The 129,075-nt window shown below is 35.8% G+C and overlaps 2 protein-coding genes across 2 annotated transcripts; both read right to left on the reverse strand.

Moving 5' to 3' along the window:
* Positions 1 to 4,266: 4,266 nt before the first annotated feature.
* Positions 4,267 to 7,937, reverse strand: LOC142353690 (FHF complex subunit HOOK-interacting protein 1B-like). The gene has a single exon (XM_075406006.1). It carries the CDS (start codon positions 7,808 to 7,810, stop codon positions 4,355 to 4,357), a length of 3,456 nt encoding a protein of 1,151 aa, XP_075262121.1. The 5' UTR covers positions 7,811 to 7,937; the 3' UTR covers positions 4,267 to 4,354.
* An 11,860-nt stretch (positions 7,938 to 19,797) lies between these two features.
* Positions 19,798 to 91,759, reverse strand: LOC142353472 (supervillin-like). Its single transcript, XM_075405726.1, has 16 exons — positions 91,708 to 91,759; positions 91,277 to 91,425; positions 82,022 to 82,158; positions 81,356 to 81,698; positions 80,338 to 80,952; positions 78,761 to 79,069; positions 72,538 to 72,757; positions 71,842 to 71,993; positions 65,967 to 66,125; positions 64,708 to 64,964; positions 59,043 to 59,256; positions 43,640 to 43,923; positions 39,403 to 39,654; positions 28,966 to 29,081; positions 22,399 to 22,557; positions 19,798 to 20,593 (listed from the first exon to the last, which is right to left on the reverse strand). Exons 1-16 carry the CDS (start codon positions 91,726 to 91,728, stop codon positions 20,507 to 20,509), a joined length of 3,474 nt encoding a protein of 1,157 aa, XP_075261841.1. The 5' UTR covers positions 91,729 to 91,759; the 3' UTR covers positions 19,798 to 20,506.
* Between the last annotated feature and the right edge of the window lie 37,316 nt (positions 91,760 to 129,075).

Consider the following 129,075-nt stretch of genomic DNA (forward strand, 5'->3'; position numbering starts at 1 on the left):
TTTACAAAATTATGTTACTTTCCCTACAAAAGTTTTCATCTTTCTCACTCTTAATTTAAAGAAACTTAATAAGGGTCCCACAATTTTGCAGTTGAATCAACTAGTTTGTCATATAGCGCCTCTTTAGCAGAATAGTCTGTTCGAGCGGTCGTAAAACATACGAAGACAAATCTCTCAATTCCCATATATCGTATTTTGTTTTTGTTTAAATCGAAAATCTGTGGAGGTCAAAAAGTCGAAAGATTAAAATAGGCATCAAGAAGTGGAGAAAGAGCTTGCGAGCCGTTTTTTGTATTTTATTGCGCTTTTCAAGCAAAGTAGTATGATTGAAAACAATTATATTTATCTAATTTACTGGAAAGAGTTTAATATCCTCCTCAACCTTATCCCTAGTCCTTTCCTGTTTTCCTTTCGATGTTTTAAACAGCTCCCTATTTTAAACCTGCAAAAAAATTAGTTTTTTTTACATAATTTTCTGTTTTGACCAAAAAGGTTATTTTTGCAGATAAAGCAGAATTTTCTATCAGGCGACAGACAACACATGTATCTTCGGTAAACTAGCTCACCTGTTCCGTTGACTTACTGCTTTCGGAGAAATAGTGTGCACAATCCCTAATCTATATGAAATTTTCGAAAAACTACGACCGAATTAAGCATTTGACAACTAACGAAAAGTCAGTCAATAAAGGATTTGAATTCCAGGTAATCCAAAGTATTTAAAAAGCTAACGAGCAAATATATCAATCTACCATAAATTCATAGTTACATTAACCAAATCTGTATTTAGAAAATACCTGATGTAATTGATAAAATTGATTGCAATAAATTATCTAACTACTTTCCGAAAATGCAATACAAGATCCGATTTCCCAAACTTATAAAAACGTCTCAGCTTAAACTGTTCTACATCAGTAAAATGAATATTTGACATCAATATTGAAGAGTATCACATCAATATCGAAATCTGTTCTACATCAATATCATGAAAAGTGGCTCATCTAAGTATTAGCCATAAAATTCAATGGAAATCGGCTCTTTCGTAGTATAGTACCCCGTCCTCAGATCCATGGACTTCAAATGATCGCGAAAAAAGAGGACTGTAAGAAACAACCCGCGGGGTCACAACGAGAAATACTGAAAGAAACAATAGAGAGACTCATAATTTATGCCAACTTTATAAAATTTTTAACTACTCTGTGAAACTCCAAGCAAAATAGTATTTAAATTAGTTGGTCTGTGGAATTGTTAACCCCCCCCCCCCAACCCGTCGCCAATAGGATCTCAGAACAAACTAAGGCTTGTTTTTGCATTGATGATGGTTTGCACAGCCTGATAGGTCGGACTGTCCATTAAAATTTCGGTACATGATTATAAATCAAGGTGGAAATCTATTTAGAAACACCAGTTATGGAGAGGGAATCTACGAGGGAAGGGAAACAACTCCGGTCAGTCTAACTTGTATAAAACCAGTTAGTTAGTTATAGTTTTTTGTTCCGACCCTCTTGAGGGGGGAGGAACTATATACTCAAATGGTTTTTTTTTTTTTGTTCAGTGAATTTTCGCCGATCGATACATTCATCGTAGAGAGTTGAGAGTGGTATCATTAGAAAGCTCGTCCAGCGTAGAATATGGAATTAAAAAGATTTTTTTAATTTTCGTTTTCTACAGGGAGTTATCGAGGTTTAAAGTTTTGTGAAAATAGTGTGAATTCCGTTGATTTTTATTCACATTTTACGGAATTTTCGCTAATTTTTGACCAAAATTTCGCCAATTTTGCTAAAATTTGTCAACATTTTTTAAAAACTTGTTGTTGATTTTATTTTTAAATATAAAAAATCTTTTCGGCTTTTCTTATTTTGAATTTCTTCTGAGAACTTCAGAGAAGTAGAGTGAATTCCCGTTGTTTTTATTCACATTTTCCGGAATTTTTGCCTAAATTTTCGTCAATTTTGCTAAAATTTGTTATAATTTTTAAGAATAGTGTCGTTGATTTTATTTTTGAAGACGAACAAGCATTGTTCATTGTTTTGATTTAATTTTTTTGGTCAAAAAATGTGGATAAATATTTCAAAATTTAGCCTTTTTCAACAAAAACAGCACGAAATAAGCTACTTTAGTCCGTTTTGATTAAGTTTGCCGGCAGTACACCTCCAAACAACAATCATACAATCTTTGTAGACTCAGAGGGGCGCTATTTCTACTTCAGAGTACGCTGAGAGTGCTCTGTAGTTAAAACTTTGCCTTTTTTTGCTAACTTTACTCGTTGATTATCAAAAATGCAGAACTTATTTTGAGTTTTCAACTAACAAATTATCTATATCTGCAACATCCGAAAATCAAATGTTCCTAACGGACAATAAGCAATAGCAGGGCTTGTTTTGGGCCATTCTTGGACTGCTACCACCCAAAGAAATCGGGTTGTAATCAGTCGGTCTTTTTTTTTAAAAAAAAGGACCCTTTCTTTAAAAATAAAAAACAGAACATATCGAATCAATGCTCAGGAGTGATAGGTCCAACCAGTTTGCTTACTAAAAAGCTCCAAGCTAATCCATTTAAATTTTAACTTGAAAGTTTATGGTCGTTTCTTTTAAAAATAATTGACTTTTCAATAAATAATGGCTTAATTAAGTTTTCCTCTATTTTTTTCTTAATTTGTTCAACTTCCAGCTTAGTGTCTGCAAAAAAAGAATGCTTCTTCTTTCTACTGATTTAACATTTCTTCTCGGTTGCAGTTTTAAGCCTGAAGTTATTGTTTTCTGGCTTTGATACTACAAGATTTCAGATTTTTGTTTGTTTCGATATTTGCCAGTTTTTCACGTTTCCGAATTTTGTCACATTATCACATTATTGACAGTTCTCTTGTCACATTATTAGCGTTAAAAATAAAGCACAATTGAACATATTGAAATCCTGAATGATATACATAATCGTTTTAACGGCCTCGACGCCTCTTTCTTGAAGAAATCAATTGAATTTTTTAATTTTGTTTTTAACTGTCATTTATACTTTGTCGTTTCGGTCGTATGAAATTTCCTGCATAGTGATAACTTTCATTGGCTTTTCGTGGAAGAATAGAAGAACCGATATTCTGATATTAGTAAATAGCTGATGGCTTTCATGACTTTGAAAACAATCGTTTTCCAAAATTAAAAAAAAAAACTTTTTAACTTCGCAATTTTGTTCTTTTTATGTTTCTTTTTGTTAGCTAATCTCGTTATTTCATTACAGGTCAAATATGACATTATGGGTGTCAAGGGAATAAAAGGGATTGGTGTCCCAAAATCTTTTTTTTAATGAATTTGTTATGACCTTAGTGGCTTCGACACCGGTTTTTCACAAAAATGTAAATTAATTTGATTTTTGTCTTATTTGACATTCTTTTTGTAGATGCGAGAAATATTCTGGGTAACTGCAGGTCTCGAGGGCTTCCTTTTTTTGAATAAACGACCCTATTCAAATAGTTCTGTTTGTAATTAATGCCTTTTATGACATTGAATGTAATTTTTATTCGAAAAAAAAATTGAAATTATTTCATACTTTAGCACTTCGCTTTTTTGTCTACTTGTTACCTAGTCTTACTAATGATTGGCCACGTACTACTTTATAGCTGTTTGATGAAGGCGCAATCGAATATATTTTGAGGGACAAAATATGGCTCGAGGGTTTTGGCAGCGTTTTCTGGCAAGTTTCAATTGAAATTTTGTTTGTTTTTTTTGTTGTTCATTTTAGCCGCTTTAAAAAATGAATAAGGACAGGTCCTAATGCCCTTCTCTAGGAACAGTGGTAATTGTAAATTTGTGGTAATGTTAATTGATTCCTAATGGTATTTATTACTTTGAAGTTAACTGTTTCAAAAAAATAAGTTATATTTTTCACTTTAATGTTTTTGTTCTTTTTTGTATAATTGTTACCAAACCTTTTTATGGACTGGTCGCATATGGTTTCTGGTGATTTATTAGTTATTTTTGTTTAGTTTTAGGTTTATCTGACGGTATGTTGACTTTGTTATTAAATTTAGTTTTTAAGAGGGAAAAAAATTTTTTGATGTAAATAATGTTTGTTGCTGTTGTTGTTGTTTGTTTTTGACGTTCATCTTGACTCGCTTTCTTAATATTGACATATTACATCAAGCTAATGCATCAATTTTTAACTCCACTGAGTTATTTGCTTTGGAGGCTATCTTATCGTTCATACAGAATTTTTTGAAAAAGACTTTTCGCAAAAAATAATTTTTGGGTTTTTCTATCTGTTCCTCATTTGCTAGACAATTATGCCAAAATTGTGGATGGGCGGGGTCGGAACTTTATGTGCCATCGCACATTACCGAGCCGCCTTGTTATATCTACCATAACATTCAAGTGCTATTGTCTGTGACGGAATGTTCCTGACAGAAAGCTGCTAATTCCTTCACAAACTCTTCTAAAACGATCACGGCCATCACGTGATTCCTCGTTTCTACACTCACAAAATAACCCCCGCCACTTTCAACACTCGTTCGTTCGGCCAATGACGAGTTGTCGCTGTTTGAAGGCTGACCCGACAAAATTTCTCGTTGCTTGCCGTCACTCGGTTTCTGATTGGTCGATTTTTTACGACGTAAAATTGTGTCCAAAACCATTGATGGGAATTTTTTGTTCGGATTTGGCGATGAACTGTTTGACGCATTTAATGCATTGCCACTATCCCAATGGTTCAAATTGGGATCGGAGGCAAAGAAATCTTCTAACGAAACGTCTGAAAATCGGTCCATATTTGCAAAATAGTACCGCCCTCTAAGTAAAAGTTCTTGGAAGTTGTCAACATTTTGAACATAGTTGTCAACTTTTGTTTGAATCTTTTGCAACGTATTGTACAAAGTTCGAACTGATGGCTGGAAAAGCATAATTGGATTTAAAAGATAAGATTTCAAAAGCGGTAATGGATACGCAGCCAACGATGCAAATATTCCCGTTAGCACTAAATTCAGATGGAAGTTGTTCTCACAAACATTCTCCAATTTCAGAAACAAAGCTGCGAAACATGGACCCAAATAAACCTGACCTTGTTGTTGATTACCAGTCAATGAAGCGTTTTTGAACGCTTTTTTAGCTTCAGCCGAGCCGAGAGAAAGGGAAAAATTTGACAGCCTATCGCTGTTCAAACTTGAAGCTAAATCCACGTCCTGCCGTTTCAAAGTGTCCGAAAACGATTGAGTGCTCTTGGAACTGGCCAAACTTGGAACCTTTTCAATTGATGGCGTGTAGTTAGGAGACCCAATAGAAGGCAACGGTGAGTCAAATGACGCCAACCTGTGCGAGTCAAATTTAAGCAAGGCAAGTTTACGAGGTCTGGTTGCTAAACCATCAGCAGCTGAACTAAGTTCCGCATCTTCGTAATTGTTAAGGTTTACACCATTATTCAAAACTTCTTCAAATGAGTCGTTTAATAAATTATCAATCTTGTCACAAATTTCAGATTCTTTTAGTACACTGCTTAGTAGGTAGCCGTTCGTCTCAGAAAAACGGACATCGCATTTTTGACCAACGAAAGTGTCGATATCCAAGTTTTCAAAAAACTGTTCAGGAGAAATTTCTTCACACAAACTGGGGCCATTTTCGATCCTTTCCCGAACTGCTTCAATTTTCGGATGAATATCTGGTAATTCCGCCTTCTCATCTAAAGTAACGTTATCTGTACTTTTGGTCACTGATAATTTGACATGATGATTGCTGTTCTTTGATCTGTCATTGGACATTTTAGTCTTACTGACGGAGTCATTATTACATGCGCTATATTTACAATTCCACTCCGAAGTAGCAAAATAGCATTCTTCAATTCTCGACCTGGCGTCTGATAAACAGTCAAAATATGAAGTCTCAAACTGGGCTAAAGTTACAACTTCGATATCATTCGGGTCATCGTCATTTATTGTCATGCTTTCTTTCATTGACAAATTATTGGAATAAGGTGCTGAGGTATTCCGTTGCAATCTTTGATTAGCTTTTTTCGCGGATTGCAATTTGACCGATCCACTTAGCGATTGAACAGGTACGCTCAAATTCGCCAAAGGCGGTCGACCTGAGTTTCGGTTCAATACTAGGGGTCTATGTCTTGCTTTTCTACACACCGAAGGAATGAGAGACAAAAACTTCTCAACTGACTTTCCATAAGAATCGTTTTGGGAAGTCAAACTTGGCCTTTGAGTTGATAAGATATGATCGCCAGGTAGTAAATACCTTAAAAACAGTTCCAACATTACATCTTCAGATTTTAAGTTTATAACTGTTGATAGAAAACAAAGCGATACTGTGCTTAAAGCCCTGTCCAGAATTGCAAAATTCTCCAAAGCGTCGTTACTGTTTACATTAGGGTTCGAGCTTGCAGTTTCTGAAGCTTCCTCCTCAAAGAGTGACATTGGGTTGTTGACGCGACTTATAATCAAGCTGATTAGAGATTGGTTATCAACTTTTGTGGTTAGTACAAAACTGACCACGCACTTCATTAAGCTGCATTCCGAAATGGTTCTGATGAATAAATCCAGGTACGCAGTAGCTGCCACAGCCTCCGCTGAGGAACTCTGGCTAATGGAGGGCAGAACAATCGGGCAAAGGAACCCTGCCAGAATGAAGTCGGTGATATTAGCCCGAACAAGTTTGTGTGATATGTTGCAGAGAGAGTTACAAAATTGCACAGCTTGGATGAAGTTATACAAATAAGGCACGTTATCACAGTCGCCCTCGCCCAGTACAGGAAGGTGTAGATAATTATGTGGCAAAATTGAGGGCAGAGACGAATATGTAGCACTGATTCCTGTCGCCAGAACCGAGCAGAAACAGGATTTTTCCGAGACAAACTTTATCATCTCGTAATCCAAACTGATCGTTGAGAAAATCAGGTATATGGCCCTCCGAGCCAACTCACCGAAATCGTCATCTCGATACATATAAACAAGAAGAATACTTAAAGGCAAGAAATCGGGTTCAGGTTGGTTGAGTGAAAAGCGAGAAAAAAGTTGGAACACTTTGGGCTCGTTGCTGAACACAGCACTCAGATCATACAGCAGACTTAACATTATAGCTTCCACACTTGACGACTTGTAAGCCTTACAATCACTGACCAAATTCAAAAGAGCTTTGGCGATCGGCTCGAAGATGAAAACGGGCTGCTTGGCTTGACTCAGCAAAGTTCTGTAGACATTTAGAAGTTGTACCTTCGCATTGTCCGCATTATTCCCGCTATTGTTGGCACAAAATTCAGCACACCGTTCCAGAATCTTGAATTTAATCAGCGAGGCAAGTAATGGACCACAGTTATGACTTATTATTTCCGCTTTCAGGTTAGAACCAAGAGATTTAACTGGATCCAGGGTTCCGTTAGGTAATTTGGACCCCAGGGGCGCGCATTCCGTACACACCAACAGCGCAATCGAGTTTAAATTGTTGAGTACAGAGTTCAAATCGTTAGTTTCTTCGTCCGAACATGCATTGCTGTTTTTGTTAGTAGCTGCAACCGATGCATGCAAAGCTACACTCGAAGACCTCAAAGCTTTGTTAACTGAGGAGTATTTATTGAAGACATCTTGAATCTGCCTCCAATGACTGTTAAACGCATCCATGCAAACATGCGCAACTTCGTGGATTAGTTTTGATTTAGAATTTAGAAGAAAATCGCCTCTGTACAGCGTGAACAACTTAGGTTCTCTGCACGGGCATTTGAGGGTGTTAGTAATGACATGCAATGAATCAAAATTTACAAAACATGCAAAGCTGCACAATCCTTCACATGTTTTAACAATCTGTAGTTCCTCTTCAGGCAAACTTGGCGTGTCCATGAGTGTCCGTTGATGACACAATTCTGCCACAAAAGAACAATGAGGTCCAATTGAACGGGCGCGGAGAAAAGTGGGTTCTGTATTTTGGTGTCTTCATTTCACTCAGTTGTGGTTCTGCAATTTCATTTAATCTGAAATGGTAGTGCTCTGATATTAAAATATTAAAATACAACTAAGTAAAATGAGTTCGATTAGGGACACAATTTTTACCTGGATTAAAAACAACTTCAATTATGTAATTACAGAAAAATTCACGGCTGTTTAATTCACAGCTTAACCCAAACCCGTTTCGAAAATCAAACGGCAAGTGCATTTACAGCGAGTTTAGTTTTCTTAAATGTAAATTGCTTCTCTTCGCCAGGCTGATTCTCATAAGAGATGGTCAAGAATCATACCTGATATGCTAGGCGAGGTGCAGCAAAGATTTTTTTAAAGAATTCACAAAAAACCTGCTTTATTCGTTTGTCTATATTCGCCGTCACGGTACCACCCGACGGCGCTATTTCGTAACGTAGAATGGTTTTCTAATAAAAAGATTAACCGAATAGAAAAAAAACTAATAAAACCAATTAGCGTTCGACCTGGTAACGAATTAAACACAAAAAAGGTAGCGGTCTTTTACCTCTAAGTTTATAATTTTTTTTGTCTATTTCGTTTTTGACCCTGACAGCATTTCTTTGCTGAGCACTTGTTCTTTAATTGCAAATATAGCAGATTGAGCAGACAGTGAAGCTAACTAAGATAGATGAAAAGCGAAAACTTGACGAATCAAAAAATTTCTAGCTCTCAAAGTAAATATTAAGATAACAGGGCATGTCCTGAATAATAATTCAAAAAATTTCATTTTTGTTTTAAATTGCTTTACTTAAGGCTCAGAAAACAGTCAACCACCGGAAGGAAAACAGAGCAAAACCGAGATCAAACAGTATTTAAACAGGTCAGAACAATAATTAAAAAGTTTAAAATCTGTAAATTATGCATGCCATAAACCCACAAACTTCATTTTTAATGAAAATGGAAAACCAACCAACGTCAAAATGCAAAATGGCACCGCTGGGCACTGAATATTAAAACATAATAGCAAACAAGAAGGCTCGCTTGTTCTGTGCGCGGCACGGAATGTTCCCACATTCGCATTTGAAAGCGTATCTTCAATCACGAAATACATATTTGACCTTAGTTATGATAAATATCAAAGGCGTTTTCCTAAAACGTGTTGTCACTAAACACGAAAGCTTTCAGTTTGAATTCTGTTGCATTATTAGCGCTTGTGATTGAGCTTCCTCAGTCTCTTTCTTTAACTCTTTGATAAATAAAAAGTTAAAAAAGTTAAACAGTTCTAAAGTCAAGTTGATGATTTCTGACTTAAAGTTAACTGTTTTCATATTCTCTAATTTTTGTCGCAAGAACGTATTCAAGAACTACCGTAAATCTGGCTGCAGAAGTTTAATAGTTTGAATAAAACGACAACACTTTCATGTTTTATCTAGATAATCGAGAACCAAACCAAAAATCATCAAGAAACAGCGGCTCGACGTCAATTATATTCCGTGGAACCTTTCTAATTTGAAGATATTCTTAACCGTAACACATTGTTTAAGAAATGGAAAACACTGGAAACTGAAACACTATTAAAATAATTCTCATATAGCTATTTCAATTATCAGCGTGACCAATTGGCTTCAATTGGCAGAGTTTTTTGCAACATACATCAAAAGATGTTTTGGTAAAATGATTGAATTGAATAGCATGTAGAAGTGAAAATGAATTTCAGCAGTTGTATAAAAAAGCGGCAAGAGTAGGTGAAACGTATGGGTTGGCTTTATGAATACTAACGTGTTTTGTTAACGATAATCCGTATGTGGTTTACACAATTAAGAAAAAGTTGATTAGACTGTCTGGAAACGGAGGTTTCCAAGAAATCAAAAATCACGCTAATCTACATATTCAGCGGAGAATCCGAATGAAGCCCCCTATCCCACGATACAAAAAAATTGCAAAAAAACAACAAGCAAGAGCTGAAGAAAGTAAAAATTAGCAAGAGATAATTTTCTATAAGACACCACCGAATTAGTAGAAAAAAATTAAACATTAGATACCTGTGAAAGTGAATAGAGAAGCTCTTTGAGGCCCCTTTAGAAAAAGTAATAAAATTGTGCTGTATTATTGGTTTTTTGTTTTAAATTGCTTTACTTAAGGCTCAAAGAACAGTCAATCACTGGAAGGAAAACAGAGCGAAACCGAGATCAAACAGGTCAGAACAATATTTTAAAAGTTTAAAAAATCTGTTTTTAAACCCAAGTCGTTTTTAATCGTCCTTCAGTTAATTTCCATGATTATAAATGAAACTGAATGTATGAAAAGCTGCTTGATTTCAAAATTAATTGTCATCATTAATGATAATCAAGCAAGCCGTCAAAAAAATATAATAGGAAAATTAGAATTCAAATCGACACTTTTTCCATAACAAGTATTTTAAAAAAAGTCTTGAAAATCTTAAAAAGTGATCTGAACAGTTGAAACTAAGCACCAATGGCTAAAATTTGTTTTTTTTTTCAAATAGCAGCGTGGAAAAAATTTGATATTTAAAAGAGGATAAAACTAAAAGCAGGAGTCAAAGCAGGGCAAGCCATCAAAAACTCGGGAAAATCTGAGTTTTATATTATCTCAGAAATAGCTGTTCGCAATCTGAAGCATTTTTTGTTCGTTGACTCAGTGTGATTACCCGTTCTGCTACCTAATGTCCCCCTCAAAATTGAATTCCAATTGATCTAAAAATCATCAAAAATGATAAAGTTCTTTTACACAGACTCCACTAATTGTTGGCTGAGTACGTGGAGCTACTCAGATTTGTTTCTTTTTAAGTGAACGACACAAATATGAGAAAAAGTTTATTAGTGACGTAAAAAGTGATCAAAATTTGAAAACCGTCATAAAACATTCTTTCAAATCTCAGTGTGTTCCAAAGTGCAAAATGAAGAATGAATCACTCTTAACTATTGTTCAGTCACTCATGCATGGGGACAAATAACGCTCTCATTTGAACTTAAAATTTCTCTTAGTTTTTCAAATTTGATGATATATCTAAAATTTCTTGATTTTGTTTAACAATTAATAGACAGATTTAAAATAATTTTCTCCAGATTTAAAATAATTTTCTCATGAAGACCTTAGCAAAATAATTTTATCCAGATTTAAAATAATTTTCTCATGAAGACCTTAGCATAGATCTGAACAACTTAACATTTGATGGAAAATTAGTTGACACAGGTCAGGGACTGGTTAAAAACTCATAAAAATCTAACACTTGGCTGAAAACCTGTCGCAATTTTCACAAAACGCATTTTTTGTACTTTTGTTTTATATGGAGAAACAGATAAAGCAACAAGATAGTTGTTTTTCAAAGATGAACCCACAGAAACAATTACCTGTCACAATTGATTGAACATTGACCCAGAATTTTGCTAAAATTTTATCACAAATTAAGCTAAATTGCAATAAACTGGTTAGAATCATCATTGATGATAATCAAGCGAGCCGCAAAAAAAAACTATGAATATCAAAACTAGAAATAAAATCAACACTTTTCAAAACGAATTATTTCAAAAAAACACCAAAATCTTACAAAGTGATCCGTACAGTTCACGCTAAGCACAAATGGATATAATTTGTTGCTTTTTAAAAACAGCGTGGAACAAAATTGATATTGAAAAGGGGGACAAAAACACAAGTAGCAGTCAAAGCAAGGCAAGTCAACAAAGACTCGCAAAAATCTGATCTGTCTTATCTCAGGAATAGCCGTTCGCAATCTGAAACTTATTTTTCTGTTCGTTCACTCATTGTGATTACCCGTTCTGCTACCTGATGTGGCCGCTCAAATTTGACTTCCAATTGTTCTACAAATCATCAGAAATGCTGCAGCTGCTCAGATTTGTACAGCTAATCAGATTTGTTTTTTTATTGAATGATACAAATATGAAGCAAATAACCGACTGACGTGAATTTTATTAGTGACGTTAAAGGTGATCAAAATCTGTGAAGTTAAATGCCATCATGTCAAAAACATGATCTCTTTTTCAAATGTGTGGTCCCAAAAAGTGTAAAATGAAGAATGAGTCGCTGTTCATTAGTATGCAGTCAACGATCCTTGCTGAAAAGGTAAATGCTATCATTTAAACCTGAAATTTCTCTTAGTTTTTCAGGTTTGATATGAAATAGCTTAATATTTTTTGATTTTTCAAAATTTTGTTCAACAATTCACTAGTAAAAGACAGATTTAAAATAACCTTCTTCCTGTTTATCAAGGCTTTAAAATAGATCTAAAAATTAGTTAACCTAGGTCAGGGACTGGTAAAAAATTCATAAAAAAATCTAAAAATTGGCTGAAAATTTGTCACAAATTCTTTTTCCATAAAACGCATTTTTTGTATTTTTGTTCTATATGGAGACATTGACAAAACGATAGTTGTTTTTCAAAGATAAACCCGCAGAAACAGCTAGATATTGCAATTGATTAAATATACAATTTTCCTAAATTTGGTCAAAAATTAAGCTAAATTAATTGCCCGAAATTGTGGTTAGAAAATGATTAAAACTTCCAGAAAGCAAATAAGAGACCCTTTAGAAATAGTATTAGTTTGCACCATCAAAGCCAGTTTGGCAGCACCAGTTTGAGCTATGGTAAATAAATGGGGGCTTGGGATATTGGGCAGATCAGGTGATAGTAAAAATCGATTAGGTGATAGAAAAAATTTTGGAATTAAACTTAGAACAATCGCAGTTTAGAAAAACAAAGGTGCGCTCCTAAGTCGCCTATTTTTTCCAGCCTTAACCCCAGATTCATAACCCCACCTTGATACACAATAGACACAAAATATCATTATAAAAATCACAAGAACCAATGTGTTTTAATTCTGATTTAAACTGTTACTTATAAATATTTGGCAATTGATTAGGGACAAATTTGATAAGTAGATCTAAACAGTGAAAAATCAAGTGGGTTAAATATTATAACACATTTTCTGTGAAGGCGAATGATGGGAACACTCAGTTATACTCTATTTTCAATTGGCTTTTCAACTGCCCCGTCTGAAGTGTTATAAGTAGCCTTCACTTAATGTTTAAAAGTTTTGCCCAGTGTCGAAAAAACTGACTTTGTCTAATAGTCAAGACCCACGCCTCAAAAAATAGAATGGAAAATGAAGCGCATGGACAAAAAATTCTCAGCAAAATGTTTCCACTCTTCTATTTCTCACTCCCGCACTGACTAGCGTGGGGGGGGGGGGTTTACTAGCAAACTTATGTAGCCAAGTGGTATTATACAAAGGGAACAACTGAAACCGATTTCTACCTGCATTGTATGTGACTTACTTCTAGCACTAAGTAGCAGCAACCAATTCAGTAGAGATGCTCAAAATGGTGAGAGCAAATTTATCACAAAAATCAAGGAGACAATAGTGATGGAATTACTCGACAAATTTATCAGTCAAAAATCTTGCATATAAAAGCACGCAAATGACTCCCATAATTGCTTGAACCTACGGTTTTCATTTTTTTCTTCGCATGCTTAATCTGACTTCGTCTTCGTATGTTGTGAAAAAAAGGTGCCAGCAATTAAATGGAACTTTAGTTGTCAGGAAATTCCCTTCAGTTCGCATGAGTGCCTCAAAAAACTCAAGTTCTTTGAATTATAAAATAGGAGCTTAATTATAGGTGTCTGTAGCTGACGCGCGGCTATTAAAACATAATAATTTTTTTCCACCTACAATTTGCTTGACCTAATGGAGCTGCATCCTCATTTTTCATCATCAACAATGACGACAAAAAAGCCCGGGACCAAAACACTTACGAACGAGCCTTGAAGCGCCGAAAAAAGTTCCATACAGAGCAACAAAATATATGTGCAATTACAAATTAAATTCTGCTGATCACGACGTTGCCTATCCTTCCTTCTTTGTCGTATCATGTCTCTTTTCTTCCAATTATTTCAAGTAGCAAGTTTCAATTATTTAGTTTCCGTGTTTGGTTTCCTTACATGACATCTTAGGTTGCAACTCATTTCCGTTTTTTTCATTTCCAAAACTTATGACTTTACAAAGTGCTTCAGAATCAACGAAAAAAAGGCGCTCAAAACGTGTTCGAATGAAAGAGAAGTTAATGCTGGGCATTAACGTCTGCCACCAGTAACAAGTTTCACTGGGTACCAATTGAAATTTACTTCATACTAATGATTTGAAGTGCATATAATTTCTAAAACCTGTGAATTTTTGATCAGCATAGCCATGCTATTACCAGACATTAGACAGGAAATATATTTAACCATTCGAGATGCTCAGCTTCAAATGCGACATGCAAAGCTAGATTGGCTAAAATTACATTTCCTTTCATGTGAACACATTTCCCGAGGAAGTTCGCGCAGCTGAATCAATACAAAAGCCATCAAAATTTTGAACCGTCTAACAATAAGGACTGCTATATCTTTATCATACTGTCTGACGGTAACCCAGATGATGCGAATATAAGAAAAGCATCAAAAGATGTAGTACAATAGAGGTAAAGCTTAACCTTTGACATCACAGTTGTTGTGAGTCTACTAAAGCCCCTTACATTAGCCCCTCCTGCTTTTTTCGCTTTGTCAATTTTTTATCGGAAAGCTCATGGGAGAAAAAGAAGAGTGATTATTACTTGAAAGCAAAAATAGCATTCAAATAGAAACAACAGCCGCCTGGACAGCTGACACGGTTAAATTTAACGCCAGAAAAAAATGCAACCAGATCTGCGTTTTCTTAACATAAATGTTTGCTACCGATCATAAATGAAAGATTGATTGAAATATTGAGCATTTTTTCTCTCCCTTTCAAAGAATTATTTCGTCAGAACTGGCCCAACGAATACGTCAGTCTGGCATATAACTCCGGGCCCGAATTCATGTGGGAAATTTGGAGTAAAACCCGCTGATATTGTTGACGTCAACACTATTCGAGAACGCAGTTCAACTTTATGCAAGAAAAACCTTATCATCTTTTTTGCCGCATGATTTGCATTCTCTACGTTATACCAAACGATCATCAAAACTAAAGAGACGTAAAACTTCAAAACACCCCATTCATGGAATCCAACATTTTCCGAAAATGAGTTTCCCGTAAACTTTTAATAGAATAGCGCACGTCTCTGTTCTCAGAAGAATTTTATCAGTCAACAATGATGGCTCAACAATAAACCTAGGCTGCCATATGGTTCATTTTCCCCATGATTGCCAATTTAGATTGAAACATGGGGAAAGACAATACTGACATCAATAATATCAACCTATTCATCAAAGATATTGACATTATCAATTTCCTATAATGCATTAACATATCTTATGTGACTACATTCTTCGCTTTAATTTGTGAAAGTGTTAATATTGACCATTGCTAAATTCTGTCTCGTTAATTTTTCCCATCTCTCATTAACTATATCTGCAATCATTCTTCATAAATTTTCCGTTCCATTTGAAATCACTTCAACTTGATCAAAGACTTCAAGAACTCACAATCCAAACTTCTGCAATGAAGTATGATGAACACACCAGATTTTACAAAACACTCAATTTAATGCGTTAAATGTAAAACATAGGCAATTTCAATAAAAATTACTCAGCAGTTACTGAAATCTTGCTTGAGTGATGACTAACCGAAGTAAGCTTCACCATAACTTCGAAACTTCCAAAAAAATCAAAAACTATGACTCAAAGACAGATCGCTATTCTAAAAAAACATAACCAACTAACGCCGAGCGAACTGCTCTCAAACGAACGGCGAGCAGTTGGTTTTGGTAGCAGCCATCGGGAGTCAAGGGAAACTAGGATTAAGGGGATCAGGAGTTGGTTGGGGGGGGGGGGGGGGGTGGGGTGGGATGGGGTTAAGCGATGGGGGAGGGGTAGGGTTGGACGAGAGGGGGGTCCAAATTGCCAGGTGGACGCGGGAGTGTGTGTATGGGAGGGTTGACTCATTGGGGACGTTACATAAAAATTTTAAGATTAAAAACTCCCTTCGCACCATGAAACTATCTCCTCAAAACAGTTTTGAAACAAGTCGCATACTAGGCCTTTCCCGTTATAACCCCTGAAACTTAGTGGTCATAAAACCTATTGCCTCCCAAACAATCAATTTTTAATACAATGGTGGTGGGGAAGCTATACTTCGGGGGATGGCTATAAAAATTATAATAACATTAATTAAAAAAACAAACATAAACCAACAAAGGTCGGAAGAATTGCTCTTGAACAACATGCGAGGCAATTTAATTCAGGGTTGTAGCCTAGATCACTTTTTCTTTTCGGGTGCAAAAAACCTTCCCTCCACCGGGATTCGAACCATTGCCCTCCCGCTCCACAACCACCCGCACGAACCACTGCGCTACGAATCACTTACCTCTGCTATGCTGCAACCGATTGTATATTAGCAATAAGTTTCACTTCGGAGAAATAGAGATTACTCAAAAATGAACGAAAGCGTGAAGGAGTCACTTGAGAAGTCAAAGAATGTTCTAGAAAAGAGCGCAAAATTGTCAAGCGAAAAATTTGCATAAAAAACGGCACACACGTTTACAATAATTGCTATGAACTTCGTTCAAGAGCAATTAATAATAATGAATTCAACCAAACATAACTACAATCAGCTTGAAAGTCCCCAGATTAGAAAATCGTACATTTGTATTTTCGTCTCCTTTTATTGCGTCCCCTTTAAAATTTTTATTTCTATTTGAAACTGATGTGGATTTTTGTCAGGTGATTAGTTAGAAAGATTGTTTAGCTGAGATTAAAAATTATTGAATCTGGCTAATCTGTAGTTATTATATTCAGAACTTTTCAAATGCTATATTTATGGCCACATCATGGTGGAAATTCCAGTCAGGCTGGACGTAAAAATTAAGCAGATGTCGTTCAGTTTTTTTTGTTCTTGATAGCATTATCTTTTGCAAATCACTATCGACGAATGGGAAAGCCCCCGCATGCTTACATACTATTAAGCGTAAGTCTCGAAAAGAGCTCTCGGGAGAAAAAGAAGGAGATGAATATATCGATGGGCCAAAATTGACTGAACAAAAAAACCATTTGAGTATATAGCTCCTCCCCCTTCCCCGCAAGTGGGGTCGGAACAGTAATTACTGCTATATCTTTATGATACTGTCTGACGGTATCCCAAATGATGCGAAAAGCATCAAAAGATGTAGTACAATATGGGTAAAGCTTAACCTTTGACCTCACAGTTGTTGTGAGTCTAAAACCCCTTACATTAGCCCCTCCTGCTTTTTTCGCTTTGTCAATTTTTTATCGGAAAGCTCATGGGAGAAAAAGAAGAGTGATTATTACTTGAAAGCAAAAATAGCATTCAAATAGAAACAACAGCCGCCTGGACAGCTGACACGGTTAAATTTAACGCCAAAAAAATGCAACCAGATCTGAGTTTTCTTAACATAAATTTTTGCTACCGACCATAACTGAAAGATTGATTGAAATATTGACCATTTTCCCCCTCCAATTCAAAGAATTATTTGGTCAGAACAGACCCAACGAATACGTCAGTCTGGCATATAACTCCGGGCCCGAATTCATGTGGGAAATTTGAAGTAAAACCCGCTGATATTGTTGACGACCACACTATTCAAAAAACTGACGACCACACTATCACGACCACACTTGTTGACGACCACACTATCAAGAAAACTGAAGAGACGTAAAACTTCAAAACACCCCATTCATGGAATCGAACATTTTTCGAAACGAGTTTCCCGTAAACTGTTAATAGAATACCGCACGTCTCCATTCTCAGAAGAATTTTATCAGTCAACAATGATGGCTGAACAATAATACTAGGCTGCCATATGGTTCATTTTCCCCCATGATTGCCAATTTAGATTGAAACATGGGGAAAACAATACTGACATCAATAATATCAACCTATTCAACAAAGATATCGACATTATCAGTTTCCTATAATGCATTAACATATCTTATGTGACTATATTCTTCGCCTTAGTTTGTGAAAGTGTTAATATTGACCATTGCTAAATTCTTTCTCGTTAATTTTTCCCATCTCTCATCAACTATATCTGCCATCATTCTTCATAAATTTTCCGTTCCATTTGAAATCACTTCAACTTGATCAAAGACTTCAAGAAATCACAATCCAAACTTCTGCAATGACGTATGATGAACAAACCAGATTTTACAAAACACTCAATTTAATGCGTTAAATGTAAACCTGGGTAATTTCAATAAAAAAAAGTACTCAGCAGTTACTGAAATCTTACTTGACTGATGCCTAACCTAAGTAAACTTCACCATAACTTCAAAACTTCCAAAAAAAAATCAAAAACAAAGACTCAAAGACAGATCGCTATTCTAAAAACACCGACTAACGCCGAGCGGATTGCTCTCAAACTAACGGCGAGCAGTTGGTTTTGGTAGCAGCTAGCAGGAGCTAAGGGAAACTAGGATTAAGGGGATCAGGAGTCGGGTGGGAGGTGGGGTTGAGCTATGGGGGAGGGGTAGGTTTGGACGAGAGGGGAGTCCAAACTGCCAGGTGGACGAGGGTGGACGGGGGAGTGTGTGTATGGGAGGGTTGACTCATTGGGGACGTTAAATAAAAATTTGAAGATTAAAAACTCCCTTCGCACCATGGAACTATCTCCTCAAAACAGTTTTGAAACCAGTCGCATACTGGGCCATTCCCGTTATAACCCCTGAAACTTAATGGTCATAAAACCTATTGCCTCCCAAACAATCAATTTTTAATACAATGGTGGGGAAGCTATACTTCGGGGGATGGCTATAAAAATTATAATAACATTAATTAAAAAAACAAACATAAAACAACAAAGGTCGGAAGAATTGCTCTTGAACAACATGCGAGGCAATTTAATTCAGGGTTGTAGCCTAGATCACTTTTTCTTTTCGGGTGCAAAAAACCTTTCCTCCACCGGGATTCGAACCACTGCCCTCCCGCTCCACAACCACCCGCACGAAACACTGCGCTACGAATCACTTACCTCTGCTATGCTGCAACCGATTGTATATTAGCAATAAGTTTCACTTCGGAGAAATAGAGATTACTCAAAAATGAACGAAAGCGTGAAGGAGTCACTTGAGAAGTCAAAGAATGTTCTAGAAAAGAGCGCAAAATTGTCAAGCGAAAAATTTGCATAAAAAACGGCACACACGTTTACAATAATTGCTATGAACTTCGTTCAAGAGCAATTAATAATAATGAATTCAACCAAACATAACTACAATCAGCTTGAAAGTCCCCAGATTAGAAAATCGTACATTTGTATTTTCGTCTCCTTTTATTGCGTCCCCTTTAAAATTTTTATTTCTATTTGAAACTGATGTGGATTTTTGTCAGGTGATTAGTTAGAAAGATTGTTTAGCTGAGATTAAAAATTATTGAATCTGGCTAATCTGTTGTTATTATATTCAGAACTTTTCAAATGCTATATTTATGGCCACATCATGGTGGAAATTCCAAGTCAGGCCGGACGTAAAAATTAAGCAGATGTCTTCAGTTTGTTTTTTTTTTTTTTCGTTTTTGATTGCATTATCTTTTGCAAATCACTAGACGAATGGGAAAGCCCCCACATGCTTACATACTAATAAGCTTAAGCCTCGAAAGGAGCTACTCGGCCACTTAATTCACTCCGGGCTTTACATGTTTATCTCGTTTTAGAGGTCGAAAAGTTAAAAGGATCAGACGAAAAATCGGTTAAGCGGAAAATCACTTTAAAAATACCACGAGACTAAAAAAATTCCCACAAATTTTGTTTAAGAGCAATTAACAAGACACAAATAATTGCTCCAAACATTGATTCTAACGTTTAACCACAACGGTTTGCACCACAATGGATTGCTATACTAGCAAAAGTGATTTTATGCGGCTGAACACTGCCAAAACTAATTTTGAGGATCTCATTTTCCTATCTGACGATAATATTTATTCCAATGATTCCAAGCTGAAAAATATCCTGCGTTTCCACAAAACTTTTATAGCAAATCAAATTTTTCAAGTTTGACTGTTATTACTTATAAATCATCATAAATTATAAATCTCTGCTGTAGAAAAAGTATAGACATATTAATGCGTTAATCAACCCGATCGGCTTAATTTAAGCCTTTAACTATGGAGTGTATGAAAGCGATAAGCGCGTTTGTGCAGTTTGTATCATATAGCACTGTCACATAGACTAAACATCTACGATTTTACAGATAAATTATCCGAGTATCATAAATAACGAATCAAGGATCTTTTCTATTAAAGCACCCCGGTAGGTTATACGCCCCCATCCCCGCTACCAAAGTAAAGACTGTCATTGTTTTCATTATATGATAAAAATAGTACGTGCGGGTGGGCTGCAAATAATATACATCCACTTAGTTTGATGCGAGAAGGGAGCTTTAATTGAAAAGATCCGGAATCAGTATTAATTTTTAGCCAACAGTTCAAATCAGTTTCATCAAATCAAATCAAAATTTCAAATTACCGTCTCAAAAATTGACGTATTAGTGATATTGCATTTAGGATGATAATATTTACTGGAACAACAGTAATAGCGCTTGTAGTAGCAGTAGCTGATGCAAGTAGTAGCTTCTATTCTAATTGAAGAGGATAAGATAATGTTAACTCGAAACAGGGGTTAATTCTGATCAACTTAGTTTCAAAACAGATTTACTCTCTTCTTCGTCTCAGTTTTCTTCCACTGCGGAAGGGACTCGAATTTGCTCCTGGGCATCTTGAACAGATTCTGAAACAGAAGACGCGCACAATATTTATGATTTTTGTCTTCCACATTTCGTCTCAGTAAAATATCCGAATACGATGAAAAAAATTTCCGGTGAACTCACAAGAAAATGTTTCTTTCAATAAAGGTGACAAAAACCAACAAAAAAGTCAATTTGCTCAAACAATTTACATTGATTACGTGGATGAGTCGATTTTGGGCATTAACAGGACACCTCATTAGCATTAGTTTTCATAGGATAGAAATCTTGTATTGACATCCAAATTGTTATTCAACTCCATCGTTATTTTTAGTGTTCAAAGTTATTTAGAGAAGGTAAAAAAAACATAGCCGGCAAATTGCCGGAAAATAGCCGCCGTTGACGCGCTTGATGCACATCGGCATTGAAACAGAAAATATGAAGAGAAAGAAACTGATCGATTTTTTTTCAGTGTCAAAAAGTGATCTAATTTGGCGTGAAATTTCAGTTAGATTTTAAAATTACACTCAATTCAGCTTCTAAACTGAAGGCCTTTAAGCATAATACTACTGCCAGCTAGCAATTGATTTAATGAACTTTGATAACCTAATGCATTATGACTTAATGAGCGGGCTTTAACGGTTTATCCCGTTTCTTTTGATTTTGCTTAATTGATATTGAACGTATTCACAACATTGCGTAATTCAATACGGAAAAGAATTTAAAATCCATTCAGTTGAGACAGTGAGTGCGATAAGTCAGAAGTCAAGCGTGAACAAAAGAGCGCCTAAATAATAGCTGTTGAGAAGCGGACGACGGCTATTAACAATTTATGATCAAAAACTAACCAAGCAGTTCAACTAAAACATTACTGCAAATAAGTAGAACAAATGAAACAAAGAAGTAAATCAAGAAAACCCTTGCGCCGAAAAATGAAGACAAAAGATGTCGAATTAATATAAAAACATAAATCGCAGATTGCAGGAAAATAGCCACTACTGCCTCCCATGGCCATGACTGAAACAAGATTAGAAAAATATTGATTGTTTTTACAAAAACTCAAGAGCGCGTTCTCTTGATTTAATTTCGTAGTTATACATAGTCCTCCTTCATGATGCGAGGATACTGCGACTAGTAACAATGCCAATAAGCATTTGACCTAGTAGGTAAGAATAATAAGAAAAAAGTTGAAAGACCAGTCATCTGAATCTCGGCGTTGTGGGTTTTTATCCCGCTTTCGTTTTTCGATATTCGATTCGATCGTTTTTCGATATTGACTGTGTTCATCTAAGATTTCTTTGCTGAGAAGCTGCTGTTTAAACATACTTTGAGCAGATAAAACTAGCTTATCAAAGTTAGGACCATTTCATGCAAAATGTGGATATGGTGGCAAAATTAGGTAACGCGAAACAAACTTTCTTATGACGAAGGAGAAATATAGCCAGAAGATTTCAGGAAACAATTCGAAGAGTTGCCTTGGCCGAAAAATTTCTTTTTTTACAGAACTAGCACTTGCTGAAACTACTCATGAAAAAAACTAAAGCCACACAAAAATTAGGCCCAAAAACAAACTAAACAATTTGAAAAATTCATTTTTTTCTTTATATATTAGGAGTAAACATAAGAACGAAAACCTTCCTTTAAAAAATTATTAATTAAAAGCTCACAAAACAATGGGGAAAACCACTAGAGGCTCAGAACTTCTCTTAATGTGAAGAGAAAGAGCTTGAGGGCTTTACTGTTTATCCTTTATTGAGGAGGAAAAGTCAGGCGAAAAACGAAACTAGTTAGGATATATACAGGCAATTATCAGGGTTTCCAACATACAGAGAACTGAATGATGGGTTACCTCAAAGTCCTCATCCTTGACGTAGTCTTCAATCCTTAGAGGATCCACATCGGGCGGAAGAGGTCTCTTTCTCAGCACATCTAGCGAGTAACAAACAGACGCCAGCTCACTCATCTTCTCTTCAACCGACACCATCTTTACATCCTCACTTGCGATCGCCTGCAAGCACAGTTTCTGTCATCAGTGCAAATGCTAAATTGGGAATAATTTCATAACATATTGCAAAAATGTAATTAATCTGAATTTGGTAGAGTATTCAGCAAACTTGATCATCGCTATAAGGAAAACTGTAATCCAAAAACAAGTAAAAAATGATCCAAATCATGCGTCAACAAAATGAGTTAAAATACCAAACAGAAAATAACAATTTTGTGAATAATCATGACAAAAGATGTGGTACTATGTCGTCTCAGAAAGTAATTGATATGAAATATAGTAATAAATACTGTAGTCATGATTAGCACATAATTCCATAACTATAATTGTTCCGACCCCAGTTGTGGGGGGAGGAACTATATACTCAAATGGGTTTTTTTTTGTTCAGTCAATTTTGGCCGATCGATATATTCATCGTAGAAAAATGTGAGTGGTATCATTAAAAAGCTCGTCCAGCGTAGAATTCGAAACTAAAAAGATTTTTTTGAAATTTGTTTTTTTTTCGAGAAGTTATCGAGGATTGAAGTTTTGTGCGAAAACGAGATAATTAGCATGATTTTGCTCACATTAAGTGAAATTTTTCATCAAATTAAGATCTTTTAATAAAATTATTAATTCAAAATTTCATTTCATGCCACAAAATCAATCGATTTCGAGTCCCTTATAGACGAAAGGTGATAAAAAGTATAGTTATGGTCTCATAGGGAAGTTAACTATCAAAAAAATCAAATTATATTTGAGAGCTCTTTTTAAGAAATTTTTCATATCTTTTTTGTTTTCTTAAGTCAACTATAGACTAGTCAATTCTCATACCGAGGTTCCGTTAATGAGAAACCTGATTTGAAGTCTAATGAAGCACAATGAACAAAAAATATGTTTTCAGGAATCGCTCGTGTTTTTTTTGGCTTCGAATCATAGTTTTCGTAACTATGATTCGAAGTTTTGTGCGAAAACGAGATAATTAGCATGATTTTGCTCACATTAAGTGAAATTTTTCATCAAATTAAGATCTTCTTTTAATAAAATTATTAATTCAAAATTTCATTTCATGCCACAAAATCAATCGATTTCGAGTCCCTTATAGACGAAAGGCGATAAAAAGTATAGTTATGGTCTCATAGGGAAGTTAACTATCAAAAAAATCAAATTATATTTGAGAGCTCTTTTTAAGAAATTTTTCATATCTTTTTTGTTTTCTTAAGTCAACTATAGACTAGTCAATTCTCATACCGAGGTTCCGTTAATGAGAAACCTGATTTGAAGTCTAATGAAGCACAATGAACAAAAAATATGTTTTCAGGAATCGCTCGTGTTTTTTTTGGCTTCGAATCATAGTTTTCGTAACTTTAAATGAAAATTTGATTTTCTTTTTGAGGTTCTCCTAAATTTTTAGAGTCCTATGGCATAGACTCTTTGACTAAAAGTGCAATAAGTTTCGTAATGAGCAATAATTGAACCTATCTAGAGCTTTGAGTGGACAGCTAACGGCTGTCAAGACTTTAAAAGTGATTTTTCGAGAATTTTTTTTAACATTAACCGATCCTAAACTTCTTTTCGTGAACTGTGAGTCAGTCTCAGTAATGACAGGACCCCCTACTTTCTACTGCAAGCAAAGCAAAATTATTTTGGTTAGTGGTTTTATCCTGTAACTATTTGTTATATGACTTCATTGCCACAAGATTTCAAAAAAAACCTTGGATTTTTTCTTATTATTGGTCGCTCTTGAAATCTTATCATATTAGCCCGATACCAATATCTCCCATTGGCTTAGAGAAAACGTTCAATGGATCATGGTTGAAGTTTTCAGAGAAAAGCTCGTGGTTTAATTGGCTTCAACACTTTCTTCTCGCTTTTATTGAACTTTTGCTTTTTGCCTGTATTTGTTGTTGTTTGCATAGTGATAAGACTTATTGTAATGTCTTATTGATAAACTATGCACGACAAACATCTTTGTCCTTCTATCGAGTCATGGCTGAGCGTATTTATTGACTGCTGTTGAAAGCTATTGAATTTAATAGCTGTTAAGACTTTATAAATGATTTTTCGGCAATTTCTTTTTACATTAACCGATCCTAAACTTATTTTTGTGAACTGTAAGTCAGTCTCAGTAATAACCAAACCCCCTTATATTCAACTTGAACCAAAATTGATCTATTTAGCGGCTTTATCTGCTAACTATTGGTGCTATGACTTCGATGCACAAGTTTTCTTTTTTTAACTTTTGGATATTTTTTCCCATAATTTTGGTTCCTTTTGGAATTTTAACAAATTATCCTATTATTGATTGTATCATTGGCTTAGAGAAGAAGTTAAGTGGATTATACATATAGTATTCAGAGAAAGCTTATGCTTTAAATGGCTTCGACACTTTCTTCTCGCACTTTACCTAATTTTTGGATTTTGCCTGTTTTTGTTGGTTTTCATAGTCCATATTTTATTGTAATGTCTTTTTGATAACATATGAATGACAAACATCCCTTTTTTTCTCCTCGAGGCTTAACATAGGGGATTTATTAGCTTCCGTTGAAAGCCATTGAATTTAATTGCGTTGACACTACCGGTTTTCTCAAAAATTTCGTGGTTTTAATGTATTTGTTCATGTTTGTTGATTTATTGGAGTCAAATTGTTTAAAAAAGTATTCCACTGCTGTTAAAAAATAATTGAAAGTAGAAAAGTTTTTACTGAAAAATTCATTTCTTAACAGCTTCGACAATTTTTTTCGCTCATTTTTTTTTATTTTGCTCTTTTTGTTTGTTTTTTTATTCTTTATGTAGCCGTAAAGTGTTGACCAGTCTCATAAGCTTGTAATTGAGGATTGATTGATATATGTTACCCGAGGCAGTTAGTTTATAGCGAATAGTCTTGAAGTTTATGAAATCATACATTTTTAAGATTTTTCATTTTTTTCAGTTTGTGGTTCTTTTCGTCAACTTGTAACTTTTTTTCATCATTGAGAGGTCCCAGGATTTTTCATTTTTTTCAGTTTGTGGTTCTTTTCGTCAACTTGTAACTTTTTTTCATCATTGAGAGGTCCCATACAATTACTTATTCAAAAAAAATAACATGGTAACCGATATTATGACGTAATTGATGTATCGTTTGTTGGACAAAATGCGTTTTCATAAGAAGTTGTGAGTGGTGCATTTGTGTTTCTTTTTCTCTTCCATTAGCACAATTGCGTAATAACAGATCCAAATGATTTTCAAATATGGCCCAATTGAACTTATTTATTCATTCAGTATATTTTAAACTGCATTGGTATAATTAAAAATCGGAATAGAAGTACATAATTTCCAGAAATTAGCCAATTGTTTTAATTCAACCAATAATTTGTGTTTTCGCAATGTTTGTTACCTGCTTTTCGTATTTTTTTGAGTTTTTCTGCTTCTTTAGTCCATTCCGATGGCTTAGTCTAACCAAAGTAAAGTCCTACCGGTTTCATTATGACTTTTTGGTAAATTTATCAAGAATTATTTCGTTAAAGGCTAATGATTTTTAAGACTTTTGAAATCTTTGTTTGAAAAATGTTAATCGATTTTTGAATATCGCTTCTTTATTTCTTCTGTTCGCCGACTTGTTACCTAGTCTTATTAAGGAAAAATACTATCTGCAGCGTAGTTAGGAAAAATTAATTTTGTGTAGTTAGGGTTTTGTCTCATTGTAATTTGCCGTTGATACTAGGTGCTTTCAATTTTAGATATTGAGTTTATGCCATGCAATATTTGTTATTGCTTTTTTGTTGTTGTTGTTTTTTTCGTAGTCTTTTTAATGGCAGATGTCCTTGTAATGAGGCATGGCATTGCTTAATTCAATTATTATTTTGGTTGTGTAACGATTTTTTTAAACTCAAACATCTATTTTTGTTTATCTCTTTGCCAAAAATTGAAGTCAAAAGACAGTTAAGTCAAAAATGTAGATTAGCGCGGGTCGGAACATCATGTGCGAAAGCACATTAACGAGCCTCCTTGTTCGAATAAAATATTTCTCAAAAAGGGGAATTCCCTGTTTCACAAAAGATCTTCTAATCCTTTTTGAGGGCAGTCACAGTTCGTTAAAAATTATTTCATTTTTTGGCATACTAATATTCAAAATTTTGAGCATCTTTTCTGCCTTTATACGCAACCAGATAGCTTAAAATTTAAATCTTTTTGGCTGTGAGCAATTCACTTTTTTGGATAAAAATATTGGGATTCTCGGTAATTTTACTTTGAAGAAGAACAATATTTTCAAGACACCTTATCATACCGAAAATTCGACAAAGTTCGAGCTAAGAGAAAAAATTTCATAACAAACGACTCTTGAAAATTTCCCTTAATTTTTCACCCTACAATTCTGGCATCATACTAAAGATAGATTAAAAGATGAACAATATTCGCATACAATTACAAAAAATTTTATTAAGTTTCTATTGAAAAAAGATCAAACATTTTTGACATTATAATTGTTGTTTTTTAATTAATTACAAACTGTTTCAATTACAAGAGATTTTACGGTATTTTCTCATCCGTTTCAATTTATCTATTCAAAAATAATCGAAAGCTGTAGTCACAAAGGGAATACAATGTTAGATCGTCTAGCTTTTCAAAGTCAGAGTTCCTATACAATCCCCATACGTTCTGCATCTTTATAACGGTTGTCTCAGCTTGTAGAGAAATTATTAAGAGGTCAGACTGTTTGGTAGTGACAAGAAAGAACAGTTTATTAGTCAAACTATTTTTGTATTTAATGCGACAAATAATGTAACTCCATTTCTAATTGAATAGGTTGGTTATTTAAAATGAGCCAGAGGGATGAAGTTCAAACAAGTTAAATTCGACATTTTTGTATTTATAAAAAATTACCTGTAGAATTTTTTTTGCTCAATTTAACAAAACTTAGAAATTTCCAACAAATTTGAAAGATTCAAGGAGCGGTTTCTTTTTCTGTAGCTACTTTTTAAATTTTCATAACACCTGCAAATGACATTTAACATTTGTATCTTGCGGTAACCAAAATGTTTTTCTGCTGCAACTCTTTCGCACAAATTCTTTCTCAAAAAGAGGAAGTCCCCCTTTCGCAATTATTCTTCTAATTTTTTTGACGAGAGATATGTCGCAGTTCGTTAAAGTATTTCCATTTTTTAGCAAAAAATCTAATATTCAAAACTTTAATCCTCATTCCTGACTATTCACGCAACCAGATTGCTTAAATTTTGAATCCTTTTGGCTGTGAGCAATTCAGTTTTTTTCTGGATAAAAAATATTGGATTCTCGATAAATATGCTGAAGAAAAACAATATTTTCAAGAGATCTTATCATACCGAAGATTCGAAAAAGTTTGAGCTCCGAGAAATTTAGTAGCAAACGACTCTAAAAGTTTGGATTAATTTTTTACCGTCCAGTTCTAGAATCATATTAAACATAGATTAAAAGATAATCAACATTTGCAATCAACTACAAAAAAATCTATTGATTTTCTATTGAAAATAAGACCAAATATTTTTGAACGTTTAAAAAAAACTTACTTTTCCATTGGATATAACTTTCCATTTATAATTGTTTTTTAATTAACTAAAAATCGTTTCAATTACAAGAGATTTCACAGCATTTCATCATCGGTTTCAATCGATCTTTATCTATTCAAAACATAATCGACAGCTGTAGTCACAAAGGAAATATAATGTTATATTGTGTAACTTTTCAAAGCCAGAGTTCTTATGCAATCTCAATACGTGCTGCAGCTTTTATAAATGTCGTCTCAGTTTGCACAGAAAATTTACCCGAGATCAGATTGTTTGATTGACAAGAAAAAAATAGTTTATTAGAGTCAAAATATTTTTTTGGTATTTATTGCGACAAATGTTATTCCATTGAACAGGTTGAATTATATAAAATGAGTCGGAGGGGTAAAGAGGAAACAATGTCAATTTGAATTTTGTATTTATACGAAATACCTGCAGATCATTTAGTTGTAGCTACGTTAAGCTTAAGTCAGCAACAGTTCGTGGGGTAGAGAAAGAGTGTGGTAAAAGGCGCAAAAGGACACGGTTCCAAGCATACATTAATCAAAATGGCCCTCCACGCCTTGAAGTTCTGCTCACTCAACAGCTTCGGCGAAGCGCACTCCTAGAGCCTACCGAAGCAACTGATCATCTACTTAATTCACTTGGGCCTTACGACTTCATCCCTTTTATGAAGACCAAAAGTCAACTTAGATCGTTCAAGCGAGCGAAAGAATGTTCTAGAACTTCCAAGCGGTCAAACAAAAACTTTGCATTAAAGACACATGACTAAAACAATTACTTCCAACTTCCTTCGAAAGCAAAAAAAATTACCCAGTGAATATATCCCCACTAAGTGGGACAGGAACAATTAAATATTTTACTGCCAGCCGTGACAAAACTTTAGCTCTTAACTGTTTCGCACACTCACAGTTGATTTGATGGTGTTGTTTTCGGACGAGCTCCAAGTTGGGAAGAGAAGAGTGAAAGGGAGTGGCTCCTTGCCAGCCTCCACGTACACACAGCACTCACTGATCACTCTCTTCTCTAAACAAAAAGCCGCTAATGTTTTTTTTCAATGACTTGTACATGAAATGTTCAACATAGCAGGCAGATTGCTGGAAAAGCTGCGAAATAGATTTCCGTGATGTATAATAGAGATAGAAACAGATACATATCTAAGTTACAAAAATCGACGCCGCTCAAAAAGCTATGTCAAAAACAGCGATAAATTAATAAAGCTTGTTAAAATTCATTCTGCAGAAGCCTTTTTATTAAGGACCTTTATTACAAAAATGAGGTTTGACCTTAATTTAATTCAAATTAAACTTGTACAGAAGTCATTTTATTGAGTGACGTAGGTCATGTATGATAAAAATTTTATCACGCAAATGACAAAAACTTCTAGAGAGAGTGAGAGATGACGTCACGCGCGCAAAAGCCGTTAGTGAGAATAAGAAGTCATTCAGAAAATTCGACTTTTTTAGCTTTGCTGCGTGAACAAAGTAAAACGAAAAAAAGAGCGTCAAACAAAAAAAAACATAGCCGAAAGAATTCCGGAAACAGCTCGAAGAAAATTGAACATCCTCACTGACATAATTCACAATCTAAACAATTATACTACGCATTCTGGAAAAACAGGAGCAACATCATGAGAAAACTGACAAAAACTGATATACCATCCCATAAAACTTTGATTTCAGTTGCAACTCTGAAAAAAATATTGGTGAAAGACCCTGTAATACAGTTAGTTTGCAACAGTAATAAAAGCAACAATTTGACGGTGAAGTAATAAACAACAATTGAGATTTGAAAAGAACAAATCTGAAAAAAAATAGAAAAATGTGAAATTTATTTAGGGTAAGGGCCTATTTAGCTTTCAAGAATTCTTCCCAACAACAATTCAGCAAGAACTAGTTGCAACTTCTGCTAGACAGGTAACTCATGCAAAAGCAGAAAAATATCAAACTAGTGAACTGTCAAGAAAAAAACTTAAAAAAATTCATGTAACTTATTTATGTGAGAAGTGCCATGTCCGAAGTTTCACCTGAAGCAACACCTAAAGACAAAGAGTTGACCGAGCAAACCTACAGCGGAAAACGTAAGATCAGAAAAAATACGCAAAACCTTAGAAAACAAAAAAAAATCGAAAAAATGGTCGATAATGTCCTTCATTAGAAACATTTGAAAAATTTAACAGCCAAAATAAGATTAAACAAAACTGCTAGAATAAGTAATTACAACTACACAACACCACATATTCTATAAAAAATTGATTAACACAAATAGCTAGAAAAGCTTAAAACAAGGCAAAATGTTAAAAATAGCTGAGAAAGGAATCTTAAAGTCCAACATGAGCTTCAGATGGTCCAAAAAGCTTCCAAACTCACAACTACTAGTTTGGATACTTGTGAAAAACACATTTGATTGAACAAAAAACGTAAAGAAAAAACAGCTCGCTTAGAGAAAATTTTTCAAACCTATTTTCCCTCCTTTCAATAAACGATATAAAAACTCTCTCTCTCTCTCTCTCTCTCTCTCTCTCTCTCTCTCTCTCCTCTCTCTCTCTCTCTCTCTCTCTCTCTCTCTCTCTCTCTCTCTCTTGTCTCTCTCTCTCTTCTCTTCTCTCTCTCTCTCTCTCTCTCTCTCTCTCTCTCTCTCTCTCTCTCTCTCTCTCTCTCTCTCTCTCTCTCTCTCTCTCTCTCTTCTCTCTCTCCTCTCCCCCCCTCTCTCTCTCCTCTCTCTCTCTCTCTCTCTCTCTCTCTCTCTCCCTCTCTCTCTCTCTCTTCTCTGCTCTTCAATTCGTTCAGCTGTATGACTTAAACACTTAGTTTTCACATGCGACACTGACTTTTAAATCCTGTTTTAAAAACACTTCAAAAAATTATCGATCAAAAAAGTACATTCAATTATTTAGCAAAAACAGCTGAAAAATTTACACAGTCGTCCTTCTGTCTAAATTATCAAACTAAAAAAAAGATTAGAGAGATTCGAGAAATTAAAATGCTTTGCAAACCAATTGTCAAAAAACAAAATTATAAACGAAAAAAAAAAATATAATTGAGAAACAAATTTCGACTGAATTTCAGAGATAAACCGTCAAAAAATCAATCAATTTATAATTACAAAACTAAACCACTGATTTTTCACAGAAAAGCATTTCTACTAATTAAAACAAAAAACAAAGCAATGGAAAATTGGACAGAAATCGAAAAAACGCATTAGCATAAGTACGATTTTAGAAGACCTCACGTCCAAAAGAATTGTTCAATGCACGAATTGCCAAGCGAGCCTTGCAATAAACACTGATTGTTCAGAAAAAAAGTCCCCCCAAAGATCCAAAAATAAAAATTAAAAAATCCAAAAATTAACTATAAAACTGAGAAATATGTGCCCATTTCACATTTGAAAAGAATGAATAGGCTCTGGAAAACTTTGCGGTATCAATTTCAGAAATTTAGAAAATGATCCAGCATCGATCAAAAACTATTTCTACAAAAAACCAAATTACAATTAAAAAATGAGCCAAATGGAAAAAACGGCTTAAAATGGTTATTTATATGCGCCGTTCTCTCAAAAACATTTTCCACAGTCAAAGAGTCATTCACTGACCGCAGCGCAAGATCAGAAAATATCTCTTGCTTAGCATAAATTTGTTCCCCATGACAGCTTTTCTCACTATCGCTTTTAGATGAAAATGCCGCATGAACAAACCTACTTGCAAACACAAAAAACATAGACGGAAGAATACCAGAAACAGCTCGAAGTGTCAGAACTTCACAAGAAACCGTATTTGCAGCAAAAAACAAATAACTTTTGATTAAAGCAGTCCCTTTTTACCTCAACAAATTTGATCAAGAAAAATTTTGTAAAATTCACAACTGTCAAAACGAGAAAGAGTTAAACATTGACATCATTGGCACATTTGAAAATAAAAACAATCACAACATCATTAAGTAGCGGCACAAAAAGTCGCATAGATTTAAAAGATAGACATAATTTTGCGTTAAAAAAGCAAAATGATCATGATACCGCAAAGTTTCTTATTATGAAGCATTTGGCAACATTGAAAAAGGGCCGAAATTGTTAGGATGCTCAACACTGATAGGCTAAAAAATACTGGGCGGGATAAATATTGTCATGAAAAAAAATGATATTGGTCTTAAAAAACAAGGACTCCACAATGAACGCAAAAGGACACATTGTGAAATCATAAGGCAGACAACTTTCATAGAAACTAACCTCAATTTTTCAAAAAAAGGATACTAAAAACTAGGAACCAAGCAATTTTTTGTTTTGGAGTCAGATCAATAAAGACACCAATTAGATATAATTCATTTTCTGGAAATAACTTACAAAAAAACTAGTTACAGCTATCGCAAAAAACTAATCCAGAAACGAAATAAAGGCAAAAGGAAATAACTCAAAGGCAAAGTTAATAGCAAAACTAAGCCTCCCAAAATTTTTTGCAAAAAGTAAGTCAGTCAACAATTATAAGCGGTATTCTAGCAAAATCGGAGAGTTGCAATAAATTAAATGAAAAAAACTGCAATTAAAATAAAAATACGAAGCAGGCTAAAATCATTAAATTTTTTAAACAATGGATAACATAACCGACTAACGTCGGGCGAATTGCTCTCAAATGGCTGGTGAGCAGTTGGCTTTGCCAGTAGCTAGCCAAGGGGGTGGGAAAACAGCACAGGGAGGGGTTCGTCAACCTCTAAGAACCGTCCTTCACAACATAAGTACGTCTCCAAAACAGTTTCTGATAATCTCATACTTGAAGACTAGTGAGCTGAAAGTCTCTAAGAGCACTTAATGCCCACTGGGTGCTACCTGTTTATCCGGTTTTGAGGACGAAAAGTCAAATGGGTCAGACAAAAAATCGGTCAAGCAAAAAAGCGCATAAAAAGACCGATATGACTAATATTATTGATAAAAACTTCATCTGAGAGCATTAAAAACTAGAGCAAACGAAATTCTAAAAAAGAGTCTTTAGGAGAACGTTCCCATCTTTGAAAGTTAAAAACCAAATTGAAAAATAAAGTTGAAGAACAAATACGTTTCATTATTTAGCATTCGATGCTGAGAAAAAACAGACTGCCAACCTTCTGTACAGATAAAAGAAATAAACATACCCGGCAGACTGCCGGAAAATAGCCGCCGTTGATTACAATAAGCAGGATTGGGAAGGAAAGAATAGAAGATATTGAAAAAAAAAGATTTTTGTACAAAAACATTTTTTAAGTCCGATTTATTTTGATGGCATTTCGTAGTTGAACATAACGTACTTCTGTTTCTTAGAGAGAGGCTACAGGCGCTACTATCAATACCAATAAGCATTAGAGATGGTAACTAAGGCTTATAGGAACGACGTTCAAATAGCGGGCATCTAAAATTGGGCTTTATGGGTTTATCCCGTTTCTACTTCTGAGTTCAATTTTTTATAATGACTCTGTTCATTTTGAATTGCTTTGCTGAGCAACTGATGTTCAAAATAACTTTTAGCAGAATGAGAGAAGAGAGAAACTAGCCTAGAGAAGTCAAAAAGATATCACGCAAAATGTTGAAAAAGCGGTAAAATGAGGTAAAGCGAAACATTTTTTTATTCGACGAAGTAAAAAAAAATAGGAGCGCTATAATAGCCGGCTGAGAAGATGAGGGCGGCTATTAAAAAGAAAACAATCCAAGATTTGAAACTATAAAAAAATTGTAAAGAAATTTGAAAAAACATTTTCAATGAAAACATTTTCACCGTATTTCAAAGACTCAACACAAACAAAATTTTGTTTACTAAGAAAACGAAGCAAAACTGAAATGCCTGAACGTGCGACAAAGACTTTAGGTAAATAAAACCAAATACAAACAAAAACTGAGAAAAATTGAACAAAAATTGCCAAAATCGGATTCGCATTTGCATAATTTGATTAAAAATGTCCCACGTTAGAAAAGGCTTTCAATGTGTGAGACATCAAAAGGAAGCTACCATATGTACTGACTTTTGAAAATAAGTCCTCTTAAAGATCGAAGAATGAAGAAAAAGTTTGAGAAATCTCTTCCCATTTTGCACTTGAAACGCATTGTTAGGCTCTCAAAAACACTGTGGTATCGACTGCAGTGGGTTACATATTAAAAATTAAACCAAAAAATGTCAGAAAAATTGCTCTCGAACGACAGGTGGGTGAAAAAATATTTAACCCCGAACGTTTTAGAAGAAAAGCGCAAAATGGTCAAAGCGAAAAACCAACATGTTTACGATAATTGCTATGAACTTCGTTCAGGAGCAATTGAACAGCATCAACTAAAAATCATTTACAAAAAATGGGCGAATTGGACGAAATAAAGTCTGAAATCGTTTTATCTACATGCTCCATTCTGTCAAAAAAGTCAAAAAGCATGATCAAAAACTTCTCTCGCTAAGCAAAAATCTTTTCGCCATGACAGCTTTTCTCACTTTCGCTTTCAGGTCAAAATACCGCATGAACAAAAATACTGCCTGTAAAAAACATAGCCGGCAGATTTTCGGAAAATAGCCGCAATAGACGCTTGGGGCCTTCCATGAATTGAAACAACTAAAGAGATTAGATAGACAGATCGACCACCAGTCCTTTAATAGACCACTAGACTTTTTGGATTAGCTTTGGACTGTCATTTTTATGAGACACATAAGCTCTATAAGGAGAAAGCCCTAATAGGGCTTTTCAAAATTAGGATCTTTTCCGTTTGTGCCCCCTCAGCTTAGTGGGCGCATATTATTTGCACCCCTCAGATGCACGTGCAATATTTTTTTACATAATGACTTACTATGTAATGGCACGTGCTCTGTAACTGGGGGGCGCATAACGTACTGGGGGCACAAACGGGGAAGATCCCAAAATTAATATTCGAAATCAAAAACTCAGGACTCTTATAATCAAGAATTAGGGCATATATGTTTGGCACTACTTAGATGCACACTATTGACCTTTAACGAGTAAAAGTTCAGAAAATTTAAAATTCCTAAGTGAGTTCAGAAGTCATTTTTCGAGTGAGGTTAAGTCATTGAAAAAGTAAATTCCGAGAAGTCAGGGTAAGACAAAACAAAAATCTGTTAGACGAAGTAAAAAAAATTAGGACCACTATAATAGCCGCCTGGAATTGAGGACGCGGCTATTAAACAAACATAGCCGGCAGATTGCCGGAATAGCTGCGAAATAGACTTGCGTGCCGTAAAACACAGATGGAAAAAGAGACAGAAGTGAGTTGATAATAGTTATCGCCGCCGCCTATAAAACTTACAAGTTTATTTCAAAGGAGGTTGTTTTTGGGTGCAAAAAAAGTTTCACTGTCGCGTCTCGAACCGGCGATCTCAGGATTAACAGCCAGTCGCCTTAACCACTCGGCTGTCGGACCATACAATCTGTTTTTTGTTCCGACCCCACTTGTGGGGGAAGGAACTATATACTCAAATGGGTTTTTTTTTTTTTGTTCAGTGAATTTTGGCCGATCGATATATTCGTCGTAGAGAAATGTGAGTGGTATCATTAAAAAGCTGGTCCAGCGTAGAATTCAAAAGTAAAAAGATTTTTTTGAATTTCGTTTTTTTCGAGGAGTTATCGAGGATTGAAGTTTTGTGTGAACAATGGGATCTTTAGCATGATTGTTCACTTTTAGTACAATTTTCTTCAAACTAAGATCTTTTTTACGAAAACATTAATTCAAATTTCTATAAAAAGAATAAATTTTGAGTTCGTAAAAGTTGAATGCAAGGCGATAGAAAGACTAGTTCTGGTCTCATAGGGAAGTTCACTATCAAAAAAAAATCGAACTCTAATTGAGAGCCCTTTTTTTAATAAAACTTTTCTCTTTTTTGCTTTTTTAAGTCACCTAGAGACAAGTCACATTTTATATCGACGTTCTATTAATGACAAAACTCCTTTATAGTCGAATGAAGCGCAATGAACAAAAAACGTCGTTTTCAAGGAATTGCTCATGTTTTTTTTTGGCTTCGATTCGTAAGTAATTTTGAATGAAATTTTGAATTTCTTTTTGAAGTTTTACTATTTTTTTGGAGTCCTATGGTAGGGATTCATTGACTAACAGTGCAATATGTTCCATAATGAGCATTAAGTGAACATGTCTATTTCATTGAGGGGGCGGCTAATGGCTGTTAAGACTTAAAAAATAATTTTTCGAATTTTTTTTGAATATTAAAGAATCATAATCTTATTATAGTGAATTGTAAGTCAGTCCAGGGGTGAGAGCACCCTCTTCCTTCCTACTGCAACCAAAATTAAACTGGTTAGCGGTTTTATCTTCTATCTATTGGTTATATGACTTCAATGACAAAAAATTTCAATTTTTTAAAATTTTTTTTGGATTTTTACGTATTATTGGTTACTTTTGAAATCTTATCACATTATCCAAATATTGACAGTTCCCATTAGCTTAAAAACGATGTTCTGTGGATGACCAATAAAAATTTTAAACAAAAATTTATGGTTTAAATGGCTTCGACACGTTCTTCTTGCACTTTTCTACTGATTTTTTGGTTTTCTCCTGTTTTTTTTTGTTGTTTTAATAGTCATTATACTTACTGTGATCTCATAATGAATACCTATGCATGACAAACATAAATGTACTGCCACCGGGGCATCTTTGAGCGTTTTTATTGACTTCCGTTGAAAGCTATTGAATTTAATGTCTGTTAAAATAAAAATCATTTTTCGAAAATTTTATTTGAACAATAACAATTCCTAAATTTTTCTTGAACTGTTAGTGAGTTTCAGTATTGACTGGACCCACTTGCTTTTTACTGCGACTAAAAATATTCTGTTTAGCTGTTTTATCTTCTAGCTATTGGTTATATGACTTCAATGACAAAGATTTCAATTTTTTTAAATTTTTTTTTTGGATTTTTTGAATTATTGGTCACTTTTGAACTCTTTATCACATTATCCAAAGATTATTGTAATCCAATTGGCTTAGAGAGGACGTTCAGTGGATCACAGAGAAAGTTTTCAGAGAATAGCTAATGGTTTAATTGTCTTCGACACTTTCTTCTCGCATTTTTCTACTGAATTTTAGTTTTTGCTGTTTTTGTTATTGTTTTCTGTCATAAGACTTATTGTGATGTCTTTTTAACTATCTATGCATGACAGACATCATTTTCCTCCCAATGGGTTATATCTGAGCATCGTCATTGAGCTCCGATGAAAGATTGAGTTTACTGGCTGTTAAGGGTTTAAAAATAATTTTTCGAAACTTTTTTGAAATTCAACCATTCCTAATTTTTTTTCGTGAATACTCTTGGTCATTGTTGGTTCTAACATAATCCATTTCCGTTCTACTATAGCCAAAATTAATCTGGTTAGCGGTTTTATCTTCTACCTATTAGTTTTAAAACATCAATGCCACGAGAATTCATATTTTTTTTGGGTACTTTATTTTGTTTTTCGATCCTTTTGAAATCTTATCACATCATCTTACTGCTGAGAGTCCCTATTGGTTTAGGGAAGAAGTTCAACGGATCATAAATAAAGTTTTCAGGGAAGAGCTTATGATTTGAGTTGCTTCGACATTTTCTTCAGTCACTTTTCTACTGAATTTGTGGTTTTTGCCTCTCTCTGTTGTTGTTTTCATAGTCATTAACTTGTTGTAAGGTCTTATTGATGAAATACGATTGGCAAAAAAACTTATTGTCCCCTCGAGGCATCATTTATTGTATATACTGGCTTCCGTTGAAGGCTAATGAATTTAATGGCGTTGATAATACGTGTTTTCCCGCAATTTTCGTGCGTCTAATGTATTTGTTTATATTTGTTGATTTTTTGAAATTATATTGATAAAAAAGGTTTTCCCATTGCTCCTGAAAAATTAATTTAAAATTGAAGAGTGTTTAGTGAAAAGTTCATTTTTTTAATGCCTTCGACCCTTTTGTCGCTCAATTTTTTTTCCTGAATTCGCTGTTTTTGTTCTTTAGGTAGCCGTAAATTGCTCACAGATCTCATAGGCTTGTAATTGAGGACTGAATGAATGATGTTGCTCGAAACATTCAGTATATAGCGAATAGGTTCCTTTCGTCAAATTTAACTTCTATTCATCAATCAGATGTCCCATCGAATTTCGTGTATTTCAAGAAATAACATATATATTGATATTATGTGCCACTGTTGTTTCGTTTTTCTGAACGTTTATTGAATGGCCATTTTTTGCGTTTCTTTTTCTCTTCCTTCAGAACAATCGCGTAATAACAGATCCCAATGGTTTTTAAATGTGGCCCAAGTAAACTTATTTAATCTTTCAGTATAAATCCTTCAACTGAAATAGCAGAAATAACAACTGAATTAAAAATACATATTCAGATGATAGCTATTGATTTTAATGGTAGCAAAGGTTTGTGTTTTCGCAAATCGTTTGTAATTTTTTGAGTTTCTCTTTAGTTTGTTTCTATGGCATAGTCTGACCACAGACGGGTGCTTTTGGTTTTGTAATGACTTTTTAGTAATTTATCAAGGATTTTTTTATTAAAAACCAATGTTTTTTAAGATTTTTGAATTTTCTTGGTGCAAAAAATGTTGATTAATTTTTAAGTTTCGCCTCACTGTTCGTTCTTTTTGTCGGCTTGTTACCTAGTCTGGTTAAGAAAACTTTTCATCTGCTGTATAGTTAGTAAAAGGTAAACTTGTGTAGTTAAGGTTTTATCTGACTGCATTTTGACGTTGTTACCAGGTGCTTTTAAATTTAGATATTCATTTTTTGCCGCCAAAATTTTGTTGGTGCTATTTTTTTTCTAGTCTCTTCAATGTCAGGTCACGTTGGTGCTGTAATGAAGCATGGCATTAGTAATTCAATTAGTAGATAGAATGTGTAACGATTGTTTTAAACTCAAACATCTATTTTTGTTATCTCTTGATTTGGTTGACATTTTAGTCAAAAATGTAGATGAGCTCGGGTCGGAACATCATGTGCGAACGCACATTAACGAGCCGCCTTGTTACAATCAACTTTGTTTTAGGAACAGATTCTGTTTCTGAATAACCGCAATTTAGGTCACGCAGAAAGCGTGAAATCAAGCGCGAAAAAGCCATTTAAGCAGTGACGAGACAGAATGTTCTAGAACAAATGTAAAACGAAAATAAAGCGTCAGACGACGAAACAAAAAAAACCAAGAGCACCGCAATATAGCTCCGCTCAGCTTACAGCTTAACAGCTATAATAAATCAATTTTACCCTGACTGGCGAACTATTCTATGGCGTACCCTAACAAAAAGGAGCACGATCTTATTGATGACAATCAATTGTTTAATCACTTTGTTAATGTCAACATGAACTCAAACTACATAGGACGACATTTCCAATTTGAGAAAACTAAGAGAAACATGTTCACCAGCAGCATAGCTCCTCGCTGTTTCCAGAGCTCTTTTTCTCTCGGCAATGAACCTTCGGTTCACCGATCCCACTCCACTGTGTTGAGGGGAATCAGGTCTGGATTTATTGACTTGGTGTAATGGGGAGGAATTGAGGCTCTTAGTTCGCCTCTGTTCCAACCAGTCCTCCTCTTGAGTGTTGCTTGCTGCGTTCTGTGTCACTGGTCCCTGCCACAGAAATATGTAGGTGCCGCAGTCATACAGCAGAAAGGCTGAAACAAGAAATCTGATTATGTATCTTCTCCAAATTACTGAGTGCATGTTTTTGAAAGCCGCAAGAACACCAGCAAAATAAATACAACAAATTGTTTAATCAGGAAACATGAAGGTAAACATAGCCGGCAGATTGCCGGAAAATAGCCGCGATAGACGCTTGTGGCCTTCTATGAATTGAAACAACTAAAGAAATAAGACAGACAGATCGTCTTTTAATAGACCACTAGACTTTTTGGGTTAGATTCGGACAGTGAATTTTATGACACATACGGTCTATAAGGAAAAAGCCCTAAAAGAGCTTTTTCAAAACTGATATTTGAAATCAAAAAATTAACACTAATAGTCATGAATTAGGGCATATAAGTTCGGCACTACTTAATTGCACACTATTGATCTTTAACTAGAAAACATTCATAAAATTTGAAGTTCCATAAGTAAGTAAAGAAGTCATTTTTTAGTGAGGTAAGTCAAGCAATTGACCTAAAAGCAGAAATGACGTCACGCACACAATTTTAACGACTAAGCAGTACAAGTCACAGAATTCATTGCAAAAGTCAACTCCAAGAAGTCAGGTCGTAAGAATCATCGACGGAGACGACGATTTACAAAACATAGCAGGTCAAGACCTGACGTACAATTCAAAGAAATTTCATTGACTAAACATAGCCGACTAACGTCGGGCGAATTGCTCTCAAACGACCGGCGAGGGGTTGGCTTCGTCAGTACCTAGCCACTGTTTAGTGGGGTTAGTTTTAGTTTGATTGAAGGGGCCTGATATTAGGGTAATAGACGATGACATCATGCCACATAACAGCCGCTGAAGTGCGGCATCAACAAAAGAGTTAAGGAGAGAGAGAGAGAGAGAGAGAGAGAGAGAGAGTGCGAGCTTAAACGTGAGCGAGAAAGAGAAGGAAAGAAACGCAAACCAACACAGAGAGAGATTGAGAGAGAGCTAGGAATTTTTTCCATGATGAGATTCGACTCTAAAACGTCAAGTTTTCTAGACTTTTTAGTAACTAAATCATATAGAAAACTGAAAAAGCTAAATTCCAAAAAAAAATGTACACATTTCGCAATAGAGAATGTGTTCAAAAACATTTTTTGTCTCTGGATATTTGTCATGTAACCCAAGATTTAAAAGCTTCCTTGGCCAGTAAGGATTGTTAAACTCAGAAAAGGACGAAAGGACAAAAATATTTTTAAACTCAGAAAAGGACAAAAAAATTTAAAAACAATTGCAAATTTTAACAAAATCTTGCTAAAATTCGTAATAATTATATCTTCAGAACACCATTCCATTGTCTAAAGAGACTATCCATTATGCCTATTTCAAGCCTTCAGCAGTTTCATTGGCTCATAAAGATCCATACACTTGGAACAAAAAATTTTCGAAAACTTCAAATTAAAATTTATCAAAAAAATTTCTGAAACTCGAGTCATTAAAATAATGACAACCATTCCATTGACTCTAGAAACTAAGCAACAGCTTAGTGTGAAACCTCGAAGGAGGTTTCTTGGCTCTTGAGGCTGGAAAAACCTTTAAAAAATGACAAACAATTTCAAAAAACATGACGATTGCCAAAAAATTTTCAAAAAAATGCTAAAACTCGTAAAGAGTTAAAATCTTTATAAACACTTCATTGCATCTAGAAACTATGCAATAAATTGTTATCAAACTCTAGAGGATGTTCCTTGGCTCTTGAGGCTAGATAAACCTATAAAAGGACAAAAATTGTCAAAAAACTTGAAAAATTGCAAGTTTTATAAAAACAAATCGATAAAATTTGTGATATTAAAAAGTTAAAAACCATTCGTTTGCACTTTAAAAATGCAGCCACCTATTATCAAACCCTTAAGCAGATTTTCAAAACCCTAAGGCTGAAATACTTTGAATAATTACAATAAATGTAAAAGAAAATTAAAATATTTTATTTTTCAAAATAAAGCTTAAATTCGTGATGTTAAAATCTTGAAAAAAATCCATTACGTCTAGAAACTTAACAGTAACCTATTATCAAACACTAGAGGAGGCTGCTTAGCTCTTGAGGCTGGATAAACCTAAAAAAACGACAAAATTTTTCAAAACCTCGAAAAAATTTGCCACTTTTTCCAAAAAAAAAGCAAAAATTAGCGATGTTGAAATATTGAAACTATTCTATTTCCACTAAAAACTGTGCAGTAACCTTTTATTAAACCATAGAGTGGGTTCCTTGACATCTAGGATTGATAAAACTCAAAAATGACAAGAAATTTTCAAAAAGCATGAAAAAACAGTGAAAATTTGTAAAATTTGCGTGTTTTTAGCGAGCGCTTGTTCGTCAGTAGCTAGCCACCGACAGGCCTAATATAATTGCTACAAACTTCGTTTGAGAGCAAGTAAACAAAAAAAACTATACCTAGAACGGACTATGAGTGACGTCATTTCTGCTTTTAAGTCAATTGCGTGACTTACCTCACTAAAAATGACTTCCTTACTCACTTATGAAGTTATTTTTCACAGTAATGAAGTTATTTTTTAGTGAGATAAGAGACGCAATTGACCTAAACTCAGAAATGACGTCACGAACACAAATTTTAGCGGCAAAGCAGTACAATTCACAGAAGTCATTGCAAAAGTTAACTCCGAGAAGTCAGGTCGTAAGAATCATCGACGGAGACGACGATTTACAAAACATAGCAGGTCAAGACCTGACGTACAATTCAAAAACAAAAAAACTATACCTAGAACAGACAATGAGCGAATTGGGAAAACCATTTTAAAAAATTCAATTCAAGAAAAAAACACACCCAGCAGATTGCCGAAAAATATCCGCCGTTGATTCCGATAACCACAATTGGAATTGAATGAAGAGAAAACAATGATAATGATTTTGTAGAAAAGCAACTTTAAAGTGCGAACTATTTTGATGTCATTCAGTAGTTGAACAATCTCCTGTTTCATAGTGAGACGATACAGGAGCTAGTATCAATACCAATAAGCATTAGAGATGGTAACTAAGACTTATAAGAATCAAGTTCGAGTAACAGGCATCTAAAACTGGGCTCAATGTGTTTATCCCGTTTCTTTCTGATTTCGTTTTTTTTAATACTGACTCTGTTTATTTTGAATTGCTTTGCTGAGCAACAGCTGTCTAAAAGGACTTTGAGCCGAATGACAGAAGAGTGAATCTAGACTAGAGAAGTCAAAAAGATTTCACGCAAAATGTCGAAAAAGCGGCAAAATGGGCAAAGCGAAAAAAACTTCGACGAAGTAAAAAAAAATAGGAGCGCAATTTAGCAGAATGAGAGAAGAGTGAAACTAGCCTAGAGAAGTCAAATATTTCACGCAAAATATTGAACGAGCTGCGAACTAAGGTAAAGCGAAAAAGGTAAAGCGAAGTAAAAAAAATAGGAGCACTATAATAGCCAGCTGTGAAGCCGAGGCGGCTATTTCACAGAAAATCAATGTTAAAATGCCGCATGTGAACAAAAAACCACTAGTGAGAAATGGAAATTTTATTCAAACAAAAAACTAGGCCTAGAATAAACTATGAGTGGATTGGGAAAACCATCTGAAAATCCAGTGAAAATCAAAGTGAAATTGCCGCATGTGAAAAAAAAACCACTAGCGAGGAAGCGAATTTTTGTTCAAACACCTTTTTCTCACTTTACTTTAAATTTAGAGCGAAAAATATCAACGGCGCAATACAACTCGCTTTTTCGCTCCGCTTCCTGTTTCGGCGTGACCAAAATCACCAATCCAATTTGACCCCCCAATTTGACAGCGCCCCAATACAATTAAATTCTTTGAATTGTAAAAAACCCTCGATGTCCCCCATTAATAGCCGCTATCGCTTCGTGGCTATTAAAAAACAGTCAGATCAGTAGTATAAATTTCGTTTAGCAGACCTCGAATCAAGCTGATTCAAAATAGCTGTTTCAATTTGCTCGACTGCCGATTAATAAGTATAAATTTGTTGTTTTCAATCAAGTGATACTAACCAGGTTGAATTTGATTGTACAACTGAGACTGAGAGAAAGGCAAACTGCACGGGGTCTTAGTCCCATGAAACGGTGTGTGTACTTCGCGGAAGTCAAAGTTCCCCGCTTTCTTCGTCACACTCGTCAACAGAACCAGTCGTTTAGGTGCACCCGGCATCACATTGAGGTATGTTCGAGGTAGCTTCACCGCAAGGCTCGGCAGAAGGCGATTCACTTGTTCAAAACTTATTTCATTGATATCCACGTGCTGATTTGAGGGAGAATTGAACATTGCTCGACCAGATCTGGAAAAAACAAGTGCTTCCCATTATTGCATGGCAGAATAACGATACTGGGGGGGGGGGGGGTTCAACAGTAAAAACTGTCGTATTTTCAAACAATTTGGCAAAAAATGTACTAAAAATTGGATAGTGATATTTACCAAGCTAGGGGCATCGAAGTTTGCTTGGATCTTTTCCGTTCAACAGTAAAAACTGTCGTATTTTCAAACAATTTGGTAAAAAATGTACTAAAAATTGGATAGTGATATTTACCAAGCTAGGGGCATCGAAGTTTGCTTGGATCTTTTCCGTTCAACAGTAAAAACTGTCGTATTTTCAAACAATTTGGCAAAAAATGTACTAAAAATTGGATAGTGATATTTACCAAGCTAGGGGCATCGAAGTTTGCTTGGATCTTTTCCTTATCAAAATCAACAATCTCCAACCAAAACAAAAATCAAAAAAATAATTGCCTAATAAAACTATAGAAAAGTAAACAAGAAACGAAATCAAAAATCTCAAATCAAACCAAAGCCGGCAAATTGCCAGAAACCAGCCGAAGTTGACCCGCTTGACGCACATTGGGACTGAAACAGAAACTGAAACATAGCCGGCAAAATGCCGGACAATAGCCGCCGTTGACCCGCTTGACGCATATTGGTATTGAAACAGAAAAAGAATAAGAGATAAAAAATGAGAATTTTTCCAAGCGTCGAAATTTTTTTCATTTGGTGTGCAAATTTTGCATATTCGGTTAGATTCAAACATTACACTTAATTCAGCTCTTAAACTGAACGCTATTAATCATAATACTAATGCCAGCTAGCAATCCCTTTAAGTAACTTTAATAACGTAATGCACAATTAATTAATGACCGGGCTTTATATGTTTATCCAGTTTCTTTTGATTTTGCTCTTTTGACTCTGACCATATTCACTACATTGCGAAATTCAATGCGTAAAAGAATTTAAAATCCATTCAGTTGAAACAGTGAGTGAAGTAAGTCAGAAGTCAAGACTTAAGTAAAATGAAAAACGTTATCAAAACTAAAGCGAAGTTAAAAAAGGAGAGCAATAGAAAAAAACATGTAACATCTTTGAGCGGTTATTGCTAAAAGAGGTTTTTTTAGCAGATGCCCATACCGCAATTCAGTCCACTAACCTCCTGATCCCTCGCCAAAAGAACTGACCACTGGGCTATCAGTCCCTGTTATGCTTTGCTGAAATCTTTTATTTTAGCAACAAGCTTTATTTCCGAGTGAGAACAATAGAGATTATTCAAAAATGAAAAACGAAAGCGTGAAAAAGTCACTTGGGAAATCAAAGAATGTTCTAGAAGAAAAGCGCAAAAACAGCCCAGCGAAAAATTTGCATTAAAAAAAGAGCAACATGTTTACAATAATAGCGATGAACTTCGAAGATTAAAAATTGTCTATGGGATATGCATTTAAAAATAGCCGGCACATTGCCGGTAAAAAGCCGCCGTTGACGCACTTGATGCACATCGGGATTAAAACAGAAGAAAACAAGACAAATTGACAGATCTTTTTCTTTTTTCAGTTTCAAAAATGTGTCCTAATTTGGCGTGCTGTTTCAATTAGATTCTAAAAATATACTTAAAGCAGCTTCTAAACTAAAAACTAATAAACTTAATACCAATATCACCTAGCAAACACTCTAATGAACTTTGATAACCTAATTCTCAATGACTTAATGACCGGGCTTTATCGGTTTATCCCGTTTTTGATTTTGCTCTTTTCACATTGCTCAAAGCATTCCATATTCGCTACTTTGGGTAATTCAATGTGTGAAAGAATTTAAAATCCATTCAGTTCAAACAGTGAGCGAAGTAGGTCAGAAGTCAAATGTGAAAATCGTTGAAAATCGTTGCTTAGGTAAAACGAAAAACGTGATCACAAGGTAAAGCGAATTAAAAAAACATAGCAGGTCAAGTCCTGACGTACAATTCAAAGAATTTTAATTAACTAAAAAAACTAGGCCTAAAATGTAGTATGAGTGAATTGAAAAAACCATCTCTAAAAAATCAGATCAAAAAAATTTAAAAAAAAACAAAAAATCAACGTCAAAATGCCGCATGTGAACATAAAGTCACCAGCAAGAAATGGAAATTTGGTTCAAACTAAAAAAAGGTCTAGAAGGAATGCATTTGGAAAATCCTTTAGAAAAAAATTCGATCTAAAACATCGAAATAAACAGTAAAAATCAAAGTGAAATTGTCGCATGTGAACAAAAACCACTAGCGAGAAAGCGAATTTTTGTTCAGTTTTCTCACAATACTTTAAAATTAGAGCGAAAAAAATTCACGTCGCAAAACCACTCGCCTTTTCACTCCATTTCCTGTTTCGGCATGACCAAAATCACTACTACAATTTGACTTCAAAAAATCATGAAAATGTGTGAACAGATCTTAAAGACAGCCCCCAATAAAAAGGACAGCGCCTAAATAAGAGCCGTTTGAGAGGCTAACGGCGGCTATTAATAAACATAACCTAATGCACTGACTTAATGCTCGGGCTTTAATTTTGCTCTTTGAGAGCATTTTGCCCGACTTCAGTCGGTTATGTTGAATTTTCTAATGCTTTGATTTACGCAATATAGTGAATACGGTCATCACTATATTGCGTAATTCAAAGCATTAGAAAATTCAACATAACCGACTGAAGTCGGGCAAAAAGCTCTCAAACGACCCGCGAGCGGATGGCTTTGTCAGTGGCTAGCCACGGTTTAGTGAGGCTAGCATTAGCTTGATTCGAATCATCAACTTTTAGTTTTCTAGCCTTGTTAGTAAATAAATCAAATGACTCATATTTTGAAAACTGGCAAATATTGCAAAATTTTAAAAAATACTTCTAGATTTTGCAGTGAAATGTTCATAGCTATTTTTGTCTTTGGGGGTTATGTCAAAATACTCATCTGCAAGACTTGAAAAGCTTCGTTGGCCAGTAATAACGTTAAACTCAGAAAAGGACAAAAATATTCAAAATTTTGTAAAAAAAATAACAAATTTAACAAAATCTTGATAAAATTCAAGATATGAAAATCTACAATAACCATTTCATTGTCTCAAGAGACTATCCAGGATCCCTATTTAAAGCTTTGAACAGTTTCACTGGATCATAAAGATCCATAAACTTGGAACAAAATAACTTTCCGAAAATCCGAAAAAAAGTTTTATCAAAATTTGCTAAAGCTGGAGTCACTAAAAAACTGATAACCATTCCATTAACCCTAAAAACTATGCGACAATTTAAAATCAAACCTTGGGAGAGTTCCCTAGAACCCTGGTTGCGAAGAAATTGATAAAAAAAAATCCAAGATTCAAAAACTTGAAAAAATTGCAATTTTTTTTTAAAATTGATGAGAATAAAATCTTGAAACATTTCACTACATCTAGAACCTATGCAGTAACCTATAAACAAACCCTAGAGGAGTTTATGTGGCTCTTGAGTCTGGAGAATCCTAAAAAATGACAAAAAAATTCAAAAAACTTGAAAAATTGCAAGTTGCATAAAAAACTGCTAATATTTGTGATAAAAGTCAAAACCAATCCCCGTCCAAAACATTTTCCAGTGACTTATCATTAACTCCTAACGGAGATTTTCTGTTAGGCTGAAAAACCTGAATGACAACATATTGTAAAAAAAAAAGAAAATTCGTGGTGTTGAATTCTTGAAAAACGTTTCATTAAAATTAGAAATTATACAGTAACCTACTGCCAAACACTAGAGAAGGTTCCTCGTCTCTTGAGGCTGGAGCAACCTAAAAACCGACAAAAATTTCAAAATCTTGAAAATTTTCATAAAAAAATTGCCAAAATTTGTCATTAAAAAATTGAAAGCTATTCCATGCCAAATAAAAATTTTTCAGTAATTTATTATCAAAACCTTAAGGACGCTTTCTGGCCCCTGCATCTGGGAAGACGTGAAAAATGAAACTAAATGTCAAACAAACTTGCACGTTTTTGTCAAAAAATGCTAAAACTTGTGATGTTAAAATGTTGAAACCATTCCACTACCATTAGGAACTATGCAGTAAGCTATTGAGGTTCATTGACACCTAGGTCTGAAGGAACTCAAAAAATGACAAAAATTGTCCAAAAACCGGCGGGGGGGGGGGGGCAAAGTGAGGGGTCAACAGTGGGGGTATCTTCAACCTCTAAGAACCGCTCTTCACACAATAATCATAAGTCTCCAAAACAGTTTGAGCTGAAAGGCTCTAGGAGCACTTAATGCCCGCTGGGCGCTGCCGGTTTATCCAGTTTTCAACATAACCGACTGAAGTCGGGCAAAAAGCTCTCAAACGACCCGCGAACGGATGGCTTTGTCAGTGGCTAGCCACGGTTTAGTGAGGCTAGCATTAGCTTGATTCGAATCATCAACTTTTAGTTTTCTAGCCTTGTTAGTAAATAAATCAAATGACTCATATTTTGAAAACTGGCAAATATTGCAAAATTTTAAAAAATATTCTAGATTTTGCAGTGAAAATGTTCATAGCTATTTTTGTCTGTGGGGGTTATGTCAATATACTCCTCTGCAAGACTTGAAAAGCTTCGTTGGCCAGTAATAACGTTAAACTCAGAAAAGGACAAAAATATTCAAAATTTTGTAAAAATAAATTTAACAAAATCTTGAAAAAATTCAAGATAATAAAATCTACAATAACAATTTCATTGTCTCAAGAGACTATCCAGGATCCCTATTTAAAGCTTTGAACAGTTTCACTGGATCATAAAGATCCATAAACTTGGAACAAAATAACTTTCCGAAAATCCGAAAAAAAGTTTTATCAAAATTTGCTAAAGCTGGAGTCACTAAAATATTGATAACCATTCCATTAACCCTAAAAACTATGCGACAATTTAAAATCAAACCTTGGGAGAGTTCCCTAGAACCCTGGTTGCGAAGAAATTGATAAAAAAAAATCCAAGATTCAAAAACTTGAAAAAATTGCAATTTTTTTTTTAAAATTGATGAGAATAAAATCTTGAAACATTTCACTACATCTAGAACCTATGCAGTAACCTATAAACAAACCCTAGAGGAGTTTATGTGGCTCTTGAGTCTGGAGAATCCTAAAAAATGACAAAAAAATTCAAAAAACTTGAAAAATTGCAAGTTGCATAAAAAACTGCTAATATTTGTGATAAAAGTCAAAACCAATCCCCGTCCAAAACATTTTCCAGTGACTTATCATTAACTCCTAACGGAGAATTTCTGTTAGGCTGAAAAACCTGAATGACAACAAATGTTGTAAAAAAAATGCAAAATTCGTGGTGTTGAATTCTTGAAAAAAGTTTCATTAAAATTAGAAATTATACAGTAACCTACTGCCAAACACTAGAGAAGGTTCCTCGTCTCTTGAGGCTGGAGCAACCTAAAAACCGACAAAAATTTCAAAATCTTGAAAATTTTCATTAAAAAATTGCCAAAATTTGTCATATTAAAAAATTGAAAGCTATTCCATGCCAAATAAAAATTTTTCAGTAACTTATTATCAAAACCTTAAGGACGCTTTCTGGCCCCTGCATCTGGGAAGACGTGAATAATGAAACTAAATGTCAAACAAACTTGCACGTTTTTGTCAAATATTGCTAAAACTCGTGATGTTAAAATGTTGAAACCATTCCACTACCATTAGGAACTATGCAGTAAGCTATTGAGGTTCATTGACACCTAGGTCTGAAGGAACTCAAAAAATGACAAAAATTGTCCAAAAACCGGTGGGGGGCAACAATGTGGGGGGGGGGGGGCAAAGTGAGGGGTCAACAGTGGGGGTGTCTTCAACCTCTAAGAACCGCTCTTCACACAATAATCATAAGTCTCCAAAACAGTTTGAGCTGAAAGGCTCTAGGAGCACTTAATGCCCGCTGGGCGCTGCCGGTTTATCCAGTTTTCAACATAACCGACTGAAGTCGGGCAAAAAGCTCTCAAACGACCCGCGAACGGATGGCTTTGTCAGTGGCTAGCCACGGTTTAGTGAGGCTAGCATTAGCTTGATTCGAATCATCAACTTTTAGTTTTCTAGCCTTGTTAGTAAATAAATCAAATGACTCATATTTTGAAAACTGGCAAATATTGCAAAATTTTAAAAAATATTCTAGATTTTGCAGTGAAAATGTTCATAGCTATTTTTGTCTGTGGGGGTTATGTCAATATACTCCTCTGCAAGACTTGAAAAGCTTCGTTGGCCAGTAATAACGTTAAACTCAGAAAAGGACAAAAATATTCAAAATTTTGTAAAAATAAATTTAACAAAATCTTGAAAAAATTCAAGATAATAAAATCTACAATAACAATTTCATTGTCTCAAGAGACTATCCAGGATCCCTATTTAAAGCGTTGAACAGTTTCACTGGATCATAAAGATCCATAAACTTGGAACAAAATAACTTTCCGAAAATCCGAAAAAAAGTTTTATCAAAATTTGCTAAAGCTGGAGTCACTAAAATATTGATAACCATTCCATTAACCCTAAAAACTATGCGACAATTTAAAATCAAACCTTGGGAGAGTTCCCTAGAACCCTGGTTGCGAAGAAATTGATAAAAAAAAATCCAAGATTCAAAAACTTGAAAAAATTGCAATTTTTTTTTTAAAATTGATGAGAATAAAATCTTGAAACATTTCACTACATCTAGAACCTATGCAGTAACCTATAAACAAACCCTAGAGGAGTTTATGTGGCTCTTGAGTCTGGAGAATCCTAAAAAATGACAAAAAAAATTCAAAAAACTTGAAAAATTGCAAGTTGCATAAAAAACTGCTAATATTTGTGATAAAAGTCAAAACCAATCCCCGTCCAAAACATTTTCCAGTGACTTATCATTAACTCCTAACGGAGAATTTCTGTTAGGCTGAAAAACCTGAATGACAACAAATGTTGTAAAAAAAATGCAAAATTCGTGGTGTTGAATTCTTGAAAAAAGTTTCATTAAAATTAGAAATTATACAGTAACCTACTGCCAAACACTAGAGAAGGTTCCTCGTCTCTTGAGGCTGGAGCAACCTAAAAACCGACAAAAATTTCAAAATCTTGAAAATTTTCATTAAAAAATTGCCAAAATTTGTCATATTAAAAAATTGAAAGCTATTCCATGCCAAATAAAAATTTTTCAGTAACTTATTATCAAAACCTTAAGGACGCTTTCTGGCCCCTGCATCTGGGAAGACGTGAATAATGAAACTAAATGTCAAACAAACTTGCACGTTTTTGTCAAATATTGCTAAAACTCGTGATGTTAAAATGTTGAAACCATTCCACTACCATTAGGAACTATGCAGTAAGCTATTGAGGTTCATTGACACCTAGGTCTGAAGGAACTCAAAAAATGACAAAAATTGTCCAAAAACCGGTGGGGGGCAACAATGTGGGGGGGGGGGGCAAAGTGAGGGGTCAACAGTGGGCGTGTCTTCAACCTCTAAGAACCGCTCTTCACACAATAATCATAAGTCTCCAAAACAGTTTGAGCTGAAAGGCTCTAGGAGCACTTAATGCCCGCTGGGCGCTGCCGGTTTATCCAGTTTTCAACATAACCGACTGAAGTCGGGCAAAAAGCTCTCAAACGACCCGCGAACGGATGGCTTTGTCAGTGGCTAGCCACGGTTTAGTGAGGCTAGCATTAGCTTGATTCGAATCATCAACTTTTAGTTTTCTAGCCTTGTTAGTAAATAAATCAAATGACTCATATTTTGAAAACTGGCAAATATTGCAAAATTTTAAAAAATATTCTAGATTTTGCAGTGAAAATGTTCATAGCTATTTTTGTCTGTGGGGGTTATGTCAATATACTCCTCTGCAAGACTTGAAAAGCTTCGTTGGCCAGTAATAACGTTAAACTCAGAAAAGGACAAAAATATTCAAAATTTTGTAAAAATAAATTTAACAAAATCTTGAAAAAATTCAAGATAATAAAATCTACAATAACAATTTCATTGTCTCAAGAGACTATCCAGGATCCCTATTTAAAGCGTTGAACAGTTTCACTGGATCATAAAGATCCATAAACTTGGAACAAAATAACTTTCCGAAAATCCGAAAAAAAGTTTTATCAAAATTTGCTAAAGCTGGAGTCACTAAAATATTGATAACCATTCCATTAACCCTAAAAACTATGCGACAATTTAAAATCAAACCTTGGGAGAGTTCCCTAGAACCCTGGTTGCGAAGAAATTGATAAAAAAAAATCCAAGATTCAAAAACTTGAAAAAATTGCAATTTTTTTTTAAAATTGATGAGAATAAAATCTTGAAACATTTCACTACATCTAGAACCTATGCAGTAACCTATAAACAAACCCTAGAGGAGTTTATGTGGCTCTTGAGTCTGGAGAATCCTAAAAAATGACAAAAAAAATTCAAAAAACTTGAAAAATTGCAAGTTGCATAAAAAACTGCTAATATTTGTGATAAAAGTCAAAACCAATCCCCGTCCAAAACATTTTCCAGTGACTTATCATTAACTCCTAACGGAGAATTTCTGTTAGGCTGAAAAACCTGAATGACAACAAATGTTGTAAAAAAAATGCAAAATTCGTGGTGTTGAATGCTTGAAAAAAGTTTCATTAAAATTAGAAATTATACAGTAACCTACTGCCAAACACTAGAGAAGGTTCCTCGTCTCTTGAGGCTGGAGCAACCTAAAAACCGACAAAAATTTCAAAATCTTGAAAATTTTCATTAAAAAATTGCCAAAATTTGTCATATTAAAAAATTGAAAGCTATTCCATGCCAAATAAAAATTTTTCAGTAACTTATTATCAAAACCTTAAGGACGCTTTCTGGCCCCTGCATCTGGGAAGACGTGAATAATGAAACTAAATGTCAAACAAACTTGCACGTTTTTGTCAAATATTGCTAAAACTCGTGATGTTAAAATGTTGAAACCATTCCACTACCATTAGGAACTATGCAGTAAGCTATTGAGGTTCATTGACACCTAGGTCTGAAGGAACTCAAAAAATGACAAAAATTGTCCAAAAACCGGTGGGGGGCAACAATGTGGGGGGGGGGGCAAAGTGAGGGGTCAACAGTGGGGGTGTCTTCAACCTCTAAGAACCGCTCTTCACACAATAATCATAAGTCTCCAAAACAGTTTGAGCTGAAAGGCTCTAGGAGCACTTAATGCCCGCTGGGCGCTGCCGGTTTATCCAGTTTTCAACATAACCGACTGAAGTCGGCCAAAAAGCTCTCAAACGACCCGCGAGCGGATGGCTCTGTCAGTGGCTAGCCACGGTTTAGTGAGGCTAGCATTAGCTTGATTCGAATCATCAACTTTTAGTTTTCTAGCCTTGTTAGTAAATAAATCAAATGACTCATATTTTGAAAACTGGCAAATATTGCAAAATTTTAAAAAATACTTCTAGATTTTGCAGTAAAAATGTTCATAGCTATTTTTGTCTGTGGGGGTTATGTCAAAATACTCATCTGCAAGACTTGAAAAGCTTCGTTGCCCAGTAATAACGTTAAACTCAGAAAAGGACAAGAATATTCAAAATTTTGTAAAAAAAATAAATGTAACAAAATCTTGATAAAATTCAAGATATTAAAATCTACAATAACCATTTCATTGTCTCAAGAGCCTATCCAGGACCTATTTAAAGCTTTGAACAGTTTCACAGGATCATAAAGATCCATAAACTTGGAAAATAACTTTCCGAAAATCCGAAAAAAAGTTTTATCAAAATTTGCTAAAGCTGGAGTCACTAAAATATTGATAACCATTCCATTAACCCTAAAAACTATGCGACAATTTAAAATCAAACCTTGGGAGAGTTCCCTAGAACCCTGGTTGCGAAGAAATTGATAAAAAAAATCCAAGATTCAAAAACATGAAAAAATTGCAATTTTTTTTTAAAAATTGATGATAATAAAATCTTGAAACATTTCATTACATCTAGAACCTATGCAGTAACAAATAAACAAACACTAGAGGAGTTTATGTGGCTCCTGAGTCTGGAGAATCCTAAAAAATGACAAAAAAAATTCAAAAAACTTGAAAAATTGCAAGTTGCATAAAAAACAGCTAATAATTGTGATAAAAGTCAAAACCAATCCCCGTCCAAAACATTTTCCAGTGACTTATCATTAACTCCTAACGGAGATTTTCTGTTAGGCTGAAAAACGTGAATGACAACAAATATTGTAAAAAAAAATGCAAAATTCGTGGTGTTGAATTCTTGAAAAACGTTTCATTAAAATTAGAAATTATACAGTAACCTACTGCCAAACCCTAGAGGAGGTTCCTCGTCTCTTGAGGCTGGAGCAACCTAAAAACCGACAAAAATTTCAAAATCTTGAAAATTTTATCATAAAAAATTGCCAAAATTTGTCATTAAAAAATTGAAAGCTATTCCATGCCAAATAAAAATTTTTCAGTAATTTTTCTGGAGGTGGCAACAGTGAGGGGGGGCAAAGTGAGGGGTCAACATTGGGGGTGTCTTCAACCTCTAAGAACCGCTCTTCACACAATAATCATAAGTCTCCAAAACAGTTTGAGCTGAAAGGATCTAGGAGCACTTAATGCCCGCTGGGCGCTGCCGGTTTATCCAGTTTTTGTGGACGAAAGGTCGAATGAGTCAGACGAAAAATCGGTCAAGCAAAAAATCGCATAAAAAAGACCGATAGTAGGCACTACTTTAGAAAGCCTGACTTCAGTCTAAGCCCGATTGCAAACCATTAACAACCACCATGCCACTCATGAGCTCCGGGTTGCACTGCTGAAATCGTGAGTCCCTTATACGGATGGAAAAGTCTTAATAATAGCAACTCGATAATTGCTTCGCGAGAAATGAAAATCAGCTATTTTGTTATCAATAAAAAAAAGCTTGCTTTCATAATTTTTAATTTCGACCGAAAACATTATTTTTGCAGCTAAAACAGAACGGTAAATTGGATCAACTGTTTCGTTGACTTATTGCTTTGAGAGAAATCATGTGCACATTCCCTTATCTATATGATATGTTTGAAGAACCACTGGACTGAATGAAGTATAACCAAATTTTAACCAAATATTTAAAAAGCTAACGAGCGAATATCAATCTACCATAAATTCATAGTTATTTTAACCAAATATGTATTTAGAAAATACCTGATGTAATTGATAAAATTGATTGCAAAAAATCATCTAACTACATTGCGAAAATGCAATAAAACACCCGATTTCCAACAATTCCCAGAAAAAAACTGTTCTACATCCGAAATCAAAAAAATGAAAAGCGGCTCGTTTGAGAGCAATTAAAAATCCATTCAGTTAAAACAGTGAGTGAAGTAAGTAAGAAGTCAAACGTGAAAATCGTGACTTATGTGAAACGAAAAACGAGACCAAAATGTAAAACGAATTAAAAAGGAGAGCGCCTAAATAATTGCTGACGGTGGCTATTAAAACATTGAGAGACAGAAATCATCAAAAACTTTTCTAAGAGTCAAAGTGTTTTTATTTGGTGCGCAAATTCTGCATATTCGGTTAGATTCTAAAATTACACTTAATTCATCTTCTAAACGCTATAAAGCATAATACTAATGCCAGCTAGCAATCGCTTTAATTAACTTTGATAACGTAATGCACTATTAATGACCGGGCTTTATATGTTTATCCCGCTTCTTTTGATTTTGCTCTTTTGACTTTGACCAAATTCACTACATTCCGTAATTCAATACGTGACAAATTTAAAAGCCATTCAGTTGAAACAGTGAGCGAAGTAAGTCAGAAGTCAAGACTTAAGTAAAATGAAAAACGTTATCAAAACTAAAGCGAAGTTAAAAAAGGAGAGCGCCTAAATAATAGCCGCTGAGCAGCTGACGGCGGCCATTAAAGAGGAAACAAGATCAATCCGAAATTTTTGCATTCGTAATAAATACGTGCAAAACATTTTTGTGCTCAATTTCACTCAAATTTTGGAGATTCGACAAGCAGTTTTTTTCTATAGCTAATTTGTGAAACTGCACAACACTTAGAAAAAAACATTTAACATCTTTGAGCGATTATTGCTAAAAAGAGGTTTTTTGTAACAGATGCGCATACCGCAATTTAGTCCATTAACCTCCTGATCCCTCGCCAAAAGAACTGACCACTGGGCTATCAGTCCCTGTTATTTGCTTTGCTGAAATCTTTTATTTTAGCAACAAGCTTTACTTCGGAGTGAGAACAATAGAGATTATTCAAAAATGAAAAACGAAAGCGTGAAAAAGTTACTTGAGAAGTCAAAGAATGTTCTAGAAGAAAAGCGCAAAAACAGCCAAGCGAAAAATTTGCATTAAAAAAGAGCAACATGTTTACAATAATTGCGATGAACTTCGTTCAAGATTAAAAATTGCCTATGGGATATGCATTTAAAAATAGCCGGCACATTGCCGGTAAAAAGCCGCCGTTGACGCACTTGATGCACATCGGGATTAAAACAGAAGAAAACAAGACAAATTGACAGATCTTTTTCTTTTTTCAGTTTCAAAAAGAGTCCTAATTTGGCGTGCCATTTCAGTTAGATTCTAAAATTATACTTAAATCAGCTTCTAAACTCAAAGCTAATAAACTTAAAACCGATATCAGCTAGTAAACACTCTAAGGAACTTTGATAACCTAATTCTCAATGACTTAATGACCGGGCTTTATCGGTTTATCACGTTTCATTTGATTTTGCACTTTTCACATTGACCATATTCACTAGATTGCGAAATTCAATGCGTGAAAGATTTTAAAATGCATTCAGTTGAAACAGTGAGTGAAGTAAGTCAGAAGTCAAACGTGAAAATCGTGGCTTATGTAAAACGAAAAACGTGATCAAAAGGTAAAGCGAATTAAATTGAAAGAAAAACAAAAAATCAACGTCAAAATGCCGCATGTGAACAAAGAGTCACCAGCAAGAAATGGAAAATTGGTTTAAAAAAATAGGTCTAGAAGGAACTATGAATGGATTTGGAAAATCATTTAGAAAAAACCAGTAAAAATCAAAGTAAAATTACCGCATGTGAACAAAAAAAACACTAGCGAGAAAGCGAATTTTTGTTCAAACACCGTTTTCTCTCTACTTTAAAATTAGAGCGAAAAAATTTCACGTCGCAAAACCACTCGCCTTTTCACTCCATTTCCTGTTTCGGCATGACCAAAATCACTACTCCAATTTGACTTCAAAAAATCATGAAAATGTGTGAACAGATCTTAAAAAAACAGCGCCCCAATAAAAACCAAATTCTTTGAATTGTATAAAGGACAGCGCCTAAATAATAGCCGTTTGAGAGGCTGACGGCGGCTATAAATTAATATGCATAGATAAACGCATACTGTCGTAGGAATTTCCCTCAAGGACTGGTAAAAAACATAGCCGGCAGATTTCCGGAAAATAGCCGCTTGTGGCCTTTTATGAATTGAAAAAACTAAAGAAACAAGATAGACAGATTGATCAAAAGTCCTTTAGCAGACCACTAGACTTTTTGGGTTAGATACGTACTGTCATTTTTAAGATACATACGGTATTTGAGGAAAAAGCCCTAGAAGAGCTTTTTCAAAATAGATTTTCGAAATCAAAAACTCAGGACTAATACTCAAGAATTAGGGCATATAAGTTTGGCACTACTTAGATGCACACAATTTATCTTTAACTAGTAAATGTTCACAAAATAAAGTTCCATAAGTGAGATCAGAAGTCATTTTTTTGAGTGAGGTAAGTCACGCAATCGACATAAAAGCGGAAATGACGTCACGCAGACAAATTTTAACTGCAAAGCAGTAGAAGTCACTGAAGCCATTGAAAAAGTCAGGGTAAGACGAAACAAAAATCTGTTAGACGAAGGAAAAAAACATAGCAGGACAAGTCCTGGCGTACAATTCAAAGAATTTTCATTGACCAAACAAAAAATTAGACCTAGAACAGACTATGAGTGAATTCGGAAAACCATTTCCAAAAAAAATCAGACCAAAAACAAATAAAAAAAAAACAGCAAATAAAATTCAAAATACCGCATGTGAACAAAAAAACTACTAGCGAGAAAGGGAAATTTGGTTCAAACATAAAACTAGGCCTAGAATGAATTATGAGTGGATTGGGAAAACCATTTTTAAAAAAATCCGATCCAGAAAATAAAAAAAAACAGAAAATCAAAATGAAAAAAAACCATTTCTAAAAAAATCAGATAAAAAAATTTTCAAAAAAATCAATGTCAAAATGCCACATGTGAACAAAAAACCACTAGCGAGAAACCGAATTTTTGTTCAAACCCCGTTTTCTCACTCTACTTTAAAATTAGAAAACCACTCGCTTTTTCGCTCCACTTCCTGTTTCGGCGTGACCAAAATCACTACTCCAATTTGACTTCAAAAATCGTGAAAATGTGAACAGATCATAAAAAAAACATAGCCAGAAGAATTCCGGAAACGACTCGAAGTGGAAATCCATTTAAACGCCATCCAACTACTCATCAGACAAAACGTGCCTCCACTAATTTATGATTATCTTGAAACAAAACCGTAAAACAAAAGTAAAACCAAGAAAATCAAATCTGTTAAAATATGATTAAAAAATCTGATCAATTTTTGTTATTAATTGAGATCCCGAAATAACTATCTCTGCCAAGATTACTTCATCAAAAAACTAGTACCTACTAAGACCACATATGTGAATTTTTTAATTAGGCCAAATTTAGAAAAAAGCTCTACTTGCACTAGCACTAAAACAACTTGCACTAAAAACTGGAAAAAGTGAATAAATTTTTAATATTACAAAAACATATATCCCAAGAAATTCCTTTCAGCCATTAGGGTATCCAGATGCTCGCAAAAAAAGATTAAAAATTGATTTAAAAAAGGACTTCTTCAATACTCCTCTTCGAGTCCTAAGAAAGACAGCGCCCCAATACAATTCAAATTCTTTGAATTGTAAAAAAATAGGAGCGCAATAATAGCCGCCTGGAATTACTGACAAGGCTATTAAACAATCGACCCTAGGTAATCCTAAAAATGGAATTTTCACCAAAGATATTACTCGTTCTTAATGGCTATTTCACAAAAGAAACTACGTTTTCTGCTCAACACATTTTTTTTTCAAATGACAATGAATTTGTATCACAGCACATTAAACACATCGTACATATTCTGTAAAGTACTACCTCTGTTAGGGCACTGAAGAGAACTAACTTGTTCGAAAACAGAAGAGCGGCCGAGACTTTCGCATGTTTTGCGTCCTCATCTGAACACATTGGGCCCTTGATGACGTAACAAGTTTGAGGACTGCGTGTTGATATGGCAATATAGCACAAATATGGTCTGAGCATGTAATTTGGCAAATGCTCAACCTCAACCAGATGACGCTCTTCGTTGAAAGCACCTTGCACATACAGCAGGCGCATCGCTAAAATATTCACACCTGCTCAATAATTAATTTAATGTTGGCGCAATTGTTACCTCAAGGTGCTTTTTTGATCCCCAATTGCTCAATGTGCCGCCGCTGCCAAGTTATAAGAATTGTACGCGTATGTGTGGGGGTGAATTCCCTATAACATAGCCGGCAGATAGTCACAAAATAGGCACCGTTGACGCGCAAGATGCACATTGGGGTTTAAACAGAAAAAAGAAGAGATTGGAATCGACGAAATTTCCCTAAGTTTTACAAATTGTTCTAATTCAGTGTGCAGTTTCATATAGATTCTAAACCTATGCGTACTTCAGCTTCTAAACTGAAGGGTATTAGGCTTATACTAATATCAGCTAGCAATCGCACTAATGAACTTTGATAAGCTAATGCACTATGACTTAATGACCGGGCTTTATCGGTTTATCCCGTTTCTTTTGATTTTGCTCTTTTCACATTGACCATATTCACTAGATTGCGTAATTCAATGCGTGAAAGATTTTAAAATCCATTCAGTTGAAACAGTGAGTGAAGTAAGTCAGAAGTCAATCGTGAAAATCCGGACATATGTAAAACGAAAAACGTGATCAAAAGGTAGAGCGAATTAAAAAAAAACATAGCAAAAAACATAGGAAAAAAAACATAGCCTGACGTACAATTCAAAGAATTTACAAAAACAACGGATTTTCAAACTAAACAAAAAATAGGCGTAGAACGGACTATGAGTGAATTGGGAAAACCTTTTCTAAAAAATCAGAACAAAACAATTAAAAAAAAAAACAAAATATCAACGTCAAAATGCAGCATGTAAACAAAAAACCACCAGCGACAACTGGAACTTTGTTTCAAGCAAAAAACTAGGCCTAAAATGAAATATGAATTGATTGGGAAAACCAAAAAGAAATAAACCAATCCAAAAAATGGAAAAAAAACAGTAAAAATCAAAATGAAATTGCCGCATGTGAACAAACAACCACTAGCGAGAAAGCGAATTTTTGTTCAAACACTGTTTTCTCAACCTAATTTAAAATTAAGGCAAAAAAATTCACGCTGCAAAACCACTCGCTTTTTTGCTCCACTTCCTGTTTCGGTGTGACCAAAATCACCACCAATTTGACTTCAAAAATCATGAAAATGTGTGAACAGATCTTAACGTGTGACCAAAAAAAACATAGCCGAAGAACTCCGGAAACAACTCGAAGTGGAAATTCACTTACCCCATCCAACTAGTCATCAGATAAAACGTGCCTCCACTAATTTAGGATTATCGTGAAGCAAAACCATAACAAAAAACAAAAAAAAATAAAATCTGTTAAAATACGATAAAAAATTCTGGTCAAAATTTATCATAACTTGAGACCCCAAAATAACTATCTCTGCCACAATAACGTCGTCAAAACAACTAATACCTACTAAAACCACTTATGAGATATTTTTAGATACGCTTGAAGTCAAATCATGAAAAAAAATAAGCTCTTACAAACAACTTGGACTCAAAAACTGGAAAAAATTATTAAATCTTTCAAAATTGCAAATGCACATTAATATAAGAAAAATTCTTTTCAGCCGATACGGTATCTAAATTTTTGCAAAACAATAGGCAAGTCGTAATACGCTAAGAAACTTGTCTAAAAAACAGAAAGAAAAATGAAAAACTGAAGAAAATTAAAGAGCAGTTTCAATTTTCGCCAATTTTTGTCATATTTCTCAACCAAAAAATTGTAGCCACTTATTATCTAAAAAACTACTCAAGTAATAGGGTTCATTTCAATACCCATAGTAGGCAAAAAAAAACAAAACAATCGTCAAAAAATTGAAAAAATTAGCCCAAAAATCAGCGAAATACATGAAAAATCTCCGAATTAGCATAACATTCATATGAGGTTCCACACACCTTCAAACCACTACCAAAACCAGCCTAAAATTAAAGCAAAATCATAGCCAAACTTCTAAAACAAAAAATGAAAAAAAAACTAATTTAGAATGCCGCAAGTGAGCAAAAAATTTAAATTCTCTCGCTTAAAAAATTGTTTTTCACAACTCAATTTCTCGCTCTCTAGAAAATAGCGATATGAACAAAAAACCACTCTCTTTTCGCTCCACTTAGAGTGATTTTGTTCAGCAACAAAATCACTCTAAATTTTTTTTCATGTTTCATTTCCTGCTTCAAAATTTACTCCAATAAAATTGATGAAAAAAAGCACTTCCCCAATACTCCTCTTCTAGTCGTAAAAAAAAGACAGCACCCCAATAGAATTCAAATTCTTTGAATTGTAAAACATAGCTGGCAGATTGCCAGAAAATAGCCGCAATAGATTCGTAGATCGGCAGTCTAGAAAACAGTAGAAAGGAGACCAAAAAAATTCATTTTTTCATTGAAGGCTGATCTGTTATATTTTGAAATCTGTAAACTTATTGCTGCCTCTAGTAGCTGATCTCAAATAACCTTCATTTAGAGTGACACACACCCATTTGACATTATCTCTTTGAATTAAAGTAAATAAAAATCAATTTCAAAGTGAGGAAGTCATTTTTGAGAGTAAGGTAAGTCAAATGTGACCAAAAATTTAATCACGCGCATGAACAAAAAAACTTGCTCCACTAAGAGCGAAAAATGACGTCACACATGCAATTCAGTTCAAATTGCATGAACGAATGAACAAAAAGTGGCTGTGACGTCATATGGTCGTAACAAAAATCATGACGACGAAATAAAAAAACCTAGCAGGACAAGTCCTGACGTACAATTCAAAGAATTTTCATTGACTTTACAAGCAACTAGACCTAGAACGGACAATGAGCGAATTGGGAAAACCATTGGGAAAACCAAAAAAAATCAGATGAAAAAAAAACAAAAAAAAAACAAAATCAATGTCAAAATGCTGCTAGGGAGAACAAAAACCATTAGTGAGATGTGTAATTTTGATTCTAACAAGAAACTAGGTCCAGAATGAGCTGTGAATGGATTGAGCAAACTATTTAGAAAAAAATCCGATCCAAAAAATCGAAAAAACAGTAAAATCAGATTGAAATTGCCGCATGTGAACAAAAAACCACTACCGAGAAACCGAATTTTTGTTCTAACACCGTTTTCTCACTTTACTTTAAAATTAGAGCGAAACAAATTCACGGCTCAAAACCACTCGCTTTTTCGCTCCATTTCCTGTTTCGGCGTGACCAAAATCACCACTCCAATTTGACTCCAAAAAAAATGAAAATGTGTGAACAGATCTTAAAAACATAGCCGGAAGAATTCCGGAAGCGACTCGAAGCGTCAAAACTTCACAAACAAAAACCTTAATTGCAGCGGAAGCCATTACCTTTTGTATTAAACCTTTAACTCATTACCTCTCCATGTCTGATCTATAAATTGTTAACTTAAACCACGGTCACCAAGAGAAACAAGATGCAGAAAAATTTTATATTATTGAAAACGTTTGGTAACGTCGAAAAAAGTCCGAAATAATCAAAATGGTCAAATAACTGCTAAGCTGAAAAAAAATAACAAGGCTATCAATTTCCCTCAAATAGCTCATGATACTAATCTCAAAAAGATCGCGAAAGCAAACGGCAGATAATAATCAAGAAACTACGATAAATTTTTCGAAAAGAATGCTCAAATTTAAGCACCAGAAAACGACTACAACTAAATTTCAAATCACTGCACTTAAGACAAAAAACAACAAACACTTCTTGCTTGTTGTACATATGCTAGACAACAAGATTTCATACTAGTTGCAAAATTAAATTGATCATACAAGACATAAGCAGCAGAATATTCAAAGGCAAAAAATCGTTTGAATTAATACCAAGGCCGGAAGAAAGTTGCAGTAAATAGTAAGTAGAAATTTCAGAAAAAGATTGCTAGCAAACTCTCAGTACTGCCTTATGTTGATTGAAAACAATTACAAAAAAAAGAAATTACGAAAATCTAAGAAAAAGCTGAAATGATTCAATTTTTTAACAACCGAAAAGTTCAATATACCGCAAAAAAAATGTAGGTGCCAGGACAACGCTAGAATGATACTAACTAGAATGTGAAGAATATGGACACAATGTAAGGAACACTGTACATAAAAGACATTCCTGATTAAATAAAATTTAAAAAAATCAAGAAAAACGAATACATTTCAATGTTCATTATTCGAGACAGAGAAAAGATAACGAGTCATCCGATACAAAAATCTATTCTCCTGAAGAGAACCAAGAATAGGAAAAAGCAGAATTCAAACATACAAAACATTGAAACATTTTGCAAAAAAAGGTCAAAAAACTTTCAATACTGCATATACGAAAAAGTTTTAAGTGTTTTTCAAAAACTTCACGCAAAAAATGATTGAAATTGTATTGAAACGAAATTAAACTCGCTCATGTTGCACAAAAAGACTATTTCTAGTGATTAAAACCAAAACATAAACAAAAAACGCACAAAAACCGGGAAAAAAACTACCAAAATCGGATTAGCATATGTACAATTTTATAAAACAAAATTATATCGAGGTAGAAAGAGGCGTTGAGCATATGAATTGTCAAAAGGAAGTTGCCATATTAACTGATTGTTGACAAAAAGACGAATAAAAGATCCAAAAATGAAGAAATTAATAGAAAAAAAAGCCAAAAACTAACAAAAAAAATCAAGAAATATGTTCCAATTTTGAACTTGAAACGCATTTTCGGGCTCTGCAAAACACTGTGGCATCAATTTCTGAGGTTGACATTTCAATATTGCATCGAATAAAACTTATTTCTACAAAAAAACCAAATTACAGGCAAAAAAACTGGGCCACTTAGACGAAAAAACGGCCAAAAACGGTTATCTATATGTGCCATTCAGTCATAAACTACTTTTTAAAGTCAAAAAGTCATTCACTAAACGCGGCGCATGATCAAAAAACTTCTCTCGCTCAGAAAAAATTAGTTCACACGGCAATTTTACTCACTTTCGCTTTTAGGTCAAAACAGCGTCTGAACGAATAGTATTTCCGGTAAAACAAAACCTTAAGAAAACCAATACTCCTCTTCGAGTCGTAAAAAAAAGACAGCGCCCCAATACAATTCAAATTCTTTGAATTGTAAAAAAAACAAGAGAAGGCCAATAATAGCCCCAGCTATCGCTGTGCTGCTATTAAAAAGGAGAGCGTCTAAATAATAGCCGTTTGAGAGGCTGACGGCGGCTATTAATAACATAAAAAGTTGAATATAACCGTCATTCATTACCGACAACAGCAAGGGACAAAATTAGAACTGCTATAGCACATTTATGTTACTCATTACTCACTGCAGTTCTTCACCGCAGACATAAGAAACAGCAAAAAATGCAAAGCAAACCTTAATAGGTTTAATGAGCAACAGAACCATAAGTCAGGCTAAATATTTGTCCAACGATCAAAACCTTAATATCTGTTCAGCGAAATCTGAGAAGGAACGGCCGCGCAATGTTATTCATCTTACGCGGTTTCTGCAGAATAGCAGCAGATGACTGGACCACTAATTCTCCATTGAACAATCTCAGAAAAGCAGCCGGCTCTTCGCCTTGGACTACTCGAATCTGTTTTCCTCCCTCCAGATCTAGATCAATGACTTTATGCGCTGAGTGCCCCAAGTCCAATTTGCTGGCTTTGGACCCTTGCCAGAAGAAATAAGCTACCTTTTCGTCTTTAGGGGCTTGCTTCATCAAAGTGTCTCGCTGTTTCACGCCTCTTAAAGTCCTGAAACAAAAACATAACCATTTAACGTGGACGGGTGGGGGTGTGTTGGGTTGGGGGTCACGGAGGGGGGTTAAACTTTTGAAAATTTTTCAATATTTGTAATGAGACGTGCTTTTATGGTCAGTGGAGGTCAATATTGAAATAATTTTCCTAATTATTTGAGAAAGGAGTCAAATTATAAATGTTTTAAAATGCATACAATGTTGTTCTGCCAAGCGTACTAACCGCCAGAACAGCACTCTTGGGATCAGAAAGAATGCTGAAATCATCATCATGAAAGTTCTATGATTAAAGGATGATAATTCCTTCAAGTTATTGTAAAGCTGGTAACATTTGAGAAAAGGTGCTCAAATCATCATAGTCATTTGTAATTTTAGCACAAACTGCATAATGTTTGTCGAAATTATCATCAGAAAAAAAAACATACCCGGCAGATTGCCGGAAAATAGCCGCCGTTGATTCCAATAAGCATGATTGGGATTGAACGAATAGAATATATTGAAAAAAAAAGATTTTTGTACAAAAATATTTTTTAAGTCCGATTTATTTTGATGGCATTTCGTAGTTGAACATACTTCTGTTTCTTAGAGAGAGGCTACAGGGGCTACTATCAACACCAATAAGCATTAGAGGTGGTAACTAAGACTTATAGGAACGACGTTCAAATAGCGGGCATCTAAAATTGGGCTTTATGGTTTTATCCCGTTTCTATTTCTGACTTCAATTTTTTATTCTAACTCTGTTCATTTTGAATTGCTTTGCTGAGCACCTGCTGTTCAAAATCACTTTTAGCAGAATGAGAGAAGAGAGAAACTAGCCCAGAGAAGTCAAAAAGATTTCACGCAAAATGTCGAAAAAGCGGCAAAATGGTAAAGCGAAAAAAAGTTTGACGAAGTAAAAAAAAAATACGAGCGCAATAATAGCCGGCTGAGAAGATGAGGGCGGCTATTAATCAAATTACAAATTCAAACTACAAATTGCTAGTAGTGTATACTATCTAACTTGATTCCAGTCTGTTCGGTGTAGAAGCTCCACCTAACAATGTATATCTCGTCATCGCGGAAAAGACCCACGTGGTCCACCGATTCATCCAAAACCGGTCTCAACTGGCTCTCACTCACTGGCCAGCACTTCACACCTGTTGTGATCACTTTGTGCGCCCTGTAAAAATATTCAAATCTTTTAGAAATAGTATAACTGTACCGATTGCTTTAATTACTGCGACAAAATTATATTCGTTATCTTTGAGAAGTTAAAAATTCATTGAGGCATTGTAAATATTACAGACTAATGTTAGACATAATTGTCTCCAGTGACTAGCGTCCCTATGTCTGTCCTAATTAAAAAAAGAACAGTGAATTCAATCCATTATTGCTGTGCAAAAACAAATGAGTAGATTGTGCAAACAAAATGGCGGTGCAAAGTAACAATAATAATAGCAATGTCAATACTTAAAAAATTTGGTTTATTCAAATTGGAACCCAAGAAAAGTAAGTTTTTAAACCTTACATGTTTCCAAGACAAGCAATCCGATAACTGCATGCAAGGGTCTCTTTTAAATTTTCAAAAATATGATTGAAGATTTGTTTTAAAATTTTTTTTTTATTTTGGTTTTTTAGGACACAAGGTAAAGTATTCCAGTCCTGTAAAGCTTTTCTAACGAATGAATTTTCTAGTTTTGAGCTTTTGAATTTATAGCCGCAGTACTCTAGTCCAGTTCTTTCATTTTTGTTGATTTTCCAGGTTTAAGTTTACGGCCCCTGCTTTCATCAAATGCTGGCAGTTGGTTGGTTTTAATCCTCCCGAGGTAACTTATTCGTTTTAATTTAAAATAAAGCAAAGGTAAAATTTATGTTTGAGTTTCAAATCTCTAGATGAATCGAACTTTTTTCTAAAGAAACTAGCTTTAACTGCCCAATTAAGTTAACTGTCCAGTGTTAGACTAAAATTTTGGTTGATAGACTGAATGACGAATGCATTGAGATTGAGTTTTATCATATTTACTGGAATTGTTCTTCTTATTGTATAAATAGTCTTAATACCGGTAGCCATTTTTTAAGTATGTGTTTTGTTTCTTCTTGGAAAGCTAATAATCTATCGATGTGGACGCCTATGTATTTGATTGCCTCTTCTTCATCAATGACTACATTGTCAACAACCATATGTGTATTGGTAGTTCGTTATGTTTTGCTAAAGACTATGAATTCTGTTTTAGAGGCATCGAGACTTAACTCATTTGATTGAAGGTAGTTAATTTTTGTGTTTCCATTTCTAAATTTTTTGCCATCTTCGACTGAGGTATTAGATGTGAGAACGATTGTGTCATCTGCATATTGAAAAAGTTCTGTTTCGTTGTCAAGGTACTTATGCATGTCATTTTTGTATAAATTGAACAGCAGCAGACCATGGACCGTTCCTTGCGGAACTCCTCTTGTGAGTTCAACTGGATCCGATAATGTTGTTTTTTGAATTTTTTATTTTCGTTTTTTCTTAAGAGAAAAGGTAAAGTAATCCAGTCCTGTAAATACATCGCCCTGTTATTTGAGAATACATTGTTCTCAATTTAAAGCATTATCAACTTTTAATTTTTCCCCATTATTTCGATTTTTCCCCATCTCTAATTGATTTGGTACGAACGCCCATTACCGAAATTCCTTTATTCATTCAACTCGTGGCCACTTAATATATAAAATCTTCTTTACATAAAAATATATATTAAAGTTGGAAAGGTTTACTAAATTAATCACCTCAATTTTAGTGTTAGAAAACATACCCGAATAAGGTCGAAAAAATTGTTCGAGAACTATCAGTGAGAGCTAAAATTTATTGCAACCTGCCTTAGTCGAGGTGGGGTAAAGTAATGGGTCTTGCCAATTTTTGAGCCCCATGGGTTTTTTGAGCGCCACATTATAGGTTATTATATCCAACAATAACCACAAAAAACATGACGTTTAGTGTAAGCTACCACCCTTTGAGTACAGCTACTGATGATTGTGAATGAGAGAAAAATTCAGATCACGCAAAAGGAAAAAGGCAAGGGTGTAAAAGTCGAGAACGAAAGGCGAGCCGTTGGCCTCGTTAGTAGCTCTAGCTACGGTTTAGGGAGGCTAGATTCGGCTTAATCTAAGGTGCGCGCTCAGGGTGGAGGACGTTGGATTGGGCAGCTTCTAAGGCTACCAAGACTTTTATCTCCGGCTTTACCAACTTATCCCGTAATGTCACGAATCAGAACATAAATTAATGTCCCCAAAACTGTTTCGGTGAATCGCATACTTAAAAATACAGCAAGCCGAAATAAATTCTCTAAGAGGACTCAAAGTTCAAAAAGTCAAAACCTACCCGGCAGTTTGCCGGAAAATAGCCGCCGTTGATTCCAATAAGCATGATTGGGATTGAAAGACTAGAAGATATTGAAAAAAAAAAGATTTTTGCACAAAAACATTTTTTAAGTCCGATTTACTTTGATGGCATTTCGTAGTTGAACATACTTCTGTTTCTTAGAGAGAGGCTACAGGGGCTACTATCAATATCAATAAGCATTAGAGATGGTAACTAAGACGTATAGGAACGACGTTCAAATAGCGGGCATCTAAAATTGGGCTTTATGGGTTTATCCCGTTTCTGTTTCTGACTTCAAGTTCTTATACTGACTCTGTTCATTTTGAATTGCTTTGCTGAGCAACTGATGTTCAAAATCACTTTTAACAGAATGAGAGAAGAGAGAAACTAGCCTAGAGAAGTCAAAAATATTGCACGCAAAATGTTGAAAAAGCGGCAAAATGAAGTAAAGCGAATTCTTTTTTTGTTCGACGAAGTAAAAAAATAGGAGCGCTATAATAGCCGGCTGAGAAGATGAGGGCGGCTATTAAAAATTTAAAAAAAAAACAATTTTTCATATTTGAAATTTTAGCCCGGTGAATGGACGCCATTCACAACATCACCGACATTGAGATAGAAACAGTTCACAAATTGAGACAAATTGACCGATTTTTTTCTTGTTTTTCTTAGTGTCAAAAACTGTTCTAATTTGGGCGCAGTTTCAGTTAGACTCTAAAACTATAATTAATGCAGCTTATAAACCGAAAGCTAATAAGCTTAATAGAAATGTCAGCTAGCAAACACTCTAATGAACTTTGATAACCTAATTCTCAATGACTTAATTACCGGGCTTTATTGGTTTATCCTGTCTCTTTTGATTTTGATCTTTTGACTTTGAAATTATTCATCACATTGCGTAACTGAATGCGTTAAAAAATTTAAAGTTCATTCAGTTGAAACAGTGAGTGAAGTAAGAAGCATCCGACAAATTCTCAAGCAGAGAAACAGACTGAGCATAGCAGATAGTTACAGACCTAGAATTGGTTTTTATGGACGAGATGGATCAGAGCAAACTCTGAACGCATCATTTTTAAAGTAAAGCCCTCAAATTGTTAAGGTTGTTGGCAGATTTAGCGCTCTATTAAACATAATACTCGACACCAGTTCTCCCAATTAATTTCTACTGAAAAGAAATGCTTTTCCAAATAAAGATCAACTGTTTAAACTTTTGATTGAGAGCGATTAATATCGCTCTCACTATGAGAGCAATAACAAAAATTTTGGTAGAATGATTTCAAGTATATTCAAGTGAAATGTGTATATTCATGTGATTGAAAAAGGTTTCGCAGAAGTTCTAAAATAGTGTTATTTAACACTCACAAAATTATTTTGGTTGGTCCAATCGAGTCTCCACCCACTATCGCACGCCTATCCGATTACAGGAGGAAGAATACTTTACTAGCACTGCTCTTCAGGCGGTCAAAAACAAGTCATAACAAAAAATGACGTTTCCATCGGAAAAGAGCAAGAATTCGAGGAAGATCAATTTTTAAAAAGCAGATAAAGTCCTGAACTACTTTTCAAGCGTAGAGTTTTCATCAACCAAATGACTTGGAAAGGACCTAAAAACAATTTAGAAGAAAACGGTTAAAAACGGTTTTTCATTCTACTTCAACAATAGGTGAGAAATTTCAGGCCACAGAACCACTCGATGTTTACCTCGCCTTCCTGTTTTGGTGCAATTAAAATCGCCACTCAAGCTCGACTTCAAAATAGTTACAATGTGCAAACATTGTAACTATTTTGAAGCTTTGTGCTTTGAGTTCAAAATAGACAAATTGTATACAAATTTAAAGATTGGGACAAATTTCGGCTCATTATTTATTAGACTTTTAGTACTTGATCAGCCTCAAGTTTAATTCAGCTGTTTCAAATTGTGAGTGAGATCAAAATAGACAGCAATAATCAAAAAGCGTTAAGCTCGAAAAGTCAAATCGGTCCAGCAAACATTTTGCAAAATACGAATGCAGCAATGCCTTCAGATTCCGTTGAGAGCAATAAAACACGAGCGCAGTAATTGTCGGCTTAAATAGCTAACGTGGCTATGCATAAAGCTGATTTGGCGGACACTAAAGGTCTATCAGGAGCTTAAAAGATTCGACAGGATCAATTTTTATCTCATTTAATTTTAATATTCCAAGGCCTAATTTGAGAGAAAAAAAACTTCCTAGAATTGTCAGGCTACGTCAAATGCAGCACAATTAAACAAAATCGACCACCGTCACAAAAACATTGCTCTCGAACGACCAGTAATGGGTTGGCTTTCGTCGCAGCTGATTTAACCATAGCCTCAGAGGGTGACCATAGAAGGGGGTGTTGAGGGTAAAAATGGTCGAGATAGGAAAGCTGTTCAGTGAATAAAGGCCCTCAGACTTTAACAGTTCATCCCGCTTTTGAAGACGGAAAGCCAACTTAAATCGCTTAAGTGGGGAAAGTCAAAACGATCAAGCAAAAATTTTGCAACATAGATGGCAGATTGCCCAAAAATAGCCACAATAGCTTTGTACACCTGCAGTCTCAAAAGGTTTAATAGAATAGACCAAAAATGCATTTCTTTTCATAAAATGCAGAGATGTTCTATTTTGATTAAGAATCTGTAACTTATTGCTTCTTCTGTTAGCTACTCTTAAATAACTTTCAATTAGAGTGACACACACCAACTTAACCTTATCGCATCGAATTAAAATAAACAAAAGTCAGTTTGAGAGTGAGGTAAGTCACGTGTGACCAAAACTTAATCACGCGAATGAACAAAAAACTCGCTCGACTAAGAGTGAAAAATGATGTCACGCACGCAATTCAGTTGAAATTGCATGAGCGAATGAACAAAAAGCAAATTTGAAGTGATTATGACGTCATATGGTTGTATCAAAAATCCTGTAGACGAAATAAAAAACATAGCAGCACAAGTCCTGACACAATTCAAAGAATTGTCATTGACTAAGCAAAAAAAATTGCCCGATAATGGTTTATGAATGGATTGGGAAAACTATTTAAAAAATAATCAGATAAACAATTGAAAATATTAAAAATCAATGTCAAAAGGCCGCATGTGAACAAAAAATCACTAGCGAGAAAACAAATTGTGCTCAAATATCTTTTTCCCACTGCGCGAAAATTAGAGCAAAAAATTCACGCCTCAGATCCAATCGCTTTTTCGCTCTAGTTTTCTCTTCCTGTTTCGACCTGACCAAAATCATCACTTCAATTTGACTCAAAATTCATGCAAATGTGTGAACAGGTCTTAATAAAAAAGACAGCGCGCCACTACAATTTGAATGCTTTGAGTTTAAAAAACCAAGAGAAGACCAATAATAGCCCCAGATATCGCTGTGGGGCTATTAATGAAAACAAAAAATCTCAAGTTTAAAATACTTGCTTCTAACTTCGTTCGAAAGCAATTAAACATAGTTTTAATAAAATCTGCAAAAATTCTGTATCTATTGTTGCCGTGCGGAAATCAACCATTGAGAACTTGAAGGATTTCTTAATGCTATACCTCAGCTCAATCGGGTCTTTCCAATAGTCTCCTCTTCCCACATTGACTGCCTCCACAATGAAACCCTTATCCAGCGGGTCATTGGGTTTCAACAACTCTCGAAAATCGTGATCGTGAATTGGATTCAACGACACTTTAGCAAACTTCGCATCCTGTAAAACAGGGCTAATTACAACTGCAACCCAGTTTATCAATATGTAAATCCTAAATTTGACACTAAAAATTCATTGGATCGTGTAATGCGCGATTCATTGTGCGTTGCCTACTCAAAAAAGCAAGGGTAAAAAGGCTAAAATAGTAAGATTTTTTTCATCTATTGATATTATCGAACAGTCATTCACATGAAATTCTACAAGTTAATAAGGATAACAGTCCTGTAATTTTGCATTCACATCCTTGAGCATCAATTTTTCACATCCAATCCGTAAAAGCTTGTCCACGAAATAAGTGATGGTGGAATTAAATACGTTGCTAACATGTACAGACTATTTAGCTAAATATTGAAATTCGTTTTAATGCAAATTATTCCTTTCAAAATGACAAATGGTCTGCCTTTAACCATGTCTCATAAGTTCATTGTTACCGCTTACATGTTTCACTTAACTAACTTAGCTACCGGGAACGCTCTATAGGCAAACTTTTAAAATTGTTTTGATTTCATTCGATGTGATGTGTTGGAGATTTTAAAAAACTCACTGTGAAGTTCTTGGCAGTTCGAATCTCCTTCAAGAATCCAGCTTCGGGCCAGTCTGTGAACTTGTTGGAGAATAGGAGAGTTTCAGTCTTCTCTGTCACTTTGCCACAGATTATCCAGGGAGGTCTACTCTCCCCACTCAAGGATGCCTCATCGTCTAAGGGATACAGCGGACACAGCACGAACTCATCACAGTTCCCCCCTCCAATGTCAGCTTGGTTTCTACAAAAGATCAGTTTTCGGATTAAAACATACCCGGCAGATTGCCGGAAAATAGCCGCCGTTGATTCCAATAAGCATGATTGGGATTGAAATAACAGAAGATATTGAAAAAGAAAGATTTTTGTACAAAAACATTTTTTTAAGTCCGATTTATTTTGAAGGCATTTCGTAGTTGAACATACTTCTGTTTCTTAGAGAGAGGCTACAGGGGCTCCTATCAATAACAATAAGCATTAGAGATGGTAAATAAGACCTATAGGAACGACGTTCAAATAGCGGGCATCTAAAATTGGGCTTTATGGGTTTATCCCGTTTCTATTTCTGACATCCATTTTTGTACTAACTCTGTTCATTTTGAATTGCTTTGCTGAGCAACTGATGTTCAAAATCACTTTTAGCAGAATGAGAGAAGAGAGAAACTAGCCTAGAGAAGTCAAAAAGATTTCACGCAAAATGTTGAAAAGGCGGCAAAATGAGGTAAAGCGAAACATTTTTTTATTCGACGAAGTAAAAAAACATAGCAGGACAAGTCCTGACGTACAATTCAAAGAATTTTCATTGACTAAACAATAAACGACTTATAACGGACTATGAGCGAATTGGGAAAATCATTTCTAAAAAAATCAAATAAAAAAATTTAAAAAAAAACACAAAAAATCGGTGTCAAAATGCCGCATGTGAACAAAACACCACTAGCGAGAAATGAAAATTTGGTTCACACAAAAAACTAGGCCTAGAATGAGCTATTAATGGATTGAGAAAACCATTTAGAAAAAACCCGATCCAAAAAAATCGAAAAAACAGAAAATCAAAGTGAAATTGCCGCATGTGAACAAAAAACCACTAGCGAGAAAGCGAATTTTTGTTCACACACCATTTTCTCACTCTACTTTAAAATTAGAGCGAAAAAATTTCACGCCGCAAAACCACTCGCTTTTTCGCTCCATTTCCTGTTTCGGCGTGACCAAAATCACTACTCCAATTTGACTTCAAAAATCATGAAAATGTGTGAACAGATCTTAAAAAAAAAAAGACAGCGCCCCAATACAATTCAAATTCTTTGAATTGTAAAAAAAAAATAGGAGCGCTATAATAGCCGGCTGAATAGATGAAGGCGGCTATTAATCAGAAAGTAGATGCGAATGCTTCGTATACTTCCAATATAAAAGACTGATAAGACCAAACAACTAAGCGAAATATGCTCAGTTTTGGCAAAATGATGTAGTTTTTTAAGTCGAATCAGAATTCGTGAGGCGTGCATTGATTCAAGATGAAATTTGCCCACGAATATGCAGATGCCTCAATGATAAAAAGATGCCCCCCACAGTCAATCGTAACTCCTCCAACCAAAGTTAGCGAAATAGTCATTTCCAGAGTAAAGTAAAGTCAAGTGTGTCCAACAATTATTGACCTGAGGGAACTCAATCCAATTAGATTAGAAACTGACGTAACGCACAGAACAGAGCCTGACTTGAGAAGGGGTCTGCGGTTTTAAACTACTCTATCATCAAGACAAAAGTCACGCAAATTCAATTATGATGAATTGAAAAAAAAACAATTCGACAAAAAATCGATAGTACGAAAAACCGTATTAGAAGACCAGCAGGACTATTATAACTGCTACGCATTTCGTTGGAGAGCAATTAACAACAGACACCAAGATGCCAAGGGGTAGTCTCAAAAGATTTGCAAACCAAGTTGCGTTTTTGTTACCCAACTACCGAGCCTTTTAACACATCGAACATACCGACTAACGTCGGGCAAATTGCTCTCAAACGACCGGCGAGCGGTTGGCTTCGTCAGTAGCCAGCCACGGTACAGTGAGGCTAGCTTAAGCTTAATTGAGGCGAGCGCAGTTGCGGGGGGGGGCGAATTTGGGGGCTGATGGGGGTGGGGCAACAGTGGCTGGAGGGGGGGGGGGGGGGGACAGAGGGAAACAGAATAGATCCGAACCGCGATTCACACCGTAAGTATAAGTCTCCAAAAGAGTTTCAGTTTCTGTGAATTGCATATTTGGAGACTAGGGAGCTGAAAGGCTCTAAGAGCACTGAATGCCCGCTGTGAGCTACCTGTTTATCCCCTTTTTGAGGACGCAAAGGGGTCAAACAATAAAATCGTTCAAGCAAAAAATCGCATAAAAAACACCAACAGGACTAATATCATTGCTACACTTCGTTTGAGAGCAATTAAACACCTCAGCAAAAATTTTAAAAAATCAAGACAATTCAATATTTTTGAATTATACAGCAAATACGTCTTTCCGGGATTTCATTAAGAACAATCGAGAATTAGAATTAAATTAAATTACAACGACGTTTGCAAACATTTTGAAAGCAAAAGCCATCAAGAAAATGATTCATCATCTTTATGATCATCCTTATTTATCATCTTGAATCGACTAACGCGGGACAAATTGCTGTCGAACGACAGGCGGCCAATTTAATTCAGAGGGGACTGTAGCCTATATTTATGGTTCAAAAAACACTTCAAGCCTGCGTGACAGATTGAACATTATTAACCACTCGGCAATCAGGGCCTTGTGACATCTTATCTTTTGGCTTTTGTTTCAGCATCAGACAATGGCTTTTGTTTAAGCATCAGACTTAACTTCTGAGCAAGAGTAAATTAGATCACACGCAAAAATCAAGAAGTCAAGCAAAATTTTGGATAAAAAGGCACTTTACATTAATTGCTTCAAACCTCGTTCGAGTGATTAAATCAATAGTGAGAACAGAAGTCAAACTGACTCTTATAAACAGCAAAATTTCCTTTCATACTACGTAAGAAAGGCCAGCGTTTTCTCATATCCTTAACTACATTGCTTTTACTAAAAGCAACAACATAATGAATTCCAAAAACTTGGTTACAGCAAAAGGACGAAAAATTTTGTTCAAGCGAAAACAAAAGCAAAAGAAAGCAAGTTGAAATAAAAACTCAGACGAAAACTCAGACCTGGCCAGAGCTGAACTAGACTAGACTTCTAACGCTAAACAAAAGTTAACCAAAAAGAGAAAGCAAAATGAAGAGGAACACAAACAGTTCTTTTCATTCTTGACAGCAACAGAAACTAAAAGACATAAACCAACTATCATCAAATTGCTCTGGACTGAAAGGCAGCTATTTTAGACCACTACTAGGATTTAAAGAATGAAAAATTTTGACGCTTTTTATGACTTGTATTAATGAACTCCCGTTTGATCGCATGCTTAATATAATGACCGAGTATAATGAAAGAGCCTATAATGAAAGAGCAAGGACACAAGATTTCAAGCGTGCATAAATTGCTCCAAAACTTGAGCTCCAAACTATTAAATCGAGTTAAAGAACACTTAACAACAAGCATTAAAAAGACGCACAGCTCCATCCTAAGAAAAATAAAGAGAAAATCTTTTAGAAAATACAATATATTTGGATCCAAAACTGCCATGTTTGCTTTTGAATTATGCTTTTGAATTACGCTTTCAGATCAAATTAACTTCACTTGTTAGATTGCCAAATAAATCGAAGCCAAACCATTTCAAATCCCACTTCAAAAATTTAAAAATTCGTCAGAATGGGCGAACAGAAAATCTTACAGAAAACAGGATTGAACTATAAACACTCGAATTGTAAAAAGCCAGCGTTTCAACAGTGATTATAGCTCCAAGACTGATTACTGTTCCAGTACCCCCCTCAGTTTACCACAAAGGACACCCGATTGCTATTAACAAAGTATAATAGTTTTTGGGGTTAAATTAGAAGCAAATTAGAACCAAATTGTGACGCAACTCATAAGACAATTTTTTTTACAAAAAGTTTAACTTCACTTGACTTCGGTTAATGCTAAAGAAAACAATCTCAGTGCAACAGATACACATTTAATTTAATTTAATTTGAGCTACTCAAATTGAGTCAATTCTCACTCAAAATGTGTTTTTTTTTCTGCTACCCAATAGCCATCGCTGTATTGATAGATTAAAATTAATTTAATGATTTTCGAGCAGCAAATGTTGGTTCTCTATCAGGTATAGAGAATCCTCAAAAATATTTCTCATATATGTTTAGAAGCCTTAAGCTTTCGTTGTCGAATCCAATCACGACGTAAACAAGCTTTACCTAACAACAGGCAGAAGGGGTAGATCAAAGCTATCATTTCGTTAGAAGGTGTAATAATGGTGGAATTATTGTGATGTTGATTACAAAGCAAGTTAGGTAGGTAACCTTGTAACTGCATTGAGATTAGGCTAACTGTGATGATAGCTAATTTACACAGTATTACATAACATCTTACCCAATGCGCCAAAATACGTAGCCGATCTACAAAAAACAATTAGATCAAATCGGGAAAATTGCAAAAGCGGGTTAGCAAGATCGAGCGATAGAAAATCTGCTTTCACAGCAAAAACATCCCGCAGGTTGCCATAAGCAGCTGTAAAAGACCCCTTTGCACTTAATTGGATCGAAAAAGTTAGGAAAACAAAATTAGATTTGGTAGTTAGCCAGAATACTGTTTGTCAATGAGCGGATACATGGGCTACTATCATTAGCAATAAGCGTTTAGAAATGGTAACTGAAACTAATTAGAACAAAACTCAAACTGGGCTGAAAGGTTTTATCTCATTTCTAATTTCGATTGAGTTTTTCTATATTGACTCTTCATTTTTGATTACTTTGCTGAGCAGTCGCGATTTGAAAGCACTGAGAATTAAACTTAAACTGAGAAGAATGAGCGAAGAATTAAACTTACCTTGAGAAGTCATAAGGATTTCACAAAAAATATCGAAACGGTAACATTGCGTAGAGCGAAAAAATTTTGATTAAATTAAATACTTGAACTTGACTTTAAACAGAAATTTTTAACTTATCTAATTTTCTGTCTGATCTATAGGAAATCAGTATGAACACAATCAACACTGGGGAGTAACATATTTGGCAAAAACTCGATTAAGCGAAAAGAATTTTGTACCCATTCGGCAAAAATCTGAGGTAATGTTTTGTAGAATAGGCGAATACCCACTAAAAAATTCGAAGGAGGTACTGCAATATCCGCTTGGTAATATATTGTATTCGAGTGACTATAAAAATTGTAGCCTCAAAAAATATCAAATATTGACCAATTTTTGGATTAAGAGCATCTATCTCACGATATAGTTAAAAATCATCCGAGCAATTTTCCAACAGATAGTTCTAAATTACTAATATTGAAGCTACTAATAATTTTAATGTAATTTTAAAAACTACTTTTCCCTGTTGCTTTTTTAAAATCAAAATCTTTGACCGCGATGACACTGAGTAGCAATGAGATGCATTGAAAAAATGATACATTTTGCATTCACTTTTGATAATCTGTTACATGTAAAGACATGTTAGGGAAGGGACACTTGACAAGTTTATAGCAGAGTGAATTATGAAGTATCGCCTTCAAGTGTTTCCATTGTCATTCGCCTAATTTACACAAAACTTTACCTCAGGGTCTTTGCCTAATAGCATTGAGAATTCCGTTCGCCTAATCAACATTTCGCCTAATATTCCACCCCCACCAACGCTCTCTCTTCTCTCTGCTCTTCAATTTTGTTCAACAACAAACGAAAACCAAACTTTAACACGTGGGGCATTGACTTTTACATCCTGTTTTAGAACACGGCCTGTTAAAGAATAGAGCATCATAACTACTCTCCAAGTCGAAAAAAGACAGCGCCCCAATACAATCATTTGGATTATAAAACGCGTATCTTGATTTAGAGTTATTTTTGAAGTGGTCAACTAGTGGCCGCTATCATAACCCAATTCATACCTCATTAAAAAGTTCAATTCAGACTTCTAAGAAAGTGTGTGACTTGTACAGAAACTCAAGAAAATGATCAAATGCATATAACTGATTTCAAAGCTCGAAACCATTAAGAGTTTTGCCAACATCCAAATATTCGAAAATTTATACAAAATTATTAGTAGAACCTCATTCTCTGATACGTATTATTAAACTGTTAAATACACTGAACGATTAATTTCAATTAAAAAAGTTACCTGTAATCATAGCCAGTCTCCACCAACTGGTCCATTAAAAGGGGAGCTACAGCTCTATCTCTAGATGTCGCGTTCTTGCCAAACCACACGTACACTTCACTTCCGAAGTCAAACAGGAGACTCTTATCCGACTGTAAGAGACTGTGTTGCAACAGACAGCAGCTCTTGTCTAAGAGAGGAATAAGATCAGCGTTGTTATTAGTAGTGTCAACTTCGTATACTTTGTTAGTTGCTGTGATGCTGTCTTCGAACCAGACATCTTCATCTTCTATGTACTCGCTCACAGGTGCCATGTAGTCCTCGTCTTCGCTAAATATTCAAGTTTACTTAAGACTACAACTTACAGTTGCATAATATTTTACCCAATGCAAAATACCCGATGTGCTAAAATACCCAAGCTCACAATAACCAATCAAAGGCAAACTGGATCCTTTTGACCTCAAGTTCAAAAGTCAGACTATCAAATAGCAGTTGAAATTACAAACCATGTTTTATCATGCTCGACGTACTTAATCCTGTTAGTTTGTGATAGTATCGAATCAAGTCCAATGCTCCGCACAATCTTGCGAAATTGCTTTTCTGGTAATTTGAACAGTTGGGAATAATGATGCGCGGGGCACTTTGGCTCATTTGTTATTTTGCCCTCTCATCAGAACCGATCTATTGTAACCTCAAACTCAGTATAGCAGATGATGATTATGATTTAAGCACTTTTTCACAAGTTAACTTTGTCAAATTAAAGCATGACATTAAAACAAAATTATTAACGTTCTTTAGGAGTTCTCCATAACGTTTTTGCTACCAGCTAAGACCTCGAATGCATAAGTGAGAGAAATGAACATAACCGACTAAACGTCGGAATTGCTCTCGAACGACTAGTGGGAGCTCTAAGCAATTGGAGCCTGCTTCAGTCGGGGGGGGGGGGGGGGGAGCCTAAATGGGACTAAGAAGTTCAATAGTGGGCTTTCAATAACCACAGAGGATAACATATACCACTAATAAGATTTAAAGTAAAAAAAATGGCACCAGTTTCGGCGCACTTTACATTTGACTTTTAATATTAAATTGCCGCCAATTGAATTCAGCTGCTTGAAATTGTGATTGAGAGAGAATTTTAGATCATACAGAACGCAAAAAGTCAAGGGCGTAAAAGTCACTCGAAAAGTCAAAATTGACAAGCAAAAATTTTTGCATAAAAAAGACACACACGTTTACAATAATTGCTATGAACTTCGTTCAAGAGCAATTAATAACGTATATACGTTTCTTACAGCAAACAACTTTTAATCGAACAAGTTATCATATCGAACCAGTTATTTTGCATGGTAAATGAACAGTGGAACTTACAAGTTTCAAATACCAGATTTCTGCAGTGCCAGTCCTAGATTGTCAGATTTTCCTATATACAGAGCCAGATTTTAAAAACTCGAAGTTCGCTCTTAAAGTCACTTCAAAATTCTGGCTTGCATCTCGAACTCCTACGCTTTTCTCGATTAATGCCAGATTTTCTCCGTGACTTCTTCAGTCACGTAGCCTATACATAAACTTTCACTTCAAGATTAAAATGCAAAACTTACAAGTGATTGTCATTCGCAGTAGCAAGGATTTTCAGAAACTTCCTTTTCAGAATCGCCTCATCAGGAGCACCCTTGCCCACATCTACAACGTCAAACAACTCCGCGACACATCCCAAATCCTTTCGATCATGAATCAACTTCCCTAACTCCATCGCCTTATTCTGCTCAACTATATTACTAAGAGAGCCTTTCCAAACCATCAAATCATGCTTCGTGACCAGCACAAAGCAGTCGGAATCATTCATTGATCTTACACTTGGTGCAACTAGTCGTACTTGGACATGATAGCGTCCTTTGACCATGATCAACATCGGGGTATTATTGAAAGGGTTCAGATGACTGTGCTCGTGCTCCTTCTTTTTCGCTTCCATTTTTCCCAACTTTATAGCACTGAAATTTTCCTTAGCCGCTAATCCTCGCAAAGCTTCTTGTTCCATCATACTATGTCGTTGCGTAGGGTTAAGACCCTCAACTTGAATGGCACTTAAGAGTTTTGGTTTGGCAGCCGAGGTACCGGATGAGGTTGTGGATTTGGCAACAGTAGCCATACTTGGCGGTCTCTGTTTAGGGCGAGACGGTCTCGAAACTCTCGTAGTTCCTTTTTGAGGAAGCTTTCTAAAATGTACGAGCTTTCTAGAATATGTATGTAAAAGAGCTCTCGAGTCCCCCGCCCCACGAGAATTTATCCCCCACTATGGTATTTTAACCATTATTGGGTGGCATAATTTTTACCGTTAGTGGGGGATTTATCTGGGGGTTATATCCTAGGGAGGGGTTATAATTTGTGGGTATGACTCATAACAAGCTTAAGGGCCTCAAAATTGCGTTAAATTTTAGGAACAAAGTTCTAAACGAGTTCTGAACAGTTCGTTAACTTTCTCAACTTCAATTCTGGCCTAATTAAACTCGGAGACGGCATAATGAATACTTCAGAAATTATCAAATCTTGTCCTTGCAGCTTTACAAAGTAATTTATCCAACTTTTCAGTTGTTTTCTCATAATAACATCAATACTCACTCCAATTCTGCTTCTGTAGCTTCTGGCAAGTCACTCAAATTTACGGTCAATCTAGATTTAGCACCACTTGCATTATCATTGTCAGACTGCATACGATCGTCTCCTTTTGGATTAGACAGAGATACTGATTGATAGAACGAATTCAAACCATCGGATGAGCTTGGGTCAAAAATTTCCATTTCAGCTTTCGCTCCTTGCTGGGCTTCCCGGATTGAGTCATCCATAATTTTCTTCACACTTGCGCCAGTTTCGGATCCGTGCCCTTTTTCCCATGGCACTTCAGGAAGTCGTATACTGTTCCTGTTCTCAAGTTTTATGGGTGCCGATGGCAATTGAGCTCGATCTAGGAAACCAACAAAGCATTATTTATTGATAGCAGTAATAGAATACAGACACATAGAATAACAGAAATAAATAGATCGGTTAAAGCAGAAGCAAAAATCACCATTTACAATCAGCCACGACTAAGATTAGCAACGAGAATGAATATATATATATTACGTATTCATCTTGGTTTAGTGAGCTAATTATAGTTGAAACTGATGGGAATCACGCGGAAGTGTTTAAAAGTTTTGACATCAACTTGCTTAGCTAACCAACAAAAATACCTCTATTTAGTTCCAAGATACCTCTAATTTTCTACAAATGCTAGAGGTTCCGACTCACATTTGGTCTCTCGCTCCTTTTTCGAGTATGACGAGCCCCTTCTGACCAGTTTTCCGGTGCGTCTACCAGTCCTGGATTCATAACCTTCACGTGCATCTCTCCCGCTGACCTCCCTCTCCAGCAGCACACTCTGGGCACTAGAGATAACAATGCTGATATTTGGTTGCTGTGCCATTTGATAGGAATAAGTTAGTACTACAATTTAGCGTAAGTGATTTTGAACATTTGTTGGTCAAATCTCGGTTACAACATACAAAACCAAATGCTTGACCACTCACTCGATTTAGATACACCACAATCTCTACCAAAGAAAACTAGATACAAGTGGCGTTTGAAGCGGAAATGTTTGAATTTGATATCTTGAGATAACGTTTGAGCACTGTTATATGTTGTAGCAGTTTATAGCAAAGTATTGCTAGTTAAATGTAACGTTTGGAAAAGACTTCTCACCCTACCAATGCAGCGAGTACATAGCCAATTTTTTCTACAAATCACCTCTAACTCTGTTGGCATAAACTTTTTTGCTGAAATTTATCTCTCGAAAAATATATCTTTCAACTAACATCACATCACCTTTATGTCGCGAACAAATAAAAATCACCACTTAAGAACATAGGCGGCAGATTGCCGTAAAATAGCCGCCGTTGACGCGCTTGATGCACATCGGGATTGAAATAGAAAAAGAAGAGATAAATTGACAAATTTTTTTTCAGTCTCAAAAAATGTTAATTCGGCGTGCAGTTTCGGTTGGATTCTAAAACTATACTTAATTCAGCTTCTAAACTAATAGCTAATAAGCTTAATACCTATGTCAGCTAGCGACACTCGAATGAACTTTGATAACGTAATTCTCAAGGACTTAGACCTCAATATCGCTGTTAAGGAAAATCAACAATAAAGTTAGGCTCGATCACTAATTTTGAAAGTTGATCAAGCAAGAAGTCATTATTTCATACTTTTTCAAGCGTCCCACTATTTTTCAAGATTTCACGTTTCATATCACACTAGACTTTCAACTTAATCAGTTTTTCGCTCGCTTTTCACACTTGTCTCGAAGAGATCAGCCTTTCAAAATGTTATAAAATGAGCAATCAGCTGAGAAAACTTCTGAGAAAAAATTCTTGGAAGCCTTAAGGCATGTTTCCTGGAAAATTTTATTGGAAGCCCAATTTTTCTTCATGAGACAAAACATACACTTTTTGAAGATAATTGAAGGGGATAATTAAAAACAGGAAAAAGTCACAAAATATAACAACTTCGGCAAAGAGGACTATTTTAAGTCTATAATTGAGTCAATATAAAGAAATAATTTTATAAATTACTCATTTTTCTGAAAACCCTAATGAGTGAGAATGAGAATGGCACAACAGAGCTGGCTGACGATCTCCTCTACGAACCATTCGCTGCTACAAAAATATCAAGGAATTCAGAAAAAAAATTATTTGGGTTGAACGATTATTTAATTGTTGGATTGATTCGCTGCACGAGAAATGCAATGTTAATATAAATTTTAATTGAATTCTCTCTTTGAGTTTCGAACAGCGAAATTGAGGTCTAAATAAGTTAGAGTATAGTTCTGGGAAGCCTTCGTTAAATTGAGCTCAGCCTCGGGCGCAAGCGCCCTTGGCTTTGAGCTCTAATTGCCTTAGGCTTCCAAGAACTAAACTCTAACATATACTTAATGACCGGGCTTTATCGGTTTATCCCGTCTCTTTTGATTTTGCTCTTTTGACCTTGACTGTATTCACTATCTTGCGTACTTCATTGAGTGAATGGATTTAAAAATCATTCAATTGAAACAGCGAGTGAGGTAATTCAAACGTGAAAGTCGTGACTTATGTAAAACGAAAAACGGGATCAAAAGGTAAAGCGAAAAAAAGGGAGCGCCTAAATAATAGCCGTTTGAGAGGCTGACGGCGGCTATTAATGAATAAAAACGACATAACTTATAAAAGCGTCGCAATATCGTAGAAAGTTGAAACTAAATTTATGTTTTAAGAAACGCTTGAGGGGCGAAGTCAAATGATTCGAAGGCAGGTCAGATGCGAAAAAATAATAACGAATACTCCATTAATAAAAAAAATCAATTACAACAAAAATGTCTCGCAAAAGGCCAGAGAAAAAAAGTAAATCTTTCAAAGCCTTTAGATCTAAATAATCTTGGTACATTCTTTACCAAAACAAAAACTTCGCACTCTCAAACCAGCCAGAAAGACCACGGGCCCAGACTATCAGAAAAATAATCAACTGAAAAAGCATTTGCTCAATATTTCTGCCTTTGCATTGCGCATCCTTTCTTTGTTTTTGGGAAGAATTTTAAATTAGTTCAGGATCGCATGCAAATAATCAGTTTTTGACAAATGCATCATTGAACTTAATATTGCAACGCACTCAAATGTTATTCCAAATTTTGTGTAAGTTTTTAAATGAAATTTAATTAGCATAAATACCAAAAAATTCATCTTTTCATTGAAGGCTGATCTGTTATATTTTGATTTAAAAATATTTATGAGTTATTGCTGCCTCTATTAGCTGATCTCAAATAACCTTCATTTAGAGTGACACACACCCATTTGACCCAATCTCTTTGAATTGAAGTAAATAAAAGTCAATTTCAAAGTGAGGAAGTCATTTTTGAGAGTGAGGTAAGTCAAGTGTGACCAAAAATTTAATCACGCGAATGAACAAAAAAAACTCGCTCCACTAAGAGCGAAAAATGACGTCACGCATGCAATTCAGTTGAAATTGCATGAACGAATGAACAAAAAGTGGCTGTGACGTCATATGGTCGTAACAAAAATCATGACGACGACATAAAAAAACCAAGAGAAGGCCAATAATAGCCCCAGCTATCGCTGTGCGGCTATTAATCAACTGAAAAAGCATGTTCAATAAAAGTACAAACCAAAAAAACGTTAAAGCCTGTTAAAATAACAAATGAATAAAGCAAGCAAAAACAAAAGTGTAGACTTTTTCAACATCTTTATGCCCGTGATGAAACGTTTGTTGTAGTTTCTAAAGAAGCAGAGCCCTAGCAAAACAGTGCTCTAGAATAATCGCAATCTATGCGATTTCGTATGCATATATGTAAAAAAAAACGGAGAATGTAGAACTCAGTTTTTTTTAGAGAATCAATTATTCAATCACCAAAAACTAGACGTAACAAACAAAAACGGACGAGTAACCCGGACGACCAGCGGCACGGTATCAATCGGAAATCGAGTGGAAGGGGAGGGGCTAACGGGCTTAAAATTGTTTTATTAAAGCTAATTTTTCAACAGAAGATTTGAAAAAATTCTGGCGTTTTCTCCATCGAATTATCGATTTTACCTTGATTTCATTTCTCTCGCAGACCTCAGCAGAACTATGGAAAAAACGAAGTTCAAAAAATTCGAAATCTTTGTAGTGTCCAGAAACTAAGAGACCAGTAGATATATTACGCTACACACAATAAAAAATAAAATAATGTCATTTCAATAACTTCGACAACACTAAAATTGCATGATCCACAGGAATGCAGTTATGTTATGAAAACCAAATCTACTGTGTGCCGATACGTCTCGGGATCTCAATTTTTTAAACATTTTGGCTGCCTAGTGCAGACATTTGATTCAATTTGACCTCACTCATTTCTAAATTTACACAGAAACTTCCCTAGCACTAATGTCTGAATCGCACTCGAACGACTGAATAGTGCCCAAATTTATTGTAGTCTGGTTCAACTCAGCTGGGCTTCAAATTTAACTAGAGCTTTTATAGACCTTGTTTGAAGTGAATATTTGGCCTACTGTTGTTGACTTTAGTAGTCAACTGCCACCAATTGATTCCATTTCGTAAAATTTTGAATGAAAGCGATTATATTACGCAAAAATCGTCACAGTTAAAAATGATAAATCGATAATTTCTACAAAAACAGGCGATTAGAAAAGTGCTCCAAAAAATTTTCGACAGCGATCAATACAATGGAGACGCACGCGATTGTTACATCTATTATTACAGCATTAAGTTTTAGTTCATAAAAAAATTCACGAAAAATTAACCGACTAACGTCAAACTTATTGCACTCAAATGACTGGCAAAGGTTTAGATTTGGATATTGATAGCTTATTTTCACTGGTGACGTGTGGGGGTGGGGGCAAAAAGGGGGAGAAGATATCCAAACCACCTATAAAATCCCCTTACAACGTGAGTTTACACCAACACTTGGATGGATTGCTTGGTGAGCTGGCCTTCATACTATAAATTGATGTTCCCTGAACAGTTCCAGCGAATCGCATACTTAGAGAATATTTCGGTTCTAAGAGCATTGCTGTGACTATGCCTTCGGCATTTCCGATTTTACACTGTTTCTTAATAACGTAAGGCATGAATTTATGCATATGCATATCATACTGCTTTTTTCGCTATTCCTTTAAAGTCCTCGGTGACCGGACAATAGATCGAAAGGACAACAGATCGAAAACAGAAAAATTGGGACAATAGATCGAAAATCATCCTCTATTCTTATTGGCTGAAATTAAGCATTATTTGCGAGCTGCAAAATAATTACCACTGTATGGCCATGCCTCGCGAGCCATGGCCATGCCTTAGCGGCCCGTGGGACTTGATATAAATCTATCACAACCGAACAAAATATCACAATAGAACATGTTATATGCAGTTAATAAATGAGCGCTTAAATCTGATTGGCCAATACGCAACTTGATTTATTTAATTTTCTATCTATTGTCCCAATTTTTGCTTTCGATCTATTGTCCTAGCACCAAAGTCCTCACCCTGAGTCTGTGCCCGTTTTGAAAACTTTAATAATTGCATACCCGAGAAAATGAGTGTCTAACAGTCACGTAGCTGAGTTGACAAGAAAGTAGCATATTGTAAAGTGTTCATTTGTTTATTCCTCGTTTTCTTTTGAAGCTTTTGCAATGCTATAACAAAGACGCGACTGGAGTTGGCAATTTACAGGAAACAGTATTCGCTTATTGGACTCCTTGACTTAAGTTACATTTTTTTAACTCCAATTGATACTTCGGCATGAAAGAAGTTTCGTTGCTCTTCTTACGATATAAGAAAACAAGCTTCATATGGTTTCTCATCTCCGATGCTTCAAATAGCTTTATTCTTTGAGTGAGCGTTTGGCAATAACGATTATTTGACAGATTATACGTTCTAAGAGTTACCAAAGAATTAAATTCATGCAAGCTGACGAAAATTAAATAACATGACAGAAGCTTTCTTCTATCTAATTGATATAAAATTTTGAAGACAAGTATTATCAGCTATGGGTCATTAATTACGTTTTCTACAATGCAAAAACTGGAGCCGTTAATACATATATCGTTTACAACATCTCCGATTAACAGGAAGTATCAGAGGTTAACTAATGCATCTAGTAGTTGTCAATGTTAATGTAAGGCACATTTTTCAGACCTCTAAATCATATGCGTGCAAAAAAACGCAGTATAAAAATATCAAAACCAAAATATAGCATTATAGGTTTCATATAGCATTATAGGCTTGGTAGACTTAAATTAGCTTCAGTCTTGCTGGAAATTAAAGCTTTCTGTTGGGTACCAAAAAAGGAAATTTTGCCTTTCGTACTTGTCCGTTACACAGTTTCGCCTCTAGAAACTGAACAAAGCAACAATTGGAGTGGGAAAAAAATTTGCGCCCTGTTTAAGATACCCGAACTCATACAGGATTCTCATAAAATTGTCTGGAAGAAAAGGACATGCCCAGCCCAACAGATTGCCAGAAATTAGCTGCAATCAATTCCTATAAGCCCAATTGGGATTGCAACAAAAAGGCAATGAAAAATTATGGTTTTCTTAAAACAAAATAATAGAAGTGAGTATCGTTTTGATTGGATTTGATAATAATTCGTATTCTTAACAAAAAAGAGAGCAGTATCAATATTAATAAGCCTTAATTCTAGTTTATCAAAAAAACTGAAACTCCGAAAAAGTAGCGTGCAATTACATTATATTATGCTTCTATAATTGATTTGTTTTTCTACATTAGCTCCGTTCAATGTAGTTTGCTTTGGCGAGTAGCTACTGTTTTACAGAACTTTGAGCAGAATCCGCCAAGAATAAAATTAGCCTTAAGAAGTCAGACATAACCAAAAATTGTCTCAAACGTATTGCTCTCAACAAGGAACTCGCGTTTACTGGCTGAGCAAGTTAATAAGTGGACTGATGGGGGCAAAAAATAGATTCCGCGGGGTCAAAATGGGAAAGGGGCTCAAAGTCATCCAGAAGTTATGATGAATCGGATAGTTACAGTCTCGTTAAGGCAAGAATTTGAGAACCTAATGCCCTCTAGCTTTATCGGTTAATCCTGTTGATTCAGGTGAAAATTCATTAAATTTGATAAAATAAAAAACAAGAAAAAACGGTTCTAAGAAAATTGGCCCAAGAAAAACTTGACATGACTACACCACAATAAACCTTGCTTAAGAACAAAAAGGAAAAATGAGGTAAAACAAATTATTTCTGAAAAAATAAAAAAAAACAAGGACAAGCCGTGAATTATTGACCTAAGAATGCATTTGGAAAAACATTTAGAAAAACGAGCTCAATAAACAAAAAACACTATCGAACAAGCGAATTCTTACTCAAACACCCTTTTTTTCTCACTCTATTTGAGTGCCAAAAAATTACGCGGTAAACAACTTCTTTTTTCACTCAACTTCCTGTTTTTGCCTGGCCAAAAACTTTGCTTCAATTTGCCTTAAAACATAACGCCCAACACAAAATTTTTATACTGAAAAGGAACAAAATAATAGCCAGCTAAGACGACGTGGTTCCTAAAAATGTTTGCAAAATGCTGCCGGTTATACTAAACTTAAGCGTTTAAAGCAGCCACTTCCAAAACACTATGATAGCAAATAATTAGATAATTGACAAATTTCAAATCAACCTATAAATTAATTCAAAAATCTAAAGGTTTTGCAAGTTAGATTTGCCAGCACGAGACAATAAGTTGTCCTAAATCAGGATTGCATTTGTCTGAACTAAGAACAAGGGCAGTTCGCGTAAACTAATGGTATAGTATGAAAACGACAGACAAAACTCAATAACATAGTAAGAATTGCTCTCGAAAGACTAGTGTTAGCGCTTAAATGTTGCAGATTCCAATTCAGTTGGGGTTGGGCTTTGGATGGCAATTAAATTGACTAAAGGGGGGCTTCAAATGACCTGATGGTAGATAACTGTATACAAATATTAAGGTTTGAAGTAAGAAAATAATAGCAAAATGAGGTGGTTGAAAAACCTCAAAACTGAACCTAAATGCATTATTTGATACTGATTGTCAAAAGGCTTCCAAACTCACTGTTACTAATTTCCGTAATTGAGACAAACATCTTTAACTGAAGAAAAAGGAGTTTAACTAAAAAAGTGCTTAAAAATTCCCCAAAGAATCAAAATACTGACAATTTTATCTCACATACCTTTCTCGCCGTTCTCAAAATGCGACGTGCACAGAAAACCACTCTCTTTTCTATCTGCTATTCAGCAATTTGACCTAAGCACTTTTTTCGCGCATTTCTCGTCCTGTTTTAAATACCTTCCAACAAAATTACCGATAAAAGAAGATGCTCCACCAATACTCCTCGAATCACAGAAAAGGAGAGCGCCTACATAGTAGCCAATGAGAGGCTGACGGCGGCTATCGATGGCGAATTATCGTATATTGAGTTTACAAGAAGCCATCATAGGGGGCTGACGTCGTACGAATTGCTCTCAAACGACTGGTGACGGGTTGTCTTTAGTAGCAGCTGGTTAAAATTTAAGGAGTCTCAGTATGTTTACTTCATCTCATCAGTTTTGGGGAATCGCCTACTTAGAGACTAACAAGGCTCTAAGATCAATACTCGGCAAATTAAAACCCTGGGTATTTGCCTGTTTCTCAAGACAAAAAGTCACTAAATTGCGTGGATTAGACAAAATCGGTCACGCGAAATTTCGTCTCAGGAAAATCGCTGCAGGACCAACAGAAATAAAATATAAATTTCTTTTGAACGCAATTCAAGAGTAACCAGGATTGCATATAGCTAGCGCATTTAATAAGAGTATCCTATGCCGATAGATTAGCGCTTTTTATAGCATGTTTTTTATGCTTTTTTACGTTGTCGAGTTCGTTAAAGTTCTTTATGAAAGAATTTTAACACAGATCTGTCAGCATCTTTATCTTAACTCTGCAGATTTTGTAGAACTTTGCAGACCGTACCCAGAAAATTTCGTCCCCCTTCTTCGGTCTCTTAAATACGACTATCACCCAACAGCGATAGCAAAACGCCCGGTTTTCTCCTCATTAAAAAAATTTCGACATTAAAGAGCTGATAAATGGAAAAGTAACGCTGACGCTGCCAAACAAACTTACAACCAAAGCAAGAACTGGCCTAGAAGTAACAGCAAAAATTTTTCCTCTTGATTTTGAGTGCCTTTGAGTGATTTTTTACAATCAAATAACCGTGAATATTTAATTCGCATAGAGGCTTGCAATCATTTTGTTGAGTAAACGCATTTAATTTTCCTGTCACTGATGAGTCCGTGTCACCTGTTGTTATGGCATTAGATCTGGTACAAGAAGCATTAAGTTCAAGCTACAAAACCGCAAAAAAGCGGATTATTTGCAAACGGCACATGAGAATTTATTTTAATGTGACGTACACAATTACAACAATAAGCGAGTCCACTCATCTTATACTTACCAGCATCTGTAACGAAGGCAATTTTGTTCGAAAGATAGAAACACATGTACCGGTTTTCTGGAAACCTTTCACTGGAACACTTTGAATACACTAATTAGAATTTTCCAGGTTGACAACTAGGGTCCATATTTCAAACTAATTGTGGAAAACTTTGCATAGTATTCAAGTCTTTCTCTAAGCTAGACCCGTCATAAAAACAAATCAACTTTCCAGATGTTTCACCAGCATCCAAACATTGTGCGTCATCATTTTTTCAAGGTACGCTGCTAGAAGTATGGGCTACATGTCCATAGTGAGATCGAGAGGGAATAAAATACTAAATATATTACTAGGTTCAATGCTGACATGGTTCTAATTTAAATCAACAGACCACTAATTGAGTCTGGCGTCCCCTTCCTGTTCGTTAACTTAATCAATTGCTTTCTTCTTAATTTCTGTAAACTGAAGCAATTTGTTCAACTCCCCTCTCATTGTGCGAGTCGAGAAGAATCAATTTAACATAGCCGGCAGATTGCCGGAAAATAGTCGCGCTAGACGCTTACCGGTTATTCAATCGACCAGTTCTACCCTCAATGCTCAGATTTTTTGCTTCAATTTGGTCATCTTTTGAAACACGCTCTTGCCAGGATTGTCGAGACTGCGTCAGCTGCTTAAGACGGTCAGCAATGCTCAATTTTGTAGAATCGGGACCCTAAGAAATTTCATTTCCAAATTGCAAATACACGTGATTCAACCGGAAATGAGTTTTTTGTAGACTGGCAGTTTTTAACATCAAACTTTGAGTAAAAGATAGATTAATCGGATAAAATCGAGTGTACCGAACAATATTGCGTCATGGAATCTGTTATCGACAGCTATCTAATTTGTTGTTGGATATCCATCAAGTTCGCATTATTTGAATGTTTCCATAACTTTGAGTAATAACTTTTGAAGTTTTCAAACATACAAATAAGTTAGACAGAAATTTACTTACCTTTTCATTTCCAGAGTCCATCGTAGACTATTTTACGGCATATCAGTAACCTGAAGAATATCAAACAAAAAAGACTAATTTCAGACTGAGTGCTCGCAGATTTCCAGCGCACTGAATGCTAAAGCTGCCAAGGACAAAGTTTTAACATTTAGTGGGAGTAGCAAAAAAAAGACTCAATTCCTGTTTAATGAAGTGCAAAAATTGTACAAAACTAAGGTAATGCAAGTTTACAAAAAAAGTTTTTTGACGTTCTAAAAAAGCAAAAACATTTCATGAACATAACAGACTAACGTCGGGCGAATTGCTCTCAAACGACCGGCGATCGGTTGACTTTGTCAGCAGCTAGCCACGGTCGAGTGACCTCTGGGCACTACCTCTTTATCTCATTTCTGAAGACCAAAGTCAAATGGGTCAGACGAAAAATCAGCCAAGCGAAAAATTGCAAGAAAGAGACAAAAAAGATTAATATTGCTACAAATTGCTTCTGAGAGCAATAAACAATGATTTCCTAAAAAGTGCCTGTTAGATTATTTTTGATTAAAAAAACATTTCTACTATAACTCATTGTTAAAGAGGATCAGAGATGGTCACATTACGCCACATAACAACAGCTGAAGTGCGGCATCAACAAAGAGAGAGAGAGAGAGAGAGAGAGAGAGTGAAAGATAAAAAGTCAACGAGAAAGAAACGGAACCCAAACCGACAGAGAGAAAAAGAGACAAGAATATTTTCCATGATTGTATTCGACTCTGCAACTTCTAGTTTTCTAGCTTTGTGAAAAAAATCATAAAGAAAAAACAGAAAAAGAAAAATCCAAAATAAAAAAATTCAGTTTCGCAGTAAAAAAAAATCAAAACCATTTTTTGTCTCGAAAGTTCTGTGAAATAACCCATCTCCAAGGATTGAAAAGTTTCGTTGGCCAGTAATTGTCGTCGAAAAGAATTTTGATAAATTTTTGAAAAAAATTGCAAATTTTAACAAAACATTGCTTAAATTCAAGATATTAATATCTTAAAAACAATTTCATTGTCTCAAGAGACTATCCGATATCCCTGTTTCAAGCCTGAAATAGTGAAATACTTTCACAGGCTCATAAAGATCCATACATTTGGAAATTTCCAAAAAATTTGAAAAGCTTAAATTTTATCCAATCATTACTAAAACTGGAGTCATAAAAAATGTTGATCAATATCTTATTAACTCTGAAAAATAAGCAGCAGCTTATTATCAAACCTTGGAGGAGGCCCCAGGGCCTCTTGCCGCAAAAAATTGAAAAACATGAAAAAATAGCAAATATTTTTTAAATACTGCTTAAATTCATATTAAAATCTTGAAAAACATTCCATTACATCTATAAACTATGCAGTAACGTATTATTGAACCCTAGAGGAAGTTCCGTGGCCCTTGAGGCTAGGGAAACTTAAAAAACCGCAAATTTCAAAAATATTGGAAGTTTAAAAAAAATTGCTAAAACTTGATATTAAAAAGTTGAAAATTAATCCATGACAAAATATTTTCAATAATTTATTACCGAACCCTAACGGAGGCTTTTTCGACCCTTGAGGCTCAAAAAATCTGAATGATGACTATAAATGTTAAAAAATTGGAAAAAATGGCAGAAAAAAATATCAAAAATATGCTAAAAATCGTGATGTTTAAATTTTTCAAGACATTCCATTTAATCTACAAATTACTCAGAAACCTATTTTCAGACCCTAGAGGAGGTTCCTTGGCTCTTAAAGTTAAAAAATCCAAAAAACGACAAATATCAAAAAAAAATTGAAAAAAAGCAAGTTTTATCAAAAAAATTGCTAAAATTTATGACATTAAAAAGTTGAAAAACTATTCCATTACCATTAAAAATTTGTCAGTAACTTATTATCGAACCCCATAGGATGTTTTCTGGCCCCTGGGTCTGGAACGACCTGAATAAGGAAAAAATGTCAAAAAATTTGAAAAAAATTGCACAATTTGTCACAAAAAAATGCTAAAATTCGTGATGGTAAAATGTTGAAACCGTTACATTACCACTAGAAACTACGCAGTAACCTATTTTTAAAACCTAAACGAGGTTCCTTGACACCTACGGCAGAAAACTAAAAGCTTGAAAAAAATTGCAAAATAGTATATATTTGCGTTTTTAGCAAGCGGTTGTTCGTCAGTAGCTAGCCACGGGAGGGGGGGGGGGGGGGCGCCCGGTGCTGAATGGGGGGCAACACTGGGGTGGGGGGGGGGGGGCAACTGCTCGGTGGGGGGCAATAGGGGGGCTCAACAGTGGGGGTGTCTTCAACCTCTAAGAACCGCCCTTCACACCATAAGTATAAGCATGAGTCTCCAAAACAGTTTGAGCTGAAACAGAGCTGAAAGGCTCTAATAGCACAATGCCCGTTGGGCGCTACCTGTTTATACCGTTTTCAAGACGAAAAGTCAAAAGCGTCAGACGAAAAATCGGTCAAGTGAAAAATCGCATTTAAAAAAAGACCGACAAGACTAATATAATTGCTACAAACTTCGTTTGAGAGCAATTAATAACATTTTGTATTGTTGTTAAGAATTAGCAGCATCTACTGCAGAGCGATTTAAATTCCCGGTCAATAGTATTAAAATATTGCCCACACATTTCTGCACATAGAGCAATCCAAAAAGTAGTAGTAGCAGTAGTAGTTTTTGTGGGGGATCCCACTTGGTTTTCACCCTTCGTTCATTTGCTGAGCTTCTGGTGAGGGTTGCAGTAGCCACACAAGCAGAAGATCGTTCATGTGCACAGGTTTGAATCGTCAAAGCTGTTCCCGAAGAACTCCCAGTACATTCCTGGAATAGATTTTTTGTTTATTTCACATTTTAGCTGAGCTGTCTTTTTGGTGATGTTTTGGATGTACGCACTTCGGTAGAATAAAATATTCATTGGTTTTCTGAGACGTGTTTTAGGAATATTGATCTGATTGAGGCCTGATTGACGAGTGCAGCTTCCCGCTTTGATTTGGATTCTCCCATCAATTGATACCTCATACTTGGAATGTTCCAGATCTAATCGAATAAATACAAGGTGCAATTCTTTAAACAGTGAGAAGGGCAGAATTTTTAGGTAAATGAGTCTGGCTTTGTAGTTCTTGGATGAGCCCAAAACCCACTGAGTCGCAATTTTCTGCAGTCATTTAAGCTGCTTCAGACCTTTTCCTTCTGGGAGAGTAGCCTGCGATCCGTATGCTAGAATTGGATCCACGCAGACAGCGTATGCCTTTAGTTAATCTGTGATGCTGCTGTTCGTTGACAAATTTCTTTTAACGGAAGAGTGCACCAAGAGCCTTGGTGGATCTGACTCGGCCATAATCTTTTCGGCCCATGAGAGGTTTCTGTCTACTTGAACACCCAGATCTCTTTGCGACTCGACTGTGGGCAGTATTTCCTTTGTGATTGAGCCTTCAAGGTTTCCTTTGACATTCAGAGAAGCACTTTTTTTACATTTTGTTTCATGTTGTTTAATTCGCACCAGTTTTCGAGGACTCTGGTGCAGGAGTTCAGCTGCTTGCGTTGACTTTCAACAACAACGTTAAAGTCATGTAGTAGTAGTAGTCGTAGTAGTAGAGCAGTGTTCCAAAAAAATGAACCTTACTAAACACCACCGGTCACCGTCCGTAATCGTTACACTTTGTCGTTTATCTTCACAAACTGTTTCCTGTCGAAGAATTCACGAAACAGTCGCCTATAGACATGTCTCTCAATTTCTGATGTAGAAGATTACGTCGAACGCCTTAGGGACGTCCGTGTAGTTGGTAGAACAATGTTTCTGCATGATGTCTTATGTTTGGTAAATTTCGTCAGGAAATAGGAGTAGCTGCAGTACAGAGGATCTCTCATTCGGAACACAAACTGGTTTTGATGAAATTTCACTTTTACATGTTCATACAATTGCTCGAAGATCAATTTTTCCAGGACTTTGGAGGGACAGCAGTGTAAGTTGATGAGGCGTTAAAAGGACACGTCTGCTTTCTTCCCATCTTTGTCGAGAGGATAAATTTGAGATTTTCCACCTGTCGGGGAAGATTGATTTGTTGATAATGTTCAGAACTGTCGAGAAGGAAAAGACAAGAGCGGGGGCAGCATTTCCTAAAAAGACATTGCTAACTCCATCAGGCCCACAGGCCATGTTTGCTTTCAATTTCTCTAGAATATTCAACAGGTCTTATTTTTTGACGGCGACGCTATTCAAGGTTTCTCTATTAGCAAGCTTGATTGTTCAGATTGAGTCTCGGGTTTGTCATAAACACTCTCAAAGTAATCGTTACGGAAGTTATAATGCTCTTAATCGCTTTGAGCCCTTTCGTAGTTGTAGAACAAAACAAAAGCTGTTTTCAAAAGCTAGCGATCTACTTGTGGATTTTGCTAAAACTGCTGGTCTTGGACAATTCGTGTTCATAAATTTGGAGATCACGCTCTGCGGCTATTTGGATCTCCTTTTCGTTTAATGTCACTGGACTGACCTCGTGTCCTCTTCAAACTCCCGATTCGCTTGATAAGGTGAAAGGTGCCACTGAGTATCCAGGGTTGAAGGCTTGAGCGGTGATTGGTGAAACGAAGCAATTCGTCTCCAGTCGTTCACGAAGCCATTTGTACCATTTTTTCAGGACAAAATTAGGGTCAGCTTTTTTGTAGGCAAACTTTATGTCTTTTATCCTAGTAGTCGGTTAGCAGTAGCTGTAGTTTAGCAAAAATTTGCGAGAAGTGTCGGAGCACTTTCTGCCATCTATTGAGAACGATTCGCTGGATGAATTTTTGAGATGTGAGTAGGTGATGATTTCAGGGTTGTTTGTCAAGACGACATCAAGTTGGTCTTCGCTCCCGTAATGCACGCAGTTTTGTTAACAGAAATCTGTTTATGTATCAAGGAATGCTTCCTCATAGCTATTTTGCGATGACATGGATGGACAATGAGTAGAAAACAAGTTTAGATTAAGTGTTATGAAGATTGATTCACAATTTATTAAGCTGGCTATTTCATCATGAGATTGAAGCTGTGATTTAAGGTCGTCTGCTTTAGTAAGGACGGGTTTTCGGCGGATTGTAGAGGCAACATAGTAAGATGTGTAACGAGTGCATTGTGATTTTCATGGCAACAAGATCCCATCTGCTGGTCGTAACGAGACAGATTCGTTTAATCGCTTTCTTTATTGTAATAAGTACTCCAACATATTCTGTTTTCATGTCCTTTGACCCACTATCTTTTCTAAAAAATACCAGAGGTTGAGAGACAGATTCGGTCGAGAATTCTTCGGTAGGCGATGTTTCAGTGAGGTACAGGATGTCAAATGTCTCGGTGAGTAAGCAGCTTGCAAATTGAGGGTGCCTACGCAAATCAAGAACACTACAGGTATTGAACGTGAATATTCGCATATAGGATTTTGTTTAGTCATTCCAATTTATCGACGGCTACTTGAACCCAGTTGTCGTTTTCTTTTCGTTCGAATTGCAATTTTTGAATGCGGAGTATTTTGGATTGGATCATATCCTTCAGTAACCAGTTGTCTTCTCTGACGGAGGATTTTGTTTTCGATTTTCAATTCATCAGGAGAGAGTTCAGCAAAGATGAAGAAAGGATAGCTGAGTTAGCTAGGTTTTTAGCCTAATTGTTGTGATAACTTATTAAATAGCCCCCGAACAAATTTACCTCCACTGTATTTTCAAATACGTCAGCGCGCTGGACTGAATCAAACCAACACCTTTTCAAGCCTCGCCACCCCAGCCGTAGGCGAGTGAACCAATCTCCCAAACCGTCTCATCAAATCAGGTCATATCATTCTATCTGATTTCAATTTTAGAACAATTTCTTGTGTTTTTGAATGTTAGCAGGCTCCGTGAATGGTGAATGAGAAGTTTTGATGCCAACCCTCTTCCCTCCAGCTGCCCGGACTTGGTCTTGGGTACTTCTCGTACCAAATATATCGACGAGGGTCAAGAACAGAGTTGTCTTCTCTCCTACCCAGTTGCTAAACTGCTAGATCTCTGTGATGTTATCAATCAATACCCAAATCAGAAGCTAAACACTGTTGTAGTAATTACTGGCTTCAATTATCACCGTAGTAGTATTTAAACTTTCATTTTAATCATTGGAACATCCACGCACGCTTCCCTACCACCCCGCTGTTTTCGACAAAATCAGTGCCAGGCTCGTCCAAAAGCATGCAATGAAGACTCATGGCAGTGCCGGACCTTCAGGTCTCGATGCCGATGACTGGCGTAGACTACTTTCTGCTTTCGGGCAAAAATCAACGAACCTGTGCAAACTTGTTTCCAGGTTTGCTAAGAGGCTGGCCACGTCCAAAATACCACCGGATGATTTGATTGCATGCAATGGTTGTCGACTATTGGCTGTGGATAAATGTCCAGGTGTGAGACCTATTGGTATTGGTGAAGTAATGCGTCACATCACCGGGCGTCGACTGCATCCGGCAAGATCTAACATCACTCGGTAGAAACATGCAGCTCTGCCTGGGCCAGAAATGCGGCATAGAACACGTGCCATACATTCGCTTCGCCACAGTTTTGATGATCCCGAAAACAAAGCAATTCTTCTAATTGATGTCTTTACGCATTTAACGTGCTCAATGGACCAAGAGCATTAGAGAACAGGAAAATCTTAGGCCCGTCTTTGCATGTTGCCTTACAGAACGCCTATAGCCACCCGTCTCATCTCTACATCGGTAAGTTGACCATTCTGTCTCAGGAAGGTCCGGCAAAAGGCGATCCCCTTGCGGTGGCAATGTATGGAATCGCACTCCTACTCTTAATAACGAGACTTCACATGACTTTCTAATGACTCGTTGACACAAAAATGGTAGGCTGATGATGGTAGCTTCGTCGGTACCCTAAAAGATATCAGGGCACTCTTCGACAAGCTCACTCAGCTTGGTCCCAAGTACTGATATCTTGTCAATCCTCCGAAGTGTCAGCTGATAATTAGTACAGAAGGCCAGCGCCAAGCGTCAACGGTGTTTGCAGAGACAGATGTGGAAACCACACAGTCACTCGAGTACTGGGATCAGTTATCGGAAGCTCAGAGGCCAGTAAATATTTCCTGAAAGTTGTAGAAACTTAAAACACAAAACGTTTGGACAGACTTGGCCAATTTGCTCTCACCTCTCCTCAGAATGCCTATGCATGTTTGACGAAGGGGGTTCAACAGAAGTTGAGCTTCCCCTTGCGTAGTACACCTTCCATGGACGGAGATTTGGACAAGGTGGAGGGGCGGCAGAGAAATAATCCAAGAGGAAAGAGAACTTTTTTCTCTCACTCTCAGAATGAGTGGACTTAACATCGCCCTCCCACAATGTCTTCATTAAAATCTTGAGCAATCAACTGAACTTTCAAGTCCATTGGCGACATTCAATAATGATTCATTCGAAATTCAACATTGTGAATTAGATCAAACCAAGATCAGTCTCAGACAGTAAGCGGACATGCAACGTGAACTCACCTCGAAAAAATCCAGAATCAAAAACAATCTAACAGGAATGAAGTATACCATCCAGCTGGCCTCGGAGAAAAGAGCAACTAGCTGGCTTAACGCGCTTCCGTTATCAAAATATGGTTTCAACCTCACGAAGACTGAATTCTGTGATGGAATTGCACTTCGCTACACCTGGGAAGCGATGAACATGTCAGCTATATGCCCGTGCGGGACAGAATCTAGCCTCACTCATGCCCTAAATTGCGCCAAAGGCGTGTATACGCAACTACGACACAACTAACTAAGAGACGTGTTTGCAAACTTGATGGATGACGTTTGCCACGATAACCAGATAGAGCCAAAACTTCAGTCGCTCGATGGAGAAATTTTCTTGAGTAATTCCACTACTACTGATGATGACGCTCGACTGGATATCAAGGCAAACGGTCAGTGGGGCTCCCGTTTTAATCGCACTTTCTTCGATGTGAAGACTTTCAACCTTCATGCGACGAGCTGCCCTAAGACCATAAAAAATGCATACAAATGTCACGAGAGCATCAAGCAAAATAAGTACGAAGAGCGAATTCGCGAAACCGAACACAACAGTTTCAACGCACTGGTTTTGGCTTGCTCGGGCGGTGCTGGGCCATCAGCCTCGCGCGTTATGAAGAAGCTCGCAACCAAGGTCAGCGAAAACACCATAAGAGCCGTACGCCGACACCATAAGCTACATCCGAACGAAAATCAGCTTCGCACTTCTGAGAAGCTGTGTTCTCCGCTTGAGGGGATGTCGCACCCTCAAGCCTTGTGTTCTCAGTGAGACTTCGATTAGCGCCCTCGTGAAGGAGGGAAGACTGCACTGAGTGTTTGGCTGTTTAACTTTATTCCTTCGCTTATTCCTTGATGTTCAATTTTTATTTTAATCCTTCCATACCAGTTCGCTATGTGTGCTCTATATATATATATATATATATATATATATATATATATAAATAAATATATATATATATATATATATATATATATATATAAAGGTGCTTTCCTCTCCACTTGTTTTTTTTTCTTGACTGGGCCGTGATTACACTGTCGGGAGAGGAACAACTTGGAGTGCAGCATCTTGCTAAGTGCTACTCATTATCTCATATTTTCCGACCTACATCCATCGTTGCCGGATGTACACGGCCCTTTATTATATATATTTCGACTTATTTAGCGGGAAAAGGCGAAGAGTCGATGAGCTTTCGTAGATCACAAGGAAGGATGCTTGCTGGATTTCCCTGACCTAATTTCCGAAAACTTTTGCATTTGTTTAGATCTCCTGATACTCTCAAGAAGCCTATAATATGCTGCACAGTTTCCCAATCAGCTTTCAGATTTTATCAGTGGCTAGTTTCTGTCATCGCAGTTCATCGTCTTCTTTGTGGAGACCTCAAGACTTTCGGGGCAACCGTTACATACAATAAGTATATTTTAAGGAGATTACGGAGATCATATTGCGGTTATAAAAAATAACCGTTAAATCTTCGGCAAACTTACCAAGTTTAATGACTAGTAGCCTCACTTTCAGTGGGTAAGGAGGTACTCAGTTGTTGAGAGGTTTTTTTTAAATCGTTTCTCTGATTAAATTCTTCAGTTTGTTTACGCCAGCAGAGTTCAAGTGATCAAAGCCAGTGCACTCTATGTAAAAAAAACGTCTGGTTCCCAATCAACAAGTCCTCAATAACTCCACTTCACTTCTTTTACAGTCATACGCTTGCCGTTTATCTCTTTAATTTTGCACATTGCAGGAATTGTTTTTTCAACTGAGTCGTTTGCACGACCAGACAGTGAGCAGGACAAAAAGAAACACTGAATTACCAGAGTACCTACAGACAAGTGTAAACTTCAAGGCAGTATATTTTACACGTATAATGTTACTTGATTATTTATTACAATATTAAAAAAATTATAAATTTCAAAAGAAAAAAATTAAGTTTTCAATCATTAAGTATGCAGAGAACTTACATTAAATTACCAATGCGAGCTAATCCATATTTCCTTATTATTGCTTTCAATAAATCACAAAAAGTTTGCATTCGCGCAATGAAAGTTTACCAAATATTTTAATAGTCAGCAACAAACTGTTTAAAGAAAAAATCTCTTAGATTTCCTTTAAATGTAGCGTTAATAAATGGGGTGAATAAAAGATTTAAAGGTAACTTGTTCATAACTTCAATACCTCTTTGGATTACGCTTTTATCGTAGTGTTTGCTCCTACTAACTAATCGAGAAAAAACTTCCCAGTTCTCTGATGTTTTTACCAGTCAAAAGTAGATACCGAATGTCCATTTGGACTACTGAAAGCTGGTCTTCGATTCGTAATTAGGAGAGAGAGGTAGCAGGTTATTCTGTAGTCAAGCAGGAGGTAAACAGGTAAAATTTTCGGCTGCTCAATGCCTGTAAATGACGCGAATTTTGAACGATGATAACACGCTTTTACTGCCCATCTTAATTGTTTTTTTGGTGTTAATTAAAATGTTATCAACTGTGCTCAAAGTAGGGCTGGAAGTTGTAAATGGCTAAAAACTAAAGGTTTAGTCATAGCATTAAGTAGATTTTTTGGTAGGCAGTCTCTCAAGTTATATAAACATTTAATACTTTTGGCCTTTTTCGTGAGCAGATGCTTAACCTCTGTTTGATAGTTGAGTTCGTTATCTATGGTTACACCTAGATATTTGAGCTTTCTCTTCATTTTTTTGTTTTCGAATTAGTAAGGTTTGTGGTTGATTTTTTTGCTAAATACAAAAGATCAGTTTCATCTGCATTTAATTTAAGTGCATAGTAAAGTAAAGTAGTCCAGTATAACTTCTGTTGACAGCTCCAGTGAATTTTTACAAATATCAAGGTAGCAATGTGATGTCAAAAGAACATTTTGTCAGCGTATTGGATGATTTCACTCGTTCTTAGCCCTAAATCGTTTACAAAAAGATTGAATAAAAGCGGTCCTGGGATTGTACTTTGAATGATTCGATGATTTAATTGAATCAGGTCCGAAGTTTCATCATTCACAAGTACTTTTTGCATTCTACCGCTAAAGAAACTCGATAACATTTCTACGGATGGATCATTGAATTCAAGACAATTCAATTTTTTAATAGTATAGTTTGATTAATTGGGACAAAGTCTTTTCAGAGATTGAGCACATGTAGTTTTCAATAAACTCATTTCTAACGCGCCCAGTGAAGTAAAATAATGCGTCCAATGTACAATATATTCTGCTGAAACCAAATAGTCTATTGGTTAATAATTTTTTTGCATGAAATTTGTCTTCCATTGACGCTTTGTATATGCTCTCAAAATTCTTTGTGAGAGCACGTGTAAAAGAAATTGGCCTATAATTGATTGGATTGTCTGTCTCGCCTTTTTTTAAAGAGAATCGCCTTGGCTAACTTTAACTCTGAGGAAAATTTTTTCTCCTTAAGCTAAGCGCTTAATAGATCTGTGACTGGTCTTGTTTAAACTGCCGAAGCATCACTGAGAGCCCATTCTGGCAATTTCGGAGCTCGATATGTTCAGAGAGATTACATTATCGGAGTTTACGCAGTCGGGGCTCCGTGCTTGGGAGTCTGCGAAAAGGAGATTTCTTGTTCGGAAAGTTAAGAAGAGATTATACCTCATCAAAGAGTCATTCTCATCTAAAATTTACTAGCAAGATTGAAAGTGATGCATTTTGAATTCAAAAAATTGGTAGCTATGGAAAACCTTACGTGCTTGCCTTTAAAGCTTCCATCGCAGTCAGCTTGCATGACTTTCATGATTTTTTATTTCAGAATAATAAAAGCAAAACAGGGCACAATGCAGAGATTTTTTGGATTCTTAAAAAGTAGGATCGCAAAAAAGGCATAATGAGAAACCAAGGCCTGCTATTAAACATAAATCGATTAACGTCGAACAAAATACTCTCGATCGTCAAACAGGGCAATTTTAACCAGGAGCTATAGCTTAGATGAACTTATTTTTATAGGTGCAAAAATATGCCACCAGGGTGTGGTTCGAAACTCCCAATTTCTGAGTACCACTCAGCTATAAGGCCCATGCGGTTTCCAATCTTTCAATTACTTTTATTTCGAACAATCTTTATTTCGAACAATCTTTATTTCGAATGAGAGCAATTGATATCAATCAAAAACCAAAACGTCAAGATTGAAAAGGCCAATCGATAAGGCAAAGAAAATTCTAGATTAAAAGCGCGAAACCCGGGCCGAGGATTTTCCCCAAAAATAACGGGGAAAAGAGTGTAAAGAGTGTAAAAAAAAATTTTACACCGTTAGTGCTACCCTTAATAAGGGTGGACAAAGTGTAATTTAAGAGTGTAAAAAAGATTTAACGGTGGAATAACGGTGTAATTTCTTACGATTACACTCTTCTTAATTACACCTTTAACTTATTTTTACACCCTTATTTTACACCATTAAATCTTTTTTTACACCCTTCCACTCTTCTTCTTATAATTACACTCTTGCATTACACTTTCTCCACCCTTATTAAGGGTAGCACTAACGGTGTAAAAATATTTTTTTTACACTCTTTACACTCTTTTCCCCGTTATTTTTCGGTAAAATCCTCGGATCGTAAACCGTCTCGAAAGCACGCGGTAGTCTAATCAGATGCACTAAATGAGTCAATAAATATATTTATAGCTACAGTAGTGTCGGAAATATCTCAATTTGATTTAAGAAAATCAACTCTTGAGATTTTTCCATTATGATTTGGGTGTGTTTCCCTCCTCCTTATCTCAACCGGGCTGGGGACCGGCTACGACGGAGTTATGAACATTCAACTATAGGAGATTTTTGAGCAAAGCACTGGCCAAAAAACCAGGCCTAAACTCTATCTCCAAAACAAAATAAAAGCAAACAATAAAATAGCTAAGAACAGTCGGAAACAATAACAAAAACATAATAAATTACAAAATATATTAAATAAAATAATATAAAAAAAGAAGTAACTTTTTAAGCAAGCAAGCTATACCAGAAATTCTTTTTTTCCTAGATTCTATATACCCTAGGGATATTCTATACCGAGTTTGGTTTGATTTGAACAACTTCTTGGCCCTATAAAAGATAACTATAGTTAAAATTCGCTAATCGCGAAATTCGCAAATTTCCGTATGAAATACAAACTTTTTTCCTAGGCAAGCTATACCAAAATTTTTTTTGTTTTACACTCTAGATACACATGGGACACTCCATACCGGGTTTGGATTGATTTGTACAACTCCTTGACCCGGCGAAAAGGACCTATTTTTAAAATTCGTTATTTGCGAAATTCGCAAATTTCCGTACGAAAAACTAACTTTTTTCCTAGGCAAGCTATAGCAAAAATTCTTTTTGTTGTAGACTCTATAAACACAGGGAATAGACCATACCAAGTTTGGTTCACTTTGGACAACTCTAAGACCTAATCAAAAAGACCTATTTTTAAAATTACTTATTTGAAAAAATCGCAGTTTTTCGTTCAAAAAACTAACCTTTTTCCTAGGCAAGCTATACCGAAAATTCTTTTAGTTTTACCATCTAGATACCCATGGAATACTCCATACCGAGTTTGGTTCACTTTGGACAACTCTAAGACCTAATCAAAAAGACCTATTTTTCAAAATTATTTAAAATTAACTATTCGAATTAATCGCAAATTTCCGTATGAAAACCCAACTTTTTTTCTAGGCAAGCTATAACAAAAATTCTTTTTGTTTTGCACTTTAGATACACATGGGATACTCCATACCGGGTTTGGATTGATTTGGACAACTCCTTGACCCGGCGAAAAAGACCTATTTTTAAATATCGTTATTTGCGAAATTCGCAAATTTCCGTACGAAAAACTAACTTTTTTCCTAGGCAAGCTATAGCAAAAATTCTTTTTGTTGTAGACTCGATAATCACAGGGAATAGATCATACCAAGTTTGGTTCGATTTGGACAACTCTATGACCCTATCAAAAAGACTTATTTTTAAAATTTCTTATTTGAAATAATCGCAATTTTTTCGTTCAAAAACGTAACTTTTTTCCTAGGCAAGCTATACCGAAAATTCTTTTTGTTTTACCATTTACATACCCATGGAATACTCCATACCGAGTTTGGTTCACTTTGGACAACTCTAAGACCTAATCAAAAAGACCTATTTTTCAAAGTTATTTAAAATTAACTATTCGAATTAATCGGAAATTAACGTACGAAAAGCTAACTTTTTTCCTAGGAAAGCTATACCAAAAATTCTTTTTGTTTTACACTCTAGATACACATGGGATACTCCATACCGGGTTTGGATTGATTTGGACAACTCCTTGACCCGGCGAAAAAGACCTATTTTTAAAATTCGTTAATTGCGAAATTCGCAAATTTCCGTACGAAAAACTAACTTTTTTCCTAGGCCAGCTATACCGAAATTTCTTTTTGTTTTACAATCTAGTTACCCATGGGATACTCGATACCAAGTTTGGCACGAGTTGGACAACTCCTGGACCCGACGAAATAGACCTATTTTTAAAATTCAATAATTTCAAGTTATTCGAAACAATCGCAAATTTCCGTACGAAAAACTAACTTTTTTCCTAGGCAAGCTATAGCAAAAATTCTTTTTGTTGTAGACTCTATAATCACAGGGAATAGATCATACCAAGTTTGGTTCGATTTGGACAACTCTATGACCCTATCAAAAAGACTTATTTTTAAAATTTCTTATTTGAAATAATCGCAATTTTTCGTTCAAAAACTTAACTTTTTTCCTAGGCAAGCTATACCGAAAATTCTTTTTGTTTTACCATCTAGATACCCATGTAATACTCCATACCGAGTTTTTTTCACTTTGGACAACTCTAAGACCTAATCAAAAAGACCTATTTTTCAAAATTATTTAAAATTAACTATTCGAATTAATCGGAAATTAACGTACGAAAAGCTAACTTTTTTCCTAGGCAAGCTATACCAAAAATTCTTTTTGTTTTACACTCTAGATACACATGGGATACTCCATACCGGGTTTGGATTGATTTGGACAACTCCTTGACCCGGCGAAAAAGACCTATTTTTAAAATTCGTTATTTGCGAAATTCGCAAATTTCCGTACGAAAAACTAACTTTTTTCCTAGGCAAGCTATAGCAAAAATTCTTTTTGTTATAGACTCTATAAACACAGGGAATAGATCATACCAAGTTTGGTTTGATTTGAACAACTTCTTGGCCCAATAATAAATAACTATAGTTAAAATTCGTTATTCGCGAAATTCGCAAATTTACAATCCGACCGAAGATTTTATGAACCAGACCGAAGAGAACCCAAAAAATCGACGGCACGCCATCTACGTCCCCAACATGAGGTGCAAAAAATCCCAGCGGGGGGGAAACCGACTAACCGGCGTCTCAACGGGGCAGGGGGGGTGCACGTCATGCGGGCCCGAGGACCTCAGCTTAGAATAATAGTAAGACTGAAATAGGATTTGCTAGGCAAGCTATACAAAAAAATGCTTTTTGTTTTACCATCTAGATACCCATGGAATACTCCATACCGAGTTTGGTTCACTTTGGACAACTCTAAGACCTAATCAAAAAGACCCATTTTTAAAATTACTTATTTGAAATAATCGCAATTTTTCGTTCAAAAACCTTATTTTTTCCTAGGCAAGCTATACCGAAAATTCTTTTTGTTTTACCATCTAGATACCCATGGAATACTCCATACCGAGTTTGGTTCACTTTGAACAACTCTAAGACCTAATCAAAAAGACCTATTTTTCAAAATTATTTGAAATTAACTATTCGAATTAATAGCAAATTTCTGTATGAAAACCCAACTTTTTTCCTAGGCAAGCTATAGCAAAAATTCTTTTTGTTTTAGACTCTAGGTACCCATGGTATACTCCATACCTCGTTTAGTTTGATTTGGACAACTCTATGACCCTATCAAAAGACTTTTTTTTAAAATTACTTATTTGAAATAATCGCAAATTTCCGTATGAAAAACTAACTTTTTTCCTACGCAAGCTATACCAAAATCTCTTTTTGTTTTACAATCTAGTTACCCATGGGATACTCGATAACAATTTTGGTTCACTTTGAACAATTTCTTGACCCGATGAAAAAGACCTATTTTTAAAATTCGTTATTTGCGAAATTCGCAAATTTCCGTGTGAAAAACTAAATTTTTTCCTAGGCAAGCTATACCAAAAATTCTTTTTGTTTTACAATCTAGTTACCCATGGGATACTCGATAACAAGTTTGGTTCACTTTGAACAACTCTTTGACCCGATGAAAAAGACCTATTTTTAAAATTCGTTATTTGCGAAATTCGCAAATTTCCGTATGAAAAACTAACTTTTTTCCTAGGCAAGCCATAACAAAAATTCTTTTTGTTTTACAATCTAGTTACCCATGGGATACTCGATACCAAGTTTGGCTCGAGTTGGACAATTCCTTGACCCGATGAAAAAGACCTATTTTTAAAATTCGTTATTTGCGAAATTCGCAAATTTCCGTATGAAAAACTAACTTTTTTCCTAGACAAGCTATACCAAAAAATCTTTTTGTTTTACAATCTAGTTACCCATATGATACTCGATACCAAGTTTGGCTCGAGTTGGACAACTCCTTGACCCGATGAAAAAGACCTATTTTTAAAATTCAATAATTTCAAGTTATTCGAAACAATAGCAAATTTCCGTATGAAAAACTAACTTCTTTCCTGGGCAAGCTAAACCAAAAATTCTTTTTGTTTTACATTCTAGATACACATGGGATACTCCGTACGGGGTTTGGATTGATTTGGACAACTCCTTGACCCGGCGAAAAAGACCTATTTTTAAAATTCGTTATTTGCGAAATTCGCAAATTTCCGTATGAAAAACTAACTTTTTTCCTAGGCCAGCTATACCGAAATTTCTTTTTGTTTCACAATCTGGTTACCCATGGGATACTCGATAACAAGTTTGGTTCACTTTGAACAACTCCTTGACCCGATGAAAAATACCTATTTTTAAAATTCGTTATTTGCGAAATTCGCAAATTTCCGTATGAAAAACTAACTTTTTTCCTAGACAAGCTATACCAAAAAATCTTTTTGTTTTACAATCTAGTTACCCATATGATACTCGATACCAAGTTTGGCTCGAGTTGGACAACTCCTTGACCCGATGAAAAAGACCTATTTTTAAAATTCAATAATTTCAAGTTATTCGAAACAATAGCAAATTTCCGTATGAAAAACTAACTTCTTTCCTGGGCAAGCTAAACCAAAAATTCTTTTTGTTTTACATTCTAGATACACATGGGATACTCCGTACGGGGTTTGGATTGATTTGGACAACTCCTTGACCCGGCGAAAAAGACCTATTTTTAAAATTCGTTATTTGCGAAATTCGCAAATTTCCGTATGAAAAACTAACTTTTTTCCTAGGCCAGCTATACCGAAATTTCTTTTTGTTTTACAATCTAGTTACCCATGGGATACTCGATGCCAAGTTTGGCATGAGTTGGACAACTCCTGGACCCGACGAAATAGACCTATTTTTAAAATTCAATAATTTCAAGTTATTCGAAACAATAGCAAATTACCGTATGAAAAATTAACTTTTTTTCCTAGGCAAGCTATAGCAAAAATTCTTTCAGTTTTACACTCTAGGTATACATGGGATACTCCATACCGAGTTTGGTTTACTTTGGACAACTCTAAGACCTAATCAAAAAGATCCATTTTTAAAATTACTTATTTGAATTAATAGCAAATTTCCGTATTAAAAACTAACTTTTTTCCTAGGCAAGCTATAGCAAAATTTCGTTCTGTTTTACACTCTAGGTATACATTGAATACTCCATACCGAGTTTGGTTTACTTTGAATAACTCTAAGACCTAATCAAAAAGACCTATTTTTAAAATTACTTATTTGAATTAATCGCAAATTTCCATATTAAAAACTAACCTTTTCCCTAGGCAAGCTATAGCAAAAATTCGTTCTGTTTTACACTCTAGGTATACATTGGATACTCCATACCGAGTTTGGTTTACTTTGGAAAACTCTATGACCTAATCAAAAAGACCTATTCTTCAAAATTATTTAAAATTGAATATTCGAATTAATCGCAAACTTCCGTATGAAAAGCTAACTTTTTTCGTAGACAAGCTATAGCAAAAACTTTTTTCGTTTTAGATTCTAGGTTCACAGGGGATACTCCGTACCGAGTTTGGTACGATTTAGACAAGTCCTTGACCCAATGAAAAAGACCTATTTTTAAAATTCGTTATTTGCGAAATTCGCAAATTTCCGTATGAAAACCCAAGTTTTTTCCTAATCAAGCTATAGCAAAAATTCTTTTTGTTTTAGACTCTAAGTACCCATGGTATACTCCTTACCCCGTTTGGTTTGATTTAGAGAACTTCTTGGCCCAATAAAAGATAGCTATAGTTAAAATTCGCTAATCGCGAAATTCGCAAAACTCCGTATCAAAAACTAGCTTTTTTCGTAGGCAACCTATAGCAAAAATTCCTTATGTACTAGGCTTTGACTTCACGGGGGATACTCCATACTGAGTTTGATTCGATTTGAACTACTCCTGGACCCGACGCAATAGACCTATTTTTAAAACAATAATCGCAAGATTATTCGAAATAATAGCAATTTTCCGTATGAAAACCCAACTTTTTTCCTAGGCAAGCTATAGCAAAAATTCGTTCTGTTTTACACTCCAGGTATACATTGGATACTCCATACCGAGTTTGGTTTACTTTGGACAACTCTAAGACCTAATCAAAAAGACCTATTTTTAAAATTACTTATTTGAATTAATCGCAAATTTCCGTATTAAAAACTAACTTTTTTCCTAGGCAAGCTATAGCAAAAATTCGTTCCGTTTTACACTCTAGGTATACATTGGATACTCCATACCGAGTTTGGTTCACTTTGGACAACTCTATGACCTAATCAAAAAGACCTATTCTTCAAAATTATTTAAAATTGAATATTCGAATTAATCGCAAACTTCCGTATGAAAAGCTAACTTTTTTCCTAGACAAACTATAGCAAAAACTTTTTTCATTTTAGATTCTAAGTTCACAGGGGATACTCCGTACCGAGTTTGGTACGATTTAGACAAGTCCTTGTCCCAATGAAAAAGACCTATTTTTAAAATTCGTTATTTGCGAAATTCGCAAATTTCCGTATGAAAACCCAAGTTTTTTCCTAATCAAGCTATAGCAAAAATTCTTTTTGTTTTAGACTCTAGGTACCCATGGTATACTCCTTACCCCGTTTGGTTCGATTTGGAGAACTTCTTGGCCCAATAAAAGATAGCTATAGTTAAAATTCGCTAATCGCGAAATTCGCAAAACTCCGTATCAAAAACTAGCTTTTTTCGTAGGCAACCTATAGCAAAAATTCCTTATGTACTAGGCTTTAACTTCACGGGGGATACTCCATACCGAGTTTGATTCGATTTGAACAACTCCTGAACCCGACGAAATAGACCTATTTTTAAAACAAAAATCGCAAAATTATTCGAAATAATAGCAAATTTCCGTATGAAAACCCAACTTCTTTCTTAGGCATGCTATAGCAAAAATTCTTTTTGTTTAACACTCTCATGACACTGGTGATACTCCATACCCAGTTTGGTTCGATTTGGACAAGTCTATGAACCTATGAAAACGACTATTTTTAAAATTACTTATTCGTAATAATCAAAGTGTTTCAAAACGCTGATGAAATATAAATAGCCCAAGAAAGCAAATTTTATAAACTTGCTCTTAATTTCATCTAGTTAAAAACAAGTAAGAAAAATCTAACAGTACTAATCATGCTCAAAGTGTTTTAACACGCTGATGAAATATAAATCCCCTAAGAAAGCAAACTTTATAAGCTTGTTTTTAATTGCATCTAGTTTGAAAGCCTGGACATCAGTTGACTTTGCAACACGGTAAGCGAGAGGTTCAAAAGAGTCTGAATTTCTGGCGAATTCCGTTGACCTCAAATCAACTACAAATTTTTCAACAATTTCGTAGAGCTGTACAAAACACTGCAACTCCGAATCTTGCTCTTTGAAAAGCAAAATCTGGCCAACTATGGTTTCACCGTTCACATCGATAGCAACAAAGCTGTTGGCGTTTGATCTTGTATAATTCTCACTATCAAGATAAAAGCGCCCTCGATACCTACAGAACAAACGGGTTTCAGGAAACTTTTTTTGGGTTTCATAATAAAAATTGTTTCTTTCTAAGCACAAATCCTCCGTGATACCAGTTGGTCTCCTCCTCAGATTTTCAATATAAGCTTTTAGATGGTCATCTTTCACTTCGCAACTTTCAAGTTGTCGGTTTCGTATATAACGACTAACGATCAAACTGCAGGTATTGACACTCCCCGTCAGAGTTTTAATCAGATGATTGTTGGCATTTTCAAACATCGTAGCTGAAGTAGTCCATAACGGGCCAAATGTTTTGCACTGCCAGGCCAGTTGTCGCAGCAAATGGAAGTTGATAGAGTCAAATTTCTTTAGAGGATAACGAAACGACATGTTATAGCATAAAGCCTCCAGAAGATGTCCACATAAGTTTGCATTTGAGGTATTCTCGTACAATGACCGCAGTGAAAACACCAGGTAGTTGAGATTTTGCATGTTCGCATCATGTGCAGCAGAACTCTCAGAAAACTTTTGAAAAATTAAGGGTGAAAAATATAGCAAGAAAGTTTTCAATTCATTTGCTTTGAAGTGATCATTTGAACTGAGAGACCTAATTGACCTTTTGAACTCGTTGGGAAGAACTACTTGGCAAGTTGCATTGTCGATTGCGCTTAGTTCCGTCACACTTAGTTGCTCGGCAAAAAATTTTATGACGTCACTGGCCACACCTTTAAGGCACTGATGCATCGTGTCTACTGGACACGCCAAGGGAAGATTTGGGATGATGTCAAACAGTTTAGAGCGTCCTTTAACGCCTAGTGTGTCCACCTCTGGGTCTTTCTCCTTCCTCGACTTTCTTTCCTCAACATTTCCGCTTTCAGCCTGCATAACAAGAAAATGATGCTCAGCAGGGTTCCGCATTGAGAAGGATTTACTGTTTGGATAAGAGTGAGTTCCTGGAAATCTTTGAAACCCTCGCATGGTACAAAGACCGCAGCCGTAATAACCATTGAATTTTTTCATATTCAAAACATCATGCCTGCACACAAGGTCTACCACGAGAAAAATTGTTGTAAAACTGATTTCGTATAGTCTCCCTTTGTAACAAATGTTCTGGGGTTTTGCAAGTTCAGATCTGTAGTGTTCAAATATAGGGTCCCAGAAAACTTTTCCTTTTCCGTACCACAATGAGCAAAGAAAAATGTTGTCAAATGAAGCTCTTAATTTTGGCGGCAGATCAGCAAGCGCAACCCAAACAGGGTAGGCTGAGCAATCACTCGACTTTCGAACTTCAACTCCATCTATGTTTAAAATTAGTAACACGTTGATTGTCCCGTCATCGAAAAGACTTGTTAGCTTGAGATCCGTTTCGGTTTCTGGGTTAGCGTAATCTATAATTTCGTTGATGTACTTTTCTACTTTCTCCTTTAGTTTTTCTGCAAAGTTAAGAAAAATAACTTCTCCGCTGGCATTTTTTTCTGTGTCCTTTACGTAGAGATCCGTTAATTTCTTGGTTTCACTTTTTATAAAATTGGAAGTAGGCACATTGTCATGGGGATGAATAATTTTTTTGCCATTTCAGCAAATCGAACAGGGCTTCGTCGGGTAGAAAATGTCGAGCAGCAACTGCAAATAAACCCATTGACGCATTATGAACAGTTACATTCGAGTTACAAGTTAACGGATTCGAAGAAAACTGGAAACTTCTTTCTGCCACATCAGTGCCATCACTGTCATCAAGATCAACTTCGTCATAATCATTGGAGGTCACCTCAGATTCTTCTCCAATTGGGAGGTCAAATTCATGTTCGGGTTCAAATGAGGCTTCGGTTTCAAGGTAATCGTCAGCAGAACATTGCGAACTCACTTGTGTATCTGTTTCCTCTGTTTCAACTTCCGAAGAGCGAGTGGCATCTATCTGGTGTATGAAGGTTCTGATTTCGCGACTCGAACCTTCTAAGATTCTTCTTTTGACCCGCCTTTTCCGTTGATTTCTAAATTTTCTCTTTGCCGAAAGTTCACAATCAGTCGGTGTACCAATGCTAGACTGACTTGCAGTGTAGTTGGAACTACTCTCACCAGATCCCAAGATTGCACTTGTGGTACTTGACGAAGATGTCAGCTGAGTGGGGACATCAGGACTTTGGAATCGAGGAGTCGTTGGTTCTAAATTTTCTCGGTTTAGCGGCACGTGCTTTTCCTTATGTGGGCACCTACATTTAAGACTACCGTCTTTGAAGTAGTTTGATCCGTAACTCACAGTTATTTCTGCACCAAGCCCTGTGGAGTCTATTACTTGAAGAAACACGCACTTGTTGTGGGGGAGAAAAGAACTTGTGTATCCTAAGAAAAACTTCGTATTAGGCGAACAAGAGTAATTTGCAAAACGAATGGGGCCAAGCAGTACTACTTCATCCTGCTCACGCTCGCCACGCATTACAGGCAAATCGGACATCTCATTTTGCAGTTCAAGAGGAACAGTTTCAATTGGGCCCACAGGAAAAGGTCTAAGGGGTTGCAATGAAGGTTTTAATACCTTTCCCGTATTGTTGAAGAGGCCATAGCCGCCATAGTTGTCGGGCAAGATTTTAAAACCTGATGCAATACAAAGCTCATATAGTTCTTTTAGCGAAAAATAAGCTTTTGAAAGCTGTTTGTCGAATTTCATGCGGCTCTCGAACTGTTCGAAGCTGTTCAGGGGCAGCATCATTTGAGGACAGACTTTAAAACTGGTTAAAACTTGACGCACAACTTGTCCATCCGCAATTACTAAATCTTCGCATGTAATCATATCACTTGAAAAACTTAACCAGTGGTTACGTTATGCCCGTCATAGAGATAATTTCGAAAAACTATTTAAACAAGTTCTTTTATGGAAACGTAATCATTGTTTTAATAAACTGTTTAATTCAGGATCAATAGACAATACAAACTTTCTTACGCTGGCAAAACAGCGAATGTTTAAACAAAGTAAACAAACTGGATCTAAGAAAGTTACAGAAAGCTAGTTCAAGTTCACAAAACATAACCGACTAACGTCGGGAGACTATATAAGAAAGTTACGAAAGGTTAGTTCAAGTTCACTAAACATAACCGACTAACGTCGGGAAAATTGCTCTCGAACAACTAGTGGGAGCTCTAATCAGTTACAAATTGCAGCCTGATCATTAGAGGTTAATAAAAACCGCTATTAAGATTTAAAGTGAAAAATTATTTTCAATTTTGGCGCACTTATCAATTGACTTTCAGCACTAATTTGCCGCCAATTGAAATTAGGAACTTGAAATTTTGAATGAGAGAAATTATGATAACTTAAAACGCAGATAGTCAAGGGCGTAAAATTCACTCAAAAAATCAAAATGTTCAAGCAAAATTTTTACATACAGACCAACGCGTTTACAATAATTGCTACAAAGTTCGTTCAAGATCAATTAAAAATAAAACAGCACTCCTTAATGAAAAATGACATTTTCAGGCATAATGCTTGCAATTCAGGCAGAATCCTCATTAATTTTCTTCAACGTTGGAATGTCGGCCTCGGCAATCCTTGCCGTATTGATTTGCCGATTCTCTGGCTTTCTCAAAAGCGAGCCCAGGAGTGTCAGGGTACTTCTGCTGCACAACCTCTGAAAGCAAGAAGACAATCTCTTATTAACTTCTATGCCGATTACCTGTCTTGAAGTACTGGTTTTTGCAGGTTAAAATTTTAACACGCAAGAGGGACCTTTTTAAAATGCCAATAACGCGCAAGAGGGATTTTTGAAAATGCTGATGGAAAGGAAGGCTTCATGTCTAATTTTAAAAACATACTCGTAAACTTGTCGAAAATTTCACTGGGAGCTTCAAGTCGACGATCAGCCTCATGTCTTTTTGGTGCCAGAATGTAACTTCCACGCTCATTTTCCGGAAACAGCTTCTCAAACAATGCTCTACCCAGCTTTCCGACATCTGAGCCAGCGTGAATTGTCATAAGGTCTTCACCGTTGTGCATGACTGCTGTGATACCTGCGCTCCGCGAAGGATAGTCATCGATACTTTGGAACCCATGAATATCCAAGAGGCGAGTTTCTTTCAATTGGGTAGCCTAAACATTTACAGGTAACAAACCCTGTGAAATTTATTCACAAGAACTTAAGCCTCTATGATGCTTGAGAATTTGAGATCTTTTGAAAAGGCTAGCAAGTAGGTTCATTTCATAAAAAGTAGAAAAACTAAATGAGCGATGGGGTACCTTAGCGTCAATTCTTGCGCATATGTTTGCCCGTCTTTTTTCGTCCGCTTTCTTCAGCTCCTTAAATGCTTTCATCCAACTATTCATCTCAACAGCATGCTCATCTAGATATTCCGGGAGAAGACGGCAATTTGGCCCACAATCGACTGCGTTGTCCGCAATGGTTGGAAGTGTGGTTGAGCTGGTGGTCGCAGAAGTAGAAGGTTGAGAAAGAACGGGCTCAGGCTAAAAAAGGGCAAATATTTCAAAGCACAGCAACGACATTTATCAGTTTTCCCTTCTACCGTTAAACAGTCTCATAGTTTTCGACAATTTCAAAGAGGTCTTTAACAATCTTTAAGATGCCATTTGTAATTAGTTAAAAAAGTCACGTTTTACCGTATTGTTCTTTTTTTTTTGCTGAAATGACTGGCTGAGATAACGCAGAATTGGGGGCTTTTGACTTTTCGACGCCTGCTGGTTTACCAAGAGAGACTACGTACTGTTCATCACGGGTGCACGGCCTCGACACAAGAAATTAACCTCATCGACAACAGGTGCCTTAGGATTCGCCAGCACTGTTTTTCGCAATTCAGACGGCCGTTTACCTGCATCTAGCTCCTGCTGATAGTTGTTCATGAGTTCTTCAACTTTTTTCATGTTTCCTTTTGCCAACAAATGACAGGGCAAATTTCCATCTTTGAATCGCAGGTCAAAACTATCACCTTCGATTAGACTTAGCATTTCAGATGGCTTAGTCTTGGGTGGCCATTTAAAGCTGCTTACAGTAATCAAAATCAGCTCTTTATTGTCAACGAAGAGCCACGCCGTGTTATTTGCTAAAATACTGGATCGGATACTGTCCTCTCTTTCGGCCTCCGAATCAAATAGGTTGCTGCTTTTCCTGCGATCAGTTCTCGAGGTGGTTTCATTTTCAACGATCTAAAAACTTTTCAATTATTTAACTACGTTCGATTGTTTTTGCAACGAAATAGAGAAACCAAAAATTTCAAAATGTTTAGAATCAATCTAAATTTTAACGTTTTAACCGCCAAATTGAAGAATAAACGAACAATGGTCAAATAAAATCAATCTAAAAATCTGAGGTAGCCATTAGATGGAATCGTAATGTTTTCTGCATTTAGAGTCAATCCAAAATTCAATAAACAAAAGAAAACCAAACATAGCTGGCAGATTGCCAGAAAACAGCCGCGCGAAAAAGGACTGGGACGTTAAATTTTAATTATGTATCTGTATAATTTATTAGCTGCTCCTGCTATTAACTGTTCTATAGTAACTTTCAAGTAGAGTGTCAAAGACTCATTTTACCTCATCTCTTTAAAAAAAAGAAAACCAATTTAATAACGAGGAAGTCATTTGTGAGAAGGAGGAAAATCACGTGTGACCAAAAGAACTCGCTCACCTAAAAGTGAAAGATAACGGCACGCACGCGAAAAGAAAACCAAGAGAAGGACAATAACAGCCTCAGCTATTGATTCGCGGCCATTAATCAAAGTCTAATAACAGCACAAAATATCAAGTCATCAAATCAAATAGAAAATTGCAACAAAGACTTTAAGGGCTCTATTCAACATTTCCTGGCTCAGAATCACTCTCATCAGTTTGTGCATTGCTTAAATTTTGACCTTCAGACTCCTCATTCGGTCGCCTTTTTGTCTGTTTGTTTCTCTTAGACATTGCCTTTTCTTTCATTTGTGCGCACCAGAATGGGTTCGATTTCCTTTTTCGGTACCACAGTGCATCCATGCCCGATCTATTCGCAGACGAACGGGCGTCGTTGTAAGCCTCAGGCCACAGACGAGGGGGGAAATACTTCTTCACAAGCCCTTGAACATACAAAAAACCTCAACAATTTCAGCTCTTCGTTTTGGGGAAGACAGAGAAAACCAATAAAATCCAATTTTTCAAAAAAATCGAAAGCTGCTAAAAGTTCCGTACCAATTTTTGCCTTGATGAGCGTTTAGGGTCTGCAAATTTTTTGAGGGAAGCCATATTGAAAATTTTCAGTTTCTTGAAAAACAGTACTTGTAAATACCTTTGAAAAGCTTAGTTCTTTTCGGAGATGCGGGTTTCCGCACCTCGCTTTCTCTCGTTGGAGAAAGTGTTTCTCGCTCAAGACCCGTTTCTCCCCAAAGTGCTGTTCTTAGCACTCTTCCGAACTCATCGGGAGTTGAGGGTACAGGAAGATTGTCAACATCAACGTCTCCATAGAAACTAGGTAGCACTTCACTGGTCTCCTCGTCCACAGAGCCATCTAATTTCTTGAGTTCTTTCTAAAAGTCAAAAAATCTCTATAAGAAATTGATTTCATCCAGAAAACAACCCACATCAAATTAAATTTCCAGATCTGAACAGCCAAATAATTTCAAACTGCATATTTGAAGATTAAAGTCGAACATTTGTGAAGTGCTTATGAGCAAAAACTTGTACAAGACCAGTGAAAATCATATACTCACAATCGCTTTGAAATGTTGTAGCTGGCTTTCCAATTTTTTATTGCGATCCTGTACTGTTTTCTTATAGGCTCGAAGAAGTTCACTGAACATACGTTTGTCTTCGATTAGGACTTCCACAATCTTTTCATGATTTGAGCATTTCTAAACAGGGCAACGTAACCGACATTGGAAAGAGATCAAACAAAGCAACAAAATTTCTTATTAAGGCAAAGATACAACAAAAACTTGATGAACAAAGTCCTACCACGTTGCAAAAAGAATTTTATTTTTACACCATTCATAAAAATAAAGAAAACGAAAGCAAGAGATCTTACCAGAACCCTGGGACTTTCAGGTCCAAAACTCTCAACTGGTGTCAAACTACTGCCAGCCCAGCGCGCTCCCTTACGTGGGGTGACGTCCAAATTACCACTACACTGATCCGCAAACGCACCATAGATCTCTTGATTTTTTCTGAACTCCACGTCCATCGCACCTGATGGACCATGCTTCAGTAGAACGCAATCAACCTCAGAGCCGTCAATCATTAGCGATGTTTTATAGTCATCATTTAGTTTCATACGCTCATTTATTTGCAGGGTTTTAGGCCACCGAGGATCAAACAAACTCAATTTTAACACTTGGCAATCTTCCGTAAGGAACACAAACTCAATTTTCAAAGGCATCTCTAAAATTAATAGTGAACGAATTAGACCATTAGCTGAACGAGTCTCATTTAGACATGGTAACAAAGTCATTTAAATTCATCGACCAAAAGTCAACTAAATTAAACCATAAAACCAAAGGATTCACTAATTCTCACTTAATTTAATGTCAACAGGAGAAAACATCGAAAGAACAATTTAATTTTCAAAAAGCAAAATCAACCGCAAACAAGCCTAATTATGGAATCTATTTTTATTGCGCGCAACGGATAAAATAGGCCGAGTAGACATAACGATGCAGGCAGAAACACCCGCAAACACAAGCCTAATTAATGAATCTGTTTGTAACGGGCGAAGCAGATAGAATCCGCTGAGTGGACATAGCGATGCAGGCAGAGACACCCGCAAACAAGAGCCTAAAATTTGAATCTTTGTACCGGGCGATGCGGATAAAATCCGCTGAGAGGACTTAACGATGCAGGCAGAAACACCCGCAAACACGAGCCTAATTAATGAATCTGTTTGTAACGGGCGAAGCGGATAGAATCCGCTGAGTGGACATAGCGATGCAGGCAGAGACACCCGCAAACACGAGCCTAAAATTTGAATCTTTGTACCGAGTGAAGCGGATAAAATCCGCTGAGAGGACATAACGATGCAGGCAGAAACACCCGCAAACACGAGCCTAATTATTGAATCTGTTTGTAACGGGCGAAGCGGATAGAATCCGCTGAGTGGACATAGCGATGCAGGCAGAGACATCCGCAAACACGAGCCTAAAATTTGAATCTTTGTACCGGGCGAAGCGGATAAAATCCGCTGAGAGGACATAACGATGCAGGCAGAAACACCCGCAAACACGAGCCTAATCAATGAATCTGTTTGTAACGGGCGAAGCGGATAAAATCCGCTGAGAGGACACACCGATGCAGGCAGAGACGCCCGCAAACACGAGCCTAAAATTTGAATCTTTGTACCAGGCGAAGCGGATAAAAACCTATGTTAAAACCACATCAAAATTATCCCACTTTTCAGGGCTTCAGCTAGCGATTAAATTAACAGATGCTCGAAAAAAATTTTGCAGGTAAGACGATGAATTAACCTTGATGAGTATATACAAGAAATTGCGAATTGTATTAGTAAAAGATCCACTTAGTTGTCAACAAACACCAAAGATTTAATAAAACAAATTGAATAAAATTGCTGCACGAACACAAACAACGAAAACAATAGTCAATCAAATTAGTGCAGCTGATGTTCTCTCACAACTTTATTCATTGCACAAGCCAATGCTTTTCTACCTTTCAAATTAAGGTGGACACCGTCGCTCAGAAACAAATTGCTTTTGCAAACTTCTTGATGAAGTTTAAAGAAGGGCAGCTGCGAGTGCCTTAGCACCGCATTGAATCGTTGGATGTTCCAATGGCTGCAATTCCGTTTCAGTACTGAGCACACTATCACTTTTGGGCGATTTTCAAGGCCCCTGATGGCATTGTACAAGCTTCTCAGTTTATCAACAACAACTGATGGATCCTCTCCGGGTTCACCCCAATTTGACAAATTGTTGCCACCGACAGCTAAGATGACGTTCCTATATACAGAGAGGGTATCGAGTAACAGATGAAATTGTTCGATTCGTCCGCCTGACAATGAATATGTGACGCAGTTCCTTATACAAACACTATCAAAGATTGAGTCCCCTACTATTGCAGTATGCACATTTTCAGCAACGAAATTGTTAAAAATGAATTCAGCGTTCCTCCCGTTGGGTTGCAACTTTGTCACCCTGCCATTGATTTGGTCATCTGCGAAAAGCGGCTTGAGGGTTTTTTTGGGAGGTGCATTAGCGGAAGCATAAGGTCTTCCGATTTGTTTACGGTCCATGTTTTCAACAGCAATATCTAAAAACGATACACCAAATATAAACGCTTAGCGACTAATACATCACAAACTTCCAACCAATAGTATAATAGTACAGATATAGTATAGTAAGCTCGTATTGGGTGCTGCCACATAGCCTATCGATTTCGCCTTGACGAGAGCTTTCCAACGATATAACTCTTTCATATATACCCCTCCTCCCACTGTACTCAAATGCGACCTCCCGTGGGTCCAAACCACGACTCCACGACTCCACCAACCCACGACTCCAACCCTAAAGACTCTCCGACTCTCCTACTACTGCTACTACTACCACCACCTATGGTATCTATGGGATATATCTCCACTTAGTATACTGAATTCGGATCCAGCACACTTTCTTTTTCTATTTCCTGCTCGCGGGACCTTTTGAAATATTCTATTTGTTTTCACATTCAAAGTTATACATGCTTACCCCCGGGAAGTGGGAGGCAGTGAGTGAGCTTCTCTCTTCTGTCACTTGACGGGAGGGCACCTGCATAAGCATGTCACGTGACCGGACGGAGGCGGTAAACGAAAGTTTCACTTCGTCATCTGGGTTAGCCGCTATAATTATGAAGTAAAATAAAATAGAGTAATATATTCGAGAAGCTCTCTCGATGGGGGATATAGCGAGATTATTCGAACGATAAAACTTTAAAAAAAGAATTGCAGATTGGGTGGGGGGGGGTTTGGGAGCTATGGAGGTGGGGACCGAGGTTTGCGTCCGAAAAAGGCTTATATCTCAAAAACTACTGAACCAAATTTAAAAAATGAATATGTTTTGGAATCAGCATGAACTGGGGCTTTAATCTAGCGTTTAAAAAAGTTAAAAAAATGAAGGAATCAAAAATCGATTTTCGACATTTTGGCCGAAATTGGCTCATTTTCACCAAAATTTGGAAAACCGAAAAATTAGGCAATGAAATTAAACCGAAACTTTTCAACCCATATATATTCGTAAAGACGATTAAATGGGCAAGAAAATGATATAATATACTTTTAAATACGTCGTGTAACAAAAAAGTTCTTACACTAAACAACTTTGAAAATTCGAAAAATTTGCTAAAATCGACCCTGATTTCGGTCTCTACATTGCCCTCGCATTCTCTTGTTTGGCAATAGTTCAAAAAGATAATTATATGGCTGTTGGAAGCGTAAATTTTATATTATTTTGCTACCAAAAACATATATGTTTTCCTCTAAAATTTGAGAGAATTTTGTCCAAAATCGACAAAAATGACTAATTTTTGACCACGAATCGACAGTTTTCTTGACATTTTGGGTAGAAATAAAGAGTTTCGAGATCGGTTCTAAAAAGTTCTTAAAAGTACAATATCACGGCAACAAAATAAGCTATTATACATTTTCTAACTTGTCTTCTTCAAAAAGTTATTAACAAATGTTTTTAATGAAAATCAAAATTTTTTTCACCTAATTCGAGGGTTCATTAAAATTTTGTAAATAAATCAAAATTTTTGCAGTTACTTCTACACACACTCATAAAGTACGTTATCACGGCAACAAAATGGGCTAACATAGGTCTTCTAACTCGTCTTCTTCAAAAATTTAGTAACAGACGTTTTTCATGAAGTTAAACATTTTTTTCACCTAATTCGACGGTTCATTAAAATTTTGTAATTAAATCAAAATCTTTGCAGTTACTTCTACACAAACTCATAAAGTACGTTATCACGGCAGCAGAATGAGCTAACATAGGTCTTTTAACTCGTCTTCTTCAAAAAGTTATTCATATAGGTTTTTCATGAAGTTCGACATTTTCTTCACCTAATTCGACGGTTCATTAAAACTTTGTAAACAAATCAAAATATTGGCATTTACTTCTACATAAACCCATAGATTAAATTATCACGACAACAAATTGGGCTAACATAGACTCTCTAACATAGACTCTCTATTTTAATGAACCGTCGAATTAAAAAAGTTATTAACAGAGGTTTTTCATGAAGTTCATGAAGTTAATAACTTTTTTTTGTCTTCTTAAAAAAGTTATTAACAGAGGTTTTTCATGAAGTTCGACATTTTCTTCACCTATTTCGACGGTTCATTAAAATTATGCGAACAAATCAAAGTATTGACATTTACATCTACACAAACTCGTTAAGTATATAAAGTATTTTGTCAATGCAACAAAATGGGCTAACATAGACTTTCTAACTCGTCTTCTTCAAAAAGTTATTAACAGAGGTTTTTCCATGAAATTGGACATTTTCTGCACCTAATTCGACGATTCATGAAAATTTTGTAAACAAATGAAAATACTGGCATTTAGTTCCACACAAACTCAAAAAGTACTTTATTACGGCAACAAAATGGACTAATATAGACTCTCAACTCGTCTTTTTTAAAAAGTTGTTAACAAACGTTTTTAATGAAGTTCGACATTTTCTTCACCTAATTGGGGTTTTCATTAAAATTCTGTATAGAAATCAAACTATTGGCTTTTATTTCAACACAATTTTGAAAAGTGCATTATCCGGGCAACAAAACGGGCTTATATAGACTTCTCAACTCGTCTTTTTCAAAAAGTTGTTAACAAATGTTTTTAAGGAAGTTCTACATTTTCGTCACCTAATTGGAGATTTCATTAAAATTCTGTATACAAATCAAATTATTTGCTTTTATTTCTACACAATTTAACAAAGTGTATTATCGGGGCAACAAAACGGGCTAACATAGGCTTCTCAATTCGTCTTTTTCAAAAAGCTGTTAACAAACGTTTTTAATGAAGTTCGACATTTTCTTCACCTAATTGGAGATTTCATAAGAATTCTGTATACAAATTAAACTGTTGGCTTTCATTTCTACACAATTTCAAAAGGTGTATTATCGGGGCAACAAAACGGGCTAACATAGGCTTCTCAATTCGTCTTTTTCAAAAAGTTGTCAACAAACGTTTTTATGAAGTTCGACATTTTCTTCACCTAATTGGAGATTTCATAAGAATTCTGTATACAAATTAAACTATTGGCTTTCGTTTCTACACAATTTCAAAAAGTGTATTATCGGGGCAACAAACGGGCTAACATAGGCTTCTCAATTCGTCTTTTTCAAAAAGTTGTTAACAAACGTTTCTAATGAAGTTCGACATTTTCTTCACCTAATTGGAGATTTCATAAGAATTCTGTATACAAATTAAACTATTGGCTTTCATTTCTACACAATTTCAAAAAGTGTATCATCGGGGCAACAAAAGGGGCTAACATAGGCTTCTCAATTCGTCTTTTTCAAAAAGTTGTTAACAAACGTTTCTAATGAAGTTCGACATTTTCTTCACCTAATTGGAGATTTCATAAAAATTCTGTATACAAATCAAACTATTAGCTTTTATTTCTACACAATCTCAAAAAATTTAGTATGAGGGCAACAAAACGGGCTAATATAGACTTTTCAATTCGTCTTTTTCAAAAAGTTGTTAAACGTTTCTAATGAAGTTCGACATTTTCTTCACCTAATTGGAGATTTCATAAAAATTCTGTATACAAATCAAATTATTGGCTTTTATTTCTACACAATTTCAAAAGTTCAGTATCAGGGCAAAAAAACGGGCTAAAATAGACTTTCTAACTTGTCTTTTTCGAAATGCTATTAAGAAAAGATTTTCATTAAGTTCTACTTTTGCTTCACCTAATTCGCTCAAGAGTGTAATAAAGAGTGGAATAAAGAGTGTAATTATAGTGTATTTTTAAAAGTGTAATAAGGGTGTACTAAAGAGTGTAAAGAGTGTACATTAAAGTGTAATTTTCTCAAAATTACACTCTTACACTCTTATCCCTGCTAATTAAGAGTGGAATTGGCTTTACACCCTTATTCTCGCTTAATAACGGTGGAATACGGGTGTACGCCTCGGCCCGGGAAGCAATCAGTCAAAAGATTTAGACGTACACGTTTACAATAGCTGCTTCATATTTCGTTCGAAAAAAATAACCTTGGATATTTTTTTATAAATTTATTCTTTAAACTTTTATAATCTGACTCAACCGCTAACCCCAAAACACCGCCTCCTATTGAACTCTGCTTGAACTCTGTCCTTGATAAGAGCCTTGTTATTAGCAAGATGAGCATGTTCAAAGTGACAGCAGTTTTGGTGAAACCAAAAATGTGCTTGAAGGATCGTCCCAAGGAGAAAAATGTTCTGGAAAAGCAGATAAAAACTGGTAGAAAAAGCAGCTGAACGCACACTATTTTGAATCGGAGACCTCAAATGTGTCTAGAACGCCTAACTTAATGGCAGCTGCAACTAAGACAAGTCCATGTAAACAATAAAAATTAAGTCGGCCAAAATTCCTACCAATTCCAGTTCAGATAGACTAAGCAACTCAAAGACGTACCTCCTCAATGCTCGTGACTTAAATACTACTGCAAAGCGCTCACATCTACTAAACTACATCCTTACTAACCATATTGAAATAGCATTCCTCACTAAGATGTGGTTGGATAAAACGTTTGATGACAAAGTTGCCTTAATTTTTGATCAATATTTAGTGATTGGACGACGCGACTGCTGCAGCGGCCGGCCCTCATTGTGGTGCCATTGTTCCGAGATCTTTTTCTAACATCGACGTCACCAACATCCCCTACCTGACTCTTTTGGTTTCAGATGTGCCTCAGTGCCCAACAGTCGGAAAGAGACTCCAGTTCTACGACTGCTTATCTAACATCCTTCCTCGTATAGTTCCCAAGGTGTATTCTGAAAAATCGGATCTTTTCCGTTTGTGCCCCCCAGTACGTTACGCGCCCCCAGTTAGAGAGCACGTGCAATTATATAGCCAATCATTATGTAAAAATATGGCACGTGCGTCTATGGCGTGCAAATACTATGCGCCCACTAAGCTGGGGGCGCAAATGGAAGAGATCGGAAAAATCTCTCCGACTGCATGTGGAGCCTTTTCAATACATCCTCTGTTCTGAGAGATTCTGTGAATCAGCTTTGTCTCGTAGGAGATTTCAACATGTCGAAAACACGGTGGGAAGTGTTAAGTAGCAGTGTTATCTATGAGGCACAATAAATAGATGTACTTTGTGCCAATTTTCTGAGTCCGATCATCACTGAAAGTCCCATCCATAAAATGAACAATATCCTCGGTAACCTTTTGATAACCGACTCTTCTCGCGTTAACCTTATGATGATTGACCCAAATGCATTAATCAGTTATGATTATTTTATTGTAGTTGAGATTGTTGCACTTCAAAGTGCTGTTCCATATTCCTCTCATCTTCCATTTAACTTCATCAGCGTTATCTTTTTTGACAATTTTCGCGACTACTGGCAAATTTTCTATATTTTCAATCATCCTAATAGTACTGTGGTTGATTTTTATTCTCACCTTCGTAATGCAATGTTCTCTACCCTTGAGAAGAAGCGATCTAAACGTGTCCACTTTCGTACTACTACACTTCATAAACAGTTCATTTTCAGAACACAATTGGAACATTCGAACGTTTCTGCACACAAAATTCAACTAACACTCTTAGGAACGCACAATTAAACTTCGGTGAACTGCAGAATTGAACATAAAAAATCTATTTATTGGTTTGATCTCAGAAATCTTCAAAATTCTGCCTTCGATTTCTGTCCAAACTCTCCCTCTCAATCCCTTCAGTCAGGGCAACTCCTTGGTGCCCGGGTCGAGGTTTTTACCCAAAAATTTTGTCTCCTTTGAACACTTTCCAATTTGACTTACCCCAAACTGATTTTTTTTTGATAAGGTGCAAGTGTAGATTGAAAGTAAATTTTAGCAAGATTTCAAAACCCCAGGTTGGGGGGTCGATTTTTTGCTCGATCATATAGAAAAATAGGATTTAAGATTAAAAATTTTCGATGTTTTTCAAATTTTGTCTCCTTTGAACACTTTCCAATTTGACTTACCCCAAACTGATTTTTTTTGATAAGGTGCAAGTGTAGATTGAAAGTAAATTTTAGCAAGATTTCAAAACCCCAGGTTGGGGGGGGGGGTCGATTTTTTGCTCGATTATATAGAAAAATAGGATTTAAGATTAAAAATTTTCGATGTTTTTCAAATTTTGTCTCCTTTGAACACTTTCCAATTTGATGGATCATAAACCCATTGATGGATCATAGTTAATTCATAAAACCTTCCATGGATCATAGTTATTTCATAAACCCATTGACGGATCATAGTTTTTGCTCGATCATACAGAAAAATATTTTTTAAGAATAAAGTGTAGATCCTAAAAATAGGGGTAGTGTAAAAATAATTGATACTTAATATAAGGGTGGAAAAAAGAGTGTAATCTTTTATCCATCCACCTTAAATTACACTGTCTTAAAAATAGGGGTGTAAGAGTGTAAAAATAATTGATACTTAATATAAGGGTGGAAATAAGAGTGTAATCTTTTATCCGTCCACCTTAATTTACACTGCCTTAAAAATAAGGGTGTAAGAGTGTAAAAATAATTGATACTTAATATAAGGGTGGAAAAAAGAGTGTAATCTATTATAATTCCACCCTTAATTACACTCTTTACAAAGAGTGTAAAAAGAGTGGACAAAAGAGTGTAATTAAAGTGTAATTTTTTAAAATTACACTCTTCCACTCTTTTCCCCGATAAATAACAGTGGAAAACGGATTACACCCTAATCCCCGCTAATTAGGGGTGGAATAGGGGTGAAACCTCGGCCCGGGTGATTAGTTTCATCGGATTTTGACGTCGGACCCCGTAGTCTTTTCAGAAAGAGGCCACAAGTTCTGAACTCCGTTTCCTTGGTGATGAACATGCATGGTGGTTTTAATTTGATTTTGCCACCAACCTCCGCATATGGTGATTGTGGTTTGGAAATTGCTACACACTCTTCGTTTTGGAACCTGTCAATGGTTTTCATGCATTCCAGGAAACTTTCCTGCAATTTTTGCAGTTGCTTTTTCAGTTTGGCTAGTTGCTTTTTAGAGGCACTTTATTGTCAGGGAAACGTGTTCATTAGAATATCCGTCACCGCAACAGAAATCAGTAAGTTCTTTGTCAAAAAATTCAATCAACAGAAGTATCATAGCACATCCTCCCCGACTGATATATTTCTACATCTAATGCAGCACTTGAATACATTTTGCCCCTGAAGTTTTTAAAACTCATCCGTACGCTGGATTCTGCAACCCACCTGGCTCATGATAATTTTGGCTTACTTTTATTGAAACTTCACTCAGAGCTATTTTAAAATCTTTTATATCCTGTCTTTGCGTCAATAATTTTAACAAAGCCCTTCCCTGCTGTATGGAAAACTTCACACATTTTTGCTTTACTTAAAGATGGTCCCAAAAACTGCCTCAGAAACTATAGACCTAGCAGTGTTCCACCCAAATGATCTCAGATTTTGAAGGAATTTTGTTTGACTACACTTACTCGACCACTAAAAAATAATTCAATTCAAAATTTCGTCTTCCACTTAGGACTTGGAGCAATTTTTCAGCTTCTAGACTACCTAGAAACAATTTGCAGATGGCAATCATGAGATATTTTGTTTGTTGTTTTCGTTGATCAGGCTAAAGCATTTGATAAACTGCCTGACCAGGTGATTTTAACATGCCTAACCAAGAGCTTTAAAAAAAACTTCTTCGGTCTCGATTCAAGTTTCGATTCGTTGATGATATCACACCTGTTCGTTAGATCTCAAAAACATTTATCAATGGTCATCTCTCAAACTTCTTTGAAGTACTTAGTGGATTACCATAAAATTTCGGCCTCGGTCCCCTTGTAGCTCTCTTGTTCACTAACGATGTACCAGCAACTTTTGGGCACTATATCCTGGATCTCCGACTCCTCAAATTACTCTTCAAATTAGTAAATCTTTTTAGTGACCATCTAGCGCAATTACGCAATTGGAACCTAATGAATGGAATGATCGCCAACACATCAAAAACTAAAACTATGAATTTTAGGTCAACCAATAATGTCGAGTTGAGTGGTAACGTTTTGACAAACGTAACATCGCAAAAGGGTGTAAAAGTAATTGTGTTTTCCATCCTGAAATGGGAGAACCATATTGATGCCAGAATTTTAAAGTCTCGAAAATCCTTCGTTTGCTTGAAAAATACCATTGAAAACGACGCCTTCAAAATTAAAACACAACCTCTGTTACAGTCCAGTCTCATTTCTTCTTCTCTGCGGCTCTCTCGTCTCATCCTCAGCTACTTCATTAATGAAAAAAATGGAGTCTTTCCAAAAACACTGCTTCCAGTTACTATTCGGGAGAAGACAGAATTATGAAGCCACGCTGCCAATGCATAATGTGCTTCCTTTTGCCTACATGCTTGAACTGGAGTCCTTCTGGCTGCTTATAGACTTTCTTCATAAAAGCAAGATTATAATTTGGATGAAACTATGACCTACTACCCGAAGAAATGTAATAAAAGACTGTTTTCATTTAACTCTTTTAGTTCTCTCTCTCTCTCTCTCTCTCTCCCTCTCTCCCTCCCTCCCTCCCTCTCTTTCGCTCTCTCTCTCTCTCTCTCTCTTTCTCTCTCTCTCTCTCTCTCCCTCTCTCTCTCTCTCTCACTCCGATCTCTC

This window comes from Convolutriloba macropyga, chromosome 14 (genome assembly GCF_964194025.1).
Source record: "Convolutriloba macropyga chromosome 14, txConMacr16.3, whole genome shotgun sequence".
NCBI classification, from domain to species: domain Eukaryota; kingdom Metazoa; phylum Xenacoelomorpha; order Acoela; family Convolutidae; genus Convolutriloba; species Convolutriloba macropyga.

What these genes read in the sequence shown, in the direction of transcription:
- LOC142353690 (XM_075406006.1), bottom strand. Translation starts at nt 7,810, where the DNA reads ATGGACACGCCAAGTTTGCCTGAAGAGGAACTACAGATTGTTAAAACA.
- LOC142353472 (XM_075405726.1), bottom strand. Translation starts at nt 91,728, where the DNA reads ATGGACTCTGGAAATGAAAAG. An exon ending in ACTGCGAATGACAATCACTT is followed by an intron (nt 79,070 to 80,337) that starts GTAAGTTTTGCA and finishes TTGAATATTTAG; the next exon opens with CGAAGACGAGGACTACATGG. An exon ending in AAAGACCCGATTGAGCTGAG is followed by an intron (nt 66,126 to 71,841) that starts GTATAGCATTAA and finishes ATATTTTTACAG; the next exon opens with GGCGCACAAAGTGATCACAA.